Raw genomic sequence first — 144,179 nt, 5'->3', positions numbered from 1 at the left:
AGGTTCACTGCAACCTCCGCCTCCCAGGTTCAAGCTATTCTCGTGTCTCAGCCTCCTGAGTAGCTGGGACTACAGGCACCCACCATCACTCCCGGCTAATTTTTGTATTTTTAGTGGAGATGGTGTTTCGCCATGTTGGTCAGGTTGGCCTCGAACTCCTGACCTCAGGTGATCCACCTGCCTCGGCCTCCCAAAGTGCTGGGATTACAGGAGTGAGTCACTGTGCCTAGCCAATCTTCCAGTTTCTTAACCAATAATTGTACTAGAGAAAATGCTGATTCAGTAAATGTATGAAAATAAAATAAAGACTGATGATTTTGTAATTGGGAACAATTCCAGAAATAAATGAAGGCTGCTCATACAATATATTTCATAGTGTTGTTTTTCACATAGTAGTTACTTAAAAAAAAAAAAAAGTTTGCTGAATGAATCAATTATCCTTGAGAACACCTGGAATCAGTTAGCCTAATACATTTACCTGGAATACAGAGCGCATTTTTCCAGAGCTAAAGATTTGTCCATAGCACATTTGAATAATACGGCCATTTCATTTCCTCCCGTTCATTTCCCTTCACCTCCAATCTTGGCTTTCCCATAAATGCCTTCAACTGTGCTAAGAATTTCACCACTGACTGCTTTGCCAGTGTAGAGGCCTGCGCAGTGGTCCAGGCCCAGACCAATTGCTCCTGGGCATTTTCCTCAAGTAGCTCGAACATTCAGTTCTAGGGTTTAGATTTAAAAATATCTGCCAACAATATACTGACAGTACAATGGGCTTTTAGATTTTTTTTTTCTTTTTTATCAAAATGAATTTTTAAGGTCATACACTAGTTATTTTTTTAACAACTTGTATTCTCTTTAAGATGTTTCCTAAGTAAAATTATTTTATTTGATACTACTTAGAAGGAGCTCAGTGACAGGATGGATATAATCCTGAATTTTATTTTATTCTATTTTTGTTCCTGTTGTTACTCAGAAAAAACTCCTAATATAGTTGTTTATGTGTTAATTGTGCTAAAATGTTAATTAGGTTGTCTGCATACAAAACTATGTTTTCCCTCAGTTCTTCCATTTATTAATTGGAAAGAGTCTACAATTTGGGGTCAAATATATCTATTTCTGAACCCCTTTACTCTTCTATAAAAGCTGTGGCCTTGGCCAAGTCACTGTTTTGCTCCAATTCAGTCCCCTTTTTCCTTCATCATTGCTACCAGGACAAAACAAATATCTGCAGACGTCACACAGACTCTGAAAATAACTGGGCATGGCCCATTACACACAGACTTAGCTAAGTGTGCCAATGGCATAAGTAGTCATATTCTGACCTGCAGTGTTGGCATCTTCGAAAGTAGCATCATTGTGTTCTTTTAGGATGCCTTTGTCTGTAGATACATTTGGTAGCCCGTTGGTAATGATTCCTTTTGGCTGTGTGTTGTGGGAGTTTGTTGTTGTTTCTTTAGAAAAGATAAGAGACATTTTTGTATCTGTTTCTTCTTCTTTTAAAAATGTCTATTAAATGTCAGCTCAAAGATGGGCAGTAGGAAGTATTAGTCAATGCTTACAGGTCTCATACAGTAAGGGAGCAATATGGGGTTTTGAGATGTAGAGGCAGATTCAAATCCTAATTCTACCTCTAACTAGCTATCTGACACTATTTAACCTCTCAGAACTACCTGGCTCTTCATTTCTAGGAGAAAATAATACCTCCCTTACAGATTATTGTGAATACAAATTAAAACTTTTATAAATTGTTTAGCACACAGTAAGCTGTCTCCCCACAATATTTTATAAAAGAATCAGAAATATTAGAGTTAGTATATGTAACTCTCTCATTTTCCAGTGGGAAATTGATATCTGGCAAAGTTAAATGACTAGCACAAAATCATACAATTATTTACTGCTGAGATTGTTCTGTAGTCCACTTCTCTTAATAATATCTAATACCCTTTTTACTCCAGAACAATGCCACCTTTATTAATTGAGCATACCAAGATCCTATTTCTGACCTAAAGAATGATTACATTTTTCATTGTGATAGGAGCAAATTTTAGTAATCTTATTTTATATTGGAGGTTTATATTAGAATTTTTTTTTGTCTAGAGAAAAATTTTGTTCAAAAGCTAATGCATTAGCAAAGTATAATTTATTTAAGGACAATATAACTAAGTTCAAAACAACTTGATTTCCCTGGTGTATACTCTGAACTTCACTCTAGCAATCAAGGATAGTATATTTAAATGTGATTTAATAGTACTTAGTTGATGCATTATTTAATTTATGGCATCATGTGCCTGCACAATTTCATCATTGTAGTGCAAAAGCAAGTTTACTGAATAAGTGCTATGGTTTCAGCTACTTCTTTAGTATTAGAATGTAGTTTTCTCCATTATTTATATATAGTTCATTTTATACCATGATAATTTTGAAGTAAAATGCCATTTCTTACTTTCCTTATGTAAATGTATATTCATCTCATGTCTAATATAATCAAGATAAAATAGTGCTCAGTTCAAAAGTCCTTTGCTGTTCAAAATAAATGGTTTGGTAGAATGAAGGTCTAAACTGAAGCACTATGCATGTGATGGCCTAATGGCTTTCTTAAAAATATATTTCTGACAGAGTTAATTTTGTTAGAAACAACCCTGCCAAACTAACTACACTTCTAAAAAAAAAGAAAAAAGAAAAGGTAATAGTGGCTGTAAGGTACAGATCTTCTGTTGAAGGAAGCTCCTTATAATGTCCCTGTGGGGTGGTGAAACATTAAAAATGGAATTCTAACAGTTACTGGTATATCTGGTACATCAGAGTCTTCTTACACTAATTGGCCATTATAACTTTGAGTAAATCACTTAATCTCTCTGAACCTCTGGTTCCTTTTCTCTCTAATCATAAACAGTAATCTCTGCCTAAGAATAATGAGATATTTAAGCTTTTGCCATCCCTGAGAGAAAGCTGTGTTAAATTAATTTTTTGCCTGGGCTTTGATCTGTCAGTGACACTCTTTGTGTCCAATAACTTCAAAGTCTCTCTTACCACATCCCATTTTGTTAATTCATCAAACTCTGACCCTAATTTCACCGTCATTCCCCTGCTAGACCCTACTCTTTCTTTTTCTTTTCATAGCTAGTTTTCTTGGCGTTTTCTCACTCCTGATATAACCACATATGACAGCAAAAACATTGGAAAAACTGCAACTTATTTCATGTGCCTGGAGTAGAAGGACAGACAGATTCAGTGAAGTTGCAGGCATAATCAGAGGTATTTCCAGTTTCTGGTCCTTCAGGTAGGGAGCTTGGAAGTCATCATTTTATTCCTAAGATCAGGTAAAGAGCTGAATGAATTGAAAAACCAACTCCTCTTAGATCCATCAAAGAAATGAGGTTACAGGTCAAACTGCTGCCCTCAACATCGGAGAGACAAACAGGCAAATACATAATATACCAGAGCACTAACAATCCAGCAAAAACCTCTGAGGGAACCCGTGCTGGGATAGGAAAACCTGAACTGTCATCAGTGACTTGCTGGAGGCTTAGAGCAGACAAGTCTGAGAGTTAAAAACTCCAAGGGGGACTTAGTCATAGAGGGACACCCCCACTTTTGTGAGCCAACCCTCAGAAGTGCAAGCTGGTTCTCAAAGTAAACAACAGAGAAAAATCCCCTTGTCCTTCCAGAAGAGAGAAAGGAAAAGGAACCATTTTGAAATTCACCAGAGCATGCTGCTCTTCTCCAAAGGCCTGTCCTCAGGATAAACTATTTAATCAGAGTCTAAATTATTGCGGTTTTATGAAGGCTAACCTACCTGGGGAAAGGAAATATCCAATTTCAGCCCACTCTAGCCATCCTCTCCTACCTAAATGGTGTAGGTAGGGAGACTGTGTGTGAATTTTATGCTCCAGAGGAACAAGGTCACTAACAGATTGAGACTTAATTACGGGACAGCAGAATGCTTCCCCTCCCCTCACATCTCACCACCACATTACTAAAGGCCTATTTAAAGCAATTCCATTTACCCAATACATGTCTGGCTATCAAGAAGGAGAAAACAAGGCGTACTAAAAGGCAAAAACACAGCATGAAGTGACAGAGCAAGCATCAGAACCAGACTTAACTATGGTAGAGATGTTAAAATTATTAAATTGGGAATTTAAAACAACTATGCTTAGTAAGCTGGGGGCTTTAATGGGAAAGTCAATGACATGAAAGCAGAGAGATTGAAATTCTAAGAAAAAAATTTTTTAATGCTAAAGATAAAAAACACTGTAACAGGAATGAAGAATGCCTTTGATGGACTCATTAGCAAACTCACAAGGCTAAGGAAAAAACTCTCTGAGTTTGAGGACGTGTCAGTAGAAACAGCATGTCCTCCAGTTTCTGGTCCTGGAAAAAAGCAAACAGAAAAAAGATGTAACAAAAGGGAACAGGTTATCCCAGAACTATGGAAAAACCACAAAAGGTAAAACATAAGCATAATGGGAATACTAACAGACAAAGGAAAGGAGAAAAGAATAGAAGAAATATTTGAAGGAATAATGACTGAGAATTTTCCCAAATTAATGTCAGGCATGAAACTTTAGATTCAGGAAGCTCACAGAACACCAAGCAGGATAAATGCTAAAAAAAAAAACAGAAACAAAAACAAAACAAAACCATCACACCTAGGCATGTCATATTCAAACTGCTAATGTAAAGAGAAAACCCAGATAAAAGCCAGAGGAAAAAAAATACCTTACTTATATAGGAGCAAAGACAAGAATTATATCCAACTTCTCAAAAACCACACAACTAAGAAGAGAATAGAGTGAAAGTTTTGACCAAAAACACACACACACACACACACACACACACACACACACAAATTTACCAATCTAGATATCTGTAACATGCAAAATTATCCTTGAAAAGTGAATAAAAAACACAGTTTCTGAGACAAACAAAAATTTTGAGGATTTGTTGCCAATAGACTTGCCTTGTAAGAAATGTCAAAAGAAGTTCTTCAGAGAGAAGGAAAATTGTATAGTCAGAAACTCAGACCTGCATAAAGAAAGGAATAGCACCAGAAAAGGCATAAGTGAAGATAAAAACTTTTTCTTATTCTTAATTGATCTGATAATAGTTTATTCAAAATAATAATAGCAACAATGTATTTGATTGTATATGCTTATATATATATTAATATATGCTTATGTATAAGTGAAAGGAATGACAGCAATAATACAAGATACAGAAGAGAGTAATTGGGAATAGTTTGTTATTATAAGATACTTGCACTACCTGTGAAGCAGTGTAGTGTTATTTGAAAGTAAACTTGAATTAGTTGTAAATACATATTGCAAATTCTAAGGCAACCACTAAAATACGTTTAAAAAAAAGTACAACTGATATGCCAAAAAAAGGAGAAAAAATAGAATCATATAAAATGTTCAAATAAAACCAAAAGAGGCAGAAAAAGAGTGGAAGACAAAAGTAAGAACAAACAACAAATGCTAATGAGGAGAGCAACAGGATCTCACACTTATTGCTGGTGAGAATGCAAAATGGTATAGCCACTCTGTAATAGAGCTTGGCAGCTTTTAATGAATCTAAACACACTACTACCATGTGATCCAGCAATTGTACTCCTTAGAATTTACTCAAATGAGGTGAAAACATGTCCACACAAAAATCTGCACTTATATGCTTATAGAAACTTTATTCATCATTGCTAAAATGTGGACTCAACAAAGATGTCCTTCTGTAGATGAATGGATAAACTGTGGTACATCCAGACAATGAAATATTATTCAGTGCTAAAAATAAAAGACCCATCAGGCAATGAAAAGACATGGAGGAATCTTAAATGCATATTACTAAGTGAAGGAAGCCAATCTGTGAAAAGCTACATCCTGTATAATTCCACATATATTAATTTCTAGAAAAGACAAAACTGTAGAAACAGGAAAGGATCTGTGGTAAGTAGGGGTTATCAGAGAGAGAGAGGAATGAATAGGTGAGGAACAGAGAAATGTTAGTGCAGTAAAACTATTATGTATGATACTATAAAGGTGCTATATACATATAATTATATAGAACACATGTTATATAATTTAGACCATTATATAATAAAATTAAATTACACTATTATATTATTATATATTATATGTATTATTTTCACAAATGTGTAAACCCATAGAATGTATAACACCGAGAGTAAACATAATATGTGCTACAATAATATAACGATATAATATAACATAAGGTATCTGTAATGATACTGGCTCTCTTCTTGCTATAAAGGCATACTGGCAACTTTGGGAAAAAGGGATAGAGGCATACAGTGATTAAAATGAAGTTATTCATGACTGAGTAAAAAGAGCTAAAAGTAATTGATGTACATTAATCTACTTACATATAAACCCATGTTATTTTCACCAGCTGTGTATCTTCTTAAATATTTTCAAGTACTATGAGCGCCACAGCTTGGAACACGTGACTTAAGAGACTAGTGTATGATATTTTATTACCCAGACATTTCAAATCATGTTTTTTTTTAGCAATCCAATCAAGACTGTCTGCCCTCAAACTCATGTGGTTTAAGAGTATCTGATATTATTTTTACTTTTTTTTTGTCTCCCACCTCATAATATACAAAGGAAACAATATGATTATTTGAGAGAAGGTTTAAACTTTCATATAAATTTTAGATTTTTAAAGAAGAAATTTAAAAACAAATTATCCTAACATATCTTGAATCTCTCCCTACCTCTTCTTGGAAGATTGTTGATTCCAACTCAAGGACTAAGATAATAACTTGAAGTATATAATTATTTTCCTGAGTTTTGATTGCTCATTCTCTGGGGTAACCCTAATCTTCTTTTCACACTGTGTTCATACTTGTTAGGTTGGTGCAAAAGAAATTGCAGTTTTTGCCATTGAAAGTAAGGGGAAAGCTGCAATTACTTTTGCACCAACCTAATAATTTAACAGAGCTAAAAAACAAAAAACAAACAAAAAAACACAACAAAAACAAACAAAAAACCCAAAAGACTTTTTCTTTGTAATTTAACAAAGTTGAACCTAACTGTAGCATCTGAATTTGTTTACATTATATAGTGTACACATAACTACATATGTTAATATCATAAGTCTTCCACCATATTTTTATTTGTGAAAGTCAAAACATTAAAGTTAAAAAGTCAACCTGAAGAATGCTACAATGACATTATTAATAAAAGCAAAATAGTCTTTAAATTAAAAAATATTACTGGAAACAAAGAAAGATATTTCAAAATAACAAAACGGTCAATATACATTTTGTAAAGATATAATGGTAATATTGAATAAACACTTAGAACAACAGAATATATGAAACAAAAACTCCAGGAACTGAATGGCAAAATGGACAAATTAAAATAAAAATCACAGATAAAGATTCTAATACTTCTCTCCAGTAGTTGATATAATAAGTAAAGAGAAAATCAATTTTAATTTAGAAGACTTGAACCAAATTATGTTTATGGAGCATTCCAGTCAACAGCAGAAAGTGCATTCTTCTCAGTGAAGATAGGATATATTCCAGGCCTTACATCAAGTCTTAATATATTTAAAAGGACTGAACTAGTACAGAATATATGGTTTCTGACTACAACGGACTTATACTTAGAAATCAATAACAGAAAGAAATGTGGAAAATACAAAACTATTTTGAAATTTTGATTCCAAATAACTCATGGATAAAACAATAAATCACAAGGGAAATTATAAAGCATTTTGAAGTAAATGAAGATTAAAATGCAACCCATCACCATTGTGTTATACAGCTAATGCAGTTGTCAGAGGGAAATTCATAGCTCATATTAGTAAAGAATAAAGATTGAAATTAATTATATTAGTTTCTGAAGCTAGAAATTAGCTAGAAAATAAGAGTAAATTAAATCCTGAGCATTGGGGAAAAAAGGAAATGATTAAGAGAACATGAATAAGTGAGAGGGACTAAAACATAAACAATAGAGAAAAATCAATGAAATAAGTATAATCGATTTATTGAAAAGATCAATAAAATTCTAGCTAGACCAATCAACAAAAGAAAAAAACCAAAATGATTAACCTCAGCAGTAACAGAAGAAACATCCTTACAGGTTTCTTACATACTTAAAGTATAATTAGATGTTATAAGTAGCATCTAAGACTGTCTCTAAAGATGCCTACCTTCTAGTATTCAGAGCCTTGTGTAATACATACTCTCTCCTTGAACAATGTGCTTCTAATAGACTATCTCAATATTAGGGCATATTATTTCATTGGTATATAATAGGAAATTGTAACTCTCATTTTCTTAGCAAACAATTTCATTTGTTGCTGGCTTTAATGAAATAAATTGCCCTGCTAAATAGGCCCATGTGTCACTGAAGGCAGCTTCTGGCCAATAACCTGCTAGGAATTACAGCCCTCAGTTCAGTAGTTCAAAATAAACTGCACTCTGCTAACACGTAGGTGAGCTTGGAAGTAGCTCTTTCCTTTGTCAGGCTTTCAGATGAGACCCAGATTGACACCTTGATTGAAGCCTTATGACAGACTCTGAAGCAACAGACCCACCTAAGACATAATCTGATTCTGACCCACAGAAACTGTGAGAAAACACAGTGTGCTATTTTAAGCTGTTAAGTTTGTGGTCATTTGTTATGCAGCAATAAATAATTGATATATAATATAATATTATGAACAAGTGCACACCAATAAATTCAACAGATTATATGAAGTGGATGAATTCCTTGAAAGACACAAGTTGCCGAAACTAAATTAAAAAATAATATGCCTAAATTAAAACATCTTTCACTAATAAACAGTGAAAGTTATCATTTTCGTATTAGGGAACTTTCTCACAAAGAAGTCTCCAGACTAAATGGCTTCAGCGGTGAATTCTACCAACATGTAAAAAAGAAATAACATTAACCTTATAGTACTTCTCTCAGAAAATAAGGGAAAATGAAGCATTAACCAACTCATTTTATAAGACCAGTATTACCATAACAACCAAAAGATCAAAAGGAAACAAAACCATGGACTAATATTTGTCATAAACATAGATGCAAAAATTCTTACCAACATATTATCAAATCCCAACAAAATTTAAAAAGTATAGTGCATCACAACAAAAGGGATTTATCCCAGAAATGCAAGGTTGGTTTAGCATCTGAAAATCATTTAGTGTAATTCATCATATTAACAAAATGAAGAGAAAACAGACATTCATATCATTTTAATAAATGCTCAAAAAGAATAGGACAAAATTTAGCATCAAAACAGAAGAAAAGAAACCTTCCCACTTTGATATAGGATATTTATGAAAAAGCTACAAGTTATATTGTACTTACTAACAAATAGCTACTTTTTACCAAAGAGAAAAGATAAAAGGCAAATATTTCTGCACTCATCACTTCTAGCACACATTTTACTAGAGGTCTTAGCCAATACATTATGGTAAGAAAAAAAAAACAGGATAAAGATTGGGAAATGAAGAACTAAAAGTTTCTTTATTCATATATGACATAATTGTGTGCATTAAAATGTCAAAAAGAGTCTTTTTAAAAGCCACTAGAACTTATTTAGTAAATTTAAAAATAATGCTAAAATAAGACCAATATACAAAATCAACTGCGTTCTTATATACTAGCATCGAAGAAGTGGAAATTGAAATTTAAAAAGACATTATTTAAAGTTGCATAAACACTAAGCACTACATTTAATAAAAAAACTTGTAAAATGTGTACACTATAAATTCCAAAAATTGCTGAAATTTTAAAAGCTCTAAAGAAGTTGATATATATATATATTCTCTAGGAGAAATATTTTCTCCTAGACTGTGGCTTGTCTTTTTTCATTATAATGCTGTCTTTTGAAAAACAAAAGGTTTTAATTTTTATGAGATTCAATTTATTAATCTTTTTTCTTTTGTGTTCTGTGTTTTTTATGTGCCATATAAGGAATATTTGCCTAGCCCAGAGCCATATATATATATATATGTGTGTGTATATATATATGTGTGTGTATATATATATGTATATATATGTGTGTATATATATGTATATATATGTGTGTATATATATGTATATATATGTGTATATATGTATATATGTGTATATATATACATGTATATAAATTCATCTATGTATATATATGTGTATATATGTATATATATTATACCATGTTCATGAATTAGAAGACTTGATAATTTTAAGATTGTAATTTCCCACAAATTTTTCCAAAGTTTAAAAAAATTTTAAGCACATTCTCAGTTGGGTCTTTTTTTCATTGATAGAAGTTAACAAACTTGGCCAGGTACAGTGGCTCTTGCCTATAATCCCAGCACTTTGGGAGGGTGGGGTGGCAGGATTGCTTAAGTCTAGCAGTTCAAGACCAGCCTGGGCAACATAGGGAGACCCCATCTCTACAAAAGAAAAAAAATTAGCTAAACATAGTGGCTTATGCCTGTAGTCCCAACTACTTGGGAGGCTGGCATGGCAGGACCACTTGAGTCTGGTAATTGGAGGTTGCAGTTAGCCATGATTGTGCCACTGCACTCCAGCCTGAGTGACAGACTGAGATTCCCATGAAAAGCAACACAAAGCAAACAAAAAAGAAATTAACAAATGGGTTGTAACATTTATATGGAAATGTAAAAAATTTAGAACAGCCAAAACAATTTCAAATATATATATATTTGAAGAAATAATAGTTTTTATGAAGTATTGCTGAAGTAATTGGATATCCATATGCAAAAATAAAAGTGAATGTTAACCTTTACCAATCCTCATACAAAAAAATTAATTCAAAGTGCATCATAGGCCTATTCAATAGAGCTAAACCATAACTCTTTGAAATAAATCATAAGCGAAAATCTCTGTGGCTCTGGGTTAGGCAAATATTCCTTATATGGCACATAAAAAACACAGAACACAAAAGAAAAAGATTAATAAATTGAATCTCATAAAAATTAAAACCTTTTGTTTTTCAAAAGACACCATTATAATGAAAAAAGACAAGCCACAGTCTAGGAGAAAATATTTCAAAACATATATATGTGAAAAGGGCTCGTATCCGGAATATATGAAGAACAACTTATAACTCAATAATTAAAAGCAGCCCAATTAAAATAATGGACAGAAGATTTGTAGATCCTTCACATATATACTACATGAATGACCAATACATATAGGAAACAATCTTAGTTCTTAACAACATTAGTTCGGTGAGAAATATTAATTTAACCACACTAAAGTATCACTAAACTAGAATGACAAAAAACAAAGCAAATTAAAAAATAAAACCACAAAAACAAACAAACAAGCAAACAAATAAAGAAACCTAGCAATACTAAGTATTGGCAAGGCTGCATCACAGCTGGAACTTTAATATATTGCTGATGAGAATGTAAATAAATGGTACAGCCCACCTCAGAAAACTGGCAGTTTTTTATAAAATTGAATATAAATATCATATAATTCAGCATGTATACTTCTAGGTACTTATCCAAGATAAAGGAATTTGTGTTCGCACAAAGACCTATATATGAATGCTCATAGCAGCTTTATTTATAATAGCCTGTAGCTGTAATTAATTCAAATGTCCACTAGTGAATGAATAAACACATTGAGTTATATTTGTAGAATGGAACATTATTCACCAATAAACTGAATTACTGACATGTAACAACCTGGGTAGATCTCCAGATCATTAAGTATAAAATTCTAGATATGGAAGACTACATTCTATGTGATTCCATCTTACAAAATTTTAGAAATGATTAATCTGATCTATTGTGACAAATAGCCATTCAGCAGTTGCTTGGGACCAGGATGGGGAAAGTGAGTTGCCTAAAGGGGCATCAGGGAACTTTTGGGGTTGATGGAAATGGTCAGTATTTTGCTAATGATGAAGCAATAAGACTATACATTTCCCAAAGTCATCAAACTCTATGCTTAAAACAGGTAAGCATTAATGTATGTAAATCACACCTCAATAAAGCTGTTTAAAAAATTCATCCTGTCCAAGTAAGAGATAAAATATACAGGTAAAATATTTTCACTTATCATTATTAATATTATGTCCCTTCTCTTTCCCATCGATGTTAGAAATATCCTCAATATGACATATGCTCAGATATTGAGAATTTTAGTTTCAGTTGGGCAAAATGAAAAGGTGATCATCTTCATACATACCAGTCACGTTATGTAGACCTGGAAAGAGAAACAAAACAGTTTTATTTAGCTTCAGAAAGACATTTTAAAATAAACAATATCCAGCCTATCAATTATCTTTTAAATAAATGGAATCATTTTGCCCTCTCTATTTTTTATTTCACACATGGAAGTTCTTAGTCATAGAAACTGTATTTGCTTTCTGCTGGGTGTCAGGCTTGCTCTTGTTTTCTTTGGCAATTTTTTAGAGGCATCATTGTGAAATTTACTCAGAGGATCAAAGTTTAGATATGCTTGAAGAAATTTCTGGTATTCCTGACATCATATGGTTAGAAAAACCTCTTGGGTATTGGGGTAAAGGAAAGGGACGGGCAGGTAGTAACAGCGTTCTAACTCTTTAGCCTGAAGAGTTTGTGTGTGATTGGTGTTGTGAAAACAGAACTCATGTCATTTATGGGGAAATTAACATTAATCACAGAATTAATGCAGATAAAATACGGCTTCTGAACTGCAATTATTTTAAGTGTACAAAGGTAATCACTTTCTTTTTTATCTTTTCTTTTTTATTTATATATATATATTTTTATTATACTTTAAGTTCTAGGGTACATGTGCACAACATGCAGGTTTGTTACATATGTAAACATGTGCCGTGTTGGTGTGCCGCACCCATTAACTCATCCTTTACATTAGGTATATCTCCTAATGCTATCCCTCCCCCTTCTCCCCACCCCACAACAGGCCCCGGTGTGTGATGTTCCGCTTCCTGTGTCCAAGTGTTCTCATTGTTCAATTCCCACCTATGAGTGAGAACATGCAGTGTTTGGTTTTTTGTCCTTGCAATAGTTTGCTGAGGATGATGGTTTCCAGCTTCATCCATGTCCCTATAAAGGACATGAACTCATCTTTTTTATGGCTGTGTAGTATTCCATGGTGTGTATGTGCCACATTTTCTTAATCCAGTCTATCATTGTTGGACATTTGGGTTGGTTCCAGGTCTTTGCTATTGTGAATAGTGCCACAGTAAACATACATGTGCATGTGTCTTTATAGCAGCATGATTTATAGTCCTTTGAGTATATACCCAGTAATGGGATGGCTGGGTCAAATGGTATTTCTAGTTCTAGATCCCTGAGGAATCGCCACATTGACTTCCACAATGGTTGAACTAGTTTACAGTCCCACCAACAGTGCAAAAGTGTTCCTATTTCTCCACATCCTCTCCAGCACCTGCTGTTTCCTGACTTTTTAATGATTGCCATTCTAACTGGTGTGAGATGGTATCTAATTGTGGTTTTGATTTGCATTTCTCTGATGGCCAGTGATGATGAGCATTTTTTCATGTGTTTTTTGGCTGCATAAATGTCTTCTTTTGAGAAGTGTCTGTTCATGTCCTTCACCCACTTTTTGATGGGGTTGTTTGTTTTTTTCTTGTAAATTTGTTTGAGTTCATTGTAGATTCTGGATATTAGCCCTTTGTCAGATGAGTAGGTTGCGAAAATTTTCTCCCATTTTGTAGGTTGCCTGTTCACTCTGATGGTAGTTTCTTTTGCTGTGCAGAGGCTCTTTAGTTTAGTTAGATCCCATTTGTCAATTTTGGCTTTTGTTGCCATTGCTTTTGGTGTTTCGGACATGAAGTCCTTGCCCATGACTATGTCCTGAATGGTAATGCCTAGGTTTTCTTCTAGGGCTTTTATGGTTTTAGGTCTAACATTTAAGTCTTTAATCCATCTTGAATTGATTTTTGTATAAGGTGCAAGGAAGGGACCCAGTTTCAGCTTTCTACATATGGCTAGCCAGTTTTCCCAGCATCATTTATTAAATAGGGAATCCTTTCCCCATTGTTTGTTTTTCTCAAGTTTGTCAAAGATCAGATAGTTGTAGATATGCGGCGTTATTTCTGAGGGCTCTGTTATGTTCCATTGATCTATATCTCTGTTTTGGTACCAGTACCATGCTGTTTTGGTTACTGTAGCCTTGTAGTATAGTTTGAAGTCAGGTAGTATGATGCCTCCAGCTTTGTTCTTTTGGCTTAGGATTGCCTTGGTGATGCGGGCTCTTTTTTGGTTCCATATGAACTTTAAAGTAGTTTTTTCCAGTTCTGTGAAGAAAGTCATTGGTAGCTTGATGGGGATGGCATTGAATCTGTAAATTACCTTGGGCAGTATGGCCATTTTCACGATATTGATTCTTCCTACCCATGAGCATGGAATGTTCTTCCATTTGTTTGTATCCTCTTTTATTTCATTGAGCAGTGGTTTGTAGTTCTCCTTGAAGAGGTCCTTCACATCCCTTGTAAGTTGGATTCCTAGGTATTTTATTCTCTTTGAAGCAATTGTGAATGGGAGTTCACTCATGATTTGGCTCTCTGTTTGTTGTTGGTGTATAAGAATGCTTGTGATTTTTGTACATTGATTTTGTATCCTGAGACTTTGCTGAAGTTGCTTATCAGCTTAAGGAGATTTTGGGCTGAGACAATGGGGTTTTCTAGATATACAATCATGTCGTCTGCAAACAGGGACAATTTGACTTCCTCTTTTCCTAATTGAATACCCTTTATTTCCTTCTCCTGCCTAATTGCCCTGGCCAGAACTTCCAACACTATGTTGAATAGGAGTGGTGAGAGAGGGCATCCCTGTCTTGTGCCAGTTTTCAAAGGGAATGCTTCCAGTTTTTGCCCATTCAGTGAGATATTGGCTGTGGGTTTGTCATAGATAGCTCTTATTATTTTGAATTACATCCCATCAATACCTAATTTATTGAGAGTTTTTAGCATGAAGGGTTGTTGAATTTTGTCAAAGGCTTTTTCTTCATCTATTGAGATAATCATGTGGTTTTTGTCTTTGGCTCTGTTTATATGCTGGATTACATTTATTGATTTGCGTATATTGAACCAGCCTTGCATCCCAGGGATGAAGCCCACTTGATCATGGTGGATAAGCTTTTTGATGTGCTGCTGGATTCGTTTTGCCAGAATTTTATTGAGGATTTTTGCATCAGTGTTCATCAAGGATATTGGTCTAAAATTCTCTTTTTTGGTTGTGTCTCTGCCAGGCTTTGGTATCAGAATGATGCTGGCCTCATAAAATGAGTTAGGGAGGATTCCCTCTTTTTCTATTGATTGGAATAGTTTCAGAAGGAATGGTACCAGTTCCTCCTTGTACCTCTGGTAGAATTCGGCTGTGAATCCATCTGGTCCTGGACTCTTTTTGGTTGGTAAGCTATTGATTATTGCCACAATTTCAGATCCTGTTATTGATCTATTCAGAGATTCAACTTCTTCCTGGTTTAGTCTTGGGAGAGTGTATGTGTCGAGGAATTTATCCATTTCTTCTAGATTTTCTAGTTTATTTGCATAGAGGTGTTTGTAGTATTCTCTGATGGTAGTTTGTATTTCTGTGGGATCGTTGGTGGTATCCCCTTTATCATTTTTTATTGCGTCTATTTGATTCTTCTCTCTTTTTTTCTTTATTAGTCTTGCTAGCGGTCTATCAATTTTGTTGATCCTTTCAAAAAACCAGCTCCTGGATTCATTAATTTTTTGCAGGGTTTTTTGTGTCTCTATTTCCTTCAGTTCTGCTCTGATTTTAGTTATTTCTTGCCTTCTGCTAGCTTTTGAATGTGTTTGCTCTTGCTTTTCTAGTTCTTTTAATTGTGACGTTAGGGTGTCAATTTTGGATCTTTCCTACTTTCTCTTGTGGGCATTTAGTGCTATAAATTTCCCTCTACACACTGCTTTGAATGCGTCCCAGAGATTCTGGTATGTGTGTCTTTGTTCTCATTGGTTTCAAAGAACATCTTCATTTCGTTATGTATCCAGTTAGTCATTCAGGAGCAGGTTGTTCAGTTTCCATGTGGTTGAGTGGTTTTGAGTGAGATTCTTAATCCTGAGTTCTAGTTTGATTGCACTGTGGTCTGAGAGATAGTTTGTTATAATTTCTGTTCTTTTACATTTGCTGAGGAGAGCTTTACTTCCAAGTATGTGGTCAATTTTGGAATAGGTGTGGTGTGGTGCTGAAAAAAATGTATATTCTGTTGATTTGGGGTGGAGAGTTCTGTAGATGTCTATTAGGTCCGCTTGGTGCAGAGCTGAGTTCAATTCCTGGGTTTCCTTGTTGACTTTGTGTCTCGTTGATCTGTCTAATGTTGACAGTGGGGTGTTAAAGTCTCCCATTATTAATGTGTGGGAGTCTAAGTCTCTTTGTAGGTCACCCAGGACTTGCTTTATGAATCTGGGTGCTCCTGTATTGGGTGCATATATATTTAGGATAGTTAGCTCTTCTTGTTGAATTGATCCCTTTACCATTATGTAATGGCCTTCTTTGTCTCTTTTGATCTTTGTTGGTTTAAAGTCTGTTTTATCAGAGACTAGGATTGCAACCCCTGCCTTTTTTTGTTTTCCATTTGCTTGGTAGATCTTCCTCCATCCCTTTATTTTGAGCCTATGTGTGTCTCTGCACGTGAGATGGGTTTCCTGAATACAGCACACTGATGGGTCTTGACTCTTTATCCAATTTGCCAGTCTGTGTCTTTTAATTGGAGCATTTAGACCATTTACATTTAAAGTTAATATTGTTATGTGTGAATTTGATCCTGTCATTATGATGTCAGCTCGTGATTTTGCTCATTAGTTGATGCAGTTTCTTCCTAGTCTCTATGGTCTTTACATTTTGGCATGATTTTGCAGCGGCTGGTACCGGTTGTTCCTTTCCATGTTTAGCGCTTCCTTCAGGAGCTCTTTTAGGGCAGGCCTGGTGGTGACAAAATCTCTCAGCATTTGCTTGTCTGTAAAGGATTTTATTTCTCCTTCATTTATGAAGCTTAGTTTGGCTGGATATGAAATTCTGGGTTGAAAATTCTTTTCTTTAAGAATGTTGAATATTGGCCCCCACTCTCTTCTGGCTTGTAGGGTTTCTGCCGAGAGATCCGCTGTTAGTCTGATGGGCTTCCCTTTGTGGGTAACCCGACCTTTCTCTCTGGCTGCCCTTAACATTTTTTCCTTCATTTCAACTTTGGTGAATCTGACAATTACGTGTCTTGGAGTTGCTCTTCTCGAGGAGTATCTCTGTGGCGTTCTCTGTATTTCCTGAATCTGAACGTTGGCCTGCCTTGCTAGATTGGGGAAGTTCTCCTGGATAATATCCTGCAGAGTGTTTTCCAACTTGGTTCCATTCTCCCCATCACTTTCAGGTACACCAATCAGATGTAGATTTGGTCTTTTCACATAGTCCCATATTTCTTGGAGGCTTTGCTCATTTCTTTTTATTCTTTTTTCTCTAAACTTCCCTTCTCACTTCATTTCATTCATTTCATCTTCCATTGCTGATACCCTTTCTTCCAGTTGATCGCATCAGCTCCTGAGGCTTCTGCATTCTTCATGTAGTTCTCGAGTCTTGGTTTTCAGCTCCATCAGCTCCTTTAAGCACTTCTCTGTATTGGTTATTCTAGTTATACATTCTTCTAAATTTTTTTCAAAGTTTTCAACTTCTTTGCCTTTGGTTTGAATGTCCTCCCATAGCTCAGAGTAATTTGATCGTCTGAAGCCTTCTTCTCTCAGCTCATCAAAGTCATTCTCCATCCAGCTTTGTTCCGTTGCTGGTGAGGAACTGCGTTCCTTTGGAGGAGGAGAGGCGCTCTGCTTTTTAGAGTTTCCAGTTTTTCTGTTCTGTTTTTTCCCCATCTTTGTGGTTTTATCTACTTTTGGTCTTTGATGATGGTGATGTACAGATGGGTTTTTGGTGTGGATGTCCTTTCTGTTTGTTAGTTTTCCTTCTAACAGACAGGACCCTCAGCTGCAGGTCTGTTGGAATACCCTGCCGTGTGAGGTGTCAGTGTGCCCCTGCTGGGGGGTGCCTCCCAGTTAGGCTGCTCGCGGGTCAGGGGTCAGGGACCCACTTGAGGAGGCAGTCTGCTCATTCTCAGATCTCCAGCTGTGGGCTGGGAGAACCACTGCTCTCTTCAAAGCTGTCAGACAGGGACATTTAAGTCTGCAAAGGTTACTGCTGTCTTTTTGTTTGTCTGTGCCCTGCCCCCAGAGGTGGAGCCTACAGAGGCAGGCAGGCCTCCTTGAGCTGTGGTGGGCTCCACCCAGTTCGAGCTTCCCTGCTGCTTTGTTTACCTAAGCAAGCCTGGGCAATGGCGGGCGCCCCTCCCCCAGCCTCGCTGCCGCCTTGCAGTTTGATCTCAGACTGCTGTGCTAGCAATCAGCGAGACTCCGTGGGCGTAGGACCCTCTGAACCAGGTGCAGGATATAATCTCGTGGTGGGTGGTTTTTTAAGCCAGTCCGAAAAGCGCAATATTCGGGTGGGAGTGACCCGATTTTCCAGGTGCCGTCTGTCACCCCTTTCTTTGACTGGGAAAGGGAACTCCCTGACCCTTTGCGCTTCCCAAGTGAGGCAATGCCTCGCCCTGCTTCGGCTGGCGCACAGTGCACGCACCCACTGACCCGCGCCCACTGTCTGGCACTCCCTAGTGAGATGAACCCGGTACCTCAGATGGAAATGCAGAAATCACCCGTCTTCTGCGTCGCTCACGCTGGGAGCTGTAGACCGGAGCTGTTCCTATTCGGCCATCTTGGCTCCTCCGGTAAAGTTTTATACTTTAAAAATATAATATTAAAAAGAATTAAAGTAAATTGATTTAGAACAAGTGAATAGATTATTCACAAAGATAAGTAGCAAAAGTAAAAATTATCTGATTGGTGGAATATGAGGTTCGAATTTGAATAAGTTAGGTGGAGCACATAATATTTTAAAATTTACCTTAATTCTATAAACCACTGGGGATCAGGTGAAGATTTTTTTCTCTCTTCATTGTTTTCTGTTTTTTTAAAGAAATTTATTCTTGTTATGAAATTAAACGAATATACAAGTATAGGTAATAAAAAACAAGTGTTCCTTAAACCTTCATTTTTCTCACATCTTCCTCTAATCAAGACAAAGTAGTGAATAGTTTGGTTAGAATTATTCCAGAATTTTTTCCTATGAACTCGTATATAGTTTGCCTGAAAAAAAGTGGGATGATAGACATTACATTGCAACTGTATTTTTTAATTAATTGGCATTTCAACAACACGTTTTCATGTCTGTACATATGGATCTTTTGTTTTCTTTTTAAATGCAGTGAAATATCCACAGGATATATGCGCCATAATTTTTTGATGCACATTTAATCTGATTTCACTATTTTATATGGTTTTTAATTTTTCATTTTGACATCATTTCAGACCTAACTATATTCGTAAAGCTTCCTTAAATTTTTACACCTTACTTAACCATAGTACAATAATCATAACTAGGAAATTAACATCAATGTAACACTGTCAACCAATCAAGGAACTTTATACGCATGTTCCCAAGTGTCCCACTAATGCCCTTTGTACTGATTCATATCTAATCCAGAATCACACATTGTATTTAGTTGGCATGTCTCTTTGGTCTCCTTCATTCTGGGACAGTTCTGAAATTTACTTTGTCTTTCATGTCTTTAACACTTTTGAAGATTATTGGCTACTTATTTTGTAGAATTTTCCTCAGTGTGTGTTTATGTATTTCTTCTTAACATAATTTACCTTATGCATTTGGGCAAGAATCTTACAGAAGTGATGTGAGCTCCTCAGTATGTCATATTCGAAGACATGATAACAATATATCACATTGCTGGTAATTTTAAATTGATTGCTTGCATAAATTGGAGGATTCTAGGTTTTACCACTTTAACATTGCTATATTCCCTTTGTAATTATTAAGTATCAGTTGAAGATGACCTTGAAAATATGAAAAATCCTATTTCTTATTCAACTTTGCCCACTAATTTTAGCATCCATTGATGATTCTGGTCTGCAACAATTATTATTTTTTTTTCTGAGCAATTTCTTACTTTCTGAAACTTTCCGTGACCCAGACCTAGAATCAGCCATTTTACCAAGGAACCCCAGTTCCTTATATTGGAGAGTAAAATTTAAAAGTCAAGATCTGAAGGCTGGATGTACTTATTACTACTGGGAAATCATTGCTTATAGGCACTCAGTGGACAGAGCTGATTATACATATATATATGCATATTTAACCATATATCTACACATATGTATATTAATTTCTATATTATCCATGTATGTATGTATATGGGTCACACACAGACGTCCATGTATATAAAAAACCATGAGTTTCTACTAATATTTTCAATTCCATCTGGCATTATAGTGTTCCTTCTCGCCTTCTCTCCTACCTTATTTGAAACTTCTTTCTTCAACAGTGAGAAGCCTGGCTGTTGTTATCTACAATATACTTATGTAATTGTTTAATCCTAGAGTATACATGAAGTATTTTTAGAATTGCTAAGATGTATTCCATGAAAACAAATTTACAAACTATAAAACAATATTTGTGTATAGTTTTTGTTTATTTGTTTGTAGTCTTGCCATATGTAATCAAAACACCGTTTTCCAAGTTTACTTAGATTAGCTCTTTTCTTCCTCACTCGCTTCAGTGTGGTTATGTTACTCATCTGTAATTCACTTAGGTTCTTTTTTTATTGCTCATATCCCATTTGGGTTTTCCCTACATGCTAGTTGATTTTATGATTCTACTATTTTTGACTCCACAAATAATCTTGCCAAAATCATCTTTGTTCTAATGACTATGTGTGAATTTATAAGTATTTCTATAGGTAGATTCCTAGAAATGGAAATTCTAGGTCAAATGCATGTACATTGTACGTTTTGATATACATCACCAATTTATTACAAATACCAACACTAACATACAACCCAACCAAAAGCTTCTGAGACTTTGTTGCTTATACACGTCAACACTGAATACTGTAATTTTTTAAAATTTTTGCTAATCTTATTACTGAAAAAATTTGTCACCTGTTATTTTAATTTTTTTTTATTTGACTAATGTTGGAGTGGATATTATTGGCCATTTCTGCTTGTTAGTGTGAATTGCTTGTTCATTTTTTTTGCCTCCAATCCCAGGCACATTTTATACTTTTCTTGTTGATGTTTTTTAGAGTTTTAAAAAATATAATAGATATTGACCCTGCTGTTTCCTATACATGTTGCAAATATTTTCTCTCATATTGTCAATTGACTTCCTTTTCTTTTTTGGTAGTTTGTGCCATACCAATGTTTTCATTTCTTATGGAGTAAAGTCTATCAATATATTCCTTTATGAATATAGGAATAATAAAGTCTATCAATATATTCCTTTATGAAGCCTTCGTGTGTGTTTTAGGAAGGCTTTCTCTACAGTAAGATAATAAAAATATCAACAAAATATGTAAAACAATTTTTCTTACTGATTTGAAATACCACTTGTACAATACTCTAAACTGTCACTTAAACATGTGTCTGGAATGCACCATTCTGGCAGTCCTTGAGTATGATCTGAGGGCCTCTGGAAGTCCATGTGATCTTTTCATAGACCCACAAGATAAAAACTATTTTCATAATAATACTACAATGCTATTTATCTCTCACTTTCATTCTTTTATGCATGGTTAGTGAATTTTTCCAGAAACTACAAGCATGACATGTGATGTCTTAACAGGTTGAATGCAGAGGCAGCTGTGAGAAACCAGTTGCCTTCTACTAAGTCAGTAGTATATATGTGTGTGTGTGTGTGTGTGTGTGTGTGTGTACACATACATATTAGCTTCCTGTGACACACACACAAAGCTAGTATTTAAGCTGTAAGAGATTTTACATTAGTGAATATAATTTCTGTGAGATAAATATTTTAATATTAACATGTCAGATTTAATGACAATACATTTATTGGGTAAACATTTAGTGGATTGGGGTGTAACTCCATCTTTGGTTTTTTTTTAATATTTTTTATTTTTTTGAGACACGTTCTCACTCTGTTGCCCAGGCTCACCTGCAGTGGGCCAAACATGGCTCACTGAAGCATTGAACTCCCCAGGCTCAATCTGTCTTCCAACCTCAGCCTCCCGAGTAGCTGGGACACAGGCATGCACAACCATGCCTGGCTAATTTTTGTATTTTATGTAGAAATGAAATCTCACTATGTTACCCTGGCTGATCTCAAGCTCCCAGGCTCAAGCAATCTTCGCGCCTCAGCATCCCAAATTGCTGGGATTACAGCCATGAGCCACCACAACCAGGCTGTAACTCCATCTTTGAAACCATGATTGAAATGTGACAGTAGATTGGTTACAGAAACCAGAGATCCATAGAAATCATGAACAACATTCTGTGAGAATTAATTGGCTATAGAGGATTCAAAATAATAAATGTTAAATTTTAAAATTTTTGTTTGTAAATTATGTGCAACACATCCTTTAGACAAATACAATTTATAATTAGTATGTGCATATATATGTATGTATTATGCACATAAAGTTTTGGGGGAGCAGGTTATTAAACATTTACCAGCATACTACTGATGAAATATCAGGGGGATAAATATTAACACTATAACACATTCTACTCTGCATACAACAGAAAGGGTAACATTTAAAAATCTACTAAACTTTATACCAAGTGTTGATGAGGATGTGGAGCAACGAGAACTCTCATATGCTTCTGGAAGAAATCTAACTTCATGAAACCACTTGAGAAAACTATTTGGAGGTACCTTTCAAATTAAACATACTCATGATCTGATGCAACCATTTGATCCTAGTTATCTATGTTTGTAGAACTGTATCTGTACACAAAATATATGTATAAAAATATTTATAGCTGCAAACTGTAAATAAGCCAAATAGACATTAACAGCTAAAAAGTAAATAAGCTATTAAGCAATCATACAGTCAAATTTTATATAGCAACCAAAGAGAATAAACCACTGTCACGTGTAACAACATGGTTGATACTAAAACCAAGAATCCTGTGTTGCTCAATGACTGCAGGATGATATTGTAAGAACATATGGCTAATGAATGAGGTGGGTAATAGAGAAGCTGAGATACTGATGGCAAGAAGAAAAAACAGGAGAATGGTAACAGACCAACGGGAGAGTAAAATAAAAAATTTTCAGCAGTCTATGTTATGGGATAACAACTTAGGAATCTTCATGTTGCATAATAGAGAGTCCTCGAGGCAGTTATGGTGTGAGAAACTAAGGAAAAGAGAAATGAAAAATGCTGAATTTCAATCATTTTGGCATGGCAAATAAATAGAATCTTTGGTGTACTTGAGAGTAATTCTAATGCAGACAATTTGCTTTTAAAAATAAAATTTTATTTTAGATAATTTTTGGGTTTACAAATTAGTTACAAAGATAGTACAGTGTACCCAAATATCCCACATCCAGTTTACATCTTACATTGCTATGGTACGTTTGTTATACCTAATTAATCAATATTGATACATTATTATTAACTAAACTCCAAACTTTATTTAGATTTTATTAGTTTCTTCCTAATGTCCTTTTTCTGCTCTAAGATTTTATCTGGGACTACTAGACAGTTTGTTTTAAATTAACCTTTTGCTATTGCTGGGCTTAGTTCTTTTAATAAAACACTTTCCTGAGGCTGACTTCCTGGCATGAGCCAATTAGTCTGGTTTTATGTAGATTATACTAGGATATGATGATTGAATCCTCTTTGTGGTTCTCATGTTTTATTGCCAGGTGTTATATTTTTTTTCCTAGAAGAAAATAAATTTGTTTCAAGATGTTAGGATGATCATCTAAAATGATTGAACATAAACAATCTAAAGTCAGAAAATATGCCAGGACAACCAATTTCATCTACTTCTGAAGCCATTGGGCTTTCTTTTAACCTCTAGTTGAAGGGTCTTGAATCTATTTCTAAGTACCAGCATAACTTCTGTTACTCTCAGATTTTTGGCAAATCATGTAAAATTCATAAGTATCAAACATCATGGTGTGAATACTAAAACTAGAAATCAGAAAAGTCTGAAATCTGCCTTACCAAAGTTAATCATGACTCATCTGTATGCCTGAATTAAGCTGTGAGGAACTAGAAGTACCAGTCTTGACACTTGTGATGTATTAAACAGCCCTTAGCAAAACAGATTGCCCAAATTGTTCAATTAGTTTTTTAACACTGATCCAATTCACCTGTGGTCATGTAGCCAGAGCCTAGGAAAATATTTCCCTGGGGATGGATGTCTAGTGAAATAGAACATTTAAAAATAAAAAAATAAGTAAATCTTCCACAGACTTTTTTTTTTCAAACTTCTTCTGATATTCAACCAATTTTGATTCCAAAAGAATCTTTTGGAATATAACAGAAAATATGCTATCTGGGTATTAAAATGTTTGGTGAGATCTAAGATTTATTGTATTCATTCATTTAAATATATACTGAGCTGCTATTAATAATAAGTGCCAGCCACTGTACTAAGCCTTGGAAATACAATGATAAATCGCTACAAGGAAAGAAAAAGACAGGGTATCTGCCCTCATGGAGAACATTTTCTGATAGGAGAGAGTTTTTGCTTAAACAGAGAGACACATACAGCACCCATGTGCTCCAGAGGTGCCTCAAATAACTTTAATAGGGTACAGTTGTCCTTCTTGATTTAAACACAAGAAATTATGGTCATTTCCAGTACAATACAGGTTTCACTAAAAAAGCATTATGAATTCAGTATTCTTATATATATTTTAATCTTTTATTGGTAGCCATCAATGCTTTCAATATTTGCAAAAACTTCTCTTGTGACAATGACCTCCAAAAACTGTCTTCTTTATAGTCTTACTTCATTAACTACTATACAAATCAGTCAATATTTACTGAATACCCAAGTATTATATCCTGGCAGCTTGTCTTTTCAAACTTCAAAACACGGAAGAGGAAATATTAGGTGACTTGTTATAAGTCATACAGCAGATAAGTAGATAATTAGACTGGGTCAACAGTCATAACCAAATGAAGCCAAATCTCACATATCAATGCTGACTGTGTACATGTTGGCAATGCTATTTAAATTTCTTCATTGATAAAGAGAGTAGTTCTAATAGCCTTGTGGGGCTGGATTACAAGTTGAGTACATTTTTGAAGAGCACGTTTTTTAGTGTGTAAAATTATGTTAATGGAAAAATATGGCTGATGAATTAATAGTATAAATATATTATTTTGCAGACGGATGAACCCAGAATAGTGTGTAGGAGGGAATTACTGAGCTAAAAGATGGTTCATATATATATTTTTCCTTATGTCCAATAGGTTTAGCCAATACAAATGTTTCCGATGTGAAATAGAGAATATGGACTCCATTTTATATGCTAGTAATGTTCACAAAGTTTTTAAAGATCTTTTTGACATTTTTCATTGAATTTCAAAATGATTTATAGTAAAAGTTTGCAAAACTGAAAATTTAAAAAAAAGTAGATTCTCTTTTTTACACATTATTAAATTTTGAACTACCATAATAAGGAAGTATGGCTTACATTATTAACTGTTCATAAACACATCTTAAAGACTATGAGCCTTTCTGAATTTTAGGATCATTTATGAGTTGTTCATAGATGAGTTACCATCCCAAATACATGTTGGTTAAAAGGTTTTGTGTATGAGTTTTGGGATCATTTATGAGTTGTTCGTAGATGACTTACCATCCTGAATATAGGTTGGTTAAAAGGTTTTGGGTATGATGCCCTGAAGGTTGTATTTGTCAAACTTTCCTAGGTGAATTTAAATAGATCAAGAGAAACAGAAAAATAGAAATAGAGAAAATAAAGAGGAATAGCTAGGCATGGCATAACGTTATTAGCCACAATAAATATCATAATCACAATATTAACAATGTGAGCATTGACCACATTATGGCTGTGCAGAACTGCAGAAAATAAATAATTACTCTATAGAAGTATAGTGATTTCAAATATTTAGAGTTTTTATAATGATTATTTAAATTTCTAGATTTATTTAATCCTTCATATTATAAATAGTTCTTAATTGTATCCATTTTAAACACTATATACAAGATAAGAAATTAGATTTTATTTCTTAAACTTCATTGTGATGAAGATAAAATGATATAAGAAAATTAAATATATTAGTAGTACATTTAAAAAATCTCAGAATTAAGTGAGCCTCAATACTCAAAATTTAGTATAAAAAGAAAAAGTGAAAGGACTGCTAGTAAAGAACCTGGGGCTTTATACAGATGCAAACTGATCTAATTCTTTTTCAGCATGAAATATTGTATTAGTCTACTTACATATTATGCACCTACCACAGATCTCAGGAGTTCTAATATTTCAATATGTTGTTAAATAACAACCGGGTGTGGTGGCTCACACCTATAATCCCAGCACTTTGGGAGGCCAAGGAGGGCAGATCACTTGAGACCAGGAATTCGAGACCAGCCTGGCCAACATAGTGAAACCCCAGCTCTACTAAAAATGCAAAGAAATTAGCCTGGCGTGGTGGCAGGCACCTGTAATCCCAGCTACTCAGGAGGCTGAGGCATGAGAATGGCTTTAACCTGGGAGATGGAGGTTGCGGTGAGCCAAGATGGTGCTACCTCACTCCAGCCTGGGTGACAGAGCAAGACTCTGTACCCCCCCCCCACCAAAAAAAGAAAGAAAAAGTAAATAATTTAAAATATTTGTTTGAATGCAACCAGTCAGCATATGATTGATTTATAAGCTTTAATTAATGAATTGATTAATCTCAAAAATGTGATTTTAACAGATTGATAGTTGGTGTTTTCACATTGTTCCTTGAGTTTTACAGAATCACTTGTTTGCCTCAAAAGGTGAATTGAGGAATGAGTGTAAGGAATACTAAAGTCAAACATGAGAATCACTACATTAAGCAAATCCATTCTTTGCATGTGTTACTCTGAGGTCGACATTATTTTTAAATTCCTTTCAAGACTATTCACAATAGACTTGCTTTCTTCATTATTGTGACCTTATTAAGTGCGACTTCACTTCCCCTTTGTTCAGCTTTTATGCCCTTTTCCCATTCTTGTGTCCAATTCTCTTTGCTGGCCTATTTTCCTCTTCCAGTGACTGTGGACTTTGGTGCCATGAATTGGCTTAAGTTGAAGTGCAATCTCTGACATTAACTTTGCTGCAACTGTTCTTTCTACCAATTATGTTAAATGAAAGCTGGATTTCCCCCACCACACAGCTCATCTTTCTCAGAAATCCTAAGCAAATGACACCTATTCTCTTTCCTTCCTCTCCACTTGCAACTTGCCAAGATCTAGAGAAAAGCTCAAATCAATGCTGGCCTTGTTTCTATCAGTTGCTCTCACATCCTTGCCATTTCTTCAATTCAGAAGCAGCCCTGACAAATGCAAATCTTGCTTTTCTAATGGTGCACTTGTCCTGTGAAATGCTGCTGCAGAAAGTTGAGGAAGCTTCTGGGTGTTCTGCACCTGGGCCTTGCAGAGCACACAGGTACTCCCTGCACCTCTGTTCCCTCTCCCCAGGGTCCCCACACAGCTGCTGCAGAATACTTGTCCCTTCTCATTCTGACAAGGTGCTGTAACTAGACAGCATAACTTTCTACTTTATTCAAGGCATTCCATAACTCTCCTCTTTCCCCTGGAACACAATTCTTTACTTTCACTTCTCTGCTTTTCCTCCAATCTCAGAGGACAGTGATAAATTCTTTTTTTAGGCTTTATCATTTTACCTATGCTCATAATCAATGGCCCCCCTCTTCCTTTAAGAATGTATTCTAAAAACTATCCAATTCTTATTATTTATTACTCCTTAACCTAAAAATATTCCCAAATCCTTTTTTTCTTCAAAAATACATTACTTTTCCCCCCATATCTTTCTATCCATTCAAGGAATCATATCTTTTAAAAGAGAATTTGAATCCACCATCCTCTTTTTGCTTTCACTCTTGGCTACCTTTCTCTAGCAGCTAACATTTCTCAGCACCTCAGTGGCTGAGAAATGTGGCTAACCCTATTTCCCGGTGCACTGCACACACAGTACACAGAACAGGTAAAAACCTGCCTTCATGGAGCAGATGTTACAGGTCAGCTATATAATACATTAGAACATGATAAGGACAATGTAAAACAATACAGCAGGGATAGGGATAGAGAGGAGGAAGTAAATGGGTTTGTGGTTTACAACATTCTTGCCAATGATTAAGAAAAGCCTCTCTGAGAAGATGCCATTTGAGCAAAAATTTAATGAAAATGAGGAGTGAGTCATAGAGAATTTGGGGGAAGAGCCTTTCAAGGAGAGGTCAAGCCAGTGCCAAATATTGAGACAAGAAAATAGAGGCAACTGTGGCTGATGCAGAGAGAGGCATGACATGAGGTCAGAAAAGGGAAAAGAGGAATGCTGATCATTTACCAGACATGAAAGCCAAGTGCTGGACCACACAGATAGGGCTCATCTCAAGTGGGTAGTTCGATTCTCTTCTGAATGGTACTTGAAGTGTACTGGAAAGAGAGAATAGCGTGTGCAAGTGTGTCCACATGCACATGTCATGTTCAGTTTTAGGCAGATGGACCTTCCTTGTAAGGAAGAGAAGCTAAGATGGGAAAGGAAGGCAGGAGCCAGACCATGAAGGGATATGAACATCAGGGTAAGAGAGTGGAATTTCAGTCTATAGCCAACAAAGAGCCATCTATACCTTATCAAAGGGATTAGGTAAGGAGAGTGACTTCAAATATATGGAAGAAGAAGTCTGAACCAGATGGCAAGGTTCTACTAAGGGCAAAGAACCTTCTGACCTCTCGGACTTCCTAAGGAACTTTCTCCAGCCTCCCTCCCACATTCCCAGGTCACCACACATACCCAGACAGTCTGTTTGCATCAGATTGCACGCTTTGCTTGTTCTGTCGGTTGCCTCTGCTCTCTCGTGTTGGTTATTAAGCTCTTGTCTTTCACAGCCTTCTATATTCTGTTTTGTGATTCTGCAGTTTGGACTCTGCAAACTACACTTCTACTCTGTCAGCTGTCTCCTGTTAGTTTCTACCACTGCATAGAGATTGGAAGTTTGGAGGAGAAAGAAGGGAAATGCTCATTTCTTTTCATTTGCTGTTCTTTCAGCAACAATTCTTCATCCCCCTCAGGCAGCAGCAGCTGCTTCCAGTGGTCATTGGTTATGATTTTCACTTTTTTTTTTATTTCTTCATTTCACTTACAGGCCCTAAACAGCCATGTCTGAGATATTAGTACCAGCCACCTGATGTCCAGCTCCTCTGAGATGTAGGTTCTGCTTCAAGGGGCCCCTCCCCAGAGTTTCAGAGGTACCAGCACCCGCTGGACAGCATCTCTCCTTAGAGACTGTGGGTCCCAGCACATGGAGACCTGCCTCCAAGCTTCTACAGCCTCATGAGCAATCTTTTCCCTTTGTTCCATTAGTCCTACAGGTGAAGGCTGCCTGTTGAAATCACTGCTCTGTGTTATCTCAGTGTATTTTTTTTTTGTTTGCCTTTGTACTCCTCCAGTACTTGTTTAACCAATTTTCTATGTTAAATTTTCTCTATTAAAATATCTGGTGTAATTACGCTTTTCCTGACTGGACCCTGACTGACACATCTCTTTTTTTTTCTTCTTTCTCCAAACATTCTGCTGAAAACACTACATAGACCTTTGTTACTACTGAATCTTCAAGGATATCTTCTGTCTTATTTTTTTTTTTGTCAAATAAAATTGCACTTCAAAAAAATTAAACAAGTATCTAGGAGACTGCAATGTTCAAGACATTGCACTAGATACCATAGAGGGCATGTAGTACTAGAGAAGTCTCTCTCTCTCTCCTGGCAGAGCAATAACCAGAGACTTCTCATATAGTGTAAGCTTTTGTATTCTACGCTGTCAACTAAAACAATCACTTATATAATTTCAACAATAGGTAAATTTTATTAAACAACATTCTTCTTAGTATGTTTGTCTTCATCATAAGCTAAAATAATATAATCTTTTAACCTATTTTATATTAGTATTATTTATTTTTACAGGGATAGGCCAATCACCTCATTTATACACTAACATAGTAAAACCTCAATATTAAATTGGCTCAAATAGAACCATTCTCTTTATGCAAATGTGCTTTAGAATTCACAGCATTCTCTACCTCCTTCCTTCCATTCCTTCTCTTTCTGGCTAGGCTATTGAGGGAAAGAGCATAGGAGGAAAGGAGAATTGGTAGGAGATTGTTAACTTGTGTAAACAAAGTAATAGCTGTTTAAAAATTGGAAGGCAGAATTTTGCAGGCCCAGAAGGCAAAAGAGAGGAAGCTAAAACTGAGGAGTCAGCACCATTGTAAAGAAAGAACATTGGCACTAATGAGAAGCCTGGAAAATCAAATACCAGTTTAAAGGTTGGTACATTGGACCTCTTAGGAAGTGAAAAAGGCATATTTCACATCCTTTGTTTGAGATGAATGAATTCTCAAACTGCTAGATTTCAATGAACTGGAAGATACATTATTTGTGGGATATGTTCAAGAATTCCTAAGGGTGATAGATCAACAGGAACTGGCATAATTTATTATATTCTAGCTGACAGAGTGAAGAATAAAGACAATTCTGTGTAAGGCTCACATGAAAAAGGAAGTCAAGTGTAAAAGAAATCAGATCTTATTTTTTCCTGATCTGTAGCCAAACATTCAGTTAAAAGGTGAACTTTTCTTCCAGCAAAGAAATGTTTCTTGCCAGGAATGTGGAGGTAAGCTATCTTATTCCACGCCAAACTGGGAATGAATTATGAAAGCAAGACTTATATCTTTTGGGAAACCGGATCAACTAAAGATCTGATGCAAATGTTAAAAGGAATTGAATTCAGGAAGATCTGGATTCTAACTTAGTCTCAAAGGGAATTTAAAGACTTTGTGGTTTCCTCCCTGCCCCCCCTTTTTTTCCTGGAATCAAATTTTATAGCTATTATATTTGTAGTAAAAAATATGTTTTCTGAAGTTTGTATATGTTATGTGAAGCTTTTAAACCACTATTTCATTTAAACAGCAGCAGATGGTGCATTTCGTTTATGACTGTTCCGTGGATCCTGTGGGACAGTGTTGTTCTTCGAATGTTTCTATAGCATCACCAGCAATTCCGTGGGCCTGCCAATTAACAATGCTGTTGCAAAAAATCATTAATGATTCAAATCAAGCACAATGGTACTATTCTTTGATGCTAATAGTAAAGATTATAGAAATAATATGATATATTTATAATTTGCAAAGTCAGTTATTTTTATCATTTTAAAGGGATGAATAAAGAAAAAAAGTCCTGCTTTGTTCAAAGAAGAAAATAATCACACTGTCATTTGAAATTTGTTTATCATAGACATTCATTTGTGATTGGCTGGCATTAGATTCTCTTAAACCAAGTAAAGTATATCTGCCAAGAGTATATACTCTACTATAGACAATGTATTTGTAAACTATTTTAAAAGACAAAGGGAATTTTACTGCAGAGTTTATAAAAATAAATAATATAGAATGTTGTTTGACTAATGAAATGTGTGAGAAGCAATTATTACTCCTCTTCCCCACATTTTACGAGGTGGGGGGTAGTAATATCAGTCCATTGTTATAGTACATTTTATGAAATTGCTTCACTATTTTTTATGAAATTATTGCATGGGCCTAGGTTTTATTATGAAGAAATAGGTGTCAGCTTGTATACCAATTTCTTTAGTATACATTTTAGATTTTTTTAAGAAAAATTTGCATCTGAATGGCAGAAGACATAAACCCTGTAGTGTACTTGCTTCAAGATGTCATGTGTCAATTTTCAATTTCAAAGTGCTTTTTGTAGAGAGTAATGTAAACACAGAGCTAACCCAGAGGCATTAGTTCTGTTTCTCAATTTCAAGAATATCTTATTATAGTAGAGCTTGTTATAAAAGATTACATTGTTAAGAACTTCAATGGCATGTCTTGAGTCCACTAAGTGAAATAAGAATGAGATAGTTTAATACATTTTCTTCCACTGTGTATTTTGAAAGTTATGTTGATTTTACTAGTTACAGTGTTCATGATATTTGAGGTGAGGGTTTTAATAGAAAGGTACCAAGGTACTCTGTTTGGCTGTCCTGTTAGGAGGGATCATGACAGAGATAGAAACCATTCAGCAATATTTAGTCAAAAATACTATGTGTAAAATATTGTGATAGAAATATATTGAGAATTAGATACACCGTAGTCAAAACCAGTATGTTAAAAGTACTCAAATAAAAAGATAAAATGATTAGCGGCATGAAAAGGAAGCGAATCAACTAGTATAGGAATTCAAAGACCAAAAAAGTTTACTTTTCCTGAGCAAAACAAGAAAGAAATGATATTTGAGGAGTGTGGTTAGTAGACAGCATCTAAGATGGTTCCCAAAGATCTGTGTCTCCAAATATTCACATGCTATGCAATCCTTCTAAGTGACTCTACTACGGGATAGAACACTGCAAAGGTGACTGGATATCACTTTTGAGATTACATTACAAAATGACGCTGTCTTCTATCTTTTTGGCCTCTCTTGCTAACTCGCTTGCTCTGATAAAGCAAGCGCATGTTGCGAACTCCACTCTGTAGTGGCTAGGTACTGAAGGTGGCCTCCAGTCAACAGCCAGTGAGGACCTCAGACCCTCAGTCCAACAGTTCACCATGGACTGAGTGCTGCCAACGACCAAACATACTACTCTGATGTAGATTCTGTCTCCAGCTGAGCCTTGAGAGCAATGCAGCCCCTGTTGATGCCTTGATTTCAGCCTAGTGGCAGTCTCTGAGACAGAGGCAACCAACTAAAATGTGCCCAGATTCCCGATGAAAAGAAATTATGTGACAATAAATGTTAGTTGTTTTAAGCAGCTAAGTTTGGGGGTGTTTGTCACAACCATAATTATCTAAAGCAAGAAGTGTGAAGAAAAAGCAAAAAATTTCAGGTAAATACATTTAGGCAGAAGAAGGGAGATTAAAGAGTATCCCTTGTTAAAGGCATAATAGAAAAAATGCACAGAGCTAGGAAATCTCATGGGGCGCTTGAGGGAAAGCAAATATTTGAATTTTATGAAGTATAATGCACACAAAGATTTTGTAGAGGTCAAAATTTAAAACACTACATTGAAGCCTCAGTACAGAAGGTCTGAAAAGTCAAGCTTAGGATATATATATATATATATATACACACACACACACACACATACACACACACACGTACATATACACATATATGTGTGTGTGTGTGTATATATACACACACACACACATATATATATACACACACACACACGTATATATATTTAGTTGAATTAGGTACATGAGCTAAGCAAAGGTGTACTTTAGGTACTTTTACCAAGAGTAATGTGTAAATAATGAGAGAAGGAAAGAATTACGAAATGTACTTTGAAAAACTATACAATTATACATGGAAAAAGTAACAAATGAAAGTAATAGAATAAAGATGTGAGAGACTGAGGTAGAGGAAGAAATGATAGGTTTTTTTGTTTCAATCATGAATTTATCTGAGATTTTTAAGGAGATATATAATACATCTATAAGGATTTAATTTTGGATTATGGGGAAAATACTGACACAATATGAGAAATATTAAATTCAAGGGAAGAAGAATGACTGGGAATGGAGAAGATATATCTAGTTTTTTGACCTGAAGGCGGGATAGCAATACCACACTGTGATGACAAAGCAAAGCTACTGTGAGCATTTTAGGCTATAATTTGCATGTGGGTTATATTTAAAGATGTGCAAAATGATCAAATTCAAAGTCTGGAGAGAATCTTGGAAAAGGCTCACATTTAGGACCTGAATGAAAAAATATTAAAAAGAGCCAGAGAAAACCGGGAAATTAACAGGAAAAGTAGTTGGTAAGAATGTAGATGCAGACAAATTCTTATGCAAATAGATCAAAACCCAGTGCTTTAGACCAAAACCAGTGTAGTCAAACTTACTCCTCAGCCATTCAAAAACAAATTTCAGAAAAAACTGCTATATTTGGAGGCAGAAATTGCATGTGGGTTATAGTTAATTTTTTAATTGTGCCCTCCAAAACAACCAGTTGTAAATGTACTTAAGCAATTGAACTAAGTTACTTGTTACATAATATTTTTAAAAGATAGTTTGTGTAAAAGATAATTGTGTTAATTTTAGAGTCTGTCTTTCTGGTATCTAGATAAAAATGTCAGCTATGGATTTATTCATTTATTTAACAAACAAATTTATTTGCACATTTGCACCTTCTATGTGCAAAGCATTATTTTAGGTCTTGGGGGCATAGCTGTAAGTAAGATAGACATAAACCTCACTCATTTGGAGCTTACATTCTAACAGGTCATGTTTCTTATACAATATGACACTTTCATAGAAAGGTATCCCTTAACTATATATTAACATATGAAGAAGGACATGCAACTAGCTGTAGCAAATACAATGTCAGGCCTTACCACTGCATAAGAGCCACATTAACATAGTGTATTTTTGGGGGAAGACCAGATATTGTTTGAAGTCCACCACGGCATTACTCATTTGTGCCGCTGAGTTGTTTTGATATCTCCACCTCCTATTCAACATTTTACTTCCCTCTTTGGTGGCTTTGGTTTGAAATTCTTATTACCCTTGGTACATTTTGATACCAGTCCCCACTCACAGGATTTGGTCTAGACTTCAGTCCAACTCTCTTTTCTCTCTAGGCAGTACATAGGACACAGGAATATTCAGTGGTACATTTCTATACATACGACTTACTAAGTCAAGAATAGTACCATGATAGTGATGGTGGTAATGACATAGGGGTTAATCAGAGAAGGAGGACTGATCTGAGCCCACCAAACCAGGGTAAGAATTAGCACTCCAAATTCAATAGCTGTCGACGTTTGTTATTGACACTCCCAGCACATGCAAACAATTGAAGTATAATGGTAGCACTCCAAGTCTAATACCATGAGGTCTTCCCATTTGTACAAATGCAATATAAAGTCTAAGATATTTATCCGTTGAGTGATGTTTCCCAAGTATTTACAACAATACGTAGAACAAGTAAAAACTCAGTAACTATTGTTGGATGAATGAATATGTGCATTATAGCTATGTGTAATTTTTGTAAAAGTCTATGTTCATCCCTGTTAGTTATCTTTTTATCATGCATACTCATGCACAAAACCCCACAAACTTTAATTTTCAGAGAAAGCACAGTATAAACCTACGAGAAGGAAGAGAAACATTTTCATGTTTTATATTTTAGAAAAACATTTCATTTAATGATGGATTCCATGTATGTATTATTATGCAGCATAGCGCTATTTCTTCGTAACCAAATTTTATGTAAAAAATCATCTCTCTTTTAAGAAATGGCTTTGGAAAAAAGTAAAATGTCTTTCTAGGCTTATGATACCGTCCTTTTTCAGAAAGTGACCTGCCCAGAATTATGAATTTTACCCCTGCTTTACTGTTTCATAATCCCTGAACACAGAGATTTTACAGTTTTTTATTTTGAAAGGAAGGCATAAGGTATTAAATAGTATAGATATTCCATTTACTTAAATATGACCAAACATTATTATTGCCTAAGTTGTGAATAACTACATGTTCATGTTATTCTAGATTATATACGTGGCTAAAGGGGCCAAAAGAAATTATGTTTTTTGGAACATTTGTCTTCCTTTTATGAATATCAGTGTGTCTGTGTACTTGTGATTTAATTGCTTTTCTATAAACTTGGTGATATTTAATAATTTCATAACTATCATAAAGTATAATAACCCCTTAATAATTATACTATATGTTATAGCTACTTAAGTAAACAAAATATCAATATTTAGTGTACCTAATAATAATTTGTCTATACTAATTTTTGTGTTTATTGTTTTAGAATATCTCACAAGAACTTAATTTAACATGAGATTGAGAATTTCTGACTGACAATAAATATCTCCAAAATTTAATATTTTCTTCTTTCCTACAGAAATTATTTAAGAATCTTTTATGACACTACAGTTAAATAGCAAGAAAGGGGTTTTATTAAACCAGTCATTTATTTTTCTCTGTGAGTTTGAAGGGTTGCGGAAAATGTGAATTCATATTTCTAAAAATCTATAGAAAAAGGTAAGAGATAATATCAGTACCCTCTATTCAAGTGCAGGATCATTTTCCCATGAATTTAGAGTGAAGACACCTGGTTTTGATTTTAATTTCAAATATTTTAGGTTAATTTACACTTCATTACATTAGACCATATTGAGCTAAGAAGCTTTATAAAATTTAATTAACACAGTCATTGCTCTTGACAAACTTCTGTACTGAGATGATTTAGTGTGCTTTGTTTTGGTTGAGTCTTCTTAATTTGTGTTGAGATCTCTGCTGTTGGTTAACTTTGTTCATTAGAAAAGTGATACAAAAGAATAGGACCTAAGTTTTCCACATATGGACTGATTTGCTTTATGCAGTTCTATAGCTCCAAACCACAACTCAACCATAATCAGCAATGCCAACAACTAACCAACCAACTAATAGAGCCTTACTCAAGACCTACTACTACATGTCTAGAATTGAGGAAGCTTCCATAGGTGTAAACATAACACACTTCTTAATCAATCCATGCTACAGGGAACAAATAGGGTGAAAGGGCAAGCAAGAGAGGATTTTGTAGGACTAATACTTCACTACAACCAGAAAAAAGTTAAAGTCAATGGATCAGAAATGCCCTCTCTATTGTATGACAGCTCATTATATTTTATAGGTAATGATCACCATGTGGTAAACATCTGTACTTTGCAATCATCAGCATTAAGAGAAGCAGAGCACTGGAAATTGTCCAGAGAATTGGGATGGGTAGGCAACACACTTTGGACTACTTTGGTTCAATTAGGAGATTTTCCTATTCCATCCCTATTCTGTTTCTTCTATAATAGGCCAGAACTGTTGCAGAGCTATAATCTTAGATGGTGACAATGTCATTAATATTTAATCTTGCTGTTGCCATCTACTCTACATTTTTGAAAAAAATTAACAGAGATGATGGGGGGAAAAAACCCTAAGAACCTCTCTCCTTTCTCTCTCTCTCTCTCTTTCTCTCATAAGTAATCACTTTTCCCCATCTGAAACAAATTAACTCCTGGGGAGGAGAGATATTCCAAGAGCTTTCACATACTCATTTCCAAGGAAACAGCTTCTATTGTCCACACCCGTCCTGCAGCTCACACAGTAGATGGCTTTGTATCATCAGACACATGTCCAGAGAAACCAGCTAGCTTACATATACTTTGAGATTGTTAAAATCAAACTAATGATCCCACTGTAATCTGCATTGGATTACTTTTTTCTTTCTTTCTTCTTCTTTTTTTTTTTTTTTTTAAGTCCCAATATAGTATATATGGGGTTGTGGCAAATGGTATGGGTTGAGTTTTCAAATACTATTTACTATGTTGTGTATAACCATAAAATGGCTTCACTAAAGGGACCTCCTCAGTGAACATCCTTCAGTATTGTGGAGCCCTCTACTGGGAAGCTCTGTGTATCAAACTCAGGAAAAAAGTTTTGTTTTCAAAGATCCACCAAGTTTCAACTTTCGTATTGGTGAATATTGTTTAACTCTTTCTTTTGAACTTATGTTTATTTCAACAGTTTGAAGTTACTTTATCAAAGTGGTTTCTCTTAAATTGTTTACTTTTTTTTTCTTTTCAGTTAAAACAGTGTTCTTAAAAATACTTGATCTAAACTCCAAGTTGATATAAACCATTATTCTAACTTAGTCTTTTTAATTTTAAGAACGGAGTAAGTAGTTTTTTTTTTTTTTTTTTGTGACTGGGAAGGCCTCAAAAGCAAGCACAATTCAAGCTGTCTTGTTGTTATTAGTTATTCTGTCACACTTTTAAAAACCTCATATCAATATCATACATAAAAATATATTAAAAAGTATAAGAAGAAAAGGTAATCATTTTTTAAATATGACGTAATGAACCTGCAAGTGTTGTAAGATATGAATTGCACAGCCTTGGGTGAGAGAAATTACAATATTCACTGTGCAAAGAACAGTACCAAGGGAAAGTTTGAAATTCAGTGTAAAGATTAAAGTCAAATAAAGAATTTTTTTTTGACGTGAAAAATTTTTAAAGACAAGGTTTTATTTCAGGAAATGTCTCAGTAGGGATGGTTATCATAGGTTGCCCTGTTTTAACTATGTAGTCAAAATTAACTGGAATGACATTTGATATGCCCAATAAAAATATTACATTTAAATTAAGTTTCTATAACAATATAGGGATATGAATTACTGCTCCTTGTAATGTGTGATTTCTACGTCTTTAAGTTAAAATTAACCTAAGTATCCACTAAAGGAGTTGTAGAATACAGAAAGCACTCTATAAACATTTTATCATATTCAGGGGATATTCTACTGATTTTGAGACGGTACACTCAGAGAAGCAATGGTAAGGTGTAATCCCTCTAGGTTTAGCAAGAAACATTAAAGTAGAGTGTTCATATAATTCATTGTCCAAATCAAGACACCTTTTGTTGGGGGTTGGGGGTCTCAAACTCCTAGGACCAAGTGATCTGACCACCTCAGTCTCCTGAGTAGCTGGGATTACACGCACGCGCTACCATGCTGGTTCCAAATCATGACACTTTTGAAAGTAAAAGATATTCGAGTTTGCAAAAGCAATATCACAAATCAAAACTGTCTTGGGGAACCTGAGACCTATAGTCACTCAATATGTGACTCCATATATATCTGCTGCATGGTGGCTTAGTTATTTTAGCATGGGGTAAATATGCCTAAAAGAAATATTATGAATAATGTTTTCCTAGGTCTTACTGTATTTTCTTTTTTTTTTTTTTTTTGCATTAAACTGATAGCTAAGGGCATTAACATTTTGAGACCTGCTATACAAATGGACTGTAATAATTCTGCTTACTGTTATAGAGTAGTTGGTGTTTACCCAAAGTATCCTTCATCAGTTGGAATAGTATATTGAAGTCAGACAGACTGCGTTTGAATCCTTCCTCCATGATTTAATGTTTGGCATTTAAGCCTAATTTTCCACATCTGTAAAATCAAGATACTATAATGCCTGTGTCTAAAGTTTGTTATGGAGGATTTAATGATATATATATAGGATTTAATTATATATTAAAATAATTTATATACATACAAAATAAAATGCTGTATACATCACATGGGCTCCATATATGAAAGTTGTTATTAATAAAAGGAATTTTTGTTTATTCAGTGTTTTTTAAATATTCTATATGCATGGTTTGACTTTCCCTTGTGACTCTGAAGTTTGTATTATTTATTTATATTTTACAAGTGAGGTTACTAATGGTCACAGACATTGTATGATTTAATCAACCTTGGGTTTTTTTTTTTTTTTTTTTTTGACATGGTCACTTACGTTAATAACAATACATATACCACGTTATCACCATGGAATGTAAATTCAGGTTAGACAAGAGAATTTCACAAGTGTAATAGCATTCTGTAGTATATAAAAGTTTGTATACACTGTCTGACCAAACCAGCATTCTCACAAATCATTAATCAATTCCACTGTAGGTAATTTGTTTAGTTTAATGTTTACAATTCTTGTGGAGAAAATAAGCAATGCATACTTTAAAAAGTGTTCATTTACCTTTGTATGAGACCTTAAAATACATATTTCTATTTCAAGATGACATTTAAAAATTATTCTAATATAACAGCACCAAAAATATAATTCTGCAATTACAAACAAACTAAACTAGAATCTGTAAGTTATTCTTGTGTTTACAATTATGATTCTTTAATAAATACTACTACTATGCAGCTCTATTATAAGCTTTTTAGATTTAATTTAAACACACACACATATATACTTTCAGCTGTGGGAGGCTTTACAGGTTCTATTCCATGCACTTTTTTGACAGAGTTCTAAAAGAGCCAGCCAGTCCACAAGACAGGTAGAAAAAAAGTTAAATTAACTGGGCAAATAGGACTCTTATATAACATCCCAAACACGCGAGATTCTGCAGCAAACTGGGAGTACTTCAGGGTTAGCTTGCTGTCTTCTTTGGAAATAATTTCATCTTCGCAGTTTAAGAAGGTGGACATTTCAACACTATCAAGCGCATTTAGGTGACATGTTTTTTTGTGTGTTAGCTTGACTCCCCTCAATGACTTAGTTAGTAAACTAGTCACAGGTGATTTAGTCACCAGGAAAATAAAGCCTGCAACAAAGGAAGCCAATATTCAAAATGCCTTGTTACCATCTGAACCCACTCAAACAGTTCATTTTCAACGTTAGTATGTAACTTCGGTAATGAGATGTCTAACTAAAGCAAGCTCCTCCAATGAGACCAAGACACTTCTTTTCCTCTTAGGCTTAGGTTTTGCCCAGAATTCCTGAAACATGGACTAGCCCATATCAACGGTCATTGCTCCTACAAGAAAACCTTGGGCTGCCACATGCATGTGGATCAGATGAAGGGACATTTTAGTATTTCCTCTGCTCTTCAATTTGTACAATCCCTGTGCAACAATTGCTGCAAAACCTGCCATTCCGATGGGGATGAATGGTGCGTCTTTAGCTCTGCTAATAAGTTTGGATCCCTGATCTTCATCATATGAAGAAAGGGAAGCATCTGTGTCTGTTGACAGCAATTGCTTGAAGACTCTCCCTAGAGCAAGCAAACCCCTCACACAGCTTCTGATCCCTGGGACTATATTATTGAATGTAAAAATCATTGGGAGATGTTTATGAAAAGTAGGCTGGGGAAGGTATCAACTCATTTGGTTAGATGCACAGCTAGGCTAGAATTACTTCAAAGGTGTTTGAATATTTAAACTCATCATTGGAGAAGAGAAGAATACAGCCTTTCTTTTTAAAAGAGGGTGAAGTTTTCTAAAACAGCTGATTCTGTTGATTACGTTCTTGAACTAGGGTTAAAATTCCTCACCCTACCCCTAACCCCCAATTTATGTAACACCTGTTCACCAAAACATTCTGTGAAATGCTGAGAAAGTCTCCAGCCTAAGGATTTTAAGGTACAGTTGTTGCACATCTTATTTTGGCACTTGAGTTTGGTGAGAGAATGACCTGATGAATCTTTTGTGCTTGATATTGTAATTTTGCGCTGTTAGCAAAAATGTTACTACTATCAGTCTGCCTTTCACTTCCATAATTAAGTTGCCAAACTCAACGTCATTTTTTTATTTCCTAACCTCGATCTTTCTGTATACATAGTGGTTAAGAGTATGCTTAGGTAGGTATCAGATTTTCTGGCTTTAACACTTCTTACCTGCATAAACTTGGGCAAGTTATTTAATTCTTTGATGCCCCTGTTCTCTTATCTGTAAAATAGGTAAAATAGTATTAGCTCAAGATAATAGCATATAGCTTATGATGATTAAAAATGAGATAACATCACATGTAAGATGCTTGGAAGTGTCTAGATTATAGGAAGAATCTAAAATATTAATTTTTATTATTATTGACCCTCCTTTTACCTCCCAACAATTTCCTAAAACAGTCCAATTCCATCTGAGCCAGATATAATTCAATTTTATAGTAAAGAAATCCCCAACTATTCTAAACGCTCTGTTTCAACATTAAAACCTGAATTTCTGAAGAATTCAGTTTCTCCTGTTTAATCTGTAAGTGGATATATAGCTTACGGTCCATAAGTCTATACTTTTTTTTTCTTTTTTTTTTTTTTTTGAGACAGGGTCTCACTCTGTTGCCCAGGCTGGAGTGCAGTGGAGCAATCTCGGCTCACTGCAAGCTCCGCCTCCCGGGTTCACGCCATTCTCCTGCCTCAGCCTCCTGAGTAGCTGGGACTACAGGCGCCTGCCACCACGCCCGTTTAATTTTTTGTATTTTAGTAAAGATGGGGTTGCACCATGTTAGCCAGGATGGTCTCAATCTCCTGACCTCGTGATCTGCCCACCTCAGCCTCCCAAAGTGCTGGGATTACAGGCGTGAGCCACCGCGCCCGGCCAAGTCTATACTTTTTAGGTTAGGAAAGAATGTTTACATTCTACTTCATTGCTTCCAAAAACATTATTCTACTCCACTCAAATAAAAATTCTTCTTTAAGCTTATGCTATATGCTATTCCACCCTCCGCCTCAACGCTGGTGTCTGCCGGCTTCATGGTCAATCACTGGTTATTGCCCCTGGCTCACAGTTCTCTCACTTACAAATCCCACTATTATCTTGGATGACTTCAATGCCTGTGATTGATCTCTCCAAAAGTCTTGTCTCATGATTTGTTGACCTTCTTAGCATTAACACACCTCAACTCTACTGCAGCCAACCTCACCCGTAGTCATACCTTGAAACTGGTCATTACCAAGAATTACCCAACATTCTTAAATATAAACTCTAATGCTTCACTCTCTAACACATCTTCACTTCCATCAGGCTCCTTAACCTCTCTGTGTTCTTTATATCTTTTACTTTGACCTCAAGGAGATATTTAGTTCACGCATGTCCTCCCTTGTCTTCCCTCCACTCTCCTACCCTCCCATTCCTTCCCTCTCTTCTTCCCTCTCCCTCTTTTTCCTTCCTCTCCCCTCCCCTCTTCTCTCATTTTCTTTTCTTTTACTCTCTCACTCTTTCTTCTCTCTCATCAGTCTCAAATCTTCATTACTTAAACCAGTAGGTGGTTAATGTTTCACTGTCTTGTCTACTAGTTCTACACAAATCTGATAAAATTTTACAATACACCTGACAAAATTCTAACCTTTCATTAGTCCACTTATTCAGTATCTCTTACAGCCAAACTGCCAAGAATTTTTATACAAAATACAGCTTGGATTGGCACCATGATAAAATCATGGTCTTTTGTCTCAACTGGAAACTCAATGATGTCTTATGGAAATTTCATAGATTCTCATAGAGTTCCATCTTCCATTTCTCAAAATGGCCACTTTGGACCTTAATTCCTCTCATTAAAACACACACACACACACACACACACACACACACACACACACACACATATACACATACATATATATCTATACCCTTTTTGACCACTTATCCCCAAGTTCTAAAAATATACAGTGCCACAATCATACTCAGTAGAAAACCTTGCCTTCCAGCCCAATAATCAAATGGAGGCTATCTAAAAGAAATATTTTCAACCATTGTCCCTCTCATTAACAAACTCATCTGCATTGTAATAAATGATTTAACACAAGGATGGGGATTTTGAATATTTACCTGAAGGGATGGATGTTTGTTGCTGAAACTCTGTCACACAACTCTTAGTGTTTCTCTGATCATAGATGAGTGTATCAGCACACCAACTCAAGCTGGGCTAATTAGATGATCTATTCTGAGAATTTGAAATTTAGTTTTAGAGATTTTAGGTGGTCTCTGATGGTTGTTTGAACTGCCATGTAAGACTCAGGAGCCATGTGCACATAAAAAAGCAGGCTATGTGGCATTGAAGCAGAGCTACCAAGGGAAGCAGAAATGAGAAACCCATAGCCCTAGAGAGTGGGATTTTGAATCTTGAAGAGTTTCTGGCTCCTACTTCTAGTCCCTAGTGAGGTGTGTTTCCTGCTCTGAGGTCTGAGGAGACACCTCTAAACATTATATTCTCTCTTTTTGCATAAACTGGTTCAACTGGGCTGCTCATAAATGTAACCAAAAAACTTCTATTTAAGCAAGTGTTCACACCCATTTATCCTTCTTCCCTGCAATTTCTGTGGAATGGTCTCTCTTCTACCATAGGTGAGTCCTTCCATGTTTTGCTCTGAATACCCTCCCTTCTTGCTTTCTTTGACACCTTATACTATTGGTCATCAGTTCTCTCTCCCATGTCTTCAGCCTCACCTGCATCTTGGAATATAAACATCCTCACACTGATGACACCTGGAAAACAATAATACATCTTTCTTGGAACCTTCTCTCATGAGTTGCCAAATCGTCACAAGTACACTAAAAAAACCCTTTCTCCATCCATTGCTAAACTTCTAAGAAAAGCAGTCTAACATCAGAATCCAATTTTTTATCTTCTATTTATGCTTTGCCACCTCAATTTTCTTTCTGTGCTCGATGCCCTCCATTGATAATTTCTTAACTTTTTGGGATACATTATAGCATTTGACATAGTTAACTCCCTCTTTTCTTTTAAAACTAGCTCTTTCCTTCATTTCTGACATGGTACACTCTATACTATACACATTCTTGTTTGTGAAATCAACACTTACTCATCTTATGATACAGAATTGCACATATACAGCCCAGATCTCTCTCTTCTAAGCTCTAGTCACATACATAGATACAAACATGCATATATATGTGCACATATATGTAAACACAAATGCACACATTTATGCATGTATTTAAATATATGCATACATATAAATTGCATGTTTTGTGTGAACGTACACACACACACATATCTTTCCTCTAAATATTTTCTTCAGGTACCTCAAACTCAACATTGCCCAATGTGTTATTCATCGTGTTCATCCACAACCCTCTAGTCCTCCAGAGTTTTCTAGCACCTCACCAAATCACACTGCAATCCACTCAATCACCCAAGACAAGAATCTGATCCATGAGTTTGGGATTGCTGCAAAATCTTCTCCCTGTCTCTAATCTAATTCTCCTCAAGCCCAGAATTCAAACTATTGGCAGAGTGATTTTTCCAAATGTACATTTAGTCACCTGTGCCCATGTCTACTGCTAACAGTGGGGACTTGGAAGAAGAGTATACTTGGGGACTCACCTATTATATATCTAAATAATTAAAAGTGATATGATAAATACATGTAACAAACTGTCATATAGAATCAATTATTTCCTCCTACCTTAATATATTTTCATACCAATAAAGTCATAATATATTGCGAAGCTATATTTTAAGTAACTAATGTTTGGTAAAGTATCACAGATAAATGAATGAATTATTATTGCCCATGTCTAGATTTTCAGATGTTGGGATGATAATATTTGCATATATCTACTTCAGTAACATATATATATTCAGTAATATATATTTTACTCTATATAATTCAAGATACATTCAATTATATATTACTATATATAATTCAGTATTTTTTCAATAAACTTTGTTAAGACTTCATTATAAAAAATTGTAAGTTATATTGTTAATATCAATATTGTCTTGTAATCTATGTTCTATTGAAAACAATACCAAATTAGCAAGCCTTCTTTGAATTGCTGTAGCTCATGAATAGCTTTTTATTAATCGCAATTTGGAGAAACCTTTCTCTGCTGAGGCAGTAGCACTTGCAATTGTAAATAAAATTCTTAAATAAATACTTAAATCAGAAATAAATATTTTAGATTTAAACTTTGAAGTAGGGTCACACATAATAAATTATTATGATTGCAGTAAATATTATAAAACATTTTAATTTCATTATATAAAGTCACTATTAATCACATCACATTTTTTGCCTTCTCTTAAAGTAACATTTAAATGCACACATTAAGCTAAAGACTTGGTGTCACACTTACACTTTTTTATGGTGTATCATGTTTACTTCTTAAATAATTTTATGAGTTATAATTGTTTCATATATATTTGCCCAGGCTGATCTTGAACTCCTGGCTTCAAGTGATCCTCCCGCTTTGGCCTCCCAAAGCGTTGAGATTACAGGGGTGAGCCACCACACCCAGCTTATAAATTATTGAAAAATGCAAAATAATCCTCAGTTTCCATATGTAAGTATTGTGTATACCATGTTATTTTTGAGTGCTTCCATATGTTGAATTGAAATACAACGAGAAGCAAGAAATGGATGCTTGGCACTACTGGAAAGCAATAAAATGGTTTCAAGTATCTATTATATTTTAGATATCTAAGGGGAAAGATTTGACAAGGTGCAAAAATTCATCTTTTTCTCTCATTTAAGTATTTCTGCAGGTCAGATTCTGAACATACTGCAAAATAGTATATATAGTCTACAAATATATAGTCTACAATATATCCAGTGGTACAACCTTATGAGCCTCTATGGCTTTTGGATTCAGCCACATTTTGTTTCAAGAATGTATGGAAAATATGTGCAGAAACATTTCTCTGGAGCCTGAATGTGTTTATTCACAAGAGTATATGTTTAGGATTATGGGTCACACTGTGCCAGCATTGAGAGCCAGCTAGCCAGGGACAGAGGTTAGGGTGAACAGCCTTCCTTATTTGCCTAGGACTAAGGGACAGGCATTCCTGGGATGTAGGATTTTCAGTGCGAAAGCCAGGGAAGTTCCAGGCAAAGTGAAATTATTGCACCAGAGAGTCCACATGTCTTTTAATAAAATTTGTGTACATGTTTGTAAGATGCATAGTTCCAAGTCAGTGGTCCCTTTTGCCCATGTCTTAGGGTGGTACTATGTCATTCATTTGCTTACACTACTTTAATCTTCCCTTGATTACATAATAATAATATCCAAACAGCTAAGACATTAGATAGCATGAAAAAAACACTAAGAACAATACCTAACATAGCAAATTTTAAGTAAATGTTAATCATTATTATCCCACCTATAGTTAAAATCCCACTAATAGTTAAAATCCTACCAATAATTTGTCTGCATAACACACAGTGGGTGATAAATACATGTTTTTGAATGGCCCAGGAGTTTCTGCTCTGTATGGGATTTACAAATTAAAATGGAATAGGGACTGGAGAATCGGTCTGGCTTTAAAATTTTACTTCAGAGCTTCCAGTGATCAGGCCATTGGTGTCCAGAGGATCTGAAAGTATAAATTAGGATTCTCTAAATGATGAGATCCAGGTATTTTCACTTGAAATTTGGAGTATAATTTTAGGGAATTCAGAAACAGTTGTCAGAAGAGTGGACAGCTGTCATTTAAAGCATACATTCTGTAAGTCAGGAACTTAGACTTCAATTTGTGAGGATAAGGAGCCAGTTTTAGGGAGGAGGGCGGAGAAATAAAAGCAGAGTAGAAAGTTGCACTAACATTCACAAGTGTTGATTTTCTACTTTATGCCAGAAACTTTGCTAGAGCTGGACTTTGATCAGACCTCTGGAGCTGAATGAGAACTGTACTACATTCAAAAGGGGTTCAGAGTTGGTGGTGCTGTGACTTGAAGTGCACACACCTATCTTTTCTAACTGGTAATCCTGTTTTCTGGATCTCATTTGCACAAAGGTAGACAAGCCGAGCGGTGTGAGAGTACAACAGATGTCTATGAGTTACTGGATTTGGGGAGTAAGAATCTGCCCTTGGCAGCTAGGTGCGGTGGCTCACATTTGCAATCCCAGCACTTTGGGAGGCCAAGGCAGGCTGATCGCGAGGTCAGGAGATCAAGACCATCCTGGCTAACACAGTGAAACCCCATATCTACTAAAAATACAAAAAATTAGCCGGGTGTGGTGGCATGTGCCTGTAGTTCCAGCTACTCGGGAGGCTGAGGCAGGAGAATGGCTTAAACCCAGGAGGTGGAGGTTGCAGTGAGCCAAGATCGCTCCACTGCACTCCAGCCTGGGTGACAGAGTGAGACTCAGTTTCAAAAAAAAAAAAATAGAATCTGTCCCTTGGCTTTTGCTGTCTGCCTTGGCCACGATTGTCTCTTATATTGTACTGGGCTAAGGATAAGGTGGAAGAGTATCAGTGAACCTCGATGTATAGAGCAGAGACTTTTAAAGTAACTGCATTAGAACTCCAATCTGGGTCTGAATTCTGAATCTTGTGCTTCTACCATTTTAAAACATACCAGGCATCATCATTGAATGAAATAAATTTGTTCCAGATAGTAAAATTAAACTGTGTTTCCACTAAGCCCTTTTCCAACAGTTTTTATTATAAATTTGGTGACATGATTCTACCTGCAGAGAAAGGGGACTATTTCAACATGAACATGTCAAAACAGAATGTAAACAGTTATTTCAGCCTTATGAAATCCCTGTAAGATAGGGCAGGGAGCTATGTATTATTGCCTTTATGTTTCCTGTGTAGAAAGGAAAATGAAGCACACTGGGGTCAATTAATTTGCCAAAGGTCACCTAGCAAGTTGGTGAGACTACCATTCTTCCAATATGCTTTCCACCAGACCATGTTAGACCTTAAAGGTCATGGATACACATTTGTTTCCAAGTCTGCATTGCATTTTGGTGTGTGGGACCGGGTGACTAATGGAGAAATAGTGTTTGGATACTATGTTGTTGAGCTTGGAAGAAACAGCCCTATTTAAGCCAATGACTGAAACTGAGGGAATAACCTGATGGAAGGCTGAATGTTCCACAGCCAAGTCCTGCCTGCCTGTGTCAAGATACATGCAGTTTTACTTCAGCAGTAAAGAGGGAAACATCTGTTACAGTGGAGCTACTCCAATGCAGGGGAGATGAGAGAAACGTTGATTATAACATTGAAAATATCCACCTGATTTCATAAAAATGCACTATTGAACAAGAACAATTTGCTGGGTTATAAAAGCTGTTGGATTAACCAGGTAGCATTGTTGGATGCAAATCTTGCTTTCCACTTTGCACAGTAGATATTTAAATGTCAACAGATGAGTCCTCCAAGTCCCTTTCAGTTCTGTGCTTTCTGGAAATGTTTAATTAGCTCTGTTGACACCCATCAGTCAACCTGCAAATGTTGAAACTTCAAATATAGTAAGCTTACAAGAGGATATTTTATATATATTCGTGCATATATATTTAAATACCCTTATAAATAATTATAATGGATACATCCTTCCTGTTTTTCCATCTTGATCCAAGTCCATTTTTCTAGTCTGCTTGCTTGTATCAGCAGGTAAACTTCTTTTAGGAGAACATCTTTGTTGATCATCCCAAGAACCCTAAATAATTTATCTATGTAAAGTGGTAGAGGTCTTGTGACTGCCACCCATCTCTTTCCCTGCTTGATGTCCTATTGCTCATCTGCGCCTGCTCCCCTGTTTGCCTCATGAGGCCAGGATAGTGAGGACTATGCCTGCACTAATTTAATATGTGTGTTTTGCTACATCCTTCCCCACAACATGATGTTTAATACTGTCAGGAGGCCTGGACTGTTCATGTCCCAGTGTCAGAGTGTGGCACTTGAGCTCCAGTAAAGATTTAGTAAAATGAATCTCCAGCTTCTTCTGAATTAGATCTTCATGGTTACTTTTAGTTAATAAGTTTCAAATAAAATTCTATGACATCTCAGATTTCAAAAAAATGTTCATTTCCACATTAAGAAAATGGATTTCAAACATAAACATAAGTTACTTCTGTATTTTCTTTTTTTTTTTTTTTTTTTTTTTTTTTTGAGACGGAGTCTCGCTCTGTCGCCCAGGCCGGACTGCGGACTGCAGTGGCGCAATCTCGGCTCACTGCAAGCTCCGCTTCCCGGGTTCACGCCATTCTCCTGCCTCAGCCTCCCGAGTAGCTGGGACTACAGGCGCCCGCCACCGCGCCCGGCTAATTTTTTGTATTTTTAGTAGAGACGGGGTTTCACCTTGTTAGCCAGGATGGTCTCGATCTCCTGACCTCATGATCCACCCGCCTCGGCCTCCCAAAGTGCTGGGATTACAGGCGTGAGCCACCGCGCCCGGCCACTTCTGTATTTTCATGTCATTATCCACCTCCACTTTCATAGATGATTGAGAGAATATTTACGGACCCCTTAGTATTTGTGGTCTAACCTGGTAAATTAGACGTTTTACGGAACCTGAAGTCAACTAGTACAATTCATGGAAATGGATTCTGTGTGCACATGAGAAGAAAATTATATTAGATGAAAACATTTTCATTAATGCTTATAGATGATAATGACATATATTGACAGGTCGTTAAGGAAACGAATAAAAACATAGAAACAAATGTTTGCACAAACATGCATGTAAGAATACGCATACATACTGAGGAAAATGAGCTGGGTACCTGGAAGGAGAGATGCTGGCCACCGAATCTGATTCTGTGTAAGGACCAGACCCTTCCCACCAGTAAGGAGCTTTGTCATGCTGTGCTTCTTTTACAAATTAAAAGAGCCCAAAATAAATGTTTTCCTACACAGAAGCATACAACTTATCATGTGCATTCTTTCACAATAGTGGCATAAGCCCATAGGTCTGAAAGAACTGTACAGTAGCAAGTACTGACCTTCTCAGATGTGGTGAGATCTTGTTCCATAAGAAACCAAACGGTAATGGGGTGTCCCAACTAAGGACTCTCTGGACTAAGAGAAGCTGCCTTGATTTTAATTGCATTCTTCATTCTTGGATAAATGAATCTTATTTTAATCTGATAGTCTCCAGAAATGTTGTATACACCAAAATTGAAATGCATGGTTCAACGATTGCAGGTAGGTGGGTAACAAGAGTAAATGAGACAGCACAACAGAATTTCTCTTATCAAGTACTTAACACGATCAAGTTTCTCACACTGCCTGGCATTCATGCTGTAAAATGCTCTGGAAAATCATACTTGCTATCTATGTGTTGCCGATCCATTAATAAATACCAGAAAAAACAACCCCAGAGAAGATCATCAGTTTTAGATCATTAATAAGATATATGCCTTTAGTCTAAACTTAATGTAAATGAAGATAATTCATGTTTTAACTTAGCTGTTTATTTATATATTAAAGACAGGCATATCACTATAGAAACTAATACTTCTATAGATTAATCTCATAAGACATTTTTCCTCTCATCAAAATGATGAAATAACTTTTACTATCATCACTTTATAGATGAGAGAACAAAAAAGTTAACTTATTTGCCATAAATTAGCAGCTATTGAAAGTGAATAAACTGAGACTTATGCTCAGACATACTGATACTATATCTCATATGCTTTCCATTACACTACACATTGATTCTTACATCTCTACTCTCAGCTACACAGGATATGTCCATAATATGTGTTATAGGTGATATAATTTCTGCCAGGAGACAGACACCCAATATAATGGTTTAAAAGACTGGAATTGTTTTCTCCCTTACCTAAAAGTCCCAGCTGGTATCAAAGTTCTGCTTCACAAAGCTGTCAGTGGTCCTCATTTCTCTTTTGTTGTTTCACCACTCTTCCATTCTTGAGTGTTGCTCTTAACTGCATGTCCAAAATGGATTGCCAAAACTTCTGCATTCTAGCTAGCATGGAGAAGAAGGATAAATGGGAAGACACACTCCCTTCCTTTAATGTCACTTTGTGGAAATTTCACACATCAGTTCTCACATTCCACTGGCCACAACTTAGTTACATGGCCACACCTGACTGTAAGACAGGACTAGAAATATGGCCTTCCTCTAGGGACCACATGCCATGGTCAGTAATAAGTTAATAGAAAAAGAAGGAAGAAAGAGATGCAGTCTCGCTACATAATGGGAGATAATTTTAGATTCTTTGAATGCTGCCTTCAGAGTCCTCATTTGTATGTTTAATACTTTTTCCACTAAAAGATCTTAAAACAAAGAAAGGAAATAAGATTTGCAAATTATATTTAAGAATTAAATTATTTTAGGCAATGATTTTAACCAGGCTATTTTTAGTCCCTTGGAGCTTAATAGGTTGTTACCTGCATGTTGCATGAGTTTAATGAACTGAGGGTTATTCACAATATCTATTTTAACTTTCTATACAATGTCTCATTGAAACTTATGTGTATTTAAAATTTAAATAAATAAATTTAGTTCTGCTAAAAGTGAGGACGTGAAAAAGACCAAAAATAATAATGGCCATTTTGTAGTCTACAAGTATGTCATTAAACTGGTGTCAGAGAATGCAGTGAAGTAAAGATGGCTCTTTGTTATTTAATTTGAATATCTAAATGGGCTATACTCTTGGAATATCTCTCAACCATCAGGAAATGTTTATGGTTGGAAAGGAATGCCTTGTCAATGGGCCATAACCAGGTTAACTGGACATGGATTCTTTCTGGATTCCTACATTTTTATTTTCAATGAAAATACAAAGAGGCATCTTGGTGCCAAATAGTAAGACATTTTGCATTCCTCCATTTAAAATTTGTCTTCACAAGGGATTAGAGAAAATAGATTGAATTTTCAGGGAATGCCTTCCCCTGAACCACACTTTTCTGTTTGTCATTTACAGTACTAGTTAGCTTTCTGTGCATATGTATTTTGCTATTGGTGTCAGTCCAATATCTTCCTTCTAAGCATCACCTTACCATCTAACAAAAGTTTTCCGGCACAGACCATGGGCAAGGGTCTGATGAGTAAGTTTCTTTGAGCTCCAGATTGATGTTAAGATTTAAATCAAAATTCTCTTCCAGCTTTTTCCGCTTACAAGTTAGTAGTTATCACAGTTGCATTAGAATGTATATTATTCAATTTCCTTGAATAATTCTTACTTTTTCCTAATACATTTGGCTTAATTCTTTACAGTGTGCTAATATTGGGTATAATTATTACATAGATTGAAAAGTGTAAAGTGGATGCAGGCATCATTTGATCTATAAATCAGACTTTGAATTTAAGGGGATATTATTGGAATGTTTTATTTGAATATAAGTGTATTTGAGGCCATACGTTCTTTTTTAAGCTCACTAGATTTCTAGAATAGCAGGAATTAGAGAGAAGGGTAGCTCGTCTTGGCCTGATCTCTAGTTGGATAGAATAGGGAGAAGATGAAGAAGAAAACAAAACTGTAAGAGAGCCAGGTTTCTAGTATATTTGGAATTTGTGTTTCCAGAATTGTCTAGTTACAGTCTTAGCCACTATGCAAATGTCTATATGCTTGTACACACAAATATTTAAATGTAAACAGAAAACTAAAGCCACTCTTTCCCCACCAAAGTCTATTCTCAGTGCAGCTGCAGAGGGTCAGTTTAAACTTATGTCATTTGTCTCTTCAGAACTCTGCAACAAGCCTGGTTCCACCAGACAAAAAGCAAACTTCTTTAAAATGGCCTAAGAGCTCTCTCTCCCTCTGCCCTACATGCACCCTACTCCCTCTGGACTTTATCTCCTATTCCCTTCCCCTTCAACAACTCAACTCCAGCCATACTCATCACTTTGCTATTTCTTGCACACACACACACCAGGTGCTCTTCCATTTTTAGACCCTTGTTTTAGCTCTTCTTGGCCAAAAAGACCTTTCCTCCAGATGTATTTGCTTATCTGACTCTTCTTCCCCTTCTTGAAGTTTCTGCTCAACTATAACCTTTACACAACATGGCCTTCCCTGACCACCTATTTAATTTACTCCCTACCTAGGCTTCTGACAGCCTCCTTACTTTACCTTTGTCTTTTTAAATAGTATTTGCCATCTCCTAAAGTACTATTGAATTCATCTGTTTATTATGTTCATTGTTTATTATCTGTTTCTTTCTACAATGTAAGCTCCATGAGGATGAGGATATTTGGTTTATCTACTATACATCAAAAAGGCCTTACATAGTGCCTGACACACTGTGGGTACTCAATACAAATGAGTTGATGAATGCAGTGTCAACCTCCTACTCCTAAATACTCAGCTCATTCTCTCTGTGTGTTTTTTCTTTTCTGTCTGTCTCTTTCTCTCTCTCACACACATACATTCACATACGTATTAACTCAAAAGCATAGTAGCTCATTTATTCAATATCTCAGACCCTGATTAAATGGATATATAGCTAAAAGTAGTAAGTGGACATTTAGCTCTTTGTGGCTCCTGTGACGACAGAGAGTCTATTGTAGAAAGAAATGAAGAATAACCAAATAAGAAGCAAAAACTACTTATTCAGCACTTGCTATAGCAAGGGACTTAGCTACCATCACTGGCATTTTAGCAGATTCAAAGGTAGGCAGACAAGTAAGGAAGCTTCATAGAGGATAAAAGGGAAGGTTTCAGATATGCACTGATTGAGCTTTTAGCAGAGAGTAGGTGTAAGCAGGCTAACTAGAAGTCTATATTTGTTAGGAGCACATATTTGGTTTTTTGTGGTTGGGCATAAGTTGAAAGCAGGAATAAAACTTGGAGAAGCTTTCAGTTATTAACTAAGCTCTAGACATTTTGATCCAATTGTTACTGTTCAGCTTCTCGGATTGTTGTTAGAGATAAAAATCTAACTTCCTATAGGTTTAGCTTATAAACAGCAGGCTAGCTTTCTGGGCTGGTTAATGTAGATAATGGATTGATTTCCTGGACTAATTATTGCAGGTTGTGGGTGAGAATCCTATTTTATATATGCTCTGGTCATTGTCCATTTCTATATTTAATCTCTCACTATATACATAACAAATGAACACACAGAGCAGCTTTTAAGGGATGAGTAAGAAGTACAAATCTGTATACCTATTAATAAAATTAAATTAATCCTCTCTAAATAATCATTTCTAACAACTATCATCACTTCTACAAATCTCCTTGACTTCCAGAATCCCAGTGAATTACTTACAGGATAAAAATTACAAGAAAATAATAATCTTTTTTGGAGATAAGTTGCCCAGGTTGAAGTGCAATGGCATGATCATAGCTAACTGAAACCTCAAACTCCTAGGCTCAAGTGATCCTCCCACCTCAGCCTCTCCAGTAGCTAGGACTGCAGGTGCACACTATTATGCCCAGCTAATTTTTGAATTTTTTGTAGAGATGGGGTCTCACTATGTTGCCCAGGCTGGTGTCAAACTTCTGACCTCAAGTAATCCACCCACCTTGGCCTCCCAAAGTGCTGGGATTACAGGTGTGAGCCACTGTGCCTGGTGGCCCCACTGAGATGGTTCTCATTTGATTACAAACATTGGGAAGGGTAAACCACTCAGGTGTATTGGGGGATGACCTGACAATTCATTGATCATATCAGGTACTGGGCTAAGATCAGTATCCATTGCCTTCTGTCATCTATTCTTACTTTGCTCCAATCTGGTTTCCACACTGCAAATCTCAGTTCATGCTAAATGTGGAGTAAAGACAGATGTTATTGAAATATTGCCTCATTCAGTCACCTCCATCACTTCTTATGGTTCTGAAGGTAAAGGATAAAATTGTTAAGATGGGCAACAAGACCCCCAAAGCCTTGGCCTTCCCTATCTCCTCAGCTTCTCCTCATCCCCAAACCCTTATTTTGTGTTCCAATCTGATAATAACCCCTTGGATTTGGCGACTTTACCTCTCACCACACAGCTCTCCCTGCACTTTCTGTCTTCCTAAAGCTTTTCCTCCAGCTCACCTTGCGATCATTTTGAGTAGTTAACTTAGTCTCATGTTTTAGATGTCAGAATCTTCAACTCTTTTGCTAGTTTTATACCTCCCTGTTTATTACCATCATAGCATCATGTATCTGAGTCCTAACAGTTACTAGCTTTTATCAAGAATCAAGCAAATAAATATTCTGTCTGTCTTCTCCACTAAACTGAAGCTTTGGAAAGAAGGGGACCATTTATTTTATTTTATTTTTTTTTATTTATTTATTTATTTATTTATTTATTTATTTGAGACAAAGTCTTGCTCTGTCGCCCAGGCTGGAGTGCAGTGGCGGGATCTCTGCTCACTGCAAGCTCTGCCTCCTGGGTTCACACCATTCTCCAGCCTCAGCCTCCTAAGTAGCTGGGACTGCAGGCGACCACCACCAAGCCTGACTAATTTTTCGTATTTTCAGTAGAGATGGAGTTTCACCTTGTTAGCCAGGATGGTCTCGATCTCCTGACCTCATGATCCTCCTGCCTCGGCCTCCCAAACTGCTAGGATTACAGGCGTGAGTCACCACGCCCAGCCAAAGGGGACCATTTTATTTTTAACACTATTTTGATCTCAGTGCCTAGCACAGTGTCTGACATGTAACAAATACTCAATAAATATTTCTTGAATGAAGGAATCAATGAATAAGTGCTAAGAATATACAAATGAGTAAAGTAAGGCGAGGACTGTGAAGGAGTTCCTGGTCTAGACAGGAGTTAAAATAAATCAGATATAAATAGTAGATAATAATCCACAAAATACTGTGACATAATCATAGCAGAGGGAACAATTAACTGCAGGAATTTAAGGCTATCTTAAAGAAGGTGTTTCTTGACTGGGGCTTAGAATAGGATTTTTTAGTTGTTGAGGAAGAAGTGAAAATCAGTTATACTCTCTTATCTTTGATCCCTGTAACATAGATCTTAAATATAAAACTTTTATTTGTAACTTTTGGATCATCAACTATTCCTGATTCTTCATAATAGTGTTTCTCTGTTCATTGAGCATGATGATTTATGGCTGAGTCATAAACTATATAAAATATTTTGAAAAGAAATAATGACATTTCTTTTGAAAAGGATTAGCTGCTATTTCTTTTACTATTCTTAGTGTAAATTAAAAGGGGAAAAAGGAAAAACATCTTTCCATAATGCTAATAAATCAAGTTATTCAAAGCTATTCTTTGATGGATAGAGAAATATTGAACTAGGCAAAGTGAGATCCGAAAACTAAGAAAGTTTGGTTATGAGACAGACCTTTATTCGGAGGTTTTTCTTACAGCACTCAGTTATCCTTGCTGTTCTCAGTTCAAGAGGAAAAAACAACACCCTGAAAGTCGCTGCTGAAAATATAAACTTTACTTATTTCCAAAATATTTCCTCTTTGAAGAACCGTGTATTTGAAAGCCAACAGTCTCATGTTCTTAAACAGTCTTGCCTTCTCCAGTGGCAGCGTTTGTGACAAAGATTCTCTTCTCTCAAATGTTAATTGTTCTAGTAAATATGTCAAGAGCTTTTAGGAAGCCAGGCATTTTAGACAACTCTATACACAACACAAGTCTTTATCTAACACATCGTATCTTTTTTTATATGGTTAGAGCAAATATAATAAAAGAAGATTTGTTTCAGAGGAAAAACAAGAAAAAAAATACCTTAGCTTCACAATGATGATCTAGTCCTATTTACTGTATATTGAGATACCTAAAGACAAATAAAATTTAATGAGTTTCTTTTAAACCTTTATTTAAAGATAAATTGTAATATATGCCTAATCACATCTGAATATTCAGCAATTTTTCCAGTTCTACCTGATTAAATTTCAGCTGGGTCTGAAACAGAGAGAGTAGTATTTGCAACCTAACTGGAAAAATTGGGGGCAGATATTGAAACACGGTTAACTGCACAGAACTGACATTTGAAGTTCTTTCATAATTTTATATCTCTAATATTATTGTCATGGAAACGGGAGAAGAGATGATGACAATGCTTTTTCAGCAACAGAGCCCAGCAGTCCTCTATCTGATGTGCTAATCAAGAGCTAATACATTGAAAATCTTAAGTCTCATGGGTTTGTGCTGCTTTTTTTAATTTAATGCTTAGTCAAATATTAACCTTAAACAGCTTTTGATATGCTGATAAATGTCACTCGATTTGTAGGGAGGGAAAAAAAAACAAAAAACCTTGCCATTTAATAGCAATATAAATAAGTTTTGACTAGGCTATATATTGAACAAGAGACAATATACTGCAAAAGTTTTCTATAGGGATATATTTTTGAATGGAAGATTAATGCTCTCTGTCTTGCTTTTTAGATGTCTCAGAGCCAACATAGGAGGCTATGTGTGTACTCTCTTATTCCCTGTGAAAATGATCTATTGATGTTTTGTAAGGAAGATTATTTATGTCTTTGCATATATCTGTGTATGTATATACACACAAAGACATATATATATAGATAAACTTAGGCATATATATTTATCTATAAAGAGTTTTGTCACATTCATCTCAACTGTATGAATCGTTGATTGGGCACTCAGTGAAACAAAGTAGAATTGTGAATTTTTACATTTCACCATAGCTTCTGTTATTGACTTGTGGAAAGGTTACTTTCAAAAACATAGCCTTATTTATCCAAACAGGTGCCATTCTTGGTGTTTAATTTCTATGACTTATGTGTGTATTTGCTGAATATCTGAGCTTTTTTTTTTTAAGAAACTCATTGAGTAAGAACATCCACACAGCTGGTTGACTTAAGTTGACTTCCTGCCCATGTCCACAGTCAAACTTTTCTTACAGTTCTTTATGATCATTAGGTGTTACCATAGGGCAATTTACTGCTATTATTCCTAGCATGCCATGTTCTACATTAGTACAAAGTTATTGAAATACTATTTTTTGCTGTTTTGGTTAATAACTTTCTCCAGTGCTCTTCTTGTTAATTTCTCATTTTTTCTTTTCTTCTTTTATGTTTTATAGTGCCCACTATGAAATTACAGGCAGAGTGAAATTACTGGGGGATAATTTTCTTTTTCTTAGAAATGTATTTGATCTATTACCTTCAAAGAATGATGGGAATAATCAAGAAGACAGGGCAAACTATTTCCTTAGCTGTAATGATATGCTTATTGTGATTCACTACAGCTTTTTTTATTATCATACATTGAGTATATATTTTATGGTATTCTTTAAAATTAATTTTTAAATCAAAATTAAATGTGCACATTTAAAATGTGTCAAAACACAATAGTTTAAAAAGCAATCATTTTAAAAGGCTTATCATGAAAAATATAAGTTCCTGTCCTCCTTCTCTCTCTAATTCCCACTCTGTAGATGATTTTACCTCTTTCAGACTGATGGCATTTACATGCATCTCAACATTGTGCATATAATCTTGTTCCTTGATTGTTTTTGATTTTAGGCACTATTTTTTTATTTTATTTTATTATTATTATACTTTAAGTTTTAGGGTACATGTGCACAATGTGCAGGTTTCTTACATATGTATACATGTGCCATGTTGGTGTGCTGCACCCATAAACTCATCATTTAGCATTAAGTATATCTCCTAATGCTATCCCTCCCCCCTCCCCCCTCCCCCCACCCCACAACAGTCCCCGGAGTGTGATGTTCCCCTTCCTGTGTCCATGTGTTCTCATTGTTCAATTCCCACCTATGAGTGAGAATATGCGGTGTTTGTTTTTTGTCCTTGCGATAGTTTGCTGAGAATGATGGCTTCCAGTTTCATCCATGTCCCTACAAAGGACACGAACTCATCATTTTTTATGGCTGCATAGTATTCCATGGTGTATATGCGCCACAATTTCTTAATCCAGTCTATCGTTGTTGGACATTTGGGTTGGTTCCAAGTCTTTGCTATTGTGAATAGTGCCGCAATAAAAATACATGTGCATGTGTCTTTATAGCAGCATGATTTGTAATCCTTTGGGTATATACCCAGTAATGGGATGGCTGGGTCAAAGGGTATTTTTAGTTCTACATCCCTGAGGAATCGCGACACTGACTTCCACAATGGTTGAACTAGTTTACAGTCCCACCAACAGTGTAAAAGTGTTCATATTTCTCCACATCCTCTCCAGCACCTGTTGTTTCCTGACTTTTTAATGATCGCCATTCTAACTGGTGTGAGATGGTATCTCATTGTGGTTTTCATTTGCATTTCTCTGATGGCCAGTGATGATGAGCATTTTTTCATGTGTCTTCTGGCTGCATAAATGTCTTCTTTTGAGAAGTGTCTGTTCATATCCTTCGCCCACTTGTTGATGGGGTTGTTTGTTTTTTTCTTGTAAATTTGTTTCAGTTCATTGTAGATTCTGAATATTAGCCCTTTGTCAGATGAGTAGGTTGTGAAAATTTTCTCCCATTCGGTAGGTTGCCTGTTCACTCTGATGGTAGTTTCTTTTGCTGTGCAGAAGCTCTTTAGTTTAATTAGATCCCATTTGTCAGTTTTGGCTTTTGTTGCCATTGCTTTTGGTGTTTTAGACATGAAGTCCTTGCCCATGCCTATGTCCTGAATGGTATTGCCTAGGTTTTCTTCTAGGGTTTTTCTGGTTTTAGGTCTAACATTTAAGTCTTTAATCCATCTTAAATTAATTTTTGTGTAAGGTGTAAGGAAGGTATCCAGTTTCAGCTTTCTCCATATGGCTAGCCAGTTTTCCCAGCACCATTTATTAAATAGAGAATCCTTTCCCCATTGCTTGTTTTTCTCAGGTTTGCCAAAGATCAGATGGCTGTAGATATGCGGCATTATTTCTGAGGGCTCTGTTCTGTTCCATTGATCTATATCTCTGTTTTGGTACCAGTACCATGCTGTTTTGGTTACTGTAGCCTTGTAGTATAGTTTGAAGTCAGGTAGTGTGATGCCTCCAGCTTTGTTCTTTTGGCTTAGGATTGACTTGGTGATGCGGGCTCTTTTTTGGTTCCATATGAACTTTAAAGTAGTTTTTTCCAATTCTGTGAAGAAAGTCATTGGTAGCTTGATGGGGATGGCATTGAATCTATAAATTACCTTGGGCAGTATGGCCATTTTCACGATATTGATTCTTCCTACCCATGAGCATGGAATGTTCTTCCATTTGTTTGTATCCTCTTTTATTTCCTTGAGCAGTGGTTTGTAGTTCTCCTTGAAGAGGTCCTTCACATCCCTTGTAAGTTGGATTCCTAGGTATTTTATTCTCTTTGAAGCAATTGTGAATGGGAGTTCACTCATGATTTGGCTCTCTGTTTGTCTGTTGTTGATGTATAAGAATGCTTGTGATTTTTGTACATTGATTTTGTATCCTGAGACTTTGCTGAAGTTGCTTATCAGCTTAAGGAGATTTTGGGCTGAGACAATGGGGTTTTCTAGATATACAATCATGTCGTCTGCAAACAGGGACAATTTGACTTCCTCTTTTCCTAATTGAATACCCTTTATTTCCTTCTCCTGCCTAATTGCCCTGGCCAGAACTTCCAACACTATGTTGAATAGGAGTGGTGAGAGAGGGCATCCCTGTCTTGTGCCAGTTTTCAAAGGGAATGCTTCCAGTTTTTGCCCATTCAGTATGATATTGGCTGTGGGTTTGTCATAGATAGCTCTTATTATTTTGAAATACGTCCCATCAATACCTAATTTATTGAGAGTTTTTAGCATGAAGGGTTGTTGAATTTTATCAAAGGATTTTTCTGCATCTATTGAGATAATCATGTGGTTTTTGTCTTTGGCTCTGTTTATATGCTGGATTACATTTATTGATTTGCATATATTGAACCAGCCTTGCATCCCAGGGATGAAGCCCACTTGATTATGGTGAATAAGCTTTTTGATGTGCTGCTGGATTCGTTTTGCCAGAATTTTATTGAGGATTTTTGCATCAGTGTTCATCAAGGATATTGGTCTAAAATTCTCTTTTTTGGTTGTGTCTCTGCCAGGCTTTGGTATCAGAATGATGCTGGCCTCATAAAATGAGTTAGGGAGGATTCCCTCTTTTTCTATTGATTGGAATAGTTTCAGAAGGAATGGTACCAGTTCCTCCTTGTACCTCTGGTAGAATTCGGCTGTGAATCCATCTGGTCCTGGACTCTTTTTGGTTGGTAAGCTATTGATTATTGCCACAATTTCAGATCCTGTTATTGGTCTATTCAGAGATTCAACTTCTTCCTGGTTTAGTCTTGGGAGAGTGTATGTGTCGAGGAATTTATCCATTTCTTCTAGATTTTCTAGTTTATTTGCGTAGAGGTGTTTGTAGTATTCTCTGATGGTAGTTTGTGTTTCTGTGGGATTGTTGGTGGTATCCCCTTTATCATTTTTTATTGCGTCTATTTGATTCTTCTCCCTTTTTTTCTTTATTAGTCTTGCTAGCGGTCTATCAATTTTGTTGATCCTTTCAAAAAACCAGCTCCTGGATTCATTAATTTTTTGAAGGGTTTTTTGTGTCTCTATTTCCTTCAGTTCTGCTCTGGTTTTAGTTATTTCTTGCCTTCTGCTAGCTTTTGAATGTGTTTGCTCTTGCTTTTCTAGTTCTTTTAATTGTGATGTTAGGGTGTCAATTTTGGATCTTTCCTGCTTTCTCTTGTGGGCATTTAGTGCTATAAATTTCCCTCTACACACTGCTTTGAATGCATCCCAGAGATTCTGGTATGTTGTGTCTTTGTTCTCATTGGTTTCAAAGAACATCTTTATTTCTGCCTTCATTTCGTTATGTACCCAGTAGTCATTCAGGAGCAGGTTGTTCAGTTTCCATGTAGTTGAGCGGTTTTGAGTGAGATTCTTAATCCTGAGTTCTAGTTTGATTGCACTGTGGTCTGAGAGATAGTTTGTTATAATTTCTGTTCTTTTACATTTGCTGAGGAGAGCTTTACTTCCAATATGTGGTCAGTTTTGGAATAGGTGTGGTGTGGTGCTGAAAAAAAATGTATATTCTGTTGATTTGGGGTGGAGAGTTCTGTAGATGTCTATTAGGTCCACTTGGTGCAGAGCTGAGTTCAATTCCTGGGTATCCTTGTTGACTTTCTGTCTCGTTGATCTGTCTAATGTTGACAGTGGGGTGTTAAAGTCTCCCATTATTAATGTGTGGGAGTCTAAGTCTCTTTGTAGGTCACTCAGGACTTGCTTTATGAATCTGGGTGCTCCTGTATTGGGTGCATATATATTTAGGATAGTTAGCTCTTCTTGTTGAATTGATCCCTTTACCATTATGTAATGGCCTTCTTTGTCTCTTTTGATCTTTGTTGGTTTAAAGTCTGTTTTATCAGAGACTAGGATTGCAACCCCTGCCTTTTTTTGTTTTCCATTTGCTTGGTAGATCTTCCTCCATCCTTTTATTTTGAGCCTATGTGTGTCTCTGCACGTGAGATGGGTTTCCTGAATACAGCATACTGATGGGTCTTGACTCTTTATCCAATTTGCCAGTCTGTGTCTTTTAATTGGAGCATTTAGTCCATTTACATTTAAAGTTAATATTGTTATGTGTGAATTTGATCCTGTCATTATGATGCCAGCTGGTCATTTTGCTCGTTAGTTGATGCAGTTTCTTCCTAGTCTCTATGGTCTTTACATTTTGGCATGATTTTGCAGTGGCTGGTACCGGTAGTTCCTTTCCATGTTTAGCGCTTCCTTCAGGAGCTCTTTTAGGGCAGGCCTGGTGGTGACAAAATCTCTCAGCATTTGCTTGTCTGTAAAGGATTTTATTTCTCCTTTGCTTATGAAGCTTAGTTTGGCTGGATATGAAATTCTGGGTTGAAAATTCTTTTCTTTAAGAATGTTGAATATTGGCCCCCACTCTCTTCTGGCTTGTAGGGTTTCTGCCGAGAGATCCGCTGTTAGTCTGATGGGCTTCCCTTTGTGGGTAACCCGACCTTTCTCTCTGGCTGCCCTTAACATTTTTTCCTTCATTTCAACTTTGGTGAATCTGACAATTATGTGTCTTGGAGTTGCTCTTCTTGAGGAGTATCTTTGTGGTGTTCTCTGTATTTCCTGAATCTGAACGTTGGCCTGCCTTGCTAGATTGGGGAAGTTCTCCTGGATAATATCCTGCAGAGTGTTTTCCAACTTGGTTCCATTCTCTCCATCACTTTCAGGTACACCAATCAGACGTAGATTTGGTCTTTTCACATAGTCCCATATTTCTTGGAGGCTTTGCTCATTTCTTTTTATTCTTTTTTCTCTAAACTTCCCTTCTGGCTTCATTTCATTCATTTCATCTTCCATTGCTGATACCCTTTCTTCCAGTTGATCGCATCGGCTCCTGAGGCTTCTGCATTCTTCACGTAGTTCTCGAGCCTTGGTTTTCAGCTCCATCAGCTCCTTTAAGCACTTCTCTATATTGGTTATTCTAGTTATACATTCTTCTAAATTTTTTTCAAAGTTTTCAACTTCTTTGCCTTTGGTTTGAATGTCCTCCCGTAGCTCAGAGTAATTTGATCGTCTGAAGCCTTCTTCTCTCAGCTCGTCAAAGTCTTTCTCCATCCAGCTTTGTTCGGTTGCTGGTGAGGAACTGCGTTCCTTTGGAGGAGGAGAGGCACTCTGCTTTTTAGAGTTTCCAGTTTTTCTGTTCTGTTTTTTCCCCATCTTTGTGGTTTTATCTACTTTTGGTCTTTGATGATGGTGATGTACAGATGGGTTTTTGGTGTGGATGTCCTTTCTGTTTGTTAGTTTTCCTTCTAACAGACAGGACCCTCAGCTGCAGGTCTGTTGGAATACCCTGCCGTGTGAGGTGTCAGTGTGCCCCTGCTGGGGGGTGCCTCCCAGTTAGGCTGCTCAGGGGTCAGGGGTCAGGGACCCACTTGAGGAGGCAGTCTGCCCGTTCTCAGATCTCCAGCTGTGGGCTGGGAGAACCACTGCTCTCTTCAAAGCTGTCAGACAGGGACATTTAAGTCGGCAAAGGTTACTGCTGTCTTTTTGTTTGTCTGTGCCCTGCCCCCAGAAGTGGAGCCTACAGAGGCAGGCAGGCCTCCTTGAGCTGTGGTGGGCTCCACCCAGTTGGAGCTTCCTGGCTGCTTTGTTTACCTAATCAAGCCTGGGCAATGGCGGGCGCCCCTCCCCCAGCCTCGCTGCCGCCTTGCAGTTTGATCTCAGACTGCTGTGCTAGCAATCAGCGAGATTCCGTGGGCGTAGGACCCTCTGAGCCAGGTGTGGGATATAGTCTCGTGGTGCGCTGTTTTTTAAGCCCGTCGGAAAAGCGCAGTATTCGGGTGGGAGTGACCCGATTTTCCAGGTGCCGTCTGTCACCCCTTTCTTTGACTCGGAAAGGGAACTCCCTGACCCCTTGCACTTCCCAAGTGAGGCAATGCCTCGCCCTGCTTCGGCTCGCGCATGGTGCGCGCACCCACTGACCTGCGCCCACTGTCTGGCACTCCCTAGTGAGATGAAGCCGGTACCTCAGATGGAAATGCGGAAATCACCGTCTTCTGTGTCGCTCAGGCTGGGAGCTGTAGACCGGAGCTGTTCCTATTCGGCCATCTTGGCTCCTCTCCCTCTTTAAAGTGGTATGTTTTAACTACTCCGTTTTTTATTTTGTGGCTACCTGTTGTATTTTTTTTATTTGAGGTTACCATGAGGCTTGAAATAATATCTCATAACTCATTATTTCAAATTGATGAATACTTAACACTGATTGCATAAACTAACAAAGAAGCAAAAAGAAAACTAAAAAAACTTTACACTTTAACTTCATCATCCCACATTTTAACTTTTTGTTGTTTCTATTTACATCTCATTGTACTGCTTATGTCTTGAGAAGTTGTTGTACTTATTATTTTTCATAGGTTTATTTTTTAGTCTGTCTATAAATGGTGTGAGTAGTTTACAAACCACAATAACAGTGTTTTAATATTTTGTGTTTTTCTGTGTACTTACTACTAGTAGTGATTTTTTTACCTTCAGATGATTTCTTATTGCTCATTAATGTCCTTTTCTTTCAGACTGAAGAACTTTAGCGTTTCTCGTAGGACAGGCCTGGTGTTGATGAAACGTTTCAGCTTTAGTTTGTCTGGGAAAGTCTGTATTTCTTATTCATGTTTCAAGAATATTTTCCCTGGATATACTATTCTACAAGAAGAGTTATTTTTTTTTCTTTTGAACTTCAAATATGTCTTGCCACTCTCTCCCAGCTTGTAGGGTTTTCACTGAGAAGTCTGCTGCCAGATGTATTGGAACTCCTTTGTATATTATTTGTTCCTTTTCTCTTGCTGCTTTGTGGATCCTTTCTTTATCCTTGACCTTTGGGATATTGATCATTAAAAGTTTTGAGGTAGTCCTATTTTGGTTAAATCTGCTTCTATAACTTTCTTGTACTTGAATATTGATATCTTTTTCTAAGTTTGGAAAGTTTTCTGTTATTATCCCTTTGAATAAACTTTCTATTCAGATCTCTGTCTCTACCTCCTCTTGAAGGCCAGTAACTCTTAGGATTGCCCTTTTGAGGCTATTTTCTAGATTTTGTAGGCATGCTTTTGGTTTTTGTCTCCACTGTGCATTTTCAAATAGCCTGCCTTTAAGCTCACTAATTCTTTCTCCTGCTTGATCATTTATGCTGTTAAGAGACTATGATGCACTCTTCAGTATGTCAACTGCATTTTGCAGCTCTATAATTTTTGCTTGATTCTTTTAAATTATTTCAATCTTTTTCTTAACTTTATCTGATAGAATTTTGAATTCCTTCTCTTTGATATCTTGGATTTTGTTGAGTTTTCTCAAAACAGCTATTCTGAATTCTCTGAGTTCTCTGAGACACATATCTCTGTCTCTTTCAGATTGCTCACTGATGCCTTATCTAGTTCTCTTGGTGAGGTCATGTTTTCCTGGATGGTCTTGGTGTTTGTGGATGTTCATCAATGTCAGGGCATTGAGAAGTTAGGTATGTATTGTAGTCTTCATAGTCTGGGCTTATTTTTTACCTGTCATTCTTGCAAAGGCTTTTCAGGTATTTGAAAGGGCTTGAGTGTTGTGATCTGAGTTTTTGGTCACTGCAGCCATATTGGCTTTAGGGGATACTCCAAGACCAGTAATGCTGGCTCTGGCAGACTTCTAGAGGTACCACCTTGGTGGTCTTAGGTAAGATCCAGGAAAATTCCTTGCATTACCCGTACTTTACCCCAAACAAAGAGAGTCTCTCTCGCCCTGTGCTGATGTGCCTGGAGTTGTAGTGTGGGTGACACAAGCATCCTTATGACCACCACCACTGGTACTGTTCTGGGTCAGACCTGAAGCCAGCATAGCACTGGGTCTTACCCAAGGCCCCCAGTGACCACTGCTAGGCTACCACCTATGTTCACTCAAGAAATGACTAAGGGCTCTACAATCAGCAAGTGGCAAGTCCAGCCAGACTTATGCCCTTTCCTTCAGGGCAGGAAGTTCCCCTGGCCCTGGAAAGGTCTGGAGATGCCATCTGGAAGCCAGGGCCTTGAGTTAAAAGCCCTAGAAATCCACCTGGTGCTTTATTCTACTGTGGCTGAGCTGTCCTCCATGCCACAAGACAAAGTCCTTCCCACTCTTCCCTCCCCTTTCCTCAAGCAGAGGAGTCTCTCCCTATGGTCACTGTTGCCTAAGACCCATGAAGAGTATTACTTGGCTATTGATGCTGTTCACTCAAGATCCAAGGATATTTTTAGTCAGCTTGTGGTAAATGCTGCCAGTTCTGAGCTCTTTCTTCATGGAAGTAGGCTCCCCTCTGGCCCAGGGCAGGTCCAGAAATGCCATCTAAAAGCCAAGGCCTGGAATGCGGACCCCAGGAGCCAACTTGATGCTCTACCCTATTGTGGTTAAGTTGGTATCCAAGCCGCAAGGCAACATCCCCTTTACTCTTTTTTCTCAGTTCCTCAAATAGAGAGTATCTCTCTCATAGATGTCTCTGAATTCCTAGTAGTCATTCCTGCAGCTAGGAATGTGCTAGTTCACACCTGAATTCAGCCCAGCTCTGAGTCTCATCCAAGGCCCACAGCAAGTACTGCATGATTATCACTGCTGATTACGCAGCGCTCTTTAGTCAGCAGTTGAATTTTTCTACGACTGGGTCCTTCCTATCAAGGGAACAGCTTCCCTTCTGGACCAAGGTGTGTTGTGAGATGTTGTCCAGGAGCTAGGGCCTGGATTGGAAGCCTCAGGACTCTTTGCCTGGTGCCCTATTCTACTGTTGATGCACTGGTATCCATGTTTCAAGACAAAGTCCTCTTTACTCTTCCCTCTCCTCTCCTCTCCTCAAGTAGAGGGAAAGAGTCTCTCCCAGAGCTGTGGCTGTACTGTCTGGGATTGGGGAGAGGAGTGACAAAAGCACTTTCTTGACCACCCCTGCTGATATCTCACTAGGTTGCACTCTGCTTCCCACCCTGGAGTCCACTGGCTTCCAGCCCAGCAGAGTACCAGTACTTTCCCAGGAATTGCAGTCCTTGTGGCCTAGACTGCCTTTCAAGTTTATTTAGGATCTTAGAACATTTTAGTCCATGGTAACAGGGCTTGCTGGAACTCAGATTCCGACCACTGGGATGAACAACTTGCCTCTGGCTAGAGCTGGTCTAAATGCTCCCTCTACAGGCACTAGCTGAGTTCTGCCTAGTGTTGCTTTCTTCTGTGACAAGGCAGCAGTAAGTTTCAATGCAAAGTCACACAATCACTGCTCTCTCCCTCCCCCAGGTGCACAGATTCTCTCTTCACATCATGTGGCTGCTGCCAAGGTATAGGAGAGGGGTGGTGTAGAGAATTCAAGACTGTCTTTCCTACCATCATCAATGCTTCTTTCCTTAGTTAAAACTAAGTGTTTAAACTGGGTACTGTGGTTGCTCTCCTAAATTGTGGTTCTTATAAAGCGGTATTTTTGTATGTGTGGATAGTTGTTTAATTTGGTGTTCCTGTCAAGGGTACAATCACTGGAGGCTTCTATTTGACCATCTTGCTCTGCCTCCTACCCACTGTTCTTTTTTAATGTGAGCATTTCCAACTGTAAATTAATCTCTGAGTAGGTTTCTTTTGCTGAATTCCAAAAGTTTCAGTAGATTGTATTTTTGCTTTTATTCCACTCTAAATATTTTCTAATTTACCTTGTAATTTCTTCTTTGACCCATTGGCCTTTTCGTAGTGTGTTATTTAATATTTACATATTTATGAATTTCTCATTTTTTTCTATTACTTATTTCTAGTTTCGTGCCATTGTGTTTGGAGATTTTTCAGATGATTTTAATCTTTTAAAATGTATTGGCCGGGCGCGGTGGCTAATGCCTGTAATCCCAGCACTTTGGGAGGCCGAGGCGGGCAGATCACGAGGTCAGGAGATCGAGACCATCCTGGCTAACATGGTGAAACCCCGTTTCTACTAAAAATACAAAAAAAAAAAAAAATAGCCGGGCATAGCGGCGGGCGCCTGTAGTCCTAGCTACTCAGGAGGCTGAGGTGGGAGAATGGCGTGAACCCAGGAGGCGGAGCTTGCAGCAAGCCGAAATCACGCCACTGCACTCCAGCCTGGGTGACAGAGCAAGACTCTGTCTCAAAAAAAAAAAAAAAAAAAGTATTGAGACTTGTTTTGTGGCCTAAAATTTGGTGTACCTTGTAGACTGTTCCGTGTGCAGTTAAGAAGGAGTATTGCGTTGTTGAATGCAGTGTTCTGTATATGATGTCTGTTAGAAGTAATTGTTGTATAGTGTTTAAGCTGTCATTAAAACAAATCTTCAATCTACTTGTTTCTTCCATTATTGAAAGTGTGGCATTGAAATCTCTATTCTTTCAGAATCTTCTATTCCTCCTTTCAGTTGTCAAGTTATGTTCCATGTATGTTGGAGCTCTTTACATACATAAGTGTGTGTGTGTGTATATAATTGTTACATATTCTTGATTGGTTGGTCCTTTTATCAATGTATAATGTCCTCTGGGTCTTTTAACAATCTTTTACATAAAGTCTACTTGGGCCTATAGCCATACCAGCTCTCTTTTGGTTACTATTTGCATGGAATATATTTTTATGTTACAATATATTCTTTTCAACCTGTTTGTGTCTTTGTATATTAGTTAAGTCTATTGTAGACATCACATGGATGGACCTGTATTTGTATCCATTATTACAATCTCTATCTTTTAAATGGAGCGTTTAACCTATTTATAGGTCAAGAAATTACTGATAAGAGCTTCCGCATTTTCCTATTTTTTTCTATGTTAGATTTGGTAAACATCGTGATTACTTTTAGCACCTTAAACTTATAACTACCTACTTTGAAATTATATTAACTTTGCTTCAATGGCATACAAAATTCTGCTTCTATACATTTTCATTCCTCCTCCTTACATTATTATTTTCTCAAATTGCCTCATTATATTTTGTGTGCCTATTAAGTTTGTAGTTATTGTTTTACACATTTGTCTTCTTTTTTTTATTATACTTTAAGTTCTGGAGTACACGTGCAGAATGTGCAGTTTTGTTATACAGGTATACACGTGCCCTGGTGGTTTGCTGCACTCATCAATCCATCACCTACATTGGGCATTTCGCCTAATGCTGTCTCTCCTCCAGCCCCTCACCTCCTGACAGGCACCGGTGTGCAATGTTCCCCTCCCTGTGTCCATGTGTTCTCACTGTTCAACTCCCACTTATGAGTGAGAATGTGTGGTGTTTGGTTTTGTTCTCTTCTGTTAGTTTGCTGTGAATGATAGTTTCCAGCTTCATCCATGTCCCTGCAAAGGACATGAACTCATCCTTTTTTATGGTTGCATAATATTCCATGGTGTATATGTGCCACATTTTCTTTATTCAGTCTATCACTAATGGACATTTGGGTTGGTTCCAAGTCTTTGCTATTGTGAATAGTGCTGCAATAAACATACGTATGCATATGTCTTTATAGTAGAATGATTTATAATCCTTTGGGCATATGCCCAGTAATGGGATTGCTGGGTCAAATGGTATTTCTAGTTCTAGATCCTTGAGGAATTGCCACACTGTCTTCCACAATGGTTGAACTAATTTACACTCCCACTAATGGTGTAAAATCATTCCTATTTCTCCACATCCTCTCCAGCATCTGTTGTTTCCTGACTTTTTAATGATCGCCATTCTAACTGATATGAGATGATATCTGATTGTGGTTTTGATTTGCATTTCTCTAATGACCAGTGATGATGAGCATTTTTTCATATGTTTGTTGGGTGCATAAATGGAAAACACTCTTCAGGATATTATCCAGGAGAGCTTCCCCAACCTAGCAAGACAGGCCAACATTCAAATTCAGGAAATACAGAGAACACCACAAAGATACTCCTTGAGAAGAGCAACCCCAAGATGCATTTATCTTTTAAATCATATGAGATAAAAAGAGGAAGAAGTACAAGTAAAAATACAATAATACTCACTTTTATATTTACATAAGTTGTTATGTTTACTTGTGTTATTTTTCCATATGCCTTGCTTCAAGTTATTATCTAATATATTTTAATTTATCCTGAAGAATTCTCTTTAGCATTTTTTTGCAGGGCAGGTCTACTAGCAATAATCTCCTCTAGTTCTTCTTTTTCTGGAATTGTTTTAATTCTTTTCTTAATTTTGAAGGATAGTTATAGCAGAAACATAATTCTTGATTGACAGCTTTTTTGTTTCTTTCAGCATAGTAAATATGTCATTCTACTGTTTTCTGGTGCCCATATTTTCTTATGATAAATGAACTGTTAATTTTGAGGATCCCCTTGTATGTGATGATTTGCTTTTCATCTGATGCTTTCAAGATTCTCTTACTGTCTTTGTATTTTCACAGTTTGATTATAATGTGTCTCTATGTAGATGTCTCTGAGTTTTTTCTATTTGGAATGTGTTGAGCTTCCTGGATGTATAGATTTATGTCTTTCATCAAATTTGAGAAGTTTTCAGATATTATGTCTTCAAATTTTCTTTTTTTTTTTTTTCTCATTTTCTTCAAGGACTCTCACTATACCTATGTTAGTATGCTTTATGGTGCTCCACACCTAGGCTCTGTTTATTTTTCTTCATTTGTTTTTCTTCTGAGACTTCAGACCGAATTGCTTAATTGATATCTTCAAATTTGCTGGATCTTTTTGCTGCCTATTTAAGTCTACTGCCTTCTTTTAGCTCTTTGTCAATGGTTGCCTTTAGCTGTTTGAACATATTTAAGACAGTTGATTTAAGTCTTTGTCTAGGAAGTCCAGTGTCTGTGTTTCCTCAGAGACAGCTTTTGTTAATTTCTCTTTTTTTTCACGTGACTGGGTCATACTTTTTTTTTCTTGGCTTGCCTCATAATGTTTTGTTAAAAACTGGATGTTTTAAATATTGTGATATAGTAACTCTAAATCAGATTCTCCCATGTTCAAGATTTTTCATTTGCTTGCTGTGAGGTTATAGTGAATTTTGTAAACTACTTCTGAAAATATTGCGTTCTTTGTGATGTGTGGTCTCTGATATCTTTTTTTTTTTTTTTTTGAGATGGTCTCTGATATCTTTCGCCTTTACCTTCATTGTCAGCCATTGATTTGACAGAGATTTCTTTAGTGTCTAGAGCTGAAAACAAGCAAACAAAAAACAAGCACAGAAGAAGAAGGAGAGGTAAGGAAAGAAAAGAAAATTTTCTCCAGTCATTGCTTATCTCTGATCATCCAAAGCACTACACTTCTAAGCCTTTCCTCCCAGGCTTTCAATATGACCATTGTTTGCCACAAATGTTATTTTATGCACCACACAGAGTAAGTCATTCATTTTTCTTTCAGTGTTTTTGAAGAACATGTTTTTAGGCACCTCTTTGCCCTGAGACAGTTTTGAGTTCGGTAAAACAAATGTAAGTTCCTTCATTGCATCAATATTTCAGGAATCCACAGACAAGTAAGCCAAAACAGACAAACACAATTCCTTGGGAACAACTTTCACTCTGCGACTTTTAAAACCTGGTAACTGCATCAAGAATGTGGGCTGCTATTTTAAAGACTGTGGCATCATGGGGAATTTGGTGGAGTACAAATAAGTTAATTGCCCAAATCCTTTTCTATTTTGTGTTAGTGTCCTTTCTTCAAGTTAAACATTCACTTGTTTGCTATAAACCTTTGACTACCTTTCAGAGTTCCTATAAGATTGATTCTGACAGATTTGCCAATTTTTCAGTGTTTCTAGGAACGGACTAACCCCTGGTTTGTCCCTACTGTGTCATTTTTGCTTACTCTTGCCATGTTCTATACCCTACCTTGGTAAATATTTTATACTTAAATTTGCAAAGCTCATAAGATATGGAAATCTCTAAATTGTTAAAATAAAAACCCTTGGGCAACTTGCAAAAACAAATACAAATTATTCTAGAAAAATGCACCTTTCACTTTAGTTGCACCAAGTTACTACACATAAAGCACACAATTTATGTGTTATTACACATAAAGCACACTGAAGATAAGCACACAATTTAAAATAAACACATGAAGAAAAATTTATTGTAAAAAAGATTCAGAAAACTAAACTACAACATTTAGATAATTATAATCTTAAAAAATTAACATATTGTTTGAGAATGAGAATGTTTTAAACTTTGATTCACATAATTACATTAATTACACAGGGCTAGATGATTGATAAGATTCATGAGACTCCAAAGATTATACTCATGAAAGGCTTTAAACAAAGCTAAATATGCTGGTATAGCAGTAGGAGAGAAGCACAGGCAAACATCAGAGAGATCTGAGGCTTCCCAGTGAAATATCAAAGGCCTCCTAGGATTCTTTCTCAGTCAGACTGGGAACAGTGGGATTCACGTTTTATTGTTCTTCATTATGTTGCTTAAATGCCTCCATGACTACTCATCTCATGTAACCAAGAAACCACTTCCAAAGACCAAATGTGCATGTTCAATTTCTGGTTCCAGTTTTTTTTTTATGAATGTATAAGGTGGTGTTGTTTTGTTTGTTTGTTTTTGATGGCCTTCAACCTGTCCCATTTGGAATTTTCTTCTTCACAAAATATTTATAATGTAGCACTAAGGTATCTCTTATGTTCCAATTCTGAACCATACTTCTAGTTCATTTGTTATTATCCAAAAATCTGTTAAAATTCATCACAACCAGGATACATTGAACAAATATGCCTTGGGCTTTTTATAGTCTGATGAGTTGGTGGAGCAGCTGGAGTATGTATTCCCTTTAGCAATCTATTAAGATTTAGTAGTCATGTCATCTATCATCTCTTTTTTCATAATGTTTCATAATGTTTTCATTAGCCATCTGAACAATTTCACCCTGTTTAATTGTTCCAATGATTTTTGTATCCCTTTTATTCGTAACATTCTTTTTTTTCTGAATATTTCTAACTTTTTTCCGTCATTCAACCCATTAGGAGGAGTTGAGCCCCGATCTGCAACAGCCTTCCTCACATGCTTTCACCCTTCTATCAGGAGAGTCACACAACAATCCCAAGCATGCTAAGCCCCATTTATCACATCAATCATTCCTTGGGTAAAAGGCCTAAATTTGGAACAGTTTATCATTATGTAATCTAACTGAAGGTGCCTGCAATTTCAACATTTCAACACCTTGAGAAGCATTCAATTTATCATAATAAGGGTAGAGTTGAACTACTCCCAATTTCAAGGTATTTCTACATAACCCTGCCTTCAGCCAGTTCAACAGATTAAGACTTCCACATTTCTGCAAAAGGTGCATTTTCTGAACTCTTTGAATGTTCCCAAGCTCCAGGTTTCGGATATCTCTTGATCTTCACTCCCTTCACTACACACTCAAAGCCTTCATAGTCTTATCAGTGATTATCAGTTTGGCAGAGTGACATTCTGATCAAAAGAAACACCTGTACTACCCCCTGCTTTTTATCATGTCCCTTAGAATTATAGACAGAATCTGTGGTGGTTACTTGTCTTGGCAGACCAGAAGCCTCATACTTCTCTTAGTTACTCTCATTTTTGCCAAAGCAGCCAAAAGCAGCCAAAGCACAGAATTCTTGGCTGACTTCCCTTCTGTCTGAGTTTCTTTTTAAATCCATTTTGCTATTTCCCTCAGTTCCAGTTCTGTCCACCTCCAGGTTGATATGTTTTTCCTGTTTCACTGGTCACAGCATCATTCAAATGTATGCTAGCTTGGGAATCAAAGGTCCTTCATACCCTATTTCTTCATTTTCCTTTCTTTCAAGTAGAACTTTAACCATTATTTAATCTTAAAGCCAAGGGCCACTGCAAGTATCCTGCTCAGAGTACCAACTGCAGCAATTATAAAAGGTCAGACCACTGAAAATACTCCTGAGACTCCACAAGGTTTACTTATATCAGCCTTTAATAAAGAAAAAGAATATAATACAGGAGGAGCTAGAAAGCACAAACAACAGACAGAATGGAGATTTCTAGGCACAATTCTAGACTCTTTTCTCAGTCACATAGCACAGGCTTCATCTGTGGATCATGAACCACCAAGATATATGTGAGAAATCATGATTTGACAGAGCCAATGCTCAAGTTTACTGGATGGGTCTTTTATATTCCACTGGTCATAGAATTAAAATGAGACTGAGAAACCAGGTGAGCTGGATGCAAACCATTAATCTATACATTTTTAATAAACAGAGTAGACAAACTGGTACAAGATACTTCCAGGCAAGTGTAGAACTTTAAACAACATATTATAAATCACTAGCTAATATATTTATTTTATATCTTGATTTAAGGTCAGAATCAGAGTATCCCTGGAGACAAAAATAGAACTATCACAGAGCAGCACAAATTAACCCTATCACTAGACAATGATTAAAAAAAACAAAGAATAAAAACAGCAGAAAGGAACAGTAAAACACAAGCATATTTGAAAATAAATACAATATGTAGAGTGATAGATGAAGTCTTTGTAATTAAAAACTACAGATTAGGAATTACTGAAAAAATAGAGAAATGGAAAATAAAGATATGAAAAATACTCAGAAATCAGTGTAGAAACATAAGAAAAATGAAAAATGAAGTTAAAAGTCATGAAAGATACAAACTTGGAATATATGCTCTTAAAATTAATAAAAGTTACAATAGAGACAGTAATACAAAAAGGATATTTGAAATAACTTTCTATGACAGTTTACAGCTATATATTATAATATTCAATAAGTGAAATTAACTTAAACAATATAAATAAAAATAATATGACATTTTAAACATAACAAGAAAATTGCACAATAGAAAACATAACAAGAAAATTGCACAATAGGAAAAAAAAGATCTTAAACCCAAAATGAAAGGAGAAAGATTACCTCTAAAAAGTAACAAAGAAGGCAATAAGACACTACATTAAAATATATTATATTATATAGATTTTTAAATGATATATAAAATAAAATAATTTTCAATTGGGAATTCTATATATTTCTAAATTATTGATAATATTGAGGACAAAATCAAGACCTTTACAGATAAACTAGGACTCAGATAGTTTATACACAAGGTCTTTTAAGAGAGCAATACTATGTGATATATTTTAGGGAAAAAGAAAATTTAATTCAGAGGAAATGATATGCAAGAAGAAATTATAGGAATAGATTCTGATTCCTCAAAATGGATAAATTTAAATCAGCCTTTACTGCAAGAATAATAATGTGTAACTTGGAAAATAATAAAATTATGGAACTGAAATCGTGGCAAAAAAACTAGTGACGTAGAAAGAGTAATTTATGTTAATGCATTGTTTGGGAGGAAAGTAGAAATAGCGATTAACTTTAGATTTTGCTTAGTCATGTACGCATGTCAAATTCAAAGAATAGAAACTGAAAGATAGGGTAAATAACTTCCAAATTGAACAAGAAAATAATATGTTACACTTATATAGTGCCAATCTCTATGCTAATTTTCTTATTTACATAATTAGTTGTCTCTGCAAATATATGTGGAAGGTATCTCTTTTTATGATTAACCAAGATCACATATTGAGGATTAGTTGGCAGTGCTGTGATTTAAGCTTAGGTAATATGGTTCCAAAGTCTGCGTGCTGAACTGTACACTATCCTGTGGCCCTGAGAAGGAAAAGAGGTCATAAAGAAATAAATAGGAAAGGGAAATAGAACTTAATAAGAGAACATGATGAACAATAATAAAAAGCTTTGTTAATCCAATAGCAGACTGGGAGAAAAGAAGCAAGAATATATTATAGAAATAATTCAAATATATTAGAAAATGCAACAACTATAAAAAGATTATTTCTCTTTTAAAAAAGAGGTTGGTGTTTGAATTACACAAAAATTCAGCTCTTTGATATTATAAGAGACACTCTCAAAATATAAGGACATAGAATACTTAAAAATGAAAAAATAAAAGGTGTAATCATTGAAAAAGTAATTGATAAACTGAACATCATTAATATTAAAAATTTCTGCTTTGTGATAGACACTGCCAAGAGAATGTGAAGACATGTCACAGATTGGGAGAAAATATCTGTAAAAGACATACCTGATAAAGGACTATTATCTAAAAAGTAGAAAGAACTCTTAAAACTTAGCAATGAGGAAATAACCCAATTAAAAAAAATGAACCAAAGACCTTAACAGACACCAAAAGAAGATACACAGAAGGCAAATAGCATATGAGCAAATGCTTACACCTGTAATCCTAACACTCTGGGAGGCTGAGGTAGGAGGATTGCTTGAGGGCAGGAGTTCAAGATCAGCCTGGGCAACACAACAAGACCCCTCTCTCTACAAAAGAATAAAAATAAAAATAAAATTAGCCAGGCATCACATTTTTAGCTTTCAAAAATTGGTACAATATGATGTATAACTTATATTTTGTTGACTTAGCAACCATGATTCTAACATTTATCTATGTTGATACATGAGGATATAGTTCATTATTTTAACTACTGCTTAATATTCCATTGTTTGACTGTACCACAATTTGTTAATCCATCCTTCAGCCAATAGGCATTTGGGTTATTTCAAGGTTTTTGGTATTATAAATAATACTGCAATTAATACTCTGCATACGTATGTCTGTATGTCTCCTGTGCACATGCATGAGAGTTTCTCAGAGTATACTAACAAGAGGAATTACTAGTGGGCCACACAGACTTTTCTCCTGATGTCCACACGTTTGTGTGAAAGTTTCCTAACTGTAGCTTAGAGAGAGAGAGATAAGAAATGAAGATGGTCAGAGAGACACAATATTGCTGACTTCGAATGCCATTAATTCATTCCTTTTTGTGGCAGACTAATATTCCATCAGATATATATCACAGTTCTTTATCCACTCATTGATTGATGGGCATTTGGGTTGGTTCCGCATTTTTACAATTGTGAATTGTGCTGCTATAACCATGCGTGTGAAAGTATGTTTTTGTAAAATGACTTATTTTCCTCTGGGTGGATACCCAGTAGTGGAATTGCTGGATCAAATGGTAGTTTTATTTTTAGTTCTTTAAAGAATCTCCACACAGCTTTACATAGTGGTTGTACTAGTTTACATTCCCACCAGCAGTGTAGAAGTGTTCCCTGATCACCGCATCCATGCCAACATCTACTCTTTTTTGATTTTTTGATTATCGCCATTCTTGTCAGAGTAAGGTGGTATTGCATTGTGGCTTTAATTTGCATTTCCCTGATCATTAGTGATGTTGAGCATTTTTTTTCATATGTTTGTTGGCCATTTGTATATCTTCTTTTGAAAATTGTCTACTCATGTCCTTAGCCCACTTTTTAATGGGATTGTTTGTTTTCTTCTTGCTGATCTGCTTGAGTTCATTGTAGCTTCTGGATATTTGTCCTTTGTTTGACTTATAGATTGTGAAGAATTTCTCCCACTCTGTGGGTTGTCTGTTTACTCTGCTGACTGTTCCTTCTGCCGTGCAAAAGCTCTTTAGTTTAATTAAGTCCCAGCTATGTATCTTTGTTTTTATTGCATTTGCTTTTGGGTTCTTGGTCATGAAATCCTTGCCTGGAAAGGTTTTACAATGTTATCTTCTAGAATTTTTATAATTTCAGATTAAGTAGTTAATCCACCCTAAGTTGATTTTTGTGTAAGGTGAGAGACGAAGATCCAATTTTATTCCTTACTTGGACTAGCCAATTATCCCAGCACCAGTTGTTGAAAGAGTGTCCATTCCCCACTTTAGGTTTTTGTTTGCTTTGTCAAAGATCAGTAAGCTATAAGTATTTGAGTTTATTTCTGGGCTCTCTATTCCTTTCCATTGGTCTATGTGCCTATTTTTATACCATTACCATGCTGTTTTGGTGACTATGGCCCTACAGTATAGTCTGAAATCAGGTAATCAGTGATGCCTCCAGATTTGCTCTTGTTGCTTAGTCTTGCTTTGGCTATGTGGGCTCTTTTTTTGGTTCCATGTGAATTTTAGAATTGGTTTTTTAGTTTTATGAAAAATGATGGTGGTATTTTGATGGGAGTTGCATTGAATTTGTAGATTGCTTTTGGCAGTATGGTCGTTTTTACAATGTTGATTCTACCCATCCATGAGCATGGGATGTGTTTCCATTTGTTTGTGTCATCTATGATTTCTTTCAGCAGTGTTTTGCAGTTTTCCTTGTAGAGATCTTTCACTTTCTTGGTTAGGTATATTCCTAAGTATTTTATTTATTTATTTATTTAGAGACAGAGTCTCACTCTGTTGCCCACGCTGGAGTGCAGTGGCATGATCTTGGCTCACTGCAACCTCCACTTCCCGGGTTCAGGCAATTCTTCTGCTTCAGCCTTCTGAGTAGCTGGGACTACAGGCACATGCCACCATGCTCAGCTAATTTTTTGTATTTTAGTAGAGACAGGGTTTCACCATGTTGCCCAGGCTGGTCGCCAACACCTGAGTCACCTTGGCCTCCCAAAGTGCTGGGATTACAGGCATAAGCCACTGTGCCCAGACTGTTTATTTATTTATTTATTTTTGCAGCTGTATTAATCAGGGTTCTCTAGAGGGACAGAACAGGATACACACACACACACACACACATATATATATACACACACACATATATATATACACACACACACATATATATGGGAGTTTAATATATATACACACACATATATATATACACACACATATATATGTGTGAGTTTAATATATACACATGCTCGCGCGCACACACACACACACACACACACACACACACACATATATATATATATAGGAGTTTAATCAGTATTAACTCACAGGATCACAAGGTCCCACAATAGGCTGTCTGCAAGCTAAGGAGTAAGGAGAACCAGTCCAAGTCCCAAAACTGAAGAACTTGGAGTCTGTTGTTTGAGGTCAGGAAACATCCAGCATGGGGAAAAGGTATAGGCTGGGAGGCTAGGCCAGTCTCTCTACTCACATTTTTCTTTCTGCTTATATTCCTGCCCACCCAGATTAAGGGTGGGTCTGCCTTTCCCAGCCCACTGAATCAAATGTTAATCTCCTTTGGCAACACCCTCATAGACACATCCAGGATCAATACTTTGTGTCCTTCAATCCAATCAAGTTGACACTCAGTATTAACCATCATACTAGCTATTGTAAAAGGGGTTGAGTTCTTGATTTGATTCTGTGCTTGGTTGCTGTTGGTGTATAGAAAACCTACTGATTGGTGTACATTAATTTTGTATCCGGAAACTTTGCTGAATTCTTTTATCAGTTTTAGGAGCTTTTTGGAAAAGATTTTAGGGTTTACAAGGTAGACAATCATATTATCAGTAGACAGCGACAGTTTGACTCCCTCTTTACCAATTTGAATGCCTTTTATTTCTTTCTCTTGTTTCATTGCTCTGGCTAGGACTTTCAGTACTATGTTGGTGAGAGTGGGCATCCTTGTCTTGTTCCAGTTGTCAGAGGGAAAGCTTTCAACCTTTCCCCACCCAGTATTTTGTCAGCTGTGGGTTTGTCATAGATGGCTTTTATTACATTGAGGTATGTCCCTTGTATGCTGATTTTGCTGAGAGTTTAAATCATAAAGGGATGCTGGATTTTTGTCAAATGTATTTTCTGCATCTATTGAGATATCATGTGATTTTTGTTTTTAATTCTGCTTATGTGGTGTATCACATTTATTGACTTGCATATGTTAAACCATCCCTGCATCCCTGGTATGAAACCCACTTGATCATGGTGGATTATCTTTTTGATATGTTGTTGGATTTGGTTAGCTAGTATTTTGTTAAGGATTTTAGCATCTATTTTCATCAGGGATATTGGTCTGTAGTTTTCTTTTTTAGTTTTGTCCTTTCTTGGTTTTGATATTAGGGTGATACTGGCTTCATAGAATGATTTAGGGAGGCTTCCCTCTTTCTTTATCTTGTGGAATATTGTCAATAGTGTCAGTACCAATTCTTTGCATGTCTGGTAGAATTCTGCTGTGAATCCATCTGGTCCTGGATTTTTTTTGTTTTTGGTAATTTTTTAGTTACCATTTCAATCTCTCTGCTTGTTATTGGCCTGTTCGGGGTATCCAATTCTTCATGATTTAAGCCAGGAGGATTGTATATTTCCAGGAATTTATTAATCTCTTCTAGGTTTTCTGATTTATCCACGTAATGGTGTTCATAGTAGCCTTGAATGGTCTCTTGTATTTCTGTAGTGTCAGTGGTAATATCTTTCATTACATTTCTTATTGAGCTTATTTCGATTTTCTCTCTTCTTTTCTTGGTTAACTTTGCTAATGGTCTATCGGTTTTGTTTATCTTTTCAAAGAGTCAGTTTTTGTTTCACTTACCTTTTGTATTGTTTTTATCTTTTTGTTTTAATTTCATTTAGTTCTGCTCTGATCTTGGTTATTATTTTTCTTCTGCAGGATTTGGGTTTGGTTTGTTTTTGTTTCTCTAGTTCCTTGACCCAGTGATCATTCAGGATCAGGTTATTTAATTTCCATGTATTTGCAGGGTTTTGAAGATTCCTTTTGGAGCTGATTTCCTGTTTGATTCCACTGTGGTTGGAGAGAGTGCTTGATACAATTTCAATTTTCTTAAATTCATTGAGGCTTGTTTTGTGGCCTATCATATGGCCTATCTTGGAGAAAGTTCCAGGTACTTTTGAATATAATGTATATCGTGCAGTTTTTTGATGGAATGTTCTGTAGATATCTCTTCAGTCCCTTTGTTCCAAGGTATAATTTAAATCCATTGTTTCTTTGTTGACTTTCTGTCTTGATAAGCTGTCTAGTGATGTTAGTGGAGTATTAAAGTCCCCCACTATTATTTTGATGCTGTCTATCTCATTTCTTAGGTTTATTAATACTTGTTTCATAAATTTGGGAGCTCCAGTGTTAGGTGCATATATGTTTAGGATTGTGATATTTTCCTGTTGGACAAGGCCTTTACCATTATCTAATGTCCCTCTTTGTCTTTTTTAACTGCTGTTGCTTTAAAGTTTGTTTTGTCTCATATAAGAACAGCTACCCCTGCCCATTTTTGGTGTCTATTTGCATGAAATATCTTTTTCCACCCCTTTACCTTAAGTTTGTGTGAGTCCTTATGTGATAGGTGAGTCTCTTGAAAGTAGCAGATAGTTCGTTGGTGAATTCTTATCCATTCTGTAGTCCTGTATCTTTAAAGTGGAGAATTTAGGCCATTTACATTCAATGTTAGTATTGAGATGTGAGGTACCCTTCCATGTTGCCTGTGTAACTTGATTTTTTGTTTTATGGTTTTATTTTTTAAATTGTATTTTTTTGTAGGTCCTGTGAGATTTATGCTTTAAAGAGATTCTGTTTCGATGTGTTTCCAGGATTTGTTTAAAGATTAGGCCTCCTTTTAGCAGTTCTTTTAGTGGTGGCTTGGTAGTGGCGAATTGTCTCAGCATCTGTTTGTCTGAAAAAGACTGTATTGTCCCTTCATATATGAAGCATAGTTTTGCTGGATACAAAATTCCTGGCTGATAATTGTTTTGTTTGAGGAGGCTGAAGATAGGGCCATAATCCCTTCTAGCTTGTAAGGTCTGTGCTGAGAAATCTGCTGTTAATCTGATAGGTTTCCCTTTATAAGTTACCTGGTGCTTTTTCCTCACAACTCGTAAGTTTTTTTTCCTTCTTCTTAACTTTAGATAACTTGATGACAATGTGCCCAGGCTATGATCTTTTTGTTATGAATTTCCAAGGTGTTCTTTGTGCTTCTTGTATTTGGATGTCTAGGTCTCTATCCAGGCCAGGGTAGTTTTCCTTGATTACTCCCCTAAATATGTTTTCCAAATGTATAGATTTTTCTTTATCCTCAGGAATGCCTATTATTCCTAGGTTTGGTTGTTTAACATAATCTCAGACTTCTTGGATGCTTTGTTAGTATTTTCTTACACTTTTTTCTTTGTCTTTGTTGGATTTGGTTAATTCAAAGACCTTGTCTTCGAGCTCTGAATTTCTTTCTTCTACTTGTTCAATTCTATTGCTGAGACTTTCCAGAGCATTTTGCATTTCTATAAGTGTGTTCATTGTTTTCTGAAGTTTTGATTGTTTTTTGTCTATGCTATTTCATTGAATATTTCTCCCTTCACTTTTTGTATCATTTTCTTGATTTCCTTACATTATGCTTCACCTTTCTCTGGTGCCTCCCTGATTAGCTTAATAACTAACCTTCTGAATTCTTTTTCAGGAAAATCAGGGATTTCTTCTTGGTTTGGATCCATTGCTGGTGAGCTAGTGTGATTTTTGGGAGGTATTAAAGAGCCTTGTTTTGTCATATTATCAGAGTTGGTTTTCTGATTCCATCTCATTTGGGTAGGCTCTGTCAGAGGGAAGGTCTAGGGCTGAAGGCTGTTGTTCAGATTCTTTTGTCCTATGGGGTGTTTCCTTGATGTAGTCCTCCCACACTTTTTCTATAGCAGTGGCTTCTTGAGAACTGAGCTGTAGTGATTATTATCTCTCTTCTGGATCTAGCCACCCAACAAGTCTACCAGGCTCTGGGCTGCTACTGGAGGTTGTCTGCACAGAGTCTTGTGATGGCAACCATCTGTGGTTCTCTCAGCCATAGATACCAGCACCTGTTCCAGTGGAGGTGGCAGGGGGGTGAAATGGACTCTGTGAGAGTCTTAACTTTGGTGGCTTAATGCAGTATTTTTGCACTGGTTGACCTCCTGCCAGCAGGTGGTGCTTTCCAGAGAGCATCAGCTGTGGTAGTATGGAGAGGAACAGGCTGTAGGTGGGGCCCTAGAACTCCCAAGAGTATATGCCCTTTGTCTTCAGTTACCAGGGTGGGTAGTGAAGGACCACTGGGTGGGGGCAGGACTAGGCGTATCTGAGCTCAGACTCTCCTTGGGTGGGTCTTGCTGCAGCTGCTGTGGGGAATGAGGATGAGGTTCCCAGATCAATGGAATTATGATCCTAGGAGGATTGTGGCTGTCTCTGCTGTTTCATTCAGGTTGTCAGGGAAGTGTGGGAAAGCCGGCAGTCACAGGCCTCACCCTGCTCCCACACAGTCCAAAGGGCCGGACTCACTCCCACCGTGCCTCCCTCCAACAGCACCAAGTCTGTTTCCAGGCAGTGGGCATGCATGGCTGAGAACTTACCCCAGGCTACCCACCTCCCAGCTGTGAAAGCAAATATAGCTTTCCTTCTTCCCCTAGTCTGCACACCGGATTCACACCCTCCCCCAAGTTCTGGCCAGGAGGCTTCTTGATCAGTTCAAATTGTTACAAAGTTTAGCTGAGGATTTCCTTCTCCCTGTGGCCTTTTTCCCAGTGCCTCTGGCCACCCCTCCAGAAGGATACCTGTGAGGCCAGGCAGGAATGGCCTGCTTGGGGATCCAGCGAGCTCACAGAGCCTTTCCCGCTGCTTCCTCTACCTTTATTTTTCGTTTGGCTTTCCAAATTGACTCAGCTCCAGGTAAGGTCAGAATCTTCTCCCATAATCTAGACCTTCAGTTTCCCCAGTGGGGCTATGTGTTCAGGGGCAGACAATCCCCTTTTCCCACTTTGGCAGTTTGGGCACTCACAGTATTTGGGATGTCTCCTAGGTCCTATAAGAGCAATCTGCTTCCTTCAGAGGGTCTGTGGTTCCTCTCCTAAGCTAGCCTCTTTCTTTCCCACCATCTGCTCTTCAATAAACCTTATATCTTAGTTGAACTTTTTCAGACTTGGTTACATAAACTGTTTCCTCAAGGTGAGTGGCTAAGACTGGCCCTCTGGGGAAACTTGTTTTTATAATATAATATTTTTATTGATACAAATCTGTGTCAGAAACTTTTAAAAAAATTTATGAAATTGATAAAAGCCAAATTTGAAATATTGACTACTTCTGGAAGGTAGAGAGTGAGTTATACAATTAAGGAGAACTACATATGTGACCTCAAATGTATTTCATATGATTTTTTCATTTTGAAAAATTCAGAAAAAGAATGTGCAAATGACATCAAATGGTAAAATTTGACAAAAAGGCTGCTCATTATACTCTATTATCTTTTTGTGTATGTCTGAAATATTTTATTAAAAATGAATTATCAATTTATTGAGATATCAATAGTTAGCAGTTGAGACAGGAACTCTGGTTCAATTTCAACTCCCCAACATACTAGCTATGACACTTGTTACTTGAACAAGTCATTTTACAAGTATGTGCCTCAGTTTCCTTTGAATGGGTCAATAAGAACACCTGCCTTATTGAGTTGTGGTGAGGACAAAAAAGAATGAATTAGCATATTTAAAACACTTAAAACTTATATTGGCAATTACAATAATTTATTTTGTGTCAACTTGACTAGGCTGTGGTGCCTAGTTGTTTGGCAAAACAGTAATTTCGATGTTGCTGTGAAGATATATGGGGATGCAATTCACATTTAAAATCAGTAGACTTTAGGTAAAGCAGATTATCTTTCATGATGGGATGGGTCTCATTCAATCAAAGACCTTAAGAGCAAAGAATGAGGTTTTCCCAAGAAGGAATTCTGACTTAAGGTTTTGTCATAGAAATCTTCCCTAAGTTCCTGGCCATCTGGCCTGCCCTGTAGACTTCAGATTCACAAGTCCCCACAATTGTGTGAGCCAATTTCTTAAAATAAATCTCTCTCTCTCTTTATATGTCATCAATCTATCTATATTTATATATGTATTCTACTGGTTCTGTTTTTCTGAAAGGCTTGTCTAATATAGCAGCTTAGTAAGCCAGATGTTCTCTGTCCTCTTTTAGGTCTATATTAGCACAGCATAGTGGGTAATATGAGACTGTATAAATATTTGGGGCATAATTCAACTTGCATGTTTTCTTTTTTGAGTTTTTTGGATATGACTCTTACATATTAGTTTTACAAAATTGTTTGTGGTTTGAAACTAAATATTCTCTAAAAACCATACAGGATATATTTTTCTGTATACTAAGAGGTTGAAATTTACTTTTGAACTACTGTAGTTCAGATAAAGTAAGAATTAATAAAGTATTTAAGAAGTAATGGTAGTTAAATTAATATGCCCGACATAAAACGCATCCTGGACAAAACTGCTGAAATTTATAGAAAGATGTAAAGATATACCATGTGGCCACTAGAGGGCATGCAACATCTGCCACATTTTTCTTCAAGACCAAGGACTTTTGCCTGTAGACGAAAGTAGTTATGGTTCAGTCTAAGAAATAAGAAAATGGAGCTCCATTTATATTTCAATCATTATAATTGAAACATATACAAGTAGCTGTTAATACAACACCATTAAATAAGAAAATGGGGCTCCATTTATATTTCAATCATAATAGAAGTATGTACAATTACATGTTAATACATCATTAATTCATTACATCAATATAATTGAAATATACATATAAACAATTTAAAATCAGTACATTCACTTAAAGTCATTTTTTTAAACCCATTTTCAATATTTAGGTATTATTTCCCAAGACCAAATTTTTAGTTTTTATTTTTTTAGTTGTATACAATACCATATTTTTAATTGTGGGAATGCATTTGACCAAGTCAGTGAATAATAAATAAAATTAGGTTTTAAATTTATTAAAGATAAGAATCATACTTCATTTTTGAACCCCACTATATTTACTGTCACATTTTAAGAGTGTAGATGTATGTTGTTACAAAATTCAAACATTTATATTGAACTAACATTAGGTACTTTGCAAAGGTTTATAATGCAATTCCATAGGCATCACTTTACTAGACATACAAAGGAGTGATAGTATCAGTCAAATCATATTCTCTAGGAATTCAGGGCCAGGTGATAGACTCGCGTATCACAACAAGACAGTCAAGGAAAATGATTTTATCTTTTTGTTAGTTGTTGGGGAACTCACTTGGAATCTTCTACTGATGAACCCTCAGATTCACCTCTTCTTTCAAGCAATGGGCATGTTGGCTCCATGCTGTTTCTTTCTCAAACCCCTAGGAATTCAATGTATTTCCCTTTTTACATGGTAATTACTATACCACCATCTTAATTGGCATCTCTCACTGTTTCTCTTTTTGAATTCCCTTCTATAAAGCTACCAGATCAATTATTTGTTGACACATAATATTTGTACATATTTATGGGGTTCCTGTGATATTTTGTTACATGCATAGAATGTGTAATAATCAAGTCAGGGTATTTAAGATATACATCACCTCAAGTACGTATCATTTCTATGTGCTGGGAACATTTTCAGTCCTCTCTTCTAGCTATTTTGTAATATAAAACATATTGTTGTTAACCATAGTCACTCTATTATCAAACATTAAAACTTATTCCTTCTATCTAACTAGGTATTTGTGTGCACTCACCAATCTCTCTTCATACCTCCCCTGCCACCCATACACCCTTCCCACCCTTCCCAACTTCTAGTATCTATCATTCCACTCTCTACCTCCATGAGATAAACATTTTTAGCTCCCCCATATGAGTAAGAACTGCGATATTTGACTTTCTGTGCCTTGCTTATTCCACTTAACATAATGACCTCTAGTTCAACCCATGTTTCTGCAAATGACATGACTTCAACCATTTTTATGGCCAAATACTATAGTATTCCCTTATGTGTATATACCACATTTTATTTATTCATCTGTTGATGGAAGTTTAGATTGATTCCATATTTCTGCTATTGTCAACAGTGCTACAATAAACATAAGGATGTAGATATCCCTTTGATATACTGATTTCCTTTCTTTGGGATAAATATGTAGTAGTGGGATTGCTGGATCATATAGTAGTTCTAGTTTTATTTTTTTGAGAAATATTCATACTTTTTTCATAGTGGCTGTACTAATTTATATTCCCACTAACAGCGTGTAAGAGTCCTCTTTTCTCTTCAGTTCTCACCAGCATCTCTTTTTGATTGTTTTTAACAATAGTCATTCTAACTGGGATAAAAAAAATATCTTATGGTGATCTGATTTACATTCTTCTGATGATTAGCAATGTTGACCGTTTTTCACATACTGTTTGGCCATTTGTATGCCTTCTTTTGAGAAATGTCTATTCATATTTTTACCCAGTTTTTAATGGGATTATTTGTGGTTTTTTACGTTGAGTCATTTGTGTTTCTTGTGTATTCTGGATATTAGTCCACTGTAAGATGAATACTTTGCAAATATTTTCTCCCATTCAACAGCTTGTCTCCTCACTCTGTTGATCGTTTCCTTTGCTGTGCAGAAGTCTTTTAGTTTAATATAGTCCCATTTGCCTATTTTTGTTCTTATTGGCTATGCTTTGTAGGTTTTAGCTGTAAAATCCTTGCCTAGACCAATATCCTGAAGTGTTTCCCCTATTTTTCTTTAGCAGTTTCATAGCTTCAGGTTGTATGTTTACATTTTTAATCCATTTTGTATTGATTTTTTTTTACATTTGGTGAGAGATAGGAGCCCAGTTATATTCTTCTGCATATGAATATCAAATTTGCCACTTACCATTTATTGAAAAGGGTGTCCTTTTCCCAAGGTATGTTAATGGCACCTTTGTAAAAAATCAGTTGCTTGTAAATACATGGATTTATTTCTGAGCTCTCTATTCTGTTCCATTGGTCTATGTGCCTGGTTTTATACAAGTATCATGCTATTTTGGTTACTAAAGCCTTGTAATATAAAGTCAGGTAGTGTGATGTTTCCAGGTTTGTTTTTTTGCTTAGGATTGCTTTGGCTATTTTTTGGTTTCATAAAAATTTTAGAATTGTTTATTCTATTTTTGTGAAAAATGGCATCGGTATTTTGATAGGGATTGCATTGAATCTTTAGATTGCTTTGGCATTTTAACAATATTAATTATTCTAATCTATAAACACAGAATTTTTTTCCATTTGTTTGTGTCCTTTTTAATTTCTTTCATAAGTATTTTCTAGTTTTCCTTGCAGAGATCTTTCACTTCCTAGATTCCTAGGCAGTTCCCAGTAATCCCTAGGTATTTTAGGGTTTTTGCTGCTATTGTAAATTGGATTACATTCCTGATTTTTTTCTCAGCTAGTTCATTATTGTTGAATGGGAATCCTATCGATTTTTCATACATCAATTTTGTACCATGCAACTTTAATAAATTTATTTATGAGATCTCAGAGTTCTTTGGAGTCTTTAGGTTTTTTAATTACAAGATTATACTGTCACCAAAGAGGGTGATATGGATTGGCTGTGTACCCACCCAAATCTCAACTTGAATTGTAGCTCCCATAATTCCCACGTGTTGAAGGGGGAACCCAATGGGAGATAATTGAATCATGGGGTAGTTCCCCCATACTGTTCTCATTATCGTGAGTAAGTCTCACAAGAGCTGATGGTTTTATAAGGTATTTCCCCTTTCGCTTGGCTCTCCTTCTCTCTTGCTGGCCACCATGTAAGATGTGTCTTTGCTGGCTGGGCATGGTGGCTTACACCTGTAATCCCAGCACTTTGGGAGGCCGAGGCAGGCGGATCTCGAGGTCAAGAGATTGAGACCATCCTGGCTAACATGGTGAAACCCTGTCTCTACTAAAAAATATTAAAAAAATTAGCCAGGCGCGGTGACAGGCACCTGTAGTCCCAGCTACTCGGGAGGCTGAGGCAGGAGAATGGTGTGAACCTGGGAGGCAGAGTTTGCAGAGAGCCAAGATCGTGCCACAGAACTCCAGCCTGGGAGACAGGGCAAGACTCTGTCTCAAAAAAAAAAAAAAAAAAAGATGTGTCTTTGCCTTCCACCATGATTATGAGGCCTCCCCACCTATGTGGAACTGTGAGTCTATTAAACCTCATTTCTTTATAAATTACCCAGTTTCATGTGTGTCTTTATCAGCAGCATGAAAACAGATGAATACAGTAAATTGGACATTGAAGTTGAGGGAGATGATTTAGGGTATCTGGTGGAAGAAATTTCTAAGCAGCAAGGCATGTAAGAGGTGACTTTGGATGCTGTTAAAAGCATTCAGTTTTAAAAGGGAAACAGCATAAAAGTTTGGAAAATTTGCAGCAGGATGATGTGATAGAACAGAAAAATCTGTTTTCTGAGGAGAAATTCAAGTGGGCTGTAGAAATTTGCATAAGTAATGGGAGCCAAATGTTAGTCAGCAAGACAATGGGGAAAATGTCATCAGGGCATGTCAGAGACCTTTGCAGCAGCCCCTCCCATCACAGGCCTAAAGGCCTAGGAGGAAAAAATGGTTTTGTGGGTCAGGCCCAGGGTCTCTGTGCTTTGTGCAGCCTAGGGACTTTGGTACTCTGCATCCTAGCCACTCCAGCTGTGGTTAAAATGGGCCGAGGTACAGCTCAGGACATGGCTACAGAGGGTGCAAGTCCAAAGCCTTGGCGGCTTCAACATGGTGTTGAACCTGTGGGTGCACAGAAGTTAAGAATTGAGGTTTGGGAACCTCTGCCTAGATTTCAGAGGAGGTATGGAAATGCCTGGGTGTCCAGGCAGAAGTTTGCTGCAGTGGTGGGGCCCACATGGAGCATGTGTGCTAGAGCAGTGCAGAAGGGAAATGTGGTGTGGAAGCCCCCACACAGAGTCCCCACTGGGGCACTGTCCAGTGGAGCTGTGAGAAGAGGGCCACCATCCTTCGGACCTTAGAATGGTAGATCCACCGACAGTTTACACCATGAACCTGGAAAAGCCAGACACTCAATGCCAGCTGTGAAACAGCCAGGAAGGGGCTGTATCCTGCAAAGCCATAGGTGTGGAGCTGCCCAAGATCATGGGAACCCACTTCTTGTTTCAGCGTGACCTGGATGTCATCAGTGAAAGGAGGTCATTTTGGAGCTTTAAGATTTGACTGCTCCACTGGATTTCAGACTGGCATGGGGCCTGTAGCCCCTTTGTTTTGGCCAATTTCTCACATTTGGAATGGGTATATTTATCCAATGCATGTACCCCATTGTGTCTAGGAAGTAATTAACTTGCTTTTTATTTTACAGGCTCATAGGGAGAAGGGACTTGCCTTTTCTTAGATGGGACTTTGGACTATGGACTTTTGGGTTAATGCTGAAGTGAGTTAAGACTTTGGGGGATTGTTGGGAAGGCATAATGGGTTTTGAAATGTGAGGACATGAGATTTGGGAAGAGCCAGAAGTGGAATGATATGGTTTGGCTCTGCCCCACCCAAATCTCATCTTGAATTTTAGTTCCCATAATTCCCACGTGTTGTGGAAGGGACCTGGTGGGAGATAATTGAATCATGGGGGCAGTTTCCCCCATACTGTTCTTGTGATAGTGAATAAATCTCACAAGATCTAATGGTTTTATAAGGGGATTCCCCTTTCACTTGGCTCTCATTCTTTCTTGCCTGCTGCCATGTAAGACATGCTTTTCACCTTCTGCCATGATTGTGAGGCCTCCTGAGCCACATGGAACTGTGAGTCCATTAAACCTCTTTTCTTTATAAATTACGCAGTCTCAGGTACCTTTTTATCAGCTGCATGAAAACAGACTAATAGAGACAGTTTGACCTTTTTGTTTCCAATTTGGATGGCTTTTTGTCTTTCTTTTGGCTAAGTGCTCTGGTTAGGACTTCCAGAACTATGTTGAATAGAAGCAGTACAAGTGGACATTCTTGTCTTGTTCTAGTTCTTAGAGGAAAGGCCTTCAGTTGTTCTCCATTCAGTATGATGTTAGCTGTGGGTTTGTCATATATGGTCTTTGTTGAGGCCATATATAAACATTATTATGTCCATTTAAGACAAATAGATATTGAACATTTTTATCCCTCCAGGATAAAAATGCTTAACCAACTAGGCATGGAAGGACATAATAAATGGGGCCTTTTTATGTTGAGCATTTTTATCCTGAAGAGATGTTAAATTTTATCAAAGTTTTTTCTATGTCTATTGAGATGATCATACTTTTTTCTCTTCATTCTGTTAATGACATATATATATGTGTGTATATATATTATATATATGTGTGTATATATATGTGTATATATGTATATATGTGTATATATTTATATATATGTGTGTATATATATGTATATATATGCGTGTGTATATATATGTATATATATGTGTGTGTGTGTGTGTGTGTGTGTGTGTGTATATATATATATATATATATATATATATATATATATATATTTTGTTGATTTGCCTGTGTTGAACCATCCTGGCATCCCTGGGATAAATCTTACCTGATCATGGTGTGTTATCTTTTTGATACACTATTGGATTCAGTTTGCTAGTATTTTGTTGATGGTTTTCACATCAACTTTCATCAGGGATATTTGCCTGTAGTTTTTTGTTGTTGTTGTTGTTACATTCTTGTCTGTTTTGGTATAAGGGTAATGATGGCATTTTAGAAGAAGTTAGACAGAATTTCTTCCTCTTCTATTGTTTTGGATAGTTTGAAAAGAACATATAAATAGCCAACAGGTATATGAAAAATGGTCAACATCACTAATCACCAGGAAAATGCAAATCAAATCATAATGAGATATCTTATCCCAGTTAGAAGTGGAAGTGGATCACTTGAGCCCATGAATTTGAGACCAGCCTGGGCAACATAGCAAGACTCAGACTATACAGAAAATTTAAAAATAAGCCAGATGTGGCTGTGCACACCAGTAGTCCCAGATGCTTGGCAGGCTGAGGCAAGAGAATTGCTATAGATGTCTTTATAGGTGTGATGAGTTTCTTATATGCAGCATATAGTTGGGTGTTTTAAAAAATTTATTCAACCAGTCTATATCATTTAAGTATAAAGTTTCATTGTTAACTGTTAAGCAAAGTGGAAGTAGGACTTGGTGATTTTAGAAATTTCAGTCTCTCCAGATTACAAAAGATGCTACAATTAGGAGATTTGCTGTCAGAAAAGATACTTTCAAGAGACAGACAAAGGTATGGTGTATTAGGTAAGGATTCATGTTAGAGATTCAAAAGAAAAGAGTTCTGATGTGTTGATTGGGATCATATTCTATGAAAGTTTACATATCAGACAGAAGGCTTTCACATTATGTTAGCAAAAATTACTAGGGATGTATTGGCTTGAGAGTAGCATAATTAAATCATTACTTATGCAAAATGGATTTGGAATGGCCTGCAAGTCAGTCTTTGCTGTCATAATAAAAAGATAACTTCCACATCAAAATAGTAACTTTAAACTTTCTAGTTTTGTATATATTTTAACTTTTAGCTTCTCTAGAGCAGGCACACTCTTATCTTTTATTTTCAGTGTTTCCCATAAAGCCAGCTGTGATAAAGCACAATTATTGTTGGTTGAATGTATAAATCTGTAAAATGGCATCCAGGTTAATTTTTTACTGTTCTGTAATATTTAGGTCAATGTAGTAGAGTGGAAAGCATACACAATTTAGTCAGGTCAGACTGAAGCCATAGGTCTGAGTTTCAGCTACTAGCTGTGGAACATTGGGAAAATTTCTAACCTTTTCTGAATTTGAAAAAAAAAAAAAAGATAGTTCAATGGCAATGATAATATTGCAAAGAGCTTGGAAAAGAGAAATAATAAGAAAAATTGTACCCCCAAACCTGTATTATATTCCTATTGCTACTGTAACAAATTACAATGAACTAAGTGGTTCAAAACAACACAAATTAGTTATCTTATGGTTCTGCAGGTCATAAATCTAAAATGGATTTCACTGGACCAAAACCAAAGTGTTGGCAGGAGTGCATTGGTTTCTGGAGACTAAAAAGATGAATTTTCTGCCATTTGCACTTTACAGAGGCTGTCTATATTTCTTGATTAGTGATTCCCGTCTATCTTCAAAGCCAGCATTAACCAGTTAGGTCTTTCTCGCATTGCATTACTCTAACACTAACTCTTCTACTTCCCTTTTTAGCATATAAATGATCCTTGTAATTACATTATTAGATTATTTTAGACAATCTAGGACAATCTCTTTATTTGTAAGGTTAGCTGACTAGCAACCTTAATTTCATCTGTCACTTTAATTCTCTCTGGCTATGTAACAACCTATTCACAGTTTCTGGGGATTAGGACACGAACATTTTTTGGGTAATGACATTATTCTGCCTATAACAGTCTACTTTTTGGCTCCAAATATTCACGTCTGTCTTACATTCCAGGTACATTCATCCCATTTTAACATTCCCAAAGTCTTAATTAATTGTAGCATCAAAGCAAAGTTTAATAGCTCATCAAAATATCATCAACTCCAAAGTCCCAAATCTCCTTATCTAAATCAGATGTGGGTGAGGCTTTTGATATAATCCATCCAGAGTCACAATTCATCTCTAGCTGTGGTCCACTAAAATTCAAGAAATTAGTTATGTTCACCCAAAATGAAATGGTAGACAGACTAATGATAATAGTATATATTCACTTTCATTTAAAATGGGAAGGAAAGAAAAAAAAAAAAGAAAGAAAGGCGTCGCTAATCCAAGTAATTCTGATATCATCTGGATAAGCTTCATTCGGTTTCAAGTCCTGGAAATAATCCTCTGAGATTGTGGCTTTACCTTCTGGGCACCTCACTATGCCCTAGGAGTTATTCTTTCTCTTGAAAGAGAGTACATGTTTGCAGATTATTTGTCTCATCAATCTGTTTAAGGATGCTGTAGCCAGTACTCTCTTTGTCTTTTTTGATCCAAGGTCCAAGCTGGCAGTATTTCTGCTGGTATAACATTGTCAAGAACATTGTGGGTGTCCCACGCCTAATCTCTTCAAAGAGTTCTCTGTACAAGTGCATCTTTCAATCATTCTGAGGCACTAGACAAAACTTGTTTAGCCATACCTTTGGTTGTCTCTTGAAAGTATGCTTTTCTGACAACAAATCTCCTAATTATAGCATATTTTGTAATCTGGAGAGACTGAAGCTTCCAAAATCATCAAGTCCTAGTTCCACTTTGTTTAACAGTTTAAAGTTAAACTGTCTCTTTCCTCTTGCTTTTTGCTATAAGCCAGAAGAAGAAACCAGCTGCACCTTAACACTTTGCTTGGAAATGTCCTGTTACTTAAGTCTATCATTCACAAGTTCTGCTTTTCACATAACTGAATGACACAATTCAGCTAGCTTTCTGCCACTATATAGCAAGGATATCTTTTCATTCAATTTTCAATAGCATGTTCCTTATTTCTGAGCCCTCACTGGCAGCACTTTTAAGATTTATATTTCTCTAAATAATATATTCATAATTATTTATGTATTCTCTAAGATGATGTTATTTCTCTGGCATCACATTTAATATAAATATTCTATAAGCATCCTCTTTATGACAATTTAGGTAATAAGAAAATACATGTTTTCTTTACCCTGCCCTTCCCTTTATTCTAAATCCTCACTAGCAAAGTTGTTAACATCCATATTTCTACTAATGGTCTATTAAAGGAAATCTAGGCCTTTCCAATCATACATCTCAAAATTTTTCCAGCTTCTACCCATTACCCAATTCCAAAGTCATTTCCATATTTTTAGGTATTTGTTACAGCAGTACCCTACTTGCAGTTATCAAAATCTGTGTTTGTCAGAGTTCAACTGGAGAAGCAGATCCTAAAATAGAAATAAAACACAACCTTCTCTATTATCCAGTACACGTGAGTGAGAAACAAATTAGGCACCTGCCTGTGATCCATTTGCTCCCTTTTCCAGGGATGCTCTGGGAGAGAGGGTTGGGGTGATGGTGGAGAAAGCAGACAATGGCTCAATCACCTTTTCTCATGTATATATATATACATATATGTGAGAAATATATATCTCACATATAAACATCTCACATATATATATATATATACACACACACACACTTTGTGTAATTCCAGAAAAAATTACAAGAAATTCACGGAAATATAACATAGAACATAACAAAGTAAAAATATCAATATCTGGCATTCAGTAACAAGTTACTAGACAATCAAGGAAGCTGAAAAATAGAGTCCATAATGACATGAAAATTTAATTAATCAAGACTACCTAGAAATAATACAGGTGATAGAATTCATAGACAATGACTTTAAAACAGTTATTGTAATTGTATTACATATTTTCAAGAAGTTACAGGAAATAGGGAATATGATAAGTAGAAACATGTTAGATATAAAAATAACCCAAATCAAACTTTTAGAGATAAAAATTAAAATGTCTAAGATGAAAAATGCACTAAACACCTTTAATGGTGGATGAGACATTTCAGGGGAAAAAATTGTTGAACTTAAAGATATAGCAATAGAAACTAACCAAAATAAAGCACAGAAAGAAACAAAGGCTGAATAAATGGACAGAGACTTGGGCAACTAAATGCAATCAAATGTGTGTGCAATTAGAGTTCCTGAAGGAGAAAAATGAATAGGGAACAAATCAAAATATTTGAAGAAGCAATTCCCAAAATACCCAAAACACAAGAAACAGAAAGAAAACTACACCAAGGAACATCGTAATCGAATTAATTAAAAAGACCAATGAAGAGAAAATGTTAAAAGCAACTAGAAGAAAAAGACATGTTATATACACTACAACAACAATAAAGATGACAGGGGATACTTAATGGAAACAAAGCAACTGAGAATATTGTAAAGTAACATTTTTATAGTATTGTCAACCTGGAATTCTCTAACCAGTCAAAATATCTTTATAAACAAAAGAGAAATAGCCTTCCTAGATACACAAAAGATGAAAGATTTTATCACCAGCTGAATTGAAATCCAAGAAAACCTTTCAGGCAGAAGAAAAATTATACCAGATGAAAATCTGGAACTACTGAAAGAAATGAAGAGCAATAGAAATGGTAACTACATCTGCAGTCAAAACTTTTTTTCTTACTACATTTAAATCTTTCAAATTATTGTCAACAGTCCAAAGAAAACATAATGAAAATGAATTGTTATGTTTATAACATGTATAAAAGTAAAATGTATGACAACAACAGCACTGAGTTTGAGTACCTAGAAATAAAAATAAATTGTTTTTAATACTTTATGTGAAGTGGTATAATATTAAATGAAGGTAGAATGTAAAAGTTAAGCAGATATACCTCAAACTCTACAGCAAATACTAAAATAACAACAAGAAAGTTATACTTAAGCTAGCAAAGAAGTAAAGTAATGAAAATTTCGAATTAATGAAAAGGAAACATAAAGCAAAGGACAGATATGATACACAGAAAACCAAAAGCAGATGGAAGATTTCATTCCAACTATAACATTAATAACATTGATTATAAATGGTCTAAACATCCCACTTAAAAGTCAGAGGTTGTCAGGTTTGATTAAAAAAGAAAGACCCAATTATATATGGCATATAAAAAGTCCCTTTAAATATAAAGACTTAAATAGATCACAAGTAAAAGCATGGAAAATGATATATCATGCTACCTATAATCAAAATAAAGTTATGGTGCCTAAATTAATATCAGAATATGCAGATTTCAGAGAAAAGAATAGTATTATTAGAAATAAACTAAGTCATTTCATAATGATAGTTCTGCTATTCAAAATAATATAATAATCCTGTGTTTATATACTGATAACAGTTTCTAAGTATATAAGGAAAAAGCTGATTGAATTGTAAGGAATAAAAGACAAATAAGCAATTATAATCACGCTTCTTTCACCATGATAGCATATGTCTACCAAACATTACTAAGTTTAGAAAGTTTCAAGTGCACATGAAACATTTAACAATATAGTCCATATTCTGGACCATAAAACAAGTCTCAAGTATAAAATGATTAATATCATACAAATTATGATGTTTTCAGAATGCAAACTAGCATGAGTAACAGAAACATATAAGGAAAATTCCCTAGTTTTGGAAAGTAAATAACAATTCATACATTCAATCCAATGCAATGAGGCAAGAAAAGAAGAGCATCCAGATTGGAAAAAAAAGTACTAACACTGTGTTTTTTTGCAGATAGAATGATTGTGTCCAGCATCCTAAGAAATCTCCAAAACAGTTTCTAAAATTAGTATCTGAGTTTATCAGGAGTGCAGGAGGCAAAAATAACTTGTATTTCATTATAAAAGCAAAGAACAATTGACAATTGCAATATTTAAAACTCTATTAAAATAGCACCAAAAGTATAAAGAGCTAAATCTAACAAAAAATGAAAAGAGCTGTATACTAAAATTTATAAAACTTTGTTGAAAGAATTTAAAGATCTTAATAAATGGAGAGATATACTAGGCTCTTGGGTCAGAAGACTCAATATTTTAAAGATAACAATTCACCTAATACTGATTTATAAACCAATTCAATTCCATTCAAAATCTTGGCAAGCTTTTTATTAAAATTGACAAGCTGGCTCTAAAATTTATAGGGAAATGCAAAGGTCCTGGAAGAGCCAAATAACCTTGCAGGAGAAGAATAAGGTTGGAGAAGTTTCACTATCTATTAGGTTGGTGAAAAAGTAATTGTGGTTAATAATTCAAGTCTTATAATGCCATATGATCAAGACAATGTGTTATTGGCATAAAATGAACAACACAATGGAGGGTCCAGAAATAAACCCATTTAGATATGATCAATTGATTTTTTCACAAAATTCCCCAGGCATTCTGTGAAAAAAGTGTACACTTTTCAACTTTTTTTCTTGAACAATTGATATCTACATACAAAATGAACTTCAATCCATACCTTGCACCATATAGAAACATTAATTCAAAATGTATCAGTGATTTAAATGTAAACCCTAAAACTATGAAACAGCCTAGGAGAAGATCTTTTAAACCTTGAATTAGTCACAGATTTTCTAGATATAACACAGAGTATACAGTTCATAAAGGAAAAAGGTATAAAATTAGACTTCATCAAAAATAAAAACTTCTGCTCTTCCAATGACCTGGTTAAGAGAATGAAAACCCAAGAACCAGACTGGGAGAAAATATTTGCAAAACACATATCTGATAAAGGTCTGGTATTTCAACTACATAAAGAACTCTCAAATGCAATGATAAGAAAATAACCCAATTTTTAAAATGCACAAATGATTTAAACAGACACTTCACCAAAGAAGACATAGGGATGCAATGAAAAGTTGAAAAGATGCTCAATACTCTTTATTGATTGTGCACATGAAAAGATACTCATTAGTCATTATTGAAACACAAATGAAACCTTTAATGTGATACCATGCATTACCACCCTATTGAAAGCAGGTTTTCTCAATCTAGGCAGCACTGACATTTTTGTCACTATAATTATTTGTTGTTGGGTGCTGTGTTATAAAATGTAGGGTGTTCAGCAGTGTGCTTAGCTTCTCGATACCAATAGCAAACACTGCCTCCAGCCTTCTCCAGGCCTTGGCAGATGTTCTCTGGGCACCAAATCACTCCAGGTTCAGAACCACTTGCCTATACCATGGCAGTCACCTCCAGCAGTCATTGGTCTTTTCCCACTCTCCTTTGCTCCACACTACTGCCCAAGTTATCTTCCACAAACCAAATCTGACTATATCCTTCTATTCCTTTAAAGACTTATCCTGGTTCCCAGGTGATTTTTATTAAAAAAAAATATATTCCTCACAATTCCATGACTTTGTTTGTTTGTTTACTCACCTACCTTGCACATCTTCTTTTTCCTTGACTTTGCACATATAGACCCATATGTTGTAGCCAGTCAGAGCTCCTTGCTGAATACACTGCATCATTTTTGCTTCTGCAGTTCAAAGCATTTGCACAAAACACTTCTTCCACAGCGAATACTTTGCTCTCACATTTTCCACTATTATGAAGCACAAATATCTTCACCTGAAATTCTGAAATATTGAGATAAAGTACATCATCTCTGTGAAAGCCTTGCTGACATCACAAAGAAGTATTATCTTGAGGTTTTTAGAGTGCAGCCACCAGAAAACAGGTGAGAAAAAAAGACAGCTTTTTTTCTTGTTAGAATGAAGGTCTATCCCAAAGTGTGATTATGTAATTATTTCTTCTGTCAGGGAGGAGATGTTTTATGTTAAGTGGGTACTAAGATTAGTTAATTGTTCTCAGTTCTCACAAACAACTATCCTCTAAGGGTAAGCAAGTTCAGGAATGATGCAATTGATGATCTTGAATATTTCAAAAACCTAGCAATTTAGGCCACAGACTTACAATTCTTTATTGAATAAGAGTTGTAGAAATTTGTTAATCATTTCAGTTATTAGCTTTATATGATGGGTTTCCACAGCACATATTTTTCGTACCCTCATTATACACTTAGTATTTTTATATCATATTTTTTATACATTGTCATCACCACAATTAATTTGTGAATTCCTTGAAAGCCAAGCTAGTGTCTAACTTACCTGTTTTATCCTCAGGATAGCACTAACCAAGTATGGTTGAGTTGTATGTGCACTGCTCAAGACACTTAGGCAAGTTGGTGATCAGGAGCTAAAAGTAAATGTGCCCTAGAGAAGTCCTGTGCCCACTACAGGAAAAGGAGGGCTTTCTCTAGATTGCAAAAAGGCAGTAATAAGCTAGCTGTGGTGCTATTTGAATGCCTAGTATACTACTTTAATGCCTAGATGCTACTTTAATGCTTAGCTCATAGTAGTACTCAAGTAAAGCTTATTTAAATTCCTATTCCTCTCAGACAACTTGAATGTTCAGAGCTCTGTTCGGGCCAACAATCTCAGAACATCATGCTCTACAGGGACAGATAAAATTTTTTCTTTTTTGAGACGGAGTCTTGCTGTTGCCTAGGCTGGAGTGCAGTGGCGCGATCTTGGCTCACTGCAACCTCCGCTTCCCGGGTTCAAGCAATTCTCCTGCCTCAGCCTCCCTAGTAGCTGGGATTACAGGCGTGCGCCACCACACCTGGCTAATTTTTGTATAATTTGTAGAGATGGGAGCACCATTGCACTCCAGCCTGGGCAACAGAGCAAGACTCAGTCTCACACACACATACACAAAAAGATATAAAGGTACAGTAAAAATGTGGTATAAAAGATATAAAGGTACAGTAAAAATATGGTATAAAAGGTAAAATGCGGTACACCTCTATAGGGCACTTACCATGAATGGAGCTTGCAGGGCTGGAAGTTGCTCTGGGTGAATCAGTGAGTGAGTGGTGAGTGAATGTGGAGGCCTAGGATATTTATTATTATATACTTAGCTACTCTAAATTTAGTTTAAAAAATCTTTTTCCAATAATAAATTAACCTTAGCTTACTGTAACTTCTTTTACTTTATAAACCTTTTAATTTTTTTAACTTTAGACTCCTTTATAACACAGCTTAAAACACAAACACATTCTATAGCTGTACAAAAATGTTTTTTCTTTATATCCTTATTCTATAAGCTTTTTTATTTTTTACTATTTTTACTTATTCATTTAATTTTTATTTTTATATTTTTTTTCCAAGACAGAAGCACACACATTAGTCTAGGCCTACACAGGGTCGGGATCATCAATATCACTCTCTTCCCTCTTCACATCTCATCTTAAGTGAAGGTCCTCAGAAGCAGTAACATGCATAGAGCTGTCATCTCCAATAACAATGCCTTCTTCTGGAATACCTCCTGGACAGCCTCCCTGAGGCTGTTTTACAGTTAACTTTTTTTTAATAAGTAGAAGGAATACTCTCAAAAATAAAAATAAAAAGTAATGTATAGTAAATACATAAACCAGTAACAGTCATTTATGACCATTATCCAGTATTATGTATTGTATATAATTGTACGTGCTGTGCATTTATGCAACTGGCATCACGGTAGGTTTGTTTACACCAGCATCACCACAAACACGTGAGTAATGTTTTGTGCTATGACATTACAAGGGCAACATCAGTAGGCAATAAGACTTTTCCAGTTCCATTAAAATCTTATGGTATCATCATCATATATGCAGTCCATCATTGACTGAAACATTGTTATGTGGCATAAACTATATAAACAACTTTTAAGTCATGGGAATACAGTGACATCAATCAATGGAAAGCAATCTGCAGAAAAAAATATTTTTATTAATTTATCGAGACAGAATCTCACTCTGTTGCCCAGACAGGAGTCCAGTGGCACAATCATAGCTCACTGCAGCCTTGAACTCCTGGGCTAAAGTGATCCTCCCGCCTCAGCCTCCCAAGCATCTGAAACTACATGTGAGTGTCATCACACCAAGCTTATTTTTTAGGTTTTTTTTTTTTTGGTAGATACTGAGTGTCATATACTTCCCAGGCTGGTCTCCAACTCTTGACTTAAGTGATCTCTTGCCTTAGCCTCCTTTGAGATTACAGGCATGAACCACCACACCCAGCATAAATTTAAAAAAAGAAACATTTATTTTGCAGTTAAAGATATGAATAATATAAAGATGAAAGATACGTGAAAATTACATTTAACCCTAGCTGTGAAAAAGGAAATAATACAAGTTTAGAGCAATTGTATGATTTTGCAAAGTTCAAGTTTTAGTGAAATCTGATAATGGCCAAGTATTTTATGACTTTGCAAAGTTAACTGGATAAGAATAAAAATAAACTTTCACTTGAAAATGCAAAATTCTACATAATGGAACTTCCTTTTGCTAAACTTCATTTATGACATTGAATAAAAGTTTTGTAAACATGAAGAGTCTAATAGTATTTTGACAGTCTCTGGAAACTGAGGAGATAATAGGTCATTCGAATCCTAGAAAGGATTATTCTTGATTTTTACTTCTTTTCCCCAATATTATATGGGTTATTTTTAAGGGGGTTGGGAGAAGGACCTCGTTATATTGCCCAGGCTGGTCTTGAACCCCTGGGCTAAAGTGATCCTACCTCTAAGCCTCTGGAGTAGCTGGGATTACAGTTACATGCTGCCGCACCCAGCTCTGTATGAGGTTTCCTAAAGAATAATTTTTTTAGCATAAAGAATCTTAGATTATATGCCATATAGACTAACTTTTGAGTAGATATACTAAATATTTCTATATTTGGTGATGAGAATGATTTTTCAGCCACCAGATACTTGGATACCTGTCACTTGGATATCAGCAAGGACTTTGTAAGAAATAAATATCACACATACATTAGAGAAGATTTTTTTAAAGTGACTGTTTTTAAGGTATACATGGCCTTTATGGAAAACGCAAGGACTAGTGTGGTTAGTACTTCAGAGGCTAAATGAACTGGGAACCATTATTATCCCACTTAAGGACTAGGATAGGGATGATTATGTGCACTGGGCAAGAGAGAACTGTCTGACTTTGCTATGACCTTCAGCTGAGGACCATAGCCAGCCTGCAGTGGTTCTGCAGGGAGACAGAGGGGATAAAGAGCTTAACTTTACTCACATTTCTTCCTCTAATGTCTCATGGCTTTCCCATTCATTGACCCCAACTAGGAGTCAGAGTGTGTTAGTTTATTCCACATAGATTGTTTCCCAGGAAACACAGCAGATAAAGCAAAGAGGAGCATGGATCTTGAGGAGCAAATGAAAAATAGCATACTGGCTTGGGGTTAAAAAAAAAAAAAGGTATCTATTAGGCAACTTAATTACACTTTTGTTGTGCTTAACATGTTAGATTTTAAACTGCTGTTTCAAAATCTAAATTTACTTTTCCTTTATCTCATAGTTAGCTAACAGTTTCTTACAAGATTTGATATTTTTTAAATCTAAAAGTAAAGTTTAAAAAATAGAGAATTATTTATATTTTTCTTCTTCACTAGCTGAGCAACATTAAGGGAAAGAAAACAATAAGGAAAACGACACTAATGTATACAAATGTGATGATTTTACATTGGCTCAGGTTTTAAGACCCTTTTACAGAGATTTTATAGAAGGTGAAAATCTTAACAGTTTTAAAGTTATTCTGTGATAACTGTGAAAGTTAGTACAGCAGAACACACACACTGAGGGTCCCATGGGCTGCCTGAATTATGAGTCTAGTTCTCACAGATCTCCTGACATTTGGCTTACATAGTCATCACCTGTCATGCTAATTAAAGTTTTTACTATAATATATAAATTCAGAGTGTGCAAACCAAGTTTGAAAAGAATATAGAAATGGAAATATTTCTAAACCCTAGTAAATATTTATGATTTATTTTATTTCTTTTATAACTTTTTTTGGTCCTCTTTCAAAATGAGAATATCTCTCTGATATAGTACTAGCTTCAGGACTTTGTAGTTCAGTTTGTATTCACCAGCAGCAATTTCAATACATTATCTCAGGTTCGTATGAATCTTAGTGGTGTGGAATTGCCTTAGCGATTAGGTGCATGTAAACTCTACTTTCGAGACCCTATTGCTAGTGGTCTTAGGGCCAGGAGAAATGATCTTACATGTAGAGTCTTATTGCAGACATAAAGAATGTTTTCTTCTTCTGAGTTATCAGAGAAAGAAGAGAATAATGAGGCAAGGTACCCATTAAAAATAACTACTTAAATCTAGTTCAACCTTGTATGTGTAATACAAGGTAAATCCATTAATCCCCTTGTAGAGTCTTTATCTGTGACTTTTTCCTAGTTGGCCTGAGATTTTATAACTCTAAAGTGATGTCTTCTACATTGTTTTCATACCATCACCAGTCAGTACTGATAGCCTAATCATGTTGACTTTATTTCCAAATGTTTCCATCTAAAACTTTTTAGTCTTATCTAGAAAAGGCAAATGTCACCATCTGTGTTATTTACTACACAATAATATATTAAATATATGCTCTAAATAGTTTTATAGGCCATAAATGAAAATAAGATGCCCAGGTCAGGCACAGTAGCTCATGCCTGTAATCCTAGCACTTTGGGAGGCCAAATCGGGTGGATCACTTGAGGTCAGGAGTTCAAGACCAGCTTGGCCAACATGATGAAACACTGTCTCTACCAAAAACACAAAAATCAGCCAGGCAGATGGCAAGTCCCTGTAGTCCCAGCTACTCGGGAGGGTGAGGCAAGAGAATAGCTTGAACCTGGGAGGCAGAGGTTGCAGTGAGCCGAGATTGTGCCACTGCAATCCAGCCTGGGTGACAGAGCGAGACCCTCTCACAAAATAAAATAAAATGCCCAAAGTTTGAATAAAGTAATACATATGCAGCACTATATGGGAAATTACACTCAGTTTGAACTTTGGACTATGTGTTCTACACTATCTGTCAAGAAACATTCTCTCCCATAAGGCCAGGAAGTAGAAATTATAAAGGGACATTGCCACTGACATTGCTCAGGGTTGGAAAGCACATACTCTTGCTTCAAATAGTCTCTGAATAGATGTCATATTATCATTGCAGTCTCGAGAAGTTACCCAGTGGTGAATCTCAGCATGGCTTATTCAGAAGTATTCAAAGATGAGATAATAAAAAATACCACCCATTCCTCTTAATATGTAGTATTAATATGTAGTCATATTAAACTACATTAAACCATTAAAATTTCATGTATTAATATTTAAAGATTAAGTCCAGATATATTGTTTCCTAAAATAATGGATTAAAATAGAACATAACTAAATATCTCCACTCTCTTTATTGATTCTTGTCTAACAAACTTTAAGACCATGTAAATATCTATTAATGTTATATTTTTACTTGTTTCATCTTACAGTGAGAATTCCTGTCCTAGTTGTCATTCATTTACTATTGGTCTGAAAACCTACAGGGAGTGATTTTATTATTTGTGTGACACTCTACTTAATAGAAAACACAGCCCTATAAGCATGAAATTAAAGAAGAAGTCTTATGATTTCAAGTAAGCAGACTGTATTCTTTGTCTTCCATTGCTTGCACACACACAAAAAGAAAACAAGACCATAAGCAGCTCACCTGTCCACCCTTGCTGAGACTAACAACCAGATGTATTTCAGAAAGACTTAAGCCAGAATTCTCTTACCCACTCAAGCCATAAAAATATAAAATTATGGGAATAAAAAGTCCAGTATCATTCTGAAGTATTAAGTTAATAAAGAGTGACCATTTGAGATTTCTTAGACTATCTGTTTAGAGTTTGTTATTCTTACTCTGTAAATGAATAAATGACTATTTGCCAATTCAGTTCATAAAAAACTTCAAACTATGTCAGTGCTAATGTTGATAAGAAAACATTTTAGATTGTTGTCCTCAGGGTGACCATTAATAAAACAAGAGAATATGAGATGTCTCCATTATACAAGAATATTAAAGAAATTTATAAATATAAAACAACCAATTTTCCGAAAAACATAAAAAAGGGTTGGCTTTTCAGATTGATATTAAATGAAGCTCTCTGTCATTCACCATAATATTTCCCAGAAAACACTACATTCATGAATATTCCACTAATGTACCTATATAGGAATTCAATTTTTTTCTCTACTGTTTTTGCTTTCATCTTTTTATACAATATGATTTAATTTAATTTTTATTTGTGACAGCAAGAGATTTTTTGTACACTGAAACAATTGTTCTGAATTTCTAAAACTGTACTTTTTTATTTTATATGTTGCTTTTCATAATTTTACTTAAGTTCTCAGTACTAAAATTGTATTGATGAAATCAACACGAAAGACTTCAAGTACTGTTTCTTTATTTTGATGAGTAGGATTGTCAAAAACTCAGATGAACACCATTTTTTTGGCCTTAAATTTAAATTCTTTTTCTTCACCCAGTGAAGTCATATCATTATCTGAAAGGGGTAACAAATGGTATATCTACTTGTGAGTTATATCCATCCTGGGATTGTTCTAATTCAGGAGCAAGAGTAAAAGATTGTGTAAGTGAAGGATGGCCCTTGTTATTTCCCTGCTTTCCTTTTAATGTAGTGCCCTTTTTAGGCCATTTTTTAAAAAATGAGTAGGTTAATAATGTTCATTTTGGCTAATCCTAATTTGTCTATTCTAAAAGTAATGGTAATTTCCTACAAGCAATTTTTCCCTAATTCCTACAACCAACTCAGAGAATACATTAGCAGCAACATAAAAAAAGAGGAAGCAGCAGCAAAATAAAAAGAATAAAAAGGTAATATAATGAGAGTATCTGGGGCAACGACCAGAGCTCTAAATTACGGGGACACACTGTGATTGAGCAAAATAGTCAACTTCATGACTAAAATGAAAATTATTAGAGTGCCTTTTAATGTAATGAAATGCGGTTTATTTTTCCTGAGTATTACTATCATAGGCAGATAATTCTTTTCAGGATTTGCTATCATAATATTTGATATTCTTCATTTTTTTTTTTTTTGGCAGTCTTAGTGTTTTTCCTAAACTGCACGTGGTTTTCACTATCTACCTTGTGTGAATTATTTTTAAAGCCTTACTAAAAATCTTGTCATCTACTTGCCAATGAAAAAAATTAATTAAGAAAGCTACTAAATTACTTGAAATGTTTTATAAGCTCAATATGCTGAAGATAAAGGCTATTTGTAATTATCAAATTACTTAAAAATTTGATTAAGCATCATATAATATAGAGATAAGATTAGATAGTCATGCAGAAATACACATATGAATAAGATCTAAAACATACAACTGAATATCTTAAGGAGCATATATTGTTTACTTGACAAGTTAACCCATATGGTAATATCAGGAAAACATTGAACTTGCACTGGTAACCTGCTGAATTTATTAGGTCAGGAAGAAAAGCATCGATAACATTAAAGAACACTATTAGAGTATTAATACAAGTCACTAGTATTTTAAGGTTTCTCCTTCCTGAGCACATAAAACGTTGTTTTTTTCTAGGTTACTTTCTAATAGTGAATGCACTTTGAAAAACAAATAACCAAAGCCCCTTTACTCTGTTTAAATTGTGGGTGTTTGTTATTCAAAAGTAAAAATATTTATTTTTCAGTCTCTGACTGTCAATCATCAAAATTTATGCAGTTTTCAAAACATTGAAAAACAAATACAGGCTCTTAGTTGTATTAAGTTTGGCATATACTGTGTAAATACTCTGTGACCAACTAGTGTTTACAGAGTAGTGGAAAGCTTAAAGAGCATAATAGTATTAGCTTAGAATTCAAAACAAAAATTCATAACAAGCCCAGTGATTTCATGAAATGGGCTATGTTTCCCAGGAATATATTTTCAAGATAATTAGATGTCAATTAGCAATTACTTCACTAAGTAGAAATACATTTTCTATCAATGTTAGTGGAAGAGATTTAAACATTCAAACTTTGGTGAGAGTAGCTGGAAGGTCCCTCTCTGTATTTTTCCTTCTCAGTGTGAAAGTATCTTAAGTATCTAGTAAATTATACAATTTAAAGCCCCTCATCTACCTTTTGTAACTGCCTTTAAAAAATGAACAGACTTCATATTACTTCAAATATATATTTTATGAAGAATGTCATTTTCCTACAGTTGGCACATTGGTGTTCCTGGTTCTGCTCACATAATGATAATTAAGTTCAAAGATGCTCCCTGCTGTGGCAATTTCAATGAGCATATGTAATGTAAAGGACTGAGCAAATAGAATCAGATGGACTTGGTGTATATTTTTACTAGGCATACAATCCAGGAGAAGTTAGTCTTCATGGAACTCCAGTTAAGTCATTCATAAATTGGATATAATTGGTTATTCAGAACATAAAGTGATTTATCAAAGTACTTTCATCATTATGGAAACCTAGAAAGTCCTCAATGAAGTAGTCTCTTTTCTGCTCCTTGAAATACAGTTTTTCTGCCATCCACCTATGCTCTATTAGCTAAAATTAGCCACGTCCTCATCAACACTACCCCTATTGTGGTATTTTGTTATACCTGAGGACATATCTCAGTCTTCAGAGCTTCTACATCTATGACAGAAACTATAAAGTGGTTGAATTTTACACAAACCTTAAAAGATGAGCATAACTTAAAAATGTTAAAATTATAAGGTAAAGTCAAAGATTAAGGTTAGAAGAAACGCTAAAATTAGATCTTAAAATTTTTAAATGAAAAGACTATAAAAAGTTAAAACCAATGTGAAAATGCATAATTATAGCAAGGTTAAGATATAATGATAAAATCAAGAAGGCAAAAATTTATTAAGCTTGTGACTATGAAGAGAACTAAAATAAAACAGGTAAGATAAGAAATAAAATTGTAGTTTTAAAAAATAGTAACTTCTAAAGAGCTTTAGAAATAAAACAGACAACAATAGATAAATCTAAAGAATGAATATTAAAACAAGGAAATAAACATTTATAAATATAAAAAGGAATTCAGTTTTTGAAGCTCTAAAAGTAAATAAAAATAAGAGAAATAGGTCAAGTAGCTAAAGAAATAATAATTCAAAGACATTAGAAAGTTAAAGAGGTATGTGATAAAAATACAATATTTAATTCAAGTCAAAGTGCTAAAAAATGAGAATATGAATAATATGTAATTTTAAGATGATGTGATTTAAAAGTTAAAACCAGAAAGCCTAAATTATGAGACAGATAAAATAGTTCAAAGGAAAAAGCAATTGTGTGTGTGCATATACATAAGCATATGTATATTTACATACATTATCTTTTGGACTATATATCTGAACAATACACCAAACAATTAGGAGTAGGATGAAGCAAAAAGTCCGAGGTAATTTTGCTCTGTGCCTCAAGCTATGATCTCAAGTTAGAATGGCTGTCAAGGGGAAAGACAGCTTTAAGCAACTACCCTACTTTTCCTCATGATTTCTCTATCTTTGGCAAGGAAAAATACTCAGAAAAACAAGGAAAGGACATTGACTGTTATGAACATAGACCCATGTATGGAGATTGTGTTTGTGGGTAGACACTGTAAGGGCAGAGAAAATATGGGGTGGTAAATGGGGGTGGAAGGTGTTCGTTGTACATGTGAGGAATGAAAAGATCTGAAGAATATGAATGTGAGAGGAAATCAAGGAAGAGAGAGAAGTGCAAATGAAAAATGATGCCATGCTCTGTGGACTGTATTTCATATAATATCTTTCTTAAGTGAAAATAAATGTTGGAATTTTTAAAGTTTTAAGAGATATATACATATATATGTATATATATGTGTGTATATATATGTGTATATATATGCGTGTATATATGTATATATATGTGTGTATATATGTATATATGTGTGTGTATATGTATATATATGTGTGTGTATATATATGTATATATATGTGTGTGTATATATATGTATATATATGTGTGTGTGTATATATATATGTCTGTGGAGATATATATATATATATATAGTTGTTGGGGGGGGTGGTGAAAACTCTGTTGGACAGGAGTTCCTAAAATGTGATGTCAATTTGCAAACTCTTGGTTATAGTTTCAGTGGCATTTCATTTTCCCACGCAGATAAAATGCTTGAATAACATTCCTGAAACTACTACAGAGGGCCTGGTGGGTTAGGGTATGTGTTGTCCATCTACACTCCCCTATACTTAACATGATGTCTTTGTTGTGGTAAGGGCTCAATAAAATTGTCTGAAACTGGTACTGGAAAAAATGTTTTCTGGATCCTAAGACTTCTTTACAGAAACATTCCAAAAAGTAATTCATCCATTGATTTTCATTGTCAAGTAATATTTCAGATTTTTCACTTTCTAGGATTAGTCATTAGTTTTAAAGTTGCTGATAGAGACATGATAAAAACACTATAGGAAATTTAGCATTGCATCATTATTTAAATTATGTGCAAACATTTCTGAATCAATATTTGTTCTTTTGAATAAAAACAATAGTCTTTTTGAGCTTATTTTGCACAACAGTGAAATGAAAAAAATATAAGTATTAAAATAGAAACATAAGACAACTTAGAAGAAAAAACATGTGTTACTCTATTCAAGGACACACCAGAAATGAGAATTATTTTCTTATATTTTCCAACTTGTAATGTGTTTTACTGTGAAAAAAGTAAAACATGCAAAGTTTGACATTTCTTCCAAGATAATTTATCTTTTATCTAATCTGTGCTTCTTTATTTAGCTGAATTAGTAACAGGAATCCAATATTTTGGGTCTATTCTTTTGCTGGTGTGTAATTCTTTTGATCTTATCCAAATGAGTACCGAGGCTTGGTCATTCTACAGCCCCTTTCTGCCAAGGGCTTCTTTATCCCCTTCTACTTAGGATTTTATATTTTTATCATCTTCCCCACTCCTTTCTTACAAAAATGAGACTATTTTTTAGAGCAGTTTTAGTTTACAGCAAAATTAAGAGGAAGATACAGAGTTTTCCCATAAACCTCCCACCCTTGCATATGCACAGCCCCCCCCATTATCAACATCTTCCACCAGAGAGGTATGTTTCTCACAATTGGTGGACCTACAATGACACATCCTAATCACCCAAAGTCCATAGTGTACATTAGGGTTCACTCTTGGCGTTGTACATCCAACACCATGTAAAATTACAATCCAACATTAGTTTTGGGTGGGAACAAAGAGCCAAACTACATCAATCCACCATTATAGTATCATGAAGTATAGTTTCACTGCCCTAAAAATGCTCTGTGCTTTGCCTATTCATCCCTCCAACACCCCGACTCTTGGCAATCACTGATCCTTTTACTGACTTCATAGTTTTATCTATTCTAGAATGTCATAGTGTTGGAATCATACAGTATGTAGTCTTTTCAAATTGGCTACTTTCACTTAATAATATGAACTTAAGCTTCTTCCATGTCTTTTCATGGGTTATTAGATCACTTATTTTTAATGCTCATTTATATTTCATTGGATGTACCAGTTTATTCATTCATTCACATACTGAAGAACATCTTGATTGGTTTCAAGTTTTCACAATTATAAATAAAACTACTATAGGCTGGGCGCAGTGGCTCACGCCTGTAATCCCAGTACTGTGGGAGGCCTAGGCGGGCAGATCACGAAGTCAGGAGATCGAGACCATCCTGGCTAACATGGCGAAACCTCGTCTCTACTAAAAATACAAAAAAAATAGCTGGACGTGGTGGCGGGCGCCTGTGGTCCCAGCTGCTCAGGAGGCTGAGGCAGGAGAAAGGCGTGAACCCAGGAGGCGGAGCTTGCAGTGAGCCGAGATCGCGCCACTGCACTCCAGCCTGGGCGACAGAGCGAGACTCCTTCTCTACAAAGAAAAAAAAAAAGAAAAAAAACTATAAACATCCAGGTGCAACCTTTTGTGTGAACATAAGTTTTCATCTCTTTTGGGTAAATATCAAATGGCCAATATCTGGATTGAATCGTAAGAATTTTTAATTTCGTAAGAATTGCAAAACTGTCTGTCGAAGTGACTATACAATTGCACATTTCCAGCATCAATGACTGAAAGTTTCTGTTGCTTCATATCTTGGTCAACATTTGGCATCAGCATTCCAGATTTGGGTCATTTGAACCGGTATGTAATGGGATTATGTTGTTGTTTGAATTTGCATTTCCCTGATGACATATGATGTGGACATCTTATAATATGTTTATTTGCAATCTGTATATCTTCTTTAATATAAGGTCTATTTTATTTGCCATTTATATGTCTTCTTATGATGTCAGGTGTCTGTTAAGGTATTTTACCCATTTTTAAATCACGTAGCTTCTTTTCTTATTATTGAACTTTAATAGTCTTTATATAATTTGGATAATAGTCCTGTATCAGATAAGTCTTGCAAATATTTTCTCCAAACCTGCTGCTTGTCTTTTCATTCTCTTGACATTGCCTTAGAGAAGAAATTTTTTTTTCTTATTTTTTTTATTATACTTTAAGTTCTAGGGTACATGTGCACAACATGCAGGTTTGTTACATATGTACATATATGCCATGTTGGTGTGCTGCACCCATTAACTCGTCCTTTACTTTAGGTATATCTCCTAATGCTATCCCTCCCCCCTCCCCCCACCCTACGACAGGCCCCAGTGTATGATGTTCCCCACCCTGTGTCCAAGTGTTCTCATTGTTAAATTCCAACCTATGAATGAGAACATGCGGTGTTTGGTTTTCTGTCCATGGGATAATTTGCTCAGAATGATGGTTTCCAGCTTCATCCATGTCCCTACAAAGGACATGAACTCATCCTTTTTCATGGCTGCAGAGTATTCCATGGTGTATATATGCCACATTTTCTTAATCCAGTCTATCATTGATGGACATTTGGGTTGGTTCCAAGTCTTTGCTATTGTGAATAGTGCCATAATAAACATACGTGTGCATGTGTCTTTATAGCACCTGATTTATAATCCTTTGGGTATATACCCAGTAATGGGATGGCTGGGTCAAATGGTATTTCTAGTTCTAGATCCCTGAGGAATCGCCACACTGACTTCCACAATGGTTGAACTAGTTTACAGTCCCACCAACAGTGTAAAAGTGTTCCTATTTCTCCACATCCTCTCCAGCACCTGTTGTTTCCTGACTTTTTAATGATTGCCATTCTAACTGGTGTGAGATGGTAGCTCACTGGGGTTTTGATTTGCATTTCTCTGATGGCCAGTGATGATGAACATTTTTTCATGTGTCTGTTGCCTGCATAAATGTCTTTAGAGAAGAAATTTTTAATTTTTTTTTTAATCGAGACAGAGTCTCTCTATTGCCCAGGCTGGAGTGCAGTGGAGCAATCTCGGCTCACTGCAACCTCCAACTCCTGGGTTCAAGCAATTCTCCTGCCTCAGCCTCCCAAGTAGCTGGAATTGCAGGTACATGCCACGATGACCAGCTAATTTTTGTATTTTTAGTAAAGATGAGGTTTTGCCACGCTGGCCAAGCTGGTCTCGAACTCCTGACTTCAAGTGATCCACCCACCTCAGCCTCCCAAAGTGCTGGGATTACAGGAATGAGCCATCATGCCTGGCCTGAAATGTTTAATTTCAATGAAGTCCAGCTTAACAATTATTTCTGTCATAGATCATGGCTTTGATGTTGTAGTATCTAAAAAGTTTTCATTATACTGAAGGTAATTAAGGTTTTCTCCTCTGTTATCTTCTAGTTGTTTTATAGCTAAGAAAATCTTACAAAGGATGACTAACATTTTTAATTTCATGCTATTTTGTGACTCTCTTTTGTGACTCCCAACTTAAAATTCTTCATGATAGTATTGGTTACTAAAAATAAAAAATGAAATTTATGGCACATTTGGGCTAAGGTGAGACAGAAAGTCATAGGGCATGAAATATAAAATCAACACTAATAATTCAGAAGAGGCAGAACATAAGTATCAGATCATGAAAACACTTAATAGTTCCATAAGAATCTTGGGACATAACCACAAACAGAAAAAGGGAACTAGATTTCTCAGTTTGGGGGATGGAACTTACAGTTAGTTATTTTGAAAGCTGAATGGTGATGGCCACTTCAGAAGACTTAGAAATATATGAGCTTCTGACCCTTGGATTATATAATAAACTATTATACCTACTTTTAAGTATCTCTTAAAATATATATTTTACTCCATTTCTCTTCCTACCACCAATAACTGAATGGTCTCCTAATTTTTCTTGCCCTTTATACTTTTTCTCTCTTCCAACCCATCTTCAGATCCCATAACACATTTTACTACTGTAACACTAGCCAGTGTGAACCCTTTGAAAATAATATTATCTGGATATTTTCAGTCTTTCAATAAGAAAGAATAACATCCATGTGGCTTATGATATATTTAGATTTACTTCCACCATATTATTAAGGTTTTATATTTACTATGCTTAATATTTGTTTTCTTTTTCTTTACTAACAACTGTTAGATTGGTAAAATTATCTTAAATGTCTTACTTCAACTTTCTACTTCTATTATTGTACATTTTACATTTCTAGTTTGTGTGCCCTATTTCTTTTGCCATCCTAACCAAGTCTAGAGTTAAACCTGTTTCTCTATTTATCTCACCAGAACTGTGAAAGAATAAGTTTCTGTTGTTTGACACCACACAGTTTGTGGCACTTTGCTACCATGTTTCTAGGAAACTGATATTCATCATTTTTCTAATTGCCTCAGGGAATTCTTATTTGGTAGTCTCTCCTTATTCTCAGGGGATACATTCCAAGCCTCCCAGCGGACGCCTGAAACCACAGATGGTACCAAACCACATGTACAGTATGTTTTTTCAACACGAAAACTAGGAGGGCTAGTAAGTGACTAGCGAGTGGGTAATGTATACAGCATGGAGACCACTGGATAAAGGGATGTTTCACGTCCTGGATGGGACAGAAAACATGGGCACAAGATTTCATCATGCTGCTTAGCACATCTAGCAATTTAAAACTTATGAATTGCTTATTTCTGGAATTTTCCATTTAATATTTTTGGATTGTGGTTGATTGCAGGTAACTGAAACTGTGAAAGCAAAACAAGGATGAAGGGGGACTACTGCTGTTTTCTCTGTTTGAAAAGTGTGCACTAGAATTTTTCACTTAGTTAACTCCATCTTTGAAGTTTCATTTCAACTAAACGTTACTTTATCTCTGCCCTCCTTCACCAAATAGGGTTCTGTTATATACTTTCATTGAGCCTTGCATTTTTCTTTATAAAGCATTTCCCACAGATGTGACTAAGCATTAATATCATTATTGTTTATGATTTATGCCCTCCACTAGAATGTAAGCTCCCTGAGGACACAGAAACATGTTCACCTCTATCCCCTTACCACCTATGGTCATATCTAGCCCATGGAAAATTTCAAGTAAATATATTTTGAAGGATTTAATTAATATACATCATAACAAGGCTGAATTTCAGAGTACTGACATTCCTAGTTTAAAGAATATATCTATTCAGGAATAACAAGTAGAGACCTTTTTCATTTAAAAAAAATTCTCAAACACTAAACATGTATTTACTCATTAGCACATCAGATTAATGAATCAAATTTTTTTTTACAATTTTTTAAAGAAGTTTAGTTAAGAGTTTCCATCAGTGTGAGCCATCTACCAGAATCAGTAGTCCTACTTTAAACAACATTTGGCATTTCTACTTAAATCTGTTTTTCTTCGTTGATAGAAATATCATTTTCTTTTAACTTTTACCTGCTGAATATTTCTTCTTAGACATTTGCCCAAGCCATTCTTTGTAGATATACACGTAGAATGAAGAAGTTATTCAGTGGTAGTGAGAGAAGGCAGTGTAAAGATGTGAAGAAAATAATCGTGCTTAGTTATCAAAGTGTCCCTCAATTCCAGGGAAATGGCCTACAGATGATCGCTCACAGCCAGGAAGAGGAGAGAATATCGTAAACAGAAAGCATGTGATTATGAATGAGCTTAGCAATGATTACATGGAATGCGGTTGGGGAGATAATCACAGCAATCTATGTGAGGCAGAATATTCACAAGTAGATAAAACTTGATCAGATGGGAAAAAAAAATTATCTCCAGGTTAACAAACAGAACATTTTGAAAAAAGTTGTTCTGACACTGTTGCAAACTTGCTTTCATACTGAGGAGCATTTATTAATTTTTGGTGATTCTTTCTTTTATGATGCAGACTGATTTCAGTAACGCTATCCAAGCATGGTCTTTTCTTGGTACTAAGAATATAGTATTCAGCCTCAAACTCCAATTCTTCCGTATGAGAATACATAGATGATAATTAGGCTTTGTAAAGTAGATGTTGTTAGGTAGGAATAAAAAGTTTATCCTTGAAATGTAAAATCAGTAAGCCACAATTACTTTTTTGTAACTATAAACATGGGGAATTTCTCCTTAAATTTGAAACACTTTCATTTGATAGTCAACAGCAAAATCCGTCCATTAAAAAAATGTGTATCTAAATTAACATGTCTTTGAGATCCCCATCAGCTCAATTAAGCATACCTTCCTTCCAGTGCCACACTAGATCTTGTAAGAACTGATATAAAATGTTACGTGTGGAACTCTTTTTCAAATGAGGTGTTCTATATAAATATATATCACTATTACTTACATTTTAATCAAGATTTTATAGGATTTTAACTAAATCAACTTTCCTCAAATGCTTTAATTATTTTATATTGGATTGTTAATCTATAACTGGAGAAAAAAATAAGTGCTTCTGAGACTTTAATTTCATGCACTGAAAAATTTATATCTTTATTTTATGACTGCCTTTTTAGAATTATGGCGATTAGGGTAATTCAGTTTCTGAAAAGGGCATTAAGAATACCCACTGTGGGCTGGGCATGATTGCTCATACCTATAATCCCAGCACTTTGGGAGGCTGAGGTGGGCGGATCACCTCAGGTCAGGAGTTCCAGACCAGCCTGGCCAACATGATGAAACCCCGTCTCTATTAAAAATACAAAAATTAGCCAGACACAGTGGGGTGTGCCCCTGTAATCCCAGCTACTTGGGAGGCTGAGGCAGGAGAATCACTTGAACCCAGAAGGCGGAGGTTGCAGTGAGCCAAGATGAGACCACTACACTCCCACCTAGGTGAAAGAGCAAGACTTCGTCTAAAAAAAAAAAAAAAAAAAGGTACCCTCTCTGAGTTAAAGGCATACACTTTAGTTAATGTGAACTTATGATGATTAATTTAATCAAATACATACTGTATCAATAAGATATTCTCTGTAACAAAATATCACAAACTCATAGAAATAAAGTCTTTTTTTTTTTTTTCCATAAATCTTAGCTACACTATCTCTGACTGAAAATTAGCTGGACCACTTTCCTGGTGTTAGCTAAGCTTGCTCATGAGTCTCTTTCAGTGGAGGATCAGCTACTGAGGCCGAAATAATACTCAAGCTGCAGGTTTTCACATCAGCCATGTAGTCCTACTCCAGGCTATCTCATCTCGTTAGACAACAGGGCTAGCTGCATGCTCTTTCGATGATGGCAAAAGTACAAGGGAACAAGTCCATTCATGCCATGCTTTTGTTGCCTTCAGGCATGTCGCATGCACTCACATTCATTGGCTGAAGTAAATCAAACGACCAATTCTAAAGAGGGAGAAAAGTGTATCTCAGTTATTGTTGAGGAACTTGCAAAATGATGTAACAACGGGAATGAATACAGACTGTGATGAAATAAGTGTTAAAGCAATAATTTAATCTGCCACAGGCATCTTTTTAATTTTATTGATAATTTGACTCTAAATTACCCTTCGGATTATTGAAATGGTTGAGTGTTATGTATGTTGGGTTATATCAAACCTTGATATATATCCTTAATTTTATCTACTTTTACTATTTTTCTGAATGATATCATTATTGGAGATATGGGTCCTGGGCATGCAACATGGGATAATCTAATATTAGAAAAAGTAATAATTATTAAAATATTAGGTGTGTAAGAATAATTTCTAGTGTTCCTGAATATATGGGTGTATTGAAAACTAAGGTTTGGCTTTATACAGAAAAGCAAATTAAAATATCCTCACTGCCCTAGGAAAACTACAGTTCTTATAACTCAAAGGTTGAAAGATTTATTTCCCTGCTGACCAAGGTTTCAGCAGATCAATTAAGGAAGCATGTTCTTTTCTTCTGCTGCCATGTGCAGGAAGAAAAATATGTTGATTATGCCATTTCAGGGTACTGTATACACAAAGTCAACTTTATGAGTCGGTCTAACCTACAGTGCAGGACTCAGAAATTGGAAGCCAGAAAATAATCAGTCTCTGTCCACTTGGCAGCCTGAACTATCATGAAGGCCAGTGGTTGGCTGACAGGATTTGGAGCTTGGAGTGACTCTCACTTCACAGCTTCTGATCACAGGAATAGGAATGAAGCTCCCTCAGTAAAGTTTGAGAGAATAAGATTGCTACATAACATATGCCCTGAAATTTACAAAAGGCTTACAGCAATGTAATCTTTCTCCTCCAGGGGAGGAAATGAGTCCCATTAAAATATTTAGGTTTTACAATACTGTAGAGGAAGGAAAATGCCATTAATATCATCAAGTCAGCCATAATGGGTTCCCTTTCATCACAGGACTAATTTTCCTTCTGGCTTCTTCCCCTACACAATGATTTTTCTGTGTGGCGCCTCTGTTAGGTTAATGGCAAACATCTTGTGTAGTAAAGCAATAAATCAGCCCCTTATTAACCTGGGCTCTTTTAATTTTGAGATTTTTAGAATAGTCTGAAAAAGTGTATCATTCTCTAAATAGTGTCTATGTAAACAAAGGGCTTATTATTTCTAAAATACATGGTTAAATAAAAATAATAGGCCCTTTCCAGTGTGATGTGATAATCGTTCAGAGTATATCATTGTGCCTTAGAGCTGAAAGTGACCTTGGAAACCTCACCTCCAACTTTACATTAGGGCATAGATCTCATCTAAAATATCCCTGAAAGAATGTGGTCTACTTTCTGATGAAGCACTTTCTGTGGAAAAGGCTCTTTCCAAGAGAAAAACGCAGCAGGAAGCCTAACAACGACTTTCAAACTCCCCACTGCTTATTTCTTCAGGTTCATAATATAAACTGTTCTTTTAAAAAAAGAAAGAAAAACTAGAAATTCTAGAAATTAATATAAAATTTAAATCTTTCAATAAGAAATTAAAAAATTTTATTTTAATTTCACTGTGTATTTTTATCTTCTCCTCCAGAATGTGATTTTGAAGAAAGGAGGAAAGATGTGAAAAGTGATTGGTCAGCCACATTCATGGTGTTGAGAAAAGAATTTGCTTTTCTGGAACATAGCCTGTGATAGCAGAACAACACCTGGCAAGAAACAGGTTATGTTTGGCTGGAGAGTCATTGGCACTATCAAGAAATATTAAAGTGTAGATTTGAGAGAGGAGGAGAAAGACCCAAGCAAAATTGAAAACCAGGTGGGACCCAGACAGCAGCAAAGCAATGGAAGCATGTATTTTGGTCAATATAGAGTTAATACACAATTTTGCCCCTCTTCTTCTGATCATGGGACTCATATTACCAGTCTTCACATTTCCTTTAAATTCAGGAATCAGGAAGAATTTCCAGAGTTTGCAGATGGACACATTTGCTGCTTCCATTCTAAACATAAGTTAGAAGAACCTTTCAACTGGATTCCAACTTTAATATGTCACAAACATAAAAAAGAAAGCTATTTCCTGGACTTTTCTTCATTAGAAATTAATAGATTGTCAATTGGCATAGGGAAAAGATAATCAACAGATGCCAACCCCAAGTTAACAGAAATGCTAAAATTATAAGACAAAGACTTCAAAATAGCTATTTTAATTTTGCCTAGTGAGGTAAATGCAAACATGCTCACTATGAATGAAAACAGGTAATCTCAGCAGTCATGTAAACTATAAAAATAAGCAAATATAAATTTTAGAATTAAAACACAATATCTAAAAATAAATTCACCTGATATTCTCAATAGAAAAAATGGTAATGCAGAGAAAAATGTATGAAAATATGGCAATTTGAAGAAGAGAGAAGAGATCAATAAAATAAATAAGTATATCCTTGGAGACCTGTGGATGTTTTTTGAAAAGTGAATCATGTAAGTAATTGAAGTCCCAGAAGAAAAGAAAAGAAGAGGATGAGCAGAAAAAAATTTCTGAAAAAATATCTGAAAGCTTAAACACTATAATGAAAGACACACATTTACAAACTCAAGAAGTTTAGTAAACCAAAAACAATAAAATCAAAGAGAACTGTGCCAAGCGACATCATTTTCAACCTGCTGAAGATCTTGACAGCAGTCAGAGAAAAAAGACACACTTATTACACAGAGAGGAACAATACATTAAATACTAGCACACTTCTCATCAGAGATCATTAAGCCCAGAAGACAGTGGAATGAGATCTTTAAAGTGCTGAAATAAAATAAATGTTGATTAAAAAATTCTATAGCTAATGGAAGTGTTCTTCTTTAAAAATTAATTGAAGCCATGTGTTTTGATCTATTTCTGAACTCTGTGTTTGGTTCCGATGATCTGTTGATGTATCCTTGCACCACTATCATACAGCTGATTGCGGCAGCTTTATAGTAAGTCATGGAATCAGGCAATAAGTTCCCCCGATTTGTTCTTTTGTTTCCCCGAGTCATAAAACTGCCATTTTTTGATGGTCTTCCTTCATGTGCTGCAACATGGAAAGTTCTTCTAGTCAGAAGTTTGGGTAAATTATAGGGCTTGCTTTGGTTGCTTCTTTCTATCAGAGATGTTCTTGTGCTGCTTTGTTGTTTGTTTAGGTTTGTTTGTTTGTTTGTCTTTTGGTACTTTGTCTAAGAACAGTTTTATTCTGTATTTTTTCAAATTTGTACATATTTATAGCTAATTCCAGCATCAATTACCTCACCATAGCCAGAAATGGAGTTTGCATGCTCTCACATTGCAGTATTTACCATACTTAAGATATTCACTCTCATCTTATGACCCATACGATTTTGTTGCTCACTTTTCATTTATGTTTGTAATACACGTGCAGAATAATCATCCCCCAAATTTTTCATATTTAATTTCCTTAGATTGTTCTGAAGTCAAAATAACAATAATTACTCCAAAACTGTGTTTCCATCTGCTATATTTGGCCCTGCCAAGTATGATGCTGAAGTTTGATCCCGAATGTTGGATGTAGGATCTGTTGGAAAGAGTCTGGGTCATGGGGGCATATCTCTCATGAATAGCTGGATGCTGTCCTCATGATAATAAGTAAGCTCTCACTCTATTAGTTCCCAAAAGAGCTACTCGTTAAAGAGCTTGGCACCTCTCTCTCTCTCTCTCTCTCTCTCTCTCTCTGCCTGCGCGCCCCCCACCCCACCCCGCACCGCCCCCCCACCCGGCCAACCCTTTCTGCTTTCACCATGTGGTGGCTCCCATTTACCTTCTGCCATGAGTGGAAGCAGCTTGAGGCCTTCACCAGATGCAGATGCTGGTGCCATGCTTTTTATACAGCCTGCACAACCATGAGCCAAATAAACCTCTTTTTATAAACTACTCAGCCTCAGGTCTTCCTTTGCAGCAACACAAATGGACTAAGACAGCACCTTTGTAAGCTTTCTTTACAATTATAAAGAAAGAACACTTTTTCAGGTATAATTCATAATTGATTATAATTTTAATGAACAAACTAATTTCTTAATATATTTTTAACCTTATGAGAATGTCACCATTTTGCATTGTGTATTACTAGGCTAATGACAAGAAAGATGAGCATATTGAGATGAGCACAATATGTAGATTAGAATTTTTGGTTAAATTAAATAAAAATAATTTTATGCATTATATAAATAGAGTTTTTATGTTTCAGATAGACAACAATGGTGAGAGAACTGAGTCAGTCATGGTACAGGTACAGTATACTCATAGAGAAAATAAAAGAACCTATATTTCATTATATTTCAATTCTTGACAGATAGTTTCATTAAAGAACATATTTTTTACATGCAAACATAATTATTTTGAATGTTATAAATTCTGTAGTTATAGACTTTAATTGTACGATTGTGCAAAACTTGTTAATCAACTAATGCATAGCTAGTTTTAATGTTATTTACATCATATTACAAGCAAAATTATTCTAACCAACACTAGGAGTGCAAAGGTGTTTTACTTTTAAAGGTATTTTGTTGTTGTTGCTGATATCAAAAGACACTACTTTTTAACAACAACAATAGAAAAGTAAAATAATTTTTAAGAATTATCTTCAACTTTTATTCAAAAGAGAAATGTTCTTGGGCACAAACCTCACTTGTGAGAAGTTTAAGAATTTGAACTTGGGACTTTTATAATTCTCTGCAGAGAGGATATTGAATTTGACCTAGTGGCAGAACCAAGAATAAGAGACATTGAGAATTATGGCTGTGTATGGGTCCACAAACGATTTCTCTATGCTCTTCTTATGGCTGTAAGTTAGGTCAAGTTAGATATATTTCATGTACAGTCCAAAAAATTTTGACTCTATAAGCTAGTGGCATAAAGTTTTATTTCTGACTGTTTCAAAACACAGACCAATTTCTAATTTCTAGCATTTATAATTTATAATTTTAGCATTACATACCTTTTCATTAACTCATTTTTTTAACCCTTCGACAGAAATGTGTAAAGTATAACCATTATTTAAAAATGTTTTGTGATTGAAAGTATAGCCAACTAGTTAACATTTAAATTCATTAGAGAACTCAAATATAGCTGAGAATAATTGTATTTTCTATGAATTATAATGAAGACACTAGCTGTGATGAGTAAAAATTGATGTTTTCTTCCTTTCCTGCTTGAAATTCTATCTAATTCAGGGTTTTGAACAGCCAGTCTAGTTATATTAAACAAATACAGTTAAAAAGAGGCTATTTTTTCAAACAAAAAGAGAGAAGCCTGAGATATATAAATGGTAATTGTTCTCTATAGTCAATTTTTGGCTTTCCAGAACACAATCCACATACTATACTAAGGTATGGTAGGTACATAGCTATAGTACAGCCCCTATACTATAGGTAGGATATACTGTAACCTGCCTCCTTTTTTTCTCTTTTCACAATTCCAAAAAGATCTCTGCATTAACAAAATCTATTAACAGTGCTTTATCCAAATAATGGTGGGGTTTTCTTTTCTACAATAAAGAATCCAGAGTTAGACAACTTAGTGTTAATAGAGTATCTTCATGGTGTCATCAGTGTCATAGGTTCCTATATATTTCCCGTTACCATCTTTAACAAACAAATGTGTTTGTATGGAATTTCTTTAATGAGTAAACTGGCTTTTACATCTCTATCCTTACAAACACAATGCTATTAAGAAGAAGAAGAAAAGTAAAAAGTGGGAGAGTAAAGCCAATATCAGAAATGCAAAATTTTCATAGAAATAGCTATCAAATTTCAGCTTATATTTCATTGGCTCAAATTGTAGCACATGGGTCATAAAACCTACAAAGAAAGCCTGAAAAAGTATTTTTCTACCTAGACAGATTGCTGCATTGTACAAAATCCAGACTTTATTTATGAGGAAAAAGTCTAGCAACTGAAATTTGCACCTAGCTTTTCCTAATAGCTCCAAGCTCAGGATTTATTAATTTTTATTTCTTTCAGCTACTACACATGGCTGTAACTCTACAAACCGGTTTTATAAAAAGGCTATGGTAATCACTCTTAATTACACTGAATGCCTGAAATAAAAACGATGTTAAAGATTAAATTAAAGGAAAAATTATCCTTATTTTAGAAAAAATGAAGAGGAGAGCCATATGCAGTGTCAACATTTCCTAACATATAACACATCCCACTGGACAGGCCTAATACGGATTCATTTCTCAGAATTGACTGACCTCTCTGGCAACAATTCTGCTTGTTGCAGGTCCTGCCCATTATAAAAGCTCATCTTCACATAAGGTCTTTGCAACTGTGACTTGTACAAAATGAGCAGCCCAAATCTGGTTTGCACGGAAAGCCTGGAAATTGCTTCAGTACTTGAACAAATATGGCTTTCTTCCTCTACCCCTTTTGAAATCAGGAACAATAATAGCCAACAGTAGCCCTTTAAAATCATAGTTGACACTCTCTCAATTTTGTCTGGGGAATCAATTAGTAACCAACACCAGGAATGTGGCAGACCATTATTTTAAAATCTAAGTTCAATATTCACTTTCCCTCTTAGCAACAAGACTGCCTTTCCCTCTAGGGTTTTGCTTCATGGCATTTGCTTTGGCCTCTGTATCTAAATTATAAACAAAAGACTGAAATGGGAAGGCCAGGCTAATCTTCTCTGGAATGTATTCCCTGATACCAGGCAACATTTCCATTACACAGTTGTATTGAAATTCCTTTGTCAGGCAAGAGGGGCACAGCATGGGTGCTTGGGAATAGTCTAGGATGTCAGATGTTTCTGGTTCTTTAGGCTAATCTGAGGCTTCACTATCATCCCTTGTCCTTTCTCTTTTCTTTTTTCATTCCTTTCTCATTTCCTTCTTTCCTTCCTTCCCTCCCTCCCTCCTTCCTTCCTTCCTTCTTTCCAACTACCTTTCCTTCCTTCCCTCCTTCCCTCCTTCCCCCTTCTCTCCTTCCCTCCCTCCTTCCCTCCATCCTTCCTTCCTTCCTTCCTTCCCTCCCTCCCTCCCTCCTTCCTTCCTTCCCTCCCTCTCTCCTTCCTTCCTTTCCTCTCTCCCTCCTTCCTTCCCTCCCTCCCTCCTTCCCTCCTTCCTTCCTTCCCTCTCTCCTTCCCTCCTTCCCTCCTTCCCTCTCTCCTTCCCTCCTTCCCTCCTTCCTTCCTTCCTTCCATCCTTCCTCCCTTCCTTCTTTCTCAGATTCTCTTGCCCTCATTTTTTCTATTTTTTTCTCCTCATGACAAAATATACACTTAAGTGATGTCCAGAATTTAATTCAAAATCACAATACGTATCAATCTCCAGGAGCAATTTTTCCTCCAGTGCCAGGAATTTAAATCAGAAATTCCAGAATCTCTCAGACAAATTTTGTTTTGAATGTGACAAAGTTTTTCACATTTCCAAAGTGTATACTAGACTGTTTAAAGTATGCTCTAAGAGTTTCCTGGATCAGCCTGCTGCATTTACTTCGTCAGAGGCACAGTTTCACAAGCAAAGTTTGGCTAATCTTCTCTAACAGTGCTTTTGGCTGTTTTTACTATTACATTTCTATTCCACTCATCTGCATTTCTGATGTTTTCCATTCTTTATTTCTCTGTTGAGAAAGTTCTTTAAAATGTCATTGTCCATCAAGAAGTGCTTTAAAAATATTCTCTCTTATTTTACACAACTTTTTGAAGCATTGAATTAATCAGTAAGATGTAACAGGTTTCACACACAAAATTCACCAGACATATTTAAACTACATACATTGTATGTCAATACCTGTCCTGGCTGCACCATATGGGTAATATATCCTTATGTTGTATTTGAATACCTGTCCCAGGCTGCATGGCATGGGAGACATGTCATTTAAAACTCACTAGACCCAAACAGATGCTCTGATTGAGAACAGGCTCTTCAATTTCTATCCTAAATAAACTTCTAGAGTTATAAAAAGCCTTCTAACTTGAGTGGAAATAGAGAAATGGATTTTTTTCTTAAATATTTTCTTATCCAAAGTTAACTTTCGCAAAAGAAGCCAATTTTAATGTTTGATAACTTAGGAAAGTTTTCTTACCTCACAAGTCAGCTGGCTTTCCTAGAGCAGATTTGGTTCTATTCTTGATACCACATTGATATATATAACAAGTAAAAGAACAATGCAAAAATTATAAGAAAGCATCGTATTTTATGATTATTCCCCCTGCTAATACCTTTCTCTCAAAATTTTCAATAATACCACTTATGGCTCTTTAGTATGCACGTATGGTTTATCTTGAGCTTTCCTTTCAAGTTTTCTTGCTTCCTCCTTCTACCTTTTTCCTCAGGAAATCCACACAAGGAAAATTATGAAAATATGACTCTTATTTAAACAGTACTATGTGTCTCCTAATACCATCCCAATAGAGTTGTATCATAATTTTGGTTAAATTAATATCTAGTGCTCACATTATTATGGCCACAAAATGTACTTCATAGCTGTCAGGCCTCTGGGCCCAAGCTAAGTCATCATATCCCCTGTGACCTGCACGCACACATCCAGATGGCCGGTTCCTGCCTTAACTGATGACATTTCACCACAAAAGAAGTGAAAATGGCCTGTTCCTGCCTTAACCGACGAGATTGTCTTGTGAAATTCCTTCTCCTGGCTCATCCTGGCTCAAAAGCTCCCCCACTGAGTACCTTGTGACCCCAACTCCTGCCCGCCAGCGAACAGCCCCCCTTTTTCCTTTACCTACCCAAATCCTATAAAACGGCCCCACCCCATCTCCCTTCGCTGACTCTCTTTTCGGACTCAGCCTGCCTGCACTCAGGTGATTAAAAGCTTTATTGCTCACACAAAGCCTGTTTGGTGGTCTCTTCACACGGACGTGCATGAAAACAGCTAAGCTATAAATGATAATTATTTGTCCTTTTCTGTGCTTTTCTTTTTTTTTTTTTTTCTGGCTTAGTAAGCTACTCAAAACTGGTTACTCATCTCTCACTTTGATTGTATTCCTATTTTTAGATCTCATGTCTTCCTCTTTTTTGGTCTACTCCCTCATTTCAATGGAATTTTCTTCTCAAAAAAAAATATATACATGAGGTAAATGGGCATGCTAGTTCCTGCCTAAAAATGTATTTACTATATTCTTACACTAGACTAATAGTTTTGCTCAGTATACAAGTCTGGTTGAACATCGCTTATATTTTTGAAAGAAAATTGTTTTCTAGTTTTCAGTGTTGCTGGTGAGAAACCAAATACCATTCTGATACTTGGTCCTTTGTATAAAAGGTTTTTTCTCTCTTCTGAAAAATACAGGATTTTTTCCTTGTGTGCAACCGACTGGGTTTTCACATTAATTTGTCCCAGTTGTAGGTTCTTATCTATTTTTCTTGTTAGATAGTAAGCCCTTACTTTTTGGAAATTTGTTTCAGTACCAAAAATATTTCTTAAATGTTTTGATAATTTCCTACCTCAATTTTCCATATTATTTCTGTATGTGACTTCAGTCACTTAGATGTTAAAACTTCTAGATTATTTAATGTCCTTATATTTTCTATTTTTACCCATTTTTCAATTTATTTGATTTTATTTGAAAGTTTCTCAACACTGCTTTTTCTCCCTTGTTTGCTTTTGTGTTAAGAGCCATGTTTCCCCTATATGTTCTTTTTTAAAATTTAAATAACATTTTTGGCCTTTGTTATAGATGCATTACATTTTTTCCCTCTGATATCTCTGAGCATGTTGTCAGGTATTTTTTTTAAAGTTAGTTTTTGATGCTTGTTTTGAGGCATGTTTTCTGTTTCTTTCTAGTTTGTTGTTGTTGTTATTTTCATCTCTTATAAGAGATTTTTCTTAAGTGTTTGCTGATCTTTGATTATGTGCCCCTATCTGGCAGTTTATTTGAGTCTGCTAAGTAGTTGCCAATTTGGCGTTTTCAAGCTTCTACATTTCTCATACATTTATTCTTTTGAGTTAATGCCTTTAAAAATACTTCTATTATCATTGTAGCGACATTTTGGAAAAGAATAGAACAATGCATGTGGTCAATTTATCAGCCTTAAACAGCAGTATATTCACTTGTTTCTAAGCAAGAAAGACTTAAATAACAATGAGCATTTCTATAACCCCAATAATTAGAATGAATAATTACACTTAATCAGTGCTACTAATTATTACTTGTCTCTTAAATTTCCTTTTTAGGGTCCACAATAATAGTTTAGACATACATTAAAATATCGGTCTAGGCCAGGCATGGTGGTGATATCTGTAATCTCAGTAATTTGGGAGGCTGAGGAGATAAGATCACTTGAGGCCAGGAGTTCAAGACCAGCTGGTGCAACACACTAAGACTTCTCTCAAAAAAAAAAAAAAAAAAAAATTAGCCAGGCATAGTGGAGTACACATGTATTCCCAGCTACTTGAGAGGCCAAAGCAAGAGGATGGTATGAGCCCGATGGTTTGAAATTACAGTGAGCTATGAACGTGCCAGTGCACTCCAGCCCAGATGACAGAGTGAGACCCTGTGTCACTCAGATAATATGCATATAGATAGATATGGATAGAGATATACCTTTATACTAATGTAACAGGCTGTGTTGGATAGGCCTGAGCCAGAATTATGCTGCAGGTGAAAAGAGGGAGGCAAACTTCTCCCTTCATGTATTATTTTGTAACTGATTTACATGTGATGTGGGATGTTTTCTGGTCAGAAAGTAATTGGACGTTTCCATTACTGATATTCAGGAATATACAAAGAAGGCTAATGAAACGTTAAATTTAAAGGAGAAACAATGGATTTCTGAGAGAAAATGCACCACAAACCACAGCCAATAATATTTTAGCATATTGCTTGTTAAGTGGTGGGTCTGACAGACACCTGAACTCATCCTGACCAGACAGCTGGTTGATATTTTTGCCATGTGAGAAATTGATGGGGTCAGGTACAAAGGCAACATGAGTGCTTCCTCCAATATGTTGAAATATAGTTTGAGGCCGGGCGCGGTGGCTCACGCCTGTAATCCCAGCACTTTGGGAGGCCGAGGCGGGCGGATCACGAGGTCAGGAGATCGAGACCATCCCGGCTAAAACGGTGAAACCCCGTCTCTACTAAAAATACAAAAAATTAGCCGGGCGTAGTGGCGGGCGCCTGTAGTCCCAGCTACTTGGGAGGCTGAGGCAGGAGAATGGCGTGAACCCGGGAGGCGGAGCTTGCAGTGAGCCGAGATCCCGCCACTGCACTCCAGCCTGGGCGACAGAGCGAGACTCCGTCTCAAAAAAAAAAAAAAAAAAAAAAAAAAAAAGAAATATAGTTTGAATAGACATAATGCATAACCTGCTGGTTCTTCCACAGGAGTGACTATGCTGATATTCATCATTAAAGAGGTTCAGAAATTATATATGGTAATTTTAATTTGTACCATTGATGCCAAAGCACAGTCATATTACTGCATAGAAAGAAAAATAAGACTATTTCTCTAATTCTTGCTCAGCTTCCATAGGAAACATGCACAGAGAAGCAATCAAGTAGAGTGTAGTGGGGTAAAACAGCCCTCAGTTTGAGACAGTTTTCCTAATTGATAACTGTGTGTGACCTTAGACAAGTTATATATATTTGCTAAGATATTTCTTATTGGTCCAGTGAGGATCATATACCTACATCATAAATATGCTGTTAAGACAATTTCTGCCATGTGGTATATGCTCGGTAAATTTTAGTTACTATTTTTGTTTTGCTGTTTTTATCATTCAAGTATATTTGGTAAGGCAACAATATACAACTCTATTGAATCAGGAGCCCGTGCTTTGCAGGATTTTCTGAAAATATCTTTCAAATATTTGTCAGAGCACAACACTAACCAGCACATTAAATCTGTGTACAAAAGCCAGCACCGTCCCTTCTATTGCGGCAAACCTATAATAGTCTAGAAAAATGTAGGTGAACGTGGTGAAAAAGGACAGCCTGCCCCGGTCCCTCCACATGTGCCTGGCACCCAGATCTGGATTAAACTTTCCTAGTGCTGATGGCACGTAGGAATCTGGGGGCCCCTCAAGCTAACTGTGAGAAAATTCCCTGTCTAAAGTGAGTCAGTGGATTTTTCTTTTTCTTTTTCTTTTTTTTCTTTGTTTTTTTCTTTAGTAGTGCCTCTATAATCCTAAAACATTTAAAACAGAACTGGGTTTTAAACAAGCAATGTCATGCCTGTCAAAACAGTTTGAGAGAGTCTATAAAATAAGCTTATGGGAAGAGATGGTACTTTGTGAGAAGAGAGCTAAAGTAAAATAGAAAGTTCTGGCAAAACTTAGAGATCAGAAGTAGCAACTGTTTTCCTGGGCAGATGCCTGTAATTTGGACAAAGAGTTGAAAACTAGAATGTAATTCATCAGCTTTTCTTGGGCTATATCAAGGATGGACAAACATTTTCTGTCAAGAAACAGCTATTAAGTATTTTAGGCTATGTAGGCCAAGAGGCAAAATAAAGACTATAATGTAGGTACTGTTTAACAAAAGTGCAAACAAGTTCCCCAAACTTGGTATTGACAAAATTCAGAATATAAAAATAATAATTGAATACAATTTTAAAAAATACAAGTCAGCCAATCAAAAGAATATAATCCTTTCTTGGAGGCAAATAAAATTTTTGCATAATTATGGTTCAAAGTCAGTGTTCCCTATCATCCACTTTATTTTAAGTGTTCATTTTATGGACTGAATTGTGTCTGCCCAAAATGCCTTTATTTAAGCTCTAATCCCCAAAATGACTGTATTTGGATACAGGACTTACGATAGTAAAAGTTACAAGAGTTCTTAAGGATGACACCCTAATTTCATAGGCTTGGTTGTCCTTATAAGAAGAGAAAGAGACCCCAGAGATCTCTCTCCCTCTGCCCGTGCAAGAGAAAAGACCAGTAAGAACACAGCAAGAAGTAGATAATCAAGAAGCCAGGAAGAGAGGCCTCATCAGAAATTAACCCTGAAAGCACCTTGATCTCAGACTTCCAGACTCCAGAACTGTGAGAAAATAAATTTCTGTTGTTTAAGCACCCAGTCCATGATATTTTGTTATGGTAGCCATAGAAGACTAACATAAACTGTATAAATCATTCTTAACTTACTGGCCATCCAAAAACAGGTGGCTAGCAGAAGTTTGCTAACCCTAAGCTGAATGATCCAGAAATAAACTACTTCTGGAAAATTTTCTTGAATGCAATCAGGGAAGTAAAGTAGCCCACATGCAGCTTATTTGCTCTGGAATCAGAAGCACTGAGGGCTCTAATATTTCTTCAATAAAGTCTTTTCTGGTCAGTCCATTGTATAGAGACTATATTCTCTCCTCTGAACTCAGAGATCACACTGTCTATCCTCCCCACTAGGAATTTACACACTTGCATTTCTCTTCATATTGTCATTGAACATTCACGGTGTCCTAGACCATCATAATCTTAGCAGTGCCTTATAAGTATTAGTAAATAAGTTGATTTTAAATCACTAGCTTTAGAGAGTTCAGGATTTGGATCTGTTCCTGGGAGCTTCACATTTCTGGTGTTTTAGAGATGGTTGAGGGCTTTTAAAAGTAACATGGACATGCTGTGAATATGTCTCAAGTTACTTTAGTTTTAATTGTATTTAAGAAATATTTAGGTTGAATACATACATTTAATATTATATTTTGTTTTGTTTTGTTTTTCCTTTCATCACCACTTCACCCAGAAAGAAAGGAATTCTAAGGAGGTGGGGAGGGAGTCCCTGGATGGAGGCACTGCTCTAGCGTTGGATCTATTTTGATACTATTCAAAATAACAGTGGAAAGGTGCTATGGTTTGAATGTTTCTCTCCTCCAAAACTCATGTTAAAATTTAATTGACATTATAATAGCATTAAGAGGTGAAACTTTCAAGAGGTTACATGGCCATGAGGGCTCCAACCTCATGAGTAGAATTCATACTGTTATAAAAAGGGGAGTTGGGTCCCCTTCCCCCTTTGCCCACACAGCAAGAAGGCCCTTGCCAGATACTGGTGCCTTGATCTTGCATGTCCCAGTCTTTAAAACTGTTAGAAAATAAATGTCTGTTTATTATACATTACCCAGCCTCTCAAGTATTCAGTTATAGCAGAACAGAATGAACTGAGGTAGGATCCAGTCCCAGAGAAGTGGATGCTGCTATTATAAGAACCTAAAAATGTGGAAGTGGCTTTGGAACTGAATAATGAGTAGAGGGTGAAAAAATTTGGAGAAGCAGGATAGAAAAGCCTAGAGTGCTATAAAAGGAGCCTTAAGGCTGATTCCAGTGAAGGCTCAGAAGAGGAGGGCTGCCAAATGTTGGTAGAAAAATGGATGGGAAAGGCAAGTCTAATGAGGTCTCAGACAGAAATAAGAAACAGATATTGAAAACTAGAGAAAAGCCCACCTTTGTTACAAAGTGGCAAAGAACTTTGCTGAATTGTGTCCACGCCTTAAGTCTTTGTAGAAGGCAGAATTTAAGAGCAATGAACTAGGACATCTGTCAGCAGCAAAGCATTCTGGCTGCTGTGTGGCTTCTCCAACCTGCATATAATAAAATGTGAGAAGAGAAAATGATTTAAAGATGGCATTTACAATTAAAAGAGAAGCAGAATGTACAGATTTGGAAATTTCCAGGCCTGGCAATGTAAAGAATAAAGTTATTTGTTTAGAAAAGAAAACCAAGGGTGTGACCAAGCAACCAATTGATAAAGAAGTTAGATGGATAGAAGAAAGCCAAGTGCTATTTATCAAGAAAATGAAAGAATGACCTCCAATGGCATTCCAGAGATGTCTGAGGCTACCTCTCCAATTATAGGCAAAGAATACAAGAGTCTTGAGGGCAGAAAAGTTTCCAGAGAGGGGCCCAGGTTGCTTATTGAACCTAAGCATTTGCATTCCTGAGCCATCTCAAATGTCTGCTTTGCATATTCTGCTACAGCGCTTCTCCACTGCCATAGCTGTGGCTCAAGCAGACCCAGATGTGGCTCCAGCCACATCTCCAGAAGGTACAAGCCTTAGTGTCATCCACGTGGTACTAATTCTGCAAACACATGGAGTGGAGACATGACTATTTCCACCTAGGTTTGGAAGCACCAGCTGTGGAGACATGACTACTTCCACCTAGGTTTAGGTGGAAGTGCTGCAGAGAACTGCTGCAGGGGCAGAAAACCTCCACTAGTCTTGATGGAGCTGTGAAGGCAGGGCTGCTCCCAGCACCCAGAACTGTAGAACCACCTGCATGCCATCCTACTGTAGGAGAGCTGCAGGCCCAATATTCCAACCCATGAGTGCTGTTGTGTGGAATGAGTTCAGCAAAGCCACAGGGGCATAGATGCCTGAGGCCTTGGGGGCCCAACACCCACATTAGCATACTCAGGAGGTGAGATATGGAGTCAGAGGAGATTATTCTCAGTCTAAGGGTTTAGTGTTGTTTGCTCTTTTGGGTTTTAGACTTACTTGGAACCTGTTATTCCTTTCGTATTTGCTGTTCGTCCCTTTTGAAATGGGAATGTCTATTCTATTTCTGTCCCGCCATTGTATTTTTGAAGAGATAGCTTGTTTGAATACACAGGGCCACAGCTGTGGATCTAGGTTTTGCTTCAGGATGAATTGTACCTTGAGTTTTATCCATACTTGATTTAGATAAAATTCTAACATTGGATTTTTTTTTTTTTTTTGACAAAGTCTCGCTCTGTCTCCAGGCTGGAGGGCAGTGGCGTGATCTCAGCTCACTGCAACCTCTGCCTCCTGGGTTCAAGCCATTCTCCTGCCTCAGCCTTCGGGATAGCTGGGACTACAGGCACGTGCCACCACGCCTGGCTAATTTTTGTATTTTTAGTAGAGACAGGGTTTCACCATGTTGGCCAGGATGATCTCAAACTCCTGACCTCAGGTGATCCACCCACCTCGGCCTCCCAAAGTGCTGGGATTACAGGCGTGAGCCACCACGCCTGGCCTAACATTGGACTTTCTAGTTGAATCCTCTGAGAGTATGATATTATATATTATTATATAATAGACCTAACTATCCTTCACCTTACCATAGTAAAACATTTATTCTAAATACAAATCCATCTTATGTCATTATAAAAAAAAACACAATATCAAAACAAAATTTCCTTTAAGTCGTCAGTCTGATTATCTAAAGGATTTCTCATTACAAGTCTGAGAAGTACTTAATTAGGAGGATTTTCTCAGAACATCTTCTGGTTGCATTCTACCTTAGAAAACAATACTTTGAAATGGTGTAACCCAGGGTACTATTCCTCCCACAAATATGTTTTCCCATTTTCCAAATTGATAAAATTATTATCTAGGCACAAGATTATTTTGAATAACGTCTTTATTTTTCAGCCTCATTCACAATTTTTTATACTTATTGGATTTAGTGGACAATGGGTTACGAGCAACAGTAATATGTAAAAAAAAAAAATCAGTACCTGCCTGAGGGGCAAGAATAGTAACCCATATAGCCAGAGGATCTTGTGAAAATAGAATTTTAAGGCTTTAGATAGATCTGGATGTTAGCATTAAATCTGATTTACAATACTAGGAAGACTGATAAAATAGGGCCACCACTACAGCTCAAAACTCTTTTTTGTTGTCCTAGAACACTTCATTAACAACTGATAAATAGGTTGTTTGAAATTCTTTCCATTGCAAAGAAGCCTCTTTCCAGCCCCTAGAAGAATTTGCCTAAAAGTAGATCGAAGAAAGATGTTCCTGTTCACAGTACTGCATGTGAGATGATGACTAAATGGTCTATACAGCAAGTAAAATATGTGCATTGATGAACAACAGGATGCAAAAAAATGTCTTTAAGTCAACTGACAGGTTGTAAGGTAGGGTCTGCAGAAGAAAGGACAAAGAATCAAACCTCAGAGTCCAAGAAGTTATCAACAGGGGGAAAGAAGGCTAAAGCACATGAGTATGAGTTACCCTTAACAAGCTCTGTTTATCATTGATATGGTTTGGATCTGTGTGCCCACCCAAACTCATGTCTAATTGTAGTCCCCAGTGTTGGAGATAGGGTCTGGTAAGAAATGATTGGATCATGGGGTGGCTTTCTCAAGAATGGTTTAACACCATCCCTTTGGTGCTGTTCTCATGATAGTGAGTGAGTCCTCATGAGATCTGATCATTTAAAAGTGTATGGCTTTGGGAGCATCTGGCAAAATGGCCGAATAGGAATAGCTCCGGTCTGCAGATCCCAGTGAGACCAACACAGACGGCAGGTGATTTCTGCATTTCCAACTGAGGTACCCAGTTCATCTCACTGGGACTGGTTAGACAGTGGGTGCAGCCCACGGAAGGTGAGCAGAAGCAGGATGGGGCATCGACTCACCCAGGAAGTGCAAGGGGTTGGGGAAATCCGTCCTCTAGCCAAGGGAAGCTGTGAGGAAGTGTGCCATGAGCAACTGTGCTATCTAGCCCAGATACTACACTTTTCCCATGGTTTTTGCAACCCGCAGACCAGAAGATTTCCTTGTGTGCCTACACCATCAGGGTCCTGGGTTTTAAGCACAAAACTAGGCAGCTGTTTGGGCAGACATTAAGCTAGCTGCAGAAGTCTTTTTTTCCAGAAGTCTTTTTTTCCTACCCCAGTGGTACCTGGAACCCTAGCGAGACAGAACCATTCGCTTCCCTGGAAAGGGGGCTAAAGCCAGGGAGCCAAGTGGTCTCCCTCAGTGGGTCCCACTCCCACGGAGCCCAGCAAGCTAAGAACCACTGGCTTGAAATTCTTGCTGCCAGCACAGCAGTCTGAAGTCAGCCTGGGATGATTGAGCTTGGTGGGGGAAGGGCATCCACCATTACTGAAGCTTAAATAGTCAGTTTTCCCTCACAGTGTTAAGGAAGCCACCAGGAAGTTTGGACTGTGCAGAACTCACTGCAGTGCAGCAAAGCGGCTGTGGCCAGACTACCTCTCTAGATTCCTCCTCACTGGGCAGGGCATCTCTGAAAGAAGGGCAGCATCCCCATTCAGGGGCTTATAGATAAAACTCCCATCTCCCTGTGACAGAGCACTGAGGGGAAGGGGCGACTGTGGGCGTAGTTTTGGCAGGCTTAAATATTCCTCCCTTCTGGCTCTGAAGACAGCAGCGGATCTCCCAGCACAGTGCTCAAGCTCTGCTAAGGGACAGACTGCCTCCTCAAGTGGATCCCTGACCCCCATGCCTCCTGACTGGGAGATACCTCCCAGCAGGGGTTGACAGACACCTCATAGAAGAGAGCTCCGGCTGGCATCAGATGGGTGTCCCTCTGGGATGAAGCTTCTAGAGGAAGGAGCAGGTAGCAATCTTTGCTGTTCTGCAGCCTCTGCTGGTGATGCCCAGGCAAACAGGCTCTGGAGTGGACCTCCAGCAAACTCCAGCAGATCTGCAGAAGAGAGGCCTGACTGTTACAATTAAAACTAACAGAAAACAATAACATCAACATCAACAAATAGAACCCCCACACAAAAACCCCATCCAAAGGTCATTAGCATCAAAAATCAAAGGTAGAAAAATCCACGAAGATGAGGAAAAAACTGTAAAAAGGCTGAAAATTCTCAAAACCAAAATGCCTCTTCTCCTCCAAATAATCGTAGCTCCTCTCCAGCAAGGGCACAAAACTGGATGGGGAATAAGTTTGATGAATTGACAGAAGTAGGCTTCAGAAGGTGGATAATAACAAACTCCTCTGAGCTAAAGGAGCATGCTCTAACCCAATGCAAGGAAGTTAAGAACCTTGATAAAAGGTTACAGGTACTGCTAATTAGAATAATCAGTTTAGAGAAGAACATAAATGACCTGATGTAGCTGAAAAACACAGCACGAGAACTTCATGAACCATACACAAGTATCAATAGCCGAATAGATCTAATGGAAGAAAAGATATCAGAGATTGAAGATCAACTTAGTGAAATAAAGTGTGAAGACAAGATTAGAGAAAAAAGCATGAAGAGGAACAAACAAAGCCTCCAAGAAATATGGGACTATGGAAAAGACCAAACCTACAATTGATTGGTGTGCCCAAAAGTGATGGGGAGAATGGAACCAAGTTGGAAAACACACTTCAGGATATTATCCAGGAGAACTTCCCCAACCTAGCAAGACAGGCCAACATTCAAATTCAGGAAATACAGAGAACACCACAAAGATACTGCTCGAGAAGAGCAACCCCTACACACATAATAGTGAGATTCACCAAAGGTTGAAACGAAGGAAAATATGTTAAGGGCAGCCAGAGAGAAAGGTCAGGTTACCTACAAAGGGAAGCCCATCAGACTAACAGTAGATGTCTCTGCAGAAACCCTACAAGCCAGAAGACAGTGGGGGCCAATATTCAACAGTCTTAACAAAAAGAATTTTCAATCCAGAATTTCATATCCACTCAAACTAAGCTTCAAAAGGGAAGGAGAAATAAAATCATTTACAAACAAGTAAATGATGAGGGATTTTGTCACCACCAGGCCTGCCTGACAAGAGCTCCTGAAGGAAGCACTAAATATGGAAAGGAAAAACTGGTACTAGCCACTGCAAGAACATACCAAAATATAATGAGCCACAACACTATGAAGAAACTGCATCAACTAATGTGCAAAATAAGCAGCTGGCATCATGACAGAATGAAATTTACACAAAACAATATTAACTTTAAATGTAAATGGGTTAAATGCCCCAATTAAAAGACACAGACTGGCAAATTGGATAAAGAGTCAAGATCCATCAGTGTGCTGTATTCAGAAGACCCATCTCACGTGCAAAGACACACATAGGCTCAAAATAAAGGGATGGAGAGGAATATTTACCAAGCAAATGGAAAGCAAAAAAAAAAAAAAAAAATGGTTGCAATCCTAGTCTCTGATAAAACAGACTTTAAACCAACAAAGATCAAAAGACAAAGAAGGGCATTACATAATGTTAAAGGGATCAATGTAACAAGAAGGGCTAACTATCCTAAATATATATGCACCCAATACAGGAGCACCCAGATTCATAAAACACATCCTTAGAGACCTACAAAAAGACTTAGACTCCCACACAATAATAGTGGAATACTTTAACATCTCACTGTCAATATTACAGAGATCAATGAGACAAAAAATTAACAAGGATATTCAGGACTTGAACTCAGCTCTGGACCAAGTGGACCTAACAGACATCTACAGAACTGTCCACCCCAAATCAACAGAATACACATTCTTCTCAGCACCACATAGCACTTATTATAAAATCGACCACATAATTGGAAGTAAAACACTCCTCAGCAAAGGCAAAACAACACAAATCATAACAAACAGTCTCTCAGACTATACAGTGCCATCAAATTAGAACTCAGATTAAGAAACTCATTCAAAACTGCACAACTACATGGAAACTGAACAACCTGCTCCTGAATGACTACTGGGTAAATAACGAAATTAAGGCAGAAATAAATAAGTTCTTTGAAACCAATGAGAACAAAAACATAGCGTACCAGTATCTCTGGGACACAGTTGAAGCAGTGGGAATTTATAGCACTAAATGGCCACATCCAACAGGGGGAAAATCTAAAGTCGACACCCTAACATCACAATTAAAAGAACTAGAGAAGCAAGAGCAAACAAATTCAAAAGCTAGCAGAAGACAAGAAATAACTAAGATCAGAACAGAGTTGAAGGAGCTAGAGACATAAAAACCCTTCAAAAAGTCAAAAAATCCAGGAATTGATTTTTTGAAAAGATTAACAAAATGGATAGACTGCTAGCCAGATGAACAAAGAATAAAAGAGAGAAGAATCAAATAGACACAATAAAAGATGATAAAGGGGAGATCACCACTTATCCCACAGAAATACAAACTACCATCAGAGAATACTATAAACACCTCTAAGCAAATAAACTAGAAAATCTAGAAGAAATGGATGAACTCCTGGATGAATTCCTACACCCTCCCAAGGCTAAAACAGGAAGAAGTCAAATCCCTGAATAGACCAATAACAAGCTCTGAAATTGAGACAGTAATTATTAGCCTACTAACCAAAAAAAGTCAAGGAACAGACGGATTCATAGCCAAATTCTATCAGAGGTACAAAGGGGAGCTAATACCTTTCCTTCTGAAACTATTCCAAACAATAGAAAAAAAGGGATTCGTCCCTAACTCATTTTACAGTGCCAGCATCATCCTGATATGAAAACCTGGCAGAGACACATCAAAAAAAGAAAATTTCAGGCCAGTATCCCTGATGAACACCGATGTAAAAATCCTCAATAAAATACTGGCAAACCAAATCCAGCAGCACATCAAAAAGCTTATCCACCACAATCAGTTTGGCTTCATCCATGGATGCAAGGCTGATTCAACATACACAAATCAATAAACATAATTCATCACATAAACAGAACCAGTGACAAAAACCACATGATTATCTCAATAGATGCAGAAAAGGCCTCTGGTAAAATTCAACACCCCTTCATGCTAAAAACACTCAATAAACTAAGCATTGATGGAACGTATCTCAAAATAATAAGAGGTATTTATGACAAACCCAAAGCCAATATCATACTGAACGGGCAAAAGCTGGAAGCATTCCCTTTGAAAACTGGCACAAGACAAATACGCCCTCTCTCACCACTCCCATTCAACATAGTATGGAAAGTTTTGGCCAGGGAAATTAGGCAAGAGAAAGAAATAAAGGGTATTCAAATAGGAAACGAGAAAGTCAAATTGTCTCTGTTTGCAGATGACATGATTGCATATTTAGAAAAGCCAGTCGTATCAGCCCCAAAATTCCTTAAGCTGATAAGCAACTTTAGCAAAGTCCCAGTATACAAAATCAATGTGCAAAAATCACAAGCATTCCTATATACCAATAATAGACAAACAGAGAGCCAAATCATAAGTAAACTCCCGTTCACAATTACTACAAAGAAAATAAAATACCTAGGAATACAACTTACAAAGGATATGAAGGACCTCTTCAAAGAGAATTAGAAACCACTGTTCTAGGAAATACGAGAGGATGCAAACAAATGGAAAAAAATTCCATGCTCATGGATAGGAAGAATCAATATCGTGAAAATGGCCATACTGCCCAAAGTAATTCATAGATTCAATGCTATTCCCATCAAGCTACCATTGACTTTCTTCAAAGAACTAGAAAAAAACTACTTTAAATTTCATACAGAACCAAAAAGAGCCCATATAGCCAAGACAATCCTAAGCAAAAAGAACAAAGCTGGAGGCATCATGCTACTTGACTTCAAACTATACTACATGGCTACAGTAACGAAAACAGCATGATACTGGTACCAAAGCAAGTATACAGACCAATGGAAGAGAACAGAGGCCTCAGAAATAATGCCACACATCTACAACCATCTGATCTTCCACAAACCTGGCAAAAACAAGCAATGGGTAATCGATTCCCTATTTAATAAATGGTGTTGAGAAAACTGGCTAGCTATATGCAGAAAACTGAAACTGGACCCCTTCCTTACACATTATACAAAAATTAACTCAAGATGGATTAAAGACTTAAACATAAAACCTAAAACCCTAAAAACTCTAGAAGAAAACCTAGGTAATACCATTCAGGACATAGGCATGGGCAAAGACTTCATGACTAAAACACCAAAAACAATTGCAACAAAAGCCAAAATAGACAAATGGGATCTAATTAAACTGAAGAATTTCTGCTCAGCAAAGGAAATTATCATCAGAGTGAATAGGGCACCTACCAAGCAGGAGAAAATGTTTGCAATATATCCATATGACAAAGGTCTAATATCCAGAATCTACAAGGAACTTAAACAAATTTACAAAGAAACAAACAACCCTATCAAAAAGTGGGTGAAGGATATGAACAGACACTTCTCAAAAGAAGACATTTATGTGGTCAACAAACATATGAAAAAATCTCATCATTACTAGTCATTAGAGAAATGCAAATCAAAACCATAATGAGGTACCATCTCATGCCAGTTAGAATGGCGATCATTAAAAGTCAGGAAACAACATATGCTGGAGAGGATGTGGAGAAATAGGGACACTTTTACACTGTTGGTGGGACTGTAATCTAGTTCAACCATTGTGGAAGTCGGTGTGGCAGTTCCTCAAGGATCTAGAACCTGGGTCAAATACCATTTGACCCAGCAATCCCATTACTGGGTATATAGTCAAAGGATTATAAATCATTCTATCATAAAGACACATACACACATATGTTTATTGCAGCACTATTCAAAATAGCAAAGACTTGGAACCAACCCAAATACCCATCAGTGATAGCCTGGATAAAGAATATATGGCACATATACACCATGGAATACGATGCAGCCATAAAAAAGAATGAGTTCATGTCCTTTGCTGGGGGACACAGATGAAGCTTGAAACCATCATTCTCAGCAAACTAACACAGGAACAAAAAACCAAACACTGCATGTTCTCACTCAGAAAGTGGGAGTTGAACAATGAGAACACATGGACACAGGGAGGGAACATCACACACCAGGGCCTGTCGTGGGGTGTGGGGCAAGGGGAGGGAGAGCATTAGGAGAAATACCTAATTCATGTGGGGCTTAAAACCTAGATATTGGGTTGATGGGTGCAGTGAACCACCATGGCACATGTATACCTATGTAACAAACCTGTATGTTCTGCACATGTATCCCGGAACTTGATGTATAATAATAATTTTTAAAAAGTGTATGGCATCCCCCCACTCTCTCTCTTGTTCCTACTCCCACCATGTGAAATGTCTTGCTCCTCCTTTGCCTTCTGCCATGATTGGAAGCTTCCTGAGGCCTCCTCAGAAGCAGAAGCTGCTATATTTCCTGTACAACCTACACAACCATGAGCCAATTAAATGCTTTTCTTTACAAATTACCTAGTCTCAGGCATTTCTTTATAGCAATGCAAGAATAGACTAATCAAATAATCACTGTGCCAAAAGACTATTCATTAAAGCATCATTAACAGAGTTTAATGTATTTGATTTAGAATCTGATGTGATCTGTTAAGATCTGGAATCTGAATTCTGAGAATCAGCTGAAACTACTATGTCTACAAATGTCAGCAATTATTTCTGTGTAGGGGAGTAATTGCAGGTGAGAAATAAGTATTGGTTCAACAACTATGAGGATCCCAGAGGAAAAAAAGTAGTGGCAAACACAGTTTTGTAATTGTTTTATTCTTGGTAATTCTCATTCATTAGATCTAATAATTCAGCATAGTAAATCATTTTGATAGTTAAAAATTATCCCAAATAATAACGCAATTTCAAATAATTAAACTAGAATTATTAAATCTAAGAATATTATCATTTGTTTTTAAAGTCTAACTTCATAAAGTTCTATTTTAATTAGAAATCTGCATGACACATTTAAGAAAAAAATATAATGTATTAAAGCAAACTACGTAAACATGTAAGTAATGGTGAAAATTACAACCGAATTAGAGCAAGAGAATTTTCATAAAAGCCACCTGGATATGTATTCATTTATGTATTTGTTTATTTATTTGGTTAGAGCTTGAGTTTTACTATTCAAGAGTGAGTTTGAACAGATTTTGGCTCATAAAATAGTGAAATTCTCAACATAAATAAGCTACTGAAACATAACAAGCCTCAACAAGTTTTTAAATATCAAAATTATATCAAAAATCCTCTCAGACCACAATGCAATAAAAATAGAAATTAATGACCACAAAAACTTTGGAAACTACACAAAAATATGGAAATTACAATATATGGGTCAAGAAAAAAATTAAAAAGGAAATCGTAAAATTTCTTAAAACAAATGAAAATCATAACATAACATACCAAAGTATTTGCGATACAGTAAAAGCAGTGTTAAGATTGAAGTTTATAGCAATAAATGCCTACATCAGAAGAGTGGAAAGGCCTTAAATAAACACTCTAATGATGCACCTCAAGGGACTAGAAAAGCAAGAAAAAAATCAAACACAAAATTAGTAGAGAAAAAGAAAAGATTGGAGCAGAAAAAAGCAAAATAGAGACAAAAATACAAAGCATTAACAAAATAAAAAGTTTTTTGAAAAGATAAACAAAATTGATAAATCACTAGCTAGACTAACCAAGAATAAAACAGAGAAGACCCAAATAAACAAGATTAGAAACAAAAAAGGAGACATTACAAATGATATCAAAGAGAAACAACAGATCACTAGAGGATATTAAGAATAACTATATACTAATACACTAGAAAGAAAAAAAAGTGGACAAATTTCTGGACACACACAACCTACCAAACTTGAATCAGGGAGAAATTGAAATTCTGACTGTACCAATAACAAGCAATGAGATTGAATCAGTAATAAAAATTCTACCAACAAAAGTGCCCAGGACCAGATGACATCACTGCTCAATTTTACCAAATGTACAAAGAACTAATATCATTTTTCCTCAAACTATTGCAAAAATTGAAAAGGAAGGAATTCTCCCAAATGCTTTCTATGAGGCCAGCATTGCCCTGATACCAAAACCAGACAAAGTTGCAACAAAAAAGAAAGCTACAGATTAATATCTCTGACAAACATTGACACAAAAATCTTCAGCAAAATACTAGCAAATTTGATCCAGGAGCCCATCAAAAAGATGATACACCATAATCAAGTGTGATTCATCCCAAATATGGAAGGATGGTTCAACACACACAAATTAACAAACACGGTACATCACATCAACAGAATGAAGAACAAAAAACATGATCATCTCAATAGTCATAGAAAAAGCATTTGATAAACTTCAACACCACTTCTTGATAAAAACTCTCAACAAACTAGGCATAGAAGGAATATTCTTCAACATAATAAAGGCCATCTATGAAAACCCCACCATTAACATAGTGAATGAGAAAAACCTGAAAGCCTTTTCTCAAAGAACTGAAATAAAATGAGGATGCCAACTTTCACCTCCTGTTCAACATATTACTGAGAGTCCTGGCCAGAACATTCAGGCAAGAGAAATAAATAAAAGGCATCTAAATTGGAAAAGAAGCAGTTGAATATTTTTGTTTCAGATGATGTGATCTTATAGCTAGAAAAACTTAAACACTTCACCAAAATCTTTTAGGTTTGACAAATAAGTTTAGTAAAGTTCCAGGATACAAAATCAATACCAAAAATCAGTAGAATTTCTACACACCAATAATAAGCTAGCTGAGAAGAAATCAAGACGGCAATCTCATTTACAATAGCTACAAAAACAATTAAAAAGTCTAGGAATACATTTAACCAAAGACTTGGAAGACCTCTACAAAGAAAACTGTAAAATACTGAAGAAGGAAATTGAAGAGGGCACAGAAGAATGGAAAGACATCCCATGTTCATGAATCAGGAGAATTAATATTGTTAAAATAACCATACCATGCAGAGCAATCTACTGATTCAATGCAATCTCCATCAAAATATCAATGTCATATTTTATTGAAATTTAAAAAAAAAACATTCTAAAATATGTATGAAATGGTAAAAGAGCCTGAATACCCAAAACAGTCCTGAGCAAAAATAGCAGACTTGAAGGCATCATACAACTGAACTCCATAATATATTACAAAACTATAGTACCCAAACAGTATGGTATTGGCACAAGAAAAAAAGACATCTAGACTAATGGAAAGAAATGGACAACACAGAAATAAATCCACATATTTACAGGCAACTGAGTTTTGACAAATGTGTCAAAAACATACATTGGGTGAAATAATCAACTTACATTTGGGGAAATAATCCTTCTTCAATAAATGGTGCTGGGAAAATTGAATATTCATATGCAGATGAATCAAACTGGAACCCTATCTGCCACAATATACAAATTTCAACTCAAGATGGGTTAAAGACTCAAATGTAAGTTCCAACACTATAAAACTAAAAGAAAAAAACATAGAAGACACACTTCAGCTCATTGGTCTGGGCAAAGATTTTATAGCTAAGACCTCAAAAACACAAATAACAAAAACAAAAATATAAAAATGGGACTATATTAAACTAAAAATCGCCTGCACAGTGAAGGAAACACTCCACACAATAAAGAGACACCTGTTGAATGGGAGAAAATATTTGCAAACTATTCATCCAACAATAAACTAATATCCAGAGTATACAAGGAACTCAGTTGACTCAAAAATAAAATACAAATAATCCCATTAAAAACAGAGTAAATAACCCGAATAGACGTTTCTCCAAAG

General features: G+C 36.1%; 1 long non-coding RNA gene and 1 pseudogene across 3 annotated transcripts, besides 3 other annotated features; one reads left to right on the top strand and one right to left on the bottom strand.

Moving 5' to 3' along the window:
* HIGD1AP6 (HIG1 hypoxia inducible domain family member 1A pseudogene 6) lies at positions 40,405-40,683 on the bottom strand (annotated as a pseudogene).
* Positions 63,864-65,063: an enhancer, noted in NCBI's record as "CDK7 strongly-dependent group 2 enhancer chr8:76190151-76191350 (GRCh37/hg19 assembly coordinates)". NCBI's record gives its function as "activates an origin of replication core promoter dependent on BRD2, BRD4, P300/CBP, MED14 and CDK7 cofactors, with strong dependence on CDK7, by STARR-seq in HCT116 cells {active_cell/tissue: HCT116}" and the evidence as "EXISTENCE:reporter gene assay evidence [ECO:0000049][PMID:35650434]".
* On the top strand, positions 64,090-119,862 carry CASC9 (cancer susceptibility 9). 3 transcript variants are annotated; one of them, NR_103848.1, is made up of 3 exons: positions 64,498-64,622; positions 65,889-65,992; positions 118,621-119,862. It is a non-coding gene; the product is annotated as a cancer susceptibility 9 (long non-coding RNA). The 3 variants fall into 3 exon arrangements; NR_103849.2 differs by lacking the exons at positions 64,498-64,622; positions 65,889-65,992 and adding an exon at positions 64,090-64,266; NR_103850.2 differs by lacking the exon at positions 65,889-65,992.
* Positions 64,458-64,658: a silencer, noted in NCBI's record as "peak7077 fragment used in MPRA reporter construct". NCBI's record gives its function as "represses an SCP1 promoter by STARR-seq MPRAs in K562 erythroleukemia cells {active_cell/tissue: K562}" and the evidence as "EXISTENCE:reporter gene assay evidence [ECO:0000049][PMID:32103011]".
* Positions 123,455-124,050: an enhancer, noted in NCBI's record as "OCT4-NANOG-H3K27ac hESC enhancer chr8:76131164-76131759 (GRCh37/hg19 assembly coordinates)". NCBI's record gives its function as "activates a minimal SCP1, AML or CMV promoter by ChIP-STARR-seq in primed H9 embryonic stem cells {active_cell/tissue: H9 hESC(primed)}" and the evidence as "EXISTENCE:reporter gene assay evidence [ECO:0000049][PMID:30033119]".

This window comes from Homo sapiens, chromosome 8, assembly GCF_000001405.40.
Source record: "Homo sapiens chromosome 8, GRCh38.p14 Primary Assembly".
Classification (NCBI taxonomy): domain Eukaryota; kingdom Metazoa; phylum Chordata; class Mammalia; order Primates; family Hominidae; genus Homo; species Homo sapiens.
Note: the sequence above shows the minus strand (reverse complement) of the source record. Positions and strands in the feature narration are given on the sequence as shown.